Source organism: Sciurus carolinensis, chromosome 6, assembly GCF_902686445.1.
Source record: "Sciurus carolinensis chromosome 6, mSciCar1.2, whole genome shotgun sequence".
NCBI classification, from domain to species: domain Eukaryota; kingdom Metazoa; phylum Chordata; class Mammalia; order Rodentia; family Sciuridae; genus Sciurus; species Sciurus carolinensis.
In genome coordinates this window covers 143,443,574-143,570,127 of record NC_062218.1, presented here as the reverse complement: position 1 = coordinate 143,570,127, position 126,554 = coordinate 143,443,574, and the positions used below count along the sequence as shown (strand labels likewise).

Below are 126,554 nucleotides of genomic sequence, written 5' to 3'. Positions count from 1 at the left end.
CGGCGTCCCGAGGTGTGCGCGAGCCCAGCAGGCGCGCCGACCTCGGTTGCTAGAGCTGCGCGGCCAAGCTCGCCCAGGAGGTCCCCTGGGCCCTCGAGGCTCTCGGTCCTGGCTGAAGAGAGGCCTCTTTGCCAGGCCTGCCCTTGGCAGCGTGTGGCCAAGCTGGGACGCACCACTGCGTCGGGCTTTGTGGGAAAGAAGACAAAGCACCGCCTTGGCGCACGCAGCTGTCTCGAGCCGACCGCCCTGGCAGTCCTCTCGCAAGACCCCGCCCCTGTCCCCGGGAGGAGGTGGGGCGGCCCCAGCAGGTCTAGTCTTCGTCCCAGGTGCCTCGAGAGGGCTGTTGGTAAGCATGCGACAACTGTACCCCTAGTGCCTGCCTCCCGTTCACTCCTGCACGCTGCACTTTTAAGCATCTTTCCCTGATGAGAGTCTCCAAAATCCTAATTCTTCCGCCTGTGCTGCATGCCAGCTTGGCATTAAGCGGCAATTTCAAACGGGCTTCACAGAAGCTAGTCTCCTGGGAAAAGAGCCCCATCCCCAGCCTCCTGGGTAAGAGCCTCAGTGACATGCTCTATTTCTTTCCTTTTCTTTCCTTTTCTTTCCTTTTCTTTTTTTTTTTTTTTTTTTTTTTTTTTTTTTTTTGGTACGGGGGATTGAACCCAGGGATGCTTAATCACTGATCCACATCCCCAGCCCCTTTCTATTTTTTATTTTGAGACAGAGTCTCCTTAAGTGGCTGAAGGCCTTTCTAAATTGCTGAGGCTGGCTTTGAACCCTCCATCCTCCTGCTCAGACTCAGGAGTCATTGGGATTACAGGCGTGTGGCATCACACCAGGTGTCACATGGAATTTCTGAACTCGATCACTCCCCTCCAGATGAGTGTTTTGGCCCCTTATCTATAAAATAGGGACACGAATAACTCCCAAAGATGTGAAGATTAAATAGTTAATAAATGGAGGAAACACCTTGCACCAAGGAAGAAACTTAAATAAATAATGGTATCTGGCTTGTCTCAGAAATAGTCAATGTTCTGAAATAGTCAGTGTTCATTAGCTTAGCTGCAAGACACAGTCCTTCTGTTGAGGCATACCGAATTGTTACAGAAAATAATATGACTATAAGACAGCTTCCCAAGAAAAAGGAGGGATGGTGTGGTTCTGGAAGTGGGAGCAGAAATTGGCCAAACAGTAAACCTCTCCCAGTGCATTCCTGATAACAATGAGCCCTAAAGGAAAGGGGCGGATATGGAATGCCAGGCCCTAAACCTTGGCCTTCCCCATGTCAAATTAGCCCTGAATGACAATGAGCAAGATTTGAATACTCATCCCTTCAGGTCTGGTTTTAACCTGTACAACTAGCCCCTGATGATCAAAACTGCACGCTTGGTTTCCAATGGTTACATCATCCTCATTGTACCCTATAAAACCAGAATCCCCTCTGTAACTGAGGGCCATTTTCCCATCCGGAAAGTGCATCTGAATGGCGCCCGAGTCCGCAAAGAAATAAAGGCTTCTCTGAATACGCTGAGGTCGGCTTCCTGTCCTTTGCGCTTACACATACTAGGGTGGAAAAGGCAAGACACTGCCCACTGTCATTTCTATGGGTTTCTAATATCCTTTTCACCCACTTGTAATTGGATTCAGTAGAGAGTAGCCCTATCAGGCAGGGCAGTACTGGGCTTGTGTGACTGAAACAATCAAGTCGGGAAACCATGTCCATCCCCTCCACCACCCCCTCCTGGAACTGGGTGTTTCTTTCTCAAATTATTAGAGAAAAAGATAAACCAAACACATATGGCTTACATTTCAGGAAGCATTACATAGTATTTACATTATAGAGGGTTTTATACTACATTCGTGCTATGGCAAAATTAGAACATTTGTGGAAATCAGTGATTCTCAATGGGAGAGAGGCCGCCAGACCATTGAGGGGGTAGTTGGAAATTAAATAACTTCATACTTGAAAAAAAGCCTATTGTTTTTAAATTACAAACTATAGAATAAGGTGTGGCAATAATAAATGCTGGAGAGGATATGGAGAAAAAGGAACACTTTTACACTCTATGTATGATCTATCAAAATGTATAAATGCCTTGTCATTGTAAATTAGTACAACCACTAGGGAAATAAGTGTGGAAGTCAAAATACTAGGCATGGAACCACCATATGACCCAGCTATACCACTCCTTGGTATTTATTTTGAAGAATTAAAGTCATCATACTATAATGATATATGCATACCCATGGTTATAACAGCATAACTCACAATAGCCAAATTATGGAAGCAACCTAGGTATCCATCAACGGATGCATAAAGAAATTGTGGTGTACATATTCAGTCATTTAAAAAAAAAAAAAGTATGTCATTTGCAGGAAAATGGACGGAACTTGAGACCATTATGTTAAGCAAAATAAGCCAAATTCAGAAGATCAAGGGTCACGTGTGTGTTTTCTCTCACGCGGAAGCCAAAGAGGAAAAAAATAAAGGTGAGAGGGTAGGTATCTCATGAAAATCAAAGGGAAATCAGTAGAGGAAAGAGAGTAGGGAAGAGTGAGGAAACCCTGGGAAATGATATTGACCAAATTAAATTGTTACATGTAGGCTGGGGTTGTGGCTCAATGGTAGAGAACTCAGGTGTGAGGCACTGGGTTCAATCCTTAGCACCACATATAAATAAATTAAAGGTATTGTGTCCATCTGCAAGTAAAAATATTTCTTAAGAGATAAAAAAGTTGTTACATTGTGTGAAAATATGTAACAACAAATCCTATCATTATGTACTACTATATACAATGCACCAATAAAAATGTGGAAAGAATAAAAGTAAGGGTCAAACAAATTTTCTCAGTTGGGCGAATATAGGTTTAAATTTTGAAAAATAATGGTTATAAATGGATCTTATTAAAAAGCACTCCTGGACTGGGGAGATAGCTCAGCTGGTAGAGTGCTTGCCTCACAAGCACAAGGCCCTGAGTTCGATCCCCAGTACCGAAAAAAAAAAAAAAAAAAAAAAAAAGCACTCCTTGGTTTATACCCAAAGGATTTAAAATCAACATACTACAGGACACAAACACGTCATGTTTACAGCAGCTCAATTCATAATAACTAAACTATGGAACCAACCTAGGTGCCCTTCAACAGAGTTGATAAAGAAAATGTGGTATATATATATATATATATATATATATATATATATACATATATATATATATATACATATATATATATATATATACATACATACATATATGGGAATATTACTCAGCTTTAAAGAAAAATGAAACTCTGGCATTTGCTGGTAAATGGATGGAGTTAGAGAATACCATGCTAAGTGGAATAAGCCAAACCCAAAACACCAAAGGCCAAATGTTTTCTCTGATATGCAGAAGCTAATTCACAATAAGGTGGGGGAAGGGAATAGGGAAGAATAGAATTGCTTTATATTAGGTAGAGAGGAGTGAAGGGAGGGGAAGGGGTATGGGGGAAGGAATGATAGCAGAGTGAAACAGACATTATTACTTCGTGTACATGTATGACTGTGTGACTGATGTGATCCTGCAATATGTATAATCAGAAAAATGAGAGATTACACTCTATGTATGATCTATCAAAATGTACAAATGCATTCTACTGTCATATACAACTAATTAGAACAAATTCAAAAATTTTTTAAAATAAAAACCAGTCAGGTGATATTCTTGGTCAGCCAAGCCTTCCTGTTATTCCCAGTTCTAAATAAATCTAGGGGGCTGGGGAGATAGCTCAATCGGTAGAGTGCTTGCCTTGCAAGCACAAGGCCCTGGGTTCAATCCCCAGCACCCAAATTAAATAAAGAAATAAATCTGGCAGGATGCACTTATTAAGAGTACAATATGTATAGGAAGATAAATATAAGTATGGGAAATATATTATATATGTGTATATAAGTAACAGGAAGATAAATATCTAAAACATGAGACAGAAGGTAAATGATTTCAGGTTAATAACAAGAAGTCATTCTCTGCGCCCGTACTTCAAAAACCTGTCTATTAATTCCTTTTTTTAAGTCCCTACCCCCCAGGTGTAGACAGGTCTGTCACTTTTTAGAAAGCTTTCAATAGATTTTATATTTGTCTTACATTCAACTGCAGAATGTCCCCAGTTGGTGCCTTTTTATTTATTTATTTATTTTTTTATTTTTTTTTTTTTGGTAGTTCCTGCTTTTGAAAATGCATTGTTCCTGCTTTTCCTACATAATAGAAGGGGAAAAAACAAACCTCTTCTGGCTCTTGGAAATTATCAAGGGATCATCTAAATTCCCCTAAATATAAAGCAAAGGTCATGTTTCATAATTAAGCATTTGAGTATTATTTTGATAATAGAGTTTCCATAGTCTGTTGTTGTTGTTGTTTGGTTTTCGGTTTTGTTGATTTAGTGTTGGTTCTAGGGAATGAATCCAGGACCTTGTGCATGTTATGCATGCACTCTACCACTGAACCAAACCCCAGCCCCCAGTTCATATTTTTTAAAATTTGGAAATATATATTAAATCTATTTTATGCAGCAAGGTGCAGTGGCACATGCCTGTAGTCCTAGTGACTTAGGAAACTGAGGCAGGAGGATCACAAGTTCAAGGCCAGCCTGGGCAACCTAGTGAGACCCTTTCTCAAAATAAAAAATAAAAAAGTCTGGAGAAGGCTGGGGATGTGGCTCCATGGTAAAGTGCTTGCCTGACATGCATGAGGCCCTGGGTTCAAATTCCCCTGCACCAAAAAAAAAAAAAAAAAAGAAGTTTTTTAAAAAGGGCTGGAGATGTAACTCAGTGGTTCAATTCCCAGTTGCACAAAAAAAAAAAGAAAATTAAAAGTAAGTAATCATAGAACTTTAAATTTCTAATACTGCAAAAGTTCATAAAAATAATTCTAACCAATAGATTCCCTAATTTCACAGAAAGGAATTAAATACCTCATTTAAGGTCACTCAGCTCCCAGAGATAGTATGGGGATTTGAGTTTCTGATTCCCAGGTCAGTCTGGGGGATTAAATGTTCACCCAGTCATTTTTGTTTATGGCCCATTTGCTGTGATCAGGGCCCTATGGTGACACTAGAGGGTATACACTGGTGAATAAAACAGACCCGGTTCTTGGCCACCTTGAGATTAACACTTGATGGGAGGGACTGACAAAACAAACATTCAAGTAAGAAATGAAAGATAATGAGAAATTGTGGTGGTTTTCTCCAATGAAACTAATGAGATTATGTGACAGAGAATAACTGGATTAGTGGAGACAAGGGGAAGAAACCTCATGCAGGTCAAAGAAGTCCTCTCTGAAGAGGTGGCTTGTAGGCAGAGATGAGGACAGAAGTACCTAACCAGAGAGAAAGAGGGGAGGAGCTGAGAGCAATGAACTTCAAGTGCCAGAGGATAAGAAACAAGTTCTGCAGGTTATTGGTAGTGATAAGAGGCCCTGGCAGCTGCGCAGAGGTGGAGCAAAGACAGAGAGGCTGCGGAGCTCAGGGAAGGTGTGTCTGCCGGGGAGCGTTGAGGTTGTATTCCTAGTGCGGTGAAAACCCTGGAGAATTTTTTTCTAAGTGGAATGACCTGCTCCAGATTTATGTTTGTAAAATTATTTTGACTTCCACAGACATGGAATAAAGACAGTTTTGTGGGGTTTTTTTGTTTGTTTGTTTTATTTTGTTAATTCTGCTAAATGTGGCAGGGAGGGAAAACAGGCTAGTTTCTCCAGGCATAGAGAGTCTGTTGCATATGGAAATATAAGGTGACAACTGATGTAACCTTACTAGGTAACCGACTGAGAATTAGCTGTCATTACATCCTTTTGATTATTGTTCTTGTGAAAATCTTCAACTGCTAACTGAACATTGGTACTTTGCAAAGAAGAAAGATGATGTCTGTCCGGCAGTTGGAAGCACAGGCCAGTATAGAGAGCAGGAGAGGCACATTATCATAGGTAAGAGTGAAACTTGTCTTTTGGAACTAATTCTAAAACTCTCTCCCTGCTCTAACCAACCAACCCATTCTCTTCTATATTACAGCACTACAGCCGGATAACAAAAGTCTCTTTTTCTTTTCTTTTTTTTTTTTTTTTGCAGTGCTGGGGATTGAACCCAGGGCCTTGTGCTTGCAAGGTGAGCACTCTACCAACTGAGCCATCTCCCCAGCCCTCTCTGTGCTTTTTTTTTTTTATTTTTTTGCGGGGCTGGGGATTGAACCCAGGGCTTTGTGCTTGCGAGGCAAGCACTCTACCAACTGAGTCTGTGCTTTTTTAATACGACCTGCATTGAGAGTCTTCGTTTGAATTTCTGTAACATTCTATAAGGTCCTAGTTGCAAAGGGAAACAGAGGCTTCAGAGTCTGAAGTTGCCAACCAGATGTGTGTTGTGTAGAGAGGGGGGCATAAGGAACATATCCCGGAGACACTGATAAACATGATCATAAATCTCAATTCCAGATCTTCAGACATTATAATCAGGAGAGGCCTAAGAGATCCACTAATCTGCTTCACTCACATTACAGATAAAAAATGGAGACTCAGTGAGGTGGAGGTCACACAGTTGATTGGTGACAGTGCTCTAAGCTCAGACAGCGCCTATCCCAGGAGCACTTCATTCAAGGAGATCATACAGGAGCGGGTGTCTCACATACCACGAGACAAGAAAAACTGAGCAGCCCTCCAAAGATGGGATGGAAGGAAAGCCACAGACAGCTATGGAGATATTCTCACTGGAAAGAGAGTCTTCTCTGTAACTCTCGCCCAGCAATCAGCTATTTACTGAGGATCTACTATGTACCAGAGTTATTAATACCATGGAAATACATAAAGGTCCTCTATGAAATGATTATAGAAAAAAATAAAAAGTTCCTGCTACTCTAGGTGTTGTTCTCATGAGCTGAAAAAAAAAAAAAAGTTCAGAAAGAAAAGCACTGGCATCAGAAGAGTGGACAAGAAGAGGAAGGATATTTTAAGTGGGAGGATCAACATCAGCAAAGATATGGAAGTAGGGGTAATAGAAAAGGGAAAACAAGTTTCTGTACATTGTCACAAATGAACAATGAATGTGAATGACAAGGATGCTTGAGCATTAGTAGGAAGGAGAGGAAATAATCTTACATGAAAGGAGTCAGACCAAGGCAGGCCTTGGAAGTCAGGTGGTCATGTTAGATCTGTGCACCAGATAGATGTGGCCTGCCAGGGGATGTAGACATTACAGAAGCATCTGGGATATTGAAAAAAACCTTGGCATTCTAGCCGGGCACAGTGGCTCATACCTGTAATCCCAGTGGCTTGGGAGGCTGAGGCAGGAGAATCACAAGTTTGAAGCCAGCCTCAGAAACTAAGCAAAGCCCTAAGTAAACCCTTTCTCTAAATAAAATATAAAAAGAGCTGGGGATGTGGCTCAGTGGTTAAGCACCCCTAAGTTCAATCCCCAGCACCAAAGTAAAATAAAATAGGGTTGCAGGGTGACTCAGTAGTAAAGCACCTCTGGGTTCAATCCCCAGTACCAGAGAGAGAGAAAGAGAGAGAGAGAGAGAGAGAGAGAGATTGATTTTCTAAAAGGAAAAATAAGCAAAAACATAAACTACAAAATGTAATAAATTTGTGAGTAAGCATTGAATGTTTGAATGTTTACTGAACCCTGGCTTTGTACAAGGAATTAGGCAGGGAAAGATGACTGAACAAAACATGGCCTTTATTGGCCAAATAAAGTATGACACATCCATACAGTGGGACAGCACACCAACACTAAGAAGAACATGGCAGCTGGGCGTGGTGGCACATGCCTGTAATCCCAGCAACTCTGGAGGCTGAGGCAGGATTGCAAGTGTGTGGCCAGACTCAGCAATTTATAGTGAGGCCCTAAGCAACTTAGCAAGACACTGTCTCGAAATAAAAAATAAAAAGAGCTAGGGGTGTGGCTCAGTGGTAAAGCACCCCTGGGTTCAATCCCCAGTACCAAAATTAATAAATAAATAGAACATGGCAGCAGAGCACAGTGGTGCACACCTGTAATTCCAGCTACTAGAGAGGCTGAGGCAGGAGGATTGCAAGTTCAAGGCCAACCTAGGGAACTTAGCAAGAATGACTTAAAAGAAAAATTAAAAAGTTGGAGATGCAGCTGAGTGGTAGAGCACTCCTGGACTGACTCTTTTGTATTTTATATCATATGCATATATTGCCCATTTTAAAATATTCTTTAGAAAGTTTAAAATAATACAACCAGAGAAACAAAAGTTGAACCCCATTTGTGTACTATGAATCAAAATAAATAAATTTTTTAAAAGCTAAAGATTAAATTATCAGAAAGGACTGTCTTAGCAACTTAGAAAATGAGATGTCAATATTATAACATTTGCACTACCGTTTTTTGCACTACTTGCATTCATTTTTTTCCTCTGTATTCTTATTTACTCATAATAAAGACAAAATGATCTTGAGAAAAGAAAGAAATTTTAAAATAACTCAGTTCTTTTTCAAAGGCAGTCCCCATTTTGTGATGTGCCTCCTGCCTGCTAACTTCCCCTGTAAAATACACGCGACCTCCACAGCTTTGCCTCTCCCTACATCTAGAGTCTCTACTGACAGCTCATGTGAGGCGCTTCCCGCCCCTCCCCCTGCCTGCCCTCGGCAGGAAAAGAAACAATAAAAAATAAGAAAACTATGTCTTCCGGTCTCTAACTCTTTTTTTTCTTCTTCTAACTCTTTTTATTATCCTGAACTGCCTGCCATCATCTGACTCCCAAGTCTCTTTGTCAACCTGTCTCCTACAAGATGGGGACATTTTCTTAAGTTGTAGAAGATGAAGGGAGTTTTTTATTAGAAAAAAAATAAAAAATAAAAAGAGGGGGACCCAGACCAGGGACCAACTGCACTTCTTTCAAGCTCTTGTTTGAAGTGCGTGTGTCCTCTCAGCTTTAAGGACATGCCCTTTAGAAAAAAGGGAATTTTGTCTTCAGACCAAACAAACCCAAACTTTTTCTCTCATCACGTGCCTGCCTGGAGCCAGTCGGAGGCTCTGTAATGCGATCGGATCTACATGGCCAGCCTCCCGACCCACCCAAATAACAACGGGGTTAGCCGGCAGCAAACAGTTGGTCACATCTGAAAGGGAAGAGATCCTGACTTGACCTGTGACCGGGACCTTGGAGAAGCTTGGAAACAGCCCACCGCAGAGGTATGTGGGAGTTTTCGGGAGGAGAGCTGTTTGGGAAGGTCAGGATGTATTCAAGTTCACTTACAGAAGGGCAAAACATACTCTTCCCACCTCTGCCACCATCTTGTCCCCCCCACTCACACTACAGGTGAGGGCTGCCTCGGAATAAGGTCCTGGGACATCTTCCTACCTCTTTCTCATAGCTGTCTGCATCCTCTACCTACATGTGTACTACCCTGTCTCCTCTGGAGTTTTGTTTTTCTGGCAATTGACAGGTAATTCTAATGAGCTGGGGCCGGCTTCTAATCTGCCATCACCTGGAAGGAATGGGTCAAATAATAAGTTCTAAAATCTCTGAAAAGATGTGTGGGCTTTGAGCTGGACAGCCGAGTCAAAACTGCTTCCATTGCAACATTCTAAGATATATCAATAGCAGTCCCAGGTGGGAATTGTTAGTGGTCTGATGGGACCTAAAGGATTCCCACAAAGGTTACTGAGTGAGAGGCATGCCCTCGGGGTATGCAGGTGGAGAGAAGCTCTAGGCCAGCATTTCCAGGGTACCCCTACAGGCCCTTTGGGGCATCAGGTCAGCAAGACAAGATGCTGACTTGTGGTTTGTGTCAGTTTCATATGCAAGCCCAGCTACTTTTCTCTGGTTGGAATATAAAGATTCGATTCAGTTTGCTAGAACAGAAATGCACTTAGCTTCTGATATTGGACAAAAAAGTAGCTAGCACAAGGGAACATCACTGAAATGCTCAATAGCAATCATTGGACACATTCCCAGGGCAAAAAAGCAATGGTTTTCGTTCTTTTTTTCTCATCTTTCATTTATTCAGCAAACACTTCCTGAGTGTCTGCTACATGCCAGGCGAGGTCCTGTGATCTCATAGTAAACAAGACAGGCAGGCTCTGCCTCCTGGGTGAACAGTCAAGTGGGGCAGTAAACTCTTTAAAGGTGTTCTGTAAGAACCGTGCAGCAAACGATGTACAACGGCCCAAAGGGAGTTGTTTCTGTCTCAGAGTCTAACCACTACCTGGAAGCATTTCATCTTCTTGAATCAATATCTGTGGCTCTTCCCTCTGCACGAGGCTCACACTTGAGCAGATGGTGGGTCATAGCAGCTCTCAGAACCTTCACCAGAGGCATGAAGCTGCGTTGCGTGCATTTCAGCTCAGTTTCCCCGGTGCTGGAGGCAGAAAGTTCAGCTCTTTCCTACAATACAGCCTACGAACAAAGGCTGAAATAAGGGAGTTACTTCCTCAGGTGCCCTCTCCCTGTGTTATGTCATTTCCTCACTTATGAAATAGAATTTGTGCTATTCCAAAACCACATGCAGCACCTGGCAAAGTGTTAGGAAATATGGAATTTTTTTTTTTCTTGCCATACTGGGGATTGAGCCCAGGAGAGCTTTACCATTGAACCACATTCCCAGCCTTTTGCTGTTGTTGTTGTTGTTGTGACAAGGTCTCCCTAAATTGCTGAGGCTGGCCTTGAACTTGTAATCCTCCTGCCTCAGCCTCCAGAGTTGTTGGGATTATAGACATGTACCACCACACCCAGCTAGAACTCTGGATTCTGCCAGAAGCTGTGGCATTTGGAGTGGGTCACTTCTGCTATCAAGTTTCATCACCACTTGTAATCCCAGCAGCTCAGGAGGCTGAGGCAGCAGAATTAATTGTGAGTTCAAAACCAGCCTCAGCAAAAACGGGGCACTAAGCAACTCAGTGAGACCCTGTCTCTAAATAAAATTGAAAATAGGGCTGAGGATGTGACTCAGTGGTCAAGTGCCCCTGAGTTCAGTCCCCGATATCAAAAAAAAAAAAAAAAAAAGTTTCATCTCCTTAGTTTTAAAATGGAAAAAGCAGAGTAGATGGTCATGAGGTCTTTTTGTGCTTTTTGTTTTCATTTGTTCTCTAAGAGTAAATTTTATAAATAATTTTATGTTGATAAAGAAACAATGCATCTTCACATGAAGATGATACATACCTATAAAAAAAGGAACATTCAATCATGCAGAATATTCAGGAACCTAGGATCTGAAAGATTGGGCTACAGAAAAACCTCAAAATTCAACTCTCTCTACTCCCCCGACCCACACCCTATTCCTGTGTCCTGGGTTCAGATTCTTATGGTCATGATCACCAGCTATGGCTTTGCTGTATCATTTATCTAGCTTGGAGATTTTTCAATAAAAAGTTTGCACAACCAGAATCATCTGCTTTCAATAAGAACCACACAAAGAGTATTTAACTTGGATAATCTCACAATATATATCAAATTTCCTTTGATGGAGAATCACTCCATGGCTACAAAATATTAGAAACTTTACTTTTAGTGAATTTCATTTCTTTATCTTCCCTGATTACATTTCCTTCTAAAATGACTATTTCCTGATTTCCTCCTAAATACTTTATCTTTTGAAAAATCAAATTACATAATATTATTTTGTAAGAGTGGGCAAAAAGCTTATCTTACTTATCCTTGTATCCCACGTGTCTAGCATTGTGTCTGGTACATAATAAATGTTTCCTGAAAGAATGATTAATATTTTAGAGAAAACATGCTTCGGTAGTAACTCACACACACGTCCATTATTCAGAGCTAACACAAGCTGATCTTATCCTTTGTGGCCTTTTCAATCTTTGACATCCTGCATTCATCTACAGTCTCAGGTATGATAGTGAATATAAATTCAAATTCTGCCACTATGTCAAATTTGAAGCCAAATACTGAATATTTCTATGCTTCCATTTCTTTAAATGGAAAATAACATCAGAAGAGACAAGCTCAATCTGAGTTCAATCCCCATGACCCCCACCCCCCAAAAAAGAGACAAGCTCTAGACAACTTCTTAGATTAGGGAGATTTCAAAAATTACAAGGAAAAAAAAAAAAAGAATTAGTCAAGTCAGAGATAGGAAACCCAATAAAAATATAATGATTACAGTACTTGAGCATTTTAAATATTTACAAATGTTGCTTTTAATTCATTTTACTTGCCAAATTTTCTTCCTTTTTTTTTTTTTTTTTTTTTTTTTGTACCAGGGATTGAATCCAGGGTCACTTAACCACTGAGCCACATCCCCAGTCCTTTTTTGTTTTTTATTCAGAGAGACAGGGACTCACTGAGTCACTTAGGGCCTTGCTAAGTTGCTGAGGCTGGCTTTGAACTCACGATCCTCCTGCCTCAGTCTCCCAAGTCCCTGGGATTACAGTGTGCCCCATCATACCCGGTCCCAGCTCTTTTTATTTTATTTTCAGTCAGGGTCTCCTAAGTCCTGTCTTCCTGCTTCAGCCTCAGTAGCTAGAGTTACAGATGAACCCTGCCCAGCTTTTATGTGGCAAATTTTCTAACTTGAACACTATGATTGGCAAAGAACGTGAAGGAACTTCTTTGGTGGAAGACCCACCTGCACCCCCCATTTTTGAGATCTCCCCCAGGAACGTTCTTACCGACTGGGTTCACATAAAACTGAAAACATGTCCACAGGAAGGCAGAGAAGCTCAGAAAGCAAGCTGGTTTGGTATAAAATATTCAGCAGAATGATACTGTTGTGACTCTTAAGAGGACTCAGACACCTAGATAAGTATCTCAGGAGCTGGCTACAGGCAGACTGGCAAAGCTAAAGAATAAAGGGCAGGTTAGGAAATGCTTCGATTGTTCTAATAAAATCAGATGTCAATAGATAAATTGTGGCTACTCCTACAGCCAAAGGGTTTTCTCACCACCAGAAGATAAAGTCATTCTCTCTTTGGCCAGAGATGTTGTGGAACTCACAGTCAGAGGTTGCACTTAGTATAAGTCCCTAAACACTCTGTCTTAGCAATGCCCAGTTTCCATAACACAGACGCAGCAGCCTGCCTTACGACGTGCACCAGGGCTGCCTCGTTCCAGGGTTAAGGTCTTCTTGCACCGATTGTCACCTAGTCTCTATGAACTTTTGTTTTTAATTTTAATGTCCGATTCTGTTTACTTATACTTTATCCCCGGGTCTATCTCACGAGTTGGAGGTAGCTTCCAATAAAAGGATACAATAGAACAGCCATAATGAAATGAAAACTGATTAGAAACCATCAGACACTAAATACCTTTTACATTGTCCTGAGGGACTGGTGTGATCCACAGAGAAGACAACCTGGTGCTTTAACTGCTACTGCGTTGATTTTGGAGCATGTAAAATTATTAATGAGAAGAAGAGGGGCAGGGAGGAGCAGTTACAGTCACCACCATGACAGGGGCACTGGTCTTAATCCTAGGTGTTGGGAACAATCTCCTGGAAGCTATGGATCCTTCGACTCCAAAAAACAAATATGGAAAAAGTGGCATGCAATTTCAGGGGAGGCAAGGACTCCTCCAAGCTCTTTAAGAACTGAAATTATCGACCTTTGAGTAAAGGGAAAGATAATGAAAGGGAGAGCTAATTATTCAAGGAATCTTCAAGGACGAGGGACAATGAATCAATTTTTAAATTTTTTGATGTAATTTTCTAAATGAGCAAAATATGCTCATGGTATGAACTTCAAAAGGCAGAAAATGGTACACGGTAGAAAGATAGGCTTCCTCTCCCCCTGTCCCCCATCCCCCCAGCAGCTGCCATCGAACGGGTTCCTTAGATACTATTCCAGGGATAGCCGAATTCTGTGTGTTATCCTGCACGTATGTGAACAGCATGCACCCACGCACGCACACCCCTGTCAAGATGCCACACGTGGCTTTCTTTACCTAGTACCTCTGGAGAGTTCGCACAAAACTGCCCTGTTCCTTTAATGACTGCGATGTACTATAATTTATTTATTATTTTTTTAGTTAAATTGATTTTTGGGGGGTGAGTACCAGGGATTGAACTCAGGGGCACTTGATCACCAAGCCACATCCCCAGCCCTGTTTTAGAGACAGGTCTCATTGAGTTGCTTAGCACCTCGCTTTTGCTGAGGCTGGCTTTGAACTCTCGATCCTGGGTTGGCTCCTGTTTCCAGGCATGCTCCATTGTGCCCAGCAATTAAATTGATTTTTATCTGATACATAAAAACACAAACGTTGTATAGATGTATGTGGCACTATGTGTGTGATGTTTCTATAGATGTATACATTGTGTGATGTTTAAATCAGATTAAACATATCCACCTCCTCAAAACTTTCTTTTTTCTTTCTTTTGCTTTACTGAGCATCAAACCCAGGGATGCTCTACCATGGAGCTACATTCCCAGTCCTTTTTAATTTTTAATTTTGAGACAGGATCTTGCTAAGTTGTCGAGGCTAGCCATGAACTACAATCCTTTTGCCTCAGCCTCCCTAGTAGCTGGAATCATAAGTGTGCGTCACTTGGCCCAGCTCATCAATTATTTCTTTATGGTGAAAATGCTCACAATCCTTTCTTCTAGCCTTTTAAAATATACCGTAAATGATCACTATCTCTAGTTGCCCTACTGTGCAGCAACACACCAGAACTCCTTACTGCTGTCTAACTGTAACTTAGTACCCATCCCTCTCTCCCCAGCCTTTTGAATTTCTATGAGATCCACTTTTTTATCTTTCACATGAGTGAGAGCATGCAGTACCTGTCTGTCTGTCTGTCCCTCTTTCCGGGGTGCTGGTGATGGAACCCAGGACCTGGTGTCTGCTAGGTGAGGCTCTATCACCGAGCAGCAACCCTAGCCCAGAACTTGTCTTTCCCAATCTGGTTTATTTCACTTAAAACGATGATCTCTAGCTCCATCCAGATTATTGTAAATGACAGGATTTCATTCTTTTTATGGCTAAATAGTATTCCATTGTGTATGTGTGCCACATCTTTTCTTTATCCATTCGTCACTTGAGAGACACTTACGTTGTCTCCCCCCCTACTTTTTTTTTGGCAACCGTGGACAGTGCTGTGATAACAGAGGAGTACAGATGTTTTGTGGACATGTTGTTTTCATTTTATCTAAATATATACCCAGGGGAGGGATTGCTGGATTATGACAGTTACATTTTTATTTTTAGTACCCAGGATTGAACTCAGGGGCACTTAACCACTGAGCCACATCCCCAGTCCTTTTTTTTTTTTTTGGCAATGCTGGGGATTGAACCCAGGACCTTGTGCTTGTGAGGCAAGCACTCTACCAACTGAGCTATATCCCCAGACCCCCAGCCCTTCTTTATTTCTTATTTAGAGACAGAGTCTCACTGAGTTGCTTTGGACCTTGCTTAGTGCTGGCTTTGAACTTGTAATCCTTCTGCCTCAGTCTCCCAAGCCCCTGGGATTACAGGTATGCACCCCCACACCTGGCTAGTTACACTTTTAATTTTTTCTGAGGAATCTGCAGACTCTTTTCCATAATGTGCAAGGATTCCCTTTCCCCCTACATCCTTGTCAGCACTTGTTATCTTCTGTTTTGTTTTGTTGTTTTGTTTTGGTAATAGTCAATCTTACTGGGGTGAGGTAATATCTCATTGTGGTAAACTGTGGTGTAATTTATTTATCCAGTCCTTTATTGGTGGTCATCTACAGTGTTCCCAGTCTTCAGCCATTTAAAGCAATGTCATGATGAACATCCTTGTGGATATGTCATTGTGAAAACACAAGAGTATGATTAAGAAAAATAACCCCAAGAAGTACGATGGAGCTTTAAATTTAACTCTGAGCTTACTGGTAGCTAAAGGAAAAAAGAAGGTAAAAATGATTTGTCCAGTTGATTTTGCTTTCCACAGGAAAGTGTACCACTTCTTTCAGAAAGGAAAACTTATGTGCACTAATTTATTTATTGGAATTTATCATCTATATCCTCATAAAAAGTACAGAGCTGCCTCTTTGGAGCTCAGTAATGGAATAAGGAATTTCTTTGATGCAGTTTTGATATTTGTGTGGCTGAATCTTACATCTGTCTTGATTTTAAACCACGTGTGGTGCACCACTGTAATCCCAGGAGCTGAGATCGCTGAGGTGGGAGGATTGCAAGTTCGAGGCCAGCCTCAGCAACTTCATGAGGGCCTCAGCAACTTTGCAAACTCCTGTCTCAAAGTAAAAATAAAAAGGACTGGGGATGGAGCTCAGTGGTAAAGCACCCCGGGTTCAATCCTTAGCACCAATATAAATATAGTCTGACTGAAAACAGCATTTCTTGGATTAGCTAGAATTGATCTGGGAGGAAAAGGTTCACTTGGGGTTGGGCACCGTGTATCCATGAGCCGGAGAGAGCCTGGGCACTGTCCTCCCTTAAGGGTTTTGGGTGTGCCAGGTCTGTGTTCTGTTTCCTAACTCTGGCCCAGACCTCTAACTCGGTACTTCTGAAAGAGATTTTCAGAATGATGGATTTACACATCTAGACTGAAAGTTTCTCATTCACCCGTGCATCTCAGAGCTTCCCACAACTCCCTGTATGTAATGAGTTCTTCACAAACATTTCTGGAAGGAATCAGGCATCCCCAAAGATCAGAGGCCTTGTCCAAGAGTTCTTGGCAAAGATGCTGGGGTTGAAGAGACAGGGCAGACGCTGGGAGGAGACTGAGCTGAGAGTGAAGTTCCTTGTGGCATGACATGACAACAGAGTCCTGGAAACTTCAAAAACAAACAGGCCAAAACACCCTCAGCTTTCTTCCCAAACAAGATGGCTAACTTGACAGTCAATAGTACTTTCTCTCCCTTCCTAAGAAGCCAGAAAGAGGAAAACCCCTGTTGATACGAAGGCTCTGCCCATCTGCAAATGGTTTGTTAGATCTCCAAATATTTCCCCCGCTTTGCTTCCTTTGTTTCTTGTCTGGAAACATTTGATTGACTTAGCCCCAGAAGAACCCAGCGCCACCATCTATCTCCCTTGTGCCTAAGGCGCCATGTTCCGGAGGACCCCAGACAGTGAGCAGACCGCCAGACTAAAAATCACCCGCTTCACCCCAGAATCCTAGCACTACGGGAAGGGCAGCTTCTCTGACAGATCCTTATCCACCTGGGGATGTGAGCCAAACTCAGGATCAAACCCTGGGAATTTCTCAGGTCAAGGAAATCAGATACATTTTGTCTTTTGAAGGACAGTGCTTTCAAGTCCTCATAAACCCAGCTGATTAAACAGCAGGTGTTGTTCGAGTGGTGGTGGAGAAGTGTTTGCCACAGGTTTGGGCTGAGTGGTGAAATGCTTCCCACCCGTCCTTCTGGAAGGTTTAGGTGGTGCAGAACAGGACTACACACAGGTGCACAGAGGACCTGCCAATCCATCAGACCCAGGAGCCAAGGCCCAGCTTCACTTTATTGCTTCTCTTTTGTTGGTTTTTGGGAGAGCTCATGTTGAGGCAGACACGGCACATGTACAGACCACAACAGGTTGTCTGCTGTCAGCCAGGCAGCGGTATGGAAGGGTGTAGGAGGAGAGAGAGGAAAAACCAACAGGGGTAGGGGCAGGGCCCTGTATCCATGGAGCGGCTGAAATCCATTGATCTGGCTCCAAGTGGGAGTCAGACCTACACACCAAGTATCAGAGTATCTTAAGTCAGATGCTGCCTCCCTGACTGGGTACTAAATAGCTTAGGAGTGCTCCCTGGGAGGTCCTGCCACTTGGCTGACTGGACATCCCTCCTGCTGCAATGGAATTCACAGTGGAAATGGTGAGCAGCTTGCCTGTGGCCTCCTTCTGATGTTCCAACTCGTCAAACACTGGAAGGTGCTTTCTAGGTCCCCATTCTCTCTTCCTTTTCCCCCAGACTAAGTAGCTGATAAGAATTGTGGATCCAGGGGAACAGTATTTCCTAAAGTCATAACTGGTCAACAGGCCTCTGGAATAATAAAGCCAAATACAATACATACAAAAAATAAAATATCTGTAGAAGTAAGAGGCACAGTGGCAGGAAGCCCTGTGTGGAAGCCAGGCCTGATCCTGGCTCTCTCGCACATCACCTGTAGACTCCGGGAGGTCACCTGGTCTCTCTTGGTCTTTGCTTCATCCTCCCTGATGATCTGTAATGCTGCTCCTCAGCCAGGTGATGGCGCTGAGTAGCAGGGGTGCCGAGGGGTTAACCTGGGCCACCTCTGGACCACAGTGCCTGCCCGGCGTGCTATGGCTGGGCCCGTGAGCTTCGTTCAGGCTCAGGTGAAAGACCCTGGGTGATGTCTGCCAAGAATGACCGAATGATGAAGGAGAAAATGCCATCTAGTTCTGAATCATAATTTTTAAAATTAGAATGAGAAGTTTTGAATAGTCAACACAGTCATAGGGCCCCACATTTCAACCACATAAAAACACCTTTGTTGCCAATAGACAATTCAATGACAATTCAATTCAATGTGACAGGGGTGCCAAGACAATTCAATGGGCAGAGAAGAGTTTTCAACAAATGGTGTTGGGACAACTGGATAGTCACATGCAAAAGCATGAAGATGAACCCCTTCCTCACACCGCCTACAAAAATTAATCCAAAGGGCAGGCCATATAGCCCACCTGGTAGTGTGCCTGCCTCTCATGCTGGAGGCCCGGGTTCGAGTCCCCAGCACTGTGGGATTGTGGAAATTACAAGCAAAAATTAATTCAAAATGGACCACCAAGCCAGGCGCAGTGGCACACATCCGTAATCCCAGTGGCTCGGGAGGCTGAGGCAGGAGGATTGTGAGTTCAAAGCCAGCCTCAGCAACCTAGCCAAGCCCTAAGCAACTCAGTGGGACCCTGTTTCTAAATAAGATACAAAATAGGACTGGAGATGTGACTCAGTGATCGAGTGCCCCTGAGTTCAATCCCTGGTATCCATCCCCCCCAACAAAAAAAAAGGCCAAGAAAAAAAGACCATCGACCTAAATGTAACAGCTAAAACAGTAGAAGGCTTTAAAGAAAGTATAGACTTCAATCTTTGTGACCTTGGATTAAGCAATGGTTTCTTAGATAAAATAGCAAAAGCACAAGTGATGAAAGAAAAATAAATTGGAATACATCTACTTGTAAAACTGTTGGCGGGGCTCACTGGAGTGTACCTGAAGTCCCAGCTACTCGGGAGGCTGAGACAGAAGGATTACTGAGCCCAGGAATTTGCAGCCAACCTGGTTAACACAGTGAGACCTCATCTCAAAAACAGAAAAGTTGAAACCTTCATGCTGCAAATGAACCGATCAAGAAAGCCAGGAGCCAGCCCATGAAATGGGAAGCTATACTAGCAAGATAAGGAACAGGACTGGCATCTAGAATATTTAAAGAACACTTACAACTCAATAATATTTTTTAAAATGACAGAAAATCAAATATTAAAATAGCAAAGGATTTGACTGGATATTTCAAGGGGTATACAAATGGCCAATAAGCATATGAAAAAAAATGTTCCACATCATTAGTTATTAGGAAAATGCAAATCAAAACCACATAGTGAGAAATCCCTTTGCACCCTTCTAGGTGGCTATGATAAAAAGACAGACCAGGTCGGGTGCAGAGGTGCATGCCTGTAATCCCAGCGGCTCAGGAGGCTGAGGCAGGAGGATGGAGAGTTCAAAGCCAGCCTCAGCAAAATCAAGGTGCTAAGTAACTCAGCAAGACCCTGTCTCTAATAAAATACAAAATATGACTGGGGATGTGGCTCAGTGGTTGAGTGTTGAGTGCCCCTGAGTTTAATCCCTGGTACCAAAAAAAAAAAAAAGACAGACAATAACAAGTATTGGTGAGAATGTGAAGAAACAATCTCTCATAATTACCCAGCAGGAATACAAAATAATGTAGCCACTGTAGAACAGTTAGTTCCTCAAAAAGCTAAACATAGTTGCCATATGACCCAGCATTTCCACTCCTAGGATTTAGATATGTCCACTCAAATATGTATACACAATTGTCCATCACCTGGAGAATGGATAAGCAAAATGTGGTATATCCACACAATGGAATATTATTTGGTGGTAAAAAGGCATGAAATAGATACATGCTACAACACAGGAAAAGAAGCTAATTATTAAATGCTACACATTGTATGACTTCATTTATATGAAATATTCAGAATAGGCGAAGGCACAGAAATGAAAAGTAGATCAATGCACTGGGGCAATGGAAAGAGTGGGTAGATGGAGAAATTGGGGAGTCATGTCTAAGGGGTAAGAATACCTTTTAGGAGCAATAAAAATGTCCTAAAATCAACCATAACAGATGTACAACTCTATATATTTAAGAGCCATTGAAATGTACACTTTAAGTAAATTGTATAAGTGAATTATATCTCAATAAAGATTTTTGGGGGTGGTGGTGTTGGGGATGGACCTCGGGGCTACCACTAACCCATACTTCCAGCCAATAAACATTTTATTTTTAATTTTTCCCTTATTTTTATTGGTGCATTATAGTTGGACATAATGGTGGGATTTGTTGTTACATATTCATACATGCGCACAGTATAACAATAAAATTTGGCCAATGTCATTCTCTAGTATTTCCTCCTTTCCTTCCTTCCTCCTCTGGTGATCTTCCTTCCATTTTCTTGAGAACTCCGCCTATCTTTCTTTTCCTCCAATAAAGAATATTTTGTAGATTTACATCGCATTTCTTTTATTATGATGAGGTTCAGCATCTGTTAAGTTTTATTTATAATAATTCCTTCTTATACTCTAAATTCATGTTTGTTTGTTTATTTTGGTGCCAGCGGTTGAAACCAGGGGTACTTAACCACTGAGCCTCATCCCCAGCCCTTTTTATTTTTTGAGACACAGGTTCTTGCTAGGTTACTTAGGGCCTTGCTAAGTTGCTGAGGCTGGTCTCAAAACTTGGCAATCCTCCTGCCTCAGACTCCCAAGTCACTGAGGATTACAGGCAAGCATTACTGCACCCAGTTTAAAGTCATGTGTTTTGCATGTGAATGTTTAGATCTATTTCCAGACCTTTTAATCTGTTACCTAATGTCTGCCTATAATTGAAAAATACTAGTGCAACACTTTTAGGGTTTTTTTGTGTGTGTGTGGTGTTGGGGATCGAACCCAGGGCCTTGTGCTTGCAAGGTGAGCACTCTACCAACTGAGCTATCTCCCCAGCCCAACACTTTTAATTATTAAAGCTTTTTTTTTTTCAAATTGTGGCAGAAAACATAAAATTTACTGTATTATTTATTTCTTTATGGTCCTAGGGATTTAACCCAGGTCTACTGTACCTCTGAGCTACTTCTCCAGCCCTGTTTTTAATTTTATTTCAAAACAAGTTTTTACTAAATTGCTCAGGCTAGCTTTGAACTTGGGATCCTCCTGCCTCAGTCTCCCTAGTCAGTAGCTAGGATTACAGGTGCACACCACTGTGCCTGGCTCCATCTTAGCCAGTTTTAAGTATCTGGTCCAGTAGAGCTAAGTGTGTTCACATCTGCTGATCTCCAAGATCTTTTCATCTTGCAAAACTGATGCTCATCTGCACTCGGCAACCACTCTTCCTCAGTCACCCTTGTAACTTATGACTTTGACTCCCATACATACCTTACCTCAGGTAAGTGGTATCATGCAGTACTTCTCTCAGACTTATTTCACTTGGTGTGACGTCCTCAACACTCACCCAGGTTTTAGGATGTGATGGAATTTGCTTCCTTTTTAAGGTCAAATAAAATTCCATTGTATGTGTTGTGGGATGCAACTTAAGAACAGACGGATCACCACTGGGAGGTCTAAATTTGAGAGTCTTTATTAGCCGGCCACCTGACTCTCTCACACAATGCCCCAAAAATGGCTGCTGGGAGAACAACCCCGACCATAGGGTTGCAGGGGTTTTTATACCAAAAATCAGTACATCAATCATAAGTGTCTGTTGCTATGATTCGAAATTACAAACTAACATCATGAAATCATCAGCAGAGGGGGAAGTGGGTCAAAACAACCCTTACCTAGGTACAAACTAGTACCTAGTTAGTAAAGCATGGTTACTAACATCCACACAATCATTGTTGACATCACCGTTCACCTGGCGCATTGTTTAGGAGAAATAGGAATCAAAAGACAACAATTTTTCATGATACAAGAGTTGCCATTTCGTCATTTTGTCTTGCCAAACCAATTGTGCTAAGCAACTGTTGATGGGTACAGAGGCCGGATATTCCCATGGGAGAAGAATTTCCTACATAACCTGGAGTCTCAAGGTAAAATGGAGTCTATTTAGTCATTGCCCATATAGCCTGGCCTATAACAGTTCCATGGTGTCAAATACGTCAACCCATCACAGTATGTACGTTGAATTGTGTTTATCTATTCAGCTGTCCACAGACACTTGTGTCCCTTCCATCCCTTGGCTATTACAAGTAGCACTACCTGAAGGTGGGTGTGCTTCTGCCACCCCAGGCACTGGTATTAGAGGAGTACCTGGAAGAATCTAGCCTGGAGAAAGATCTCTGCCTTGGTGGGCTATTGTGGTTTTGTTAGTACTGGGGAGTGAACCCAGGGATCCTTTATCACTGAGCTACATTCTCAGCTTTTAAAATTTTATTTAAAATATCTCTTGCCTCAGATATTCCTCAGGTGTACACCACAGTGATTCTACAGTTCCTTTAAGAAATACTATGGAGGCTGGGGATGTAGCTCAGTCGGTAGAGTGCTCGCCTTGTGAGCACAGGCCCTGGGTTCAATTCCTAGCACCACAAAAAAAAAAAAAAAAAAAAATACTATAGAGAAATTCCAGAAAGTCTGCCTCTACCAAAGTCAGAACAAAATTCTATATTGCGTAGTATCAAAGTACTACACAATTTGCTTATAACAAAGTTGTTTTTAAAATTCAAAGGAGTTTACGTCTGTACACATTGACTGTGATGTATTTAAAAAAAAAACAGAAAAGCTTATTTGATATGTCTGCATGGTCAAAATTACCTCGTTCAGCATATAAAGTGAACAATGCCATTTTGGTTTTGCTATGTAATAGAGATATTATCAGTTTTCATTATGTGTTTGTCAGTTTTTAAGCTTAACACTGGATTTTTTTTTTTTTTTTTTTAAGCTTAACACTGGTCTTTTTCTAAGTTGCTCAGGCTGGCCTCAAACTTGCTATCCTCCTGCCTCAGACTCCTGAATAGCTGAGATTATAGACAAGGGCCACCATGCCCCACATTAAGCTATATTTTATTTTATTTATTTATTTTTGTGGTGCTGAGGATTGAACCCAGGTCTTGTGCTTGTGAACTAAGCATTCTACCAACTAAGCTATATCCCTGATCCTTAAACTATATTTTAAAAGGAAGTTAATACATGACATTCATATCCATTTACTTTTCCAAAGAACTCTTGATTGATTTCACAACAGCTTGGTCTTTGTTTTTAGGTCCTTGTTTTTAAAACAACCAATAAATAACAACAAAATTGGGCCATTCAGGTTAGAACTATTCTCTAAGTCCTAGGAAAACAAGTCTGTTCTTTTGTAGCAACAACTCTTTACTAGCTGCAAGAAATGAGAGAATGAATAAGTTTTTTTTTTTTTTTTTCTTTTTTTTGTGGTACTAGGGATGGAACCCAGGACGCTTTACCACTGAACCACATCTCCAGCCCTTTTTATTTTTTATTTTGAGACAGGATCTTGCTAAGTTTTTCAGGTCCTTGCCCAATTATTGAAGCTGGCCTCAAACTTGTGATCCTCCCACCCCAGCCTCCTGCGTCGATGGAATTTAAAGGCCTGTGCCACCACACACAGCAAAAGAATAAATACATTTTTAAAGAAGCTTCATGTTTTTACAGTTGGTAGACCTAGTATTTTTCGTGCCCTCCCTTGCACCACTCTTATTCCTTTCTGGCGTTTTTCTAGCTATTTCCTGCTTATATCTTTCTCCATATACATTTTACAATCATTTTATCTGGTTCCAGGGACAAAAACCAAAGCTACCAGCTTAGCCAGGCACACGCCTACAATCTCAGCGCCTCAGGAGGCTGAGGCAGGAGGATGGCAAGTTTGAAGCCAGCCTCAGCAACTTAGTGAGACCCTGTCTCAAAATTTAAAAAGGGTTGGGGATGTGGCTCAGTGACAAAGCGCCCTGGGTTCAATACCCGGGACCGAGAAAGAAAAAATGAATAAAAACGCTGGCAGCCTTGACTTTCAACTCCCCCTTTGCTCGGGTGCATGTGAGAGGAACGTCCTGCTCACCTGTGCTTTCTCTCTCCAGATGAAGGGAGAGGCTGGGAGCATGCTACCCAACAGGAAGTCCAAGCTGGTAAATGCCAGCACCCCGCCCACCGTACTGGTAAGACTGTAGCCAGGGGCTCTTTCCGTGTTTGTACTGGTGTGTAGCTGAGGTCTCCCCCAAGGTTCAGGGCTGACCACCACACGGTGATGATCTCATTTCAGGGGCTGAGCAGAGGACTCAGACTCTCTCATAACGGTACAAGTGTGTGAGGGAAGGAGGGGGGGATGGGGGGCTCAGTCCCACTCTTGTCTCTTGGCCGCCCACCCACCTGCAGCCCACAGCTTGCTCCACCCGTCTCTACCATTGCTGGGAGCTGCTGGAGGGATGAGAAAACCCACTGTCCCCGAAACCTTTGTAATCCTGTATCTGAAATTGAGGTTTTAATTTGGTTTGATGACACTCAAAAAATGAAAAATTCCCAATGAGTCCAGAAAAGTTCCTGAAAGGAGTTCTGGGAATCCTAAAGGGAATAATCAGAATGATCAGAATAGCCCAAGGTAAACCTGCCTCAGAACTCAGGTTGACCCCTGAGTGGCTTGTGTCAAAGAGCAAGTGCCTCTGACTGTTTTGGCCAATGCAGTCTGAGAGGGAGAGGGAGAGAGAGAGAGGGAGTTAGTTGTTTCCAGAGTTCGGCACCTTGACAAACACAGTCCCGCAAAGATTTGACTGCCCATGGAAAATGGCTTCTTGGTGACTTTTTTTAAAAACCAAACATGGGATGGGGCAATGCTGAGGAGAACTAATTCAGTTCAGTGCAAATTCAGACTGCTTGAATGTACACAGTTGAGCCTGGTGACGCACACCTAGAGTCCCAGCTACTTAGGAGGCTGAGACAGGAGGATCACGAGGTTGAGGCCAATCTGGGCCACACAAGGAAACCCTCGTCTCAATACAAAACACTGTGTTCCCTCAGATCTTGAAGGTCTGAACTGCACCCTCACACCCATTTGATCAGCCACCTCTCCTGAGCCCCTGTGCCTGGCCTCATTCACCAACTGCAGATGAGCCCCAGGCACACACCGTAGGGACTACCACCTCTAGTTCTCTCTTACATAGGGATATGAGCAGAGCCATCTGGACTTAGAAATACAGTAGGGGTGTGACATTTGTCATCCCTGTCCATAGTGTGAGGGGAATCAGTGACGTACCTAGAAGCCAGTGTTTTCTTGCTCTGAGTCTGGTTGGCACTTTGCTCTTTGGCTTTTGAGCTTGCAGTGACCTCTGGTTCAGAGAAAGACCTTTTGGAAAACAATGTCTAAGGGTCACCCAGCAATGGTCTCTCTGCTCTTAGAACAGCTAATCTTCCCCTCCAGCTGGCAGCCCAGGCTAATCTGGTAGAAGGCAAAGGGATTATTAAAAATCAGAGCATGTGTCCAACACACTTTTCTTCAAGGACAGAGGGCGGTGGGGCCGGCCCATGGACACAGCGAGTCCCTAGGACCTAGGAGAGATTTGCTCCTCATAGATTCTGCAAGTCTTTCTGGGGACTATCTCAGCTTTGCTTGCTCATTAGAATTACTGGCAAGGTTGAAATGAAGGTCCAGGGCCTACCCGAGACTCTTGTGTAATTGGGTTAAAGAGGATCCTGGGCATTGTGATTTTTTTTTTTTAAATATATACATATTTTTATTTGTTGATAGACACAATGCCTTTATTTTATTTATTTACATGTGGTGCTCAGGATCGAACCCAGTGCCTCACCCGTGCCAGGCGAGGGCTCTACCACTGAGCCACAACCCCAGCCCCTGTGATTTTTTAAAGGTGATTCCAAAGTGCAGAAGATGGTTATCTCCATGTGCCAAGCAGCCTGGTGACAAATTGCACAAGTGTTAAAAGGCTCGCTTGCCTCTCTCTGGGTGATAAAATTGCCCAACAAGTTCCCTGGAGTCAGGGTAATCCTCGACCCTCTCGGAGCCTGAAGCTCTACTTGCCTAAACACGCCCAGGTGTAGCCAAGAGCCTTTGATAGCAAACAGCCTCCCACAGGATAAGGGGCAAGGTCAGCTGGTTTGGTGAGCACAGTCCCACATTGTCCCAGCTGTGCCTCAGGCAGTGAGCTGGGTGAAGGCAGGAGGCCTGCTGGGGCTGAGGCTTCTTTGTCCTCCTCCAGGAGGGACACATTTGGGGCTCCATGAGGAGGACAGCTTTCATCCTGGGCTCTGGTCTTCTCTTGTTGGTGGCCTTCTGGAACTCAGTCACTTGGTAAGTCTGCTTGGCCCAGCTCGAATCCAGGACCTGAGGGCAGGGATGGAACTGAGGGCAGATCTTGGAGTAAGGAACTCTCTCCCCTCAGTCTCCATCCACAAACCTAATGGTTTTTCTCCCAAGGCATCTTCAGCGATTTTGGGGTGCTTCTGGCTACTTTTGGCAAGCCCAGTGGGAAAGACTGCTGTCTGCCTTTGAAGGGAAAGAGTGGATCCTCTTCATTCTAGGTGAGGTTTCCAGACCACTGTGCCTAAGGGGTGGGGACCCATCCTAGGTTCATTCTTTCGCTTTTCTTTTGTCTCCACTTGGCAACGTCTTAGTTCATTGTTCCCAGGATGAGGACTTGATGCTGCTCCGGAACAGTACTAAGCTTGAGGGCTAGAAATGGGATAGCTAGAAAAAGAAGCTGAAGTTGAAGACCCTCTACCCCAAATATAGAAAAATAAGAAACGTTTTATGCAAAAATGGATGCCTGTTTAGAGCAATAATCCTGCTTCTACATGGAACTCCACAGGGGCAAAAAGTCTCTCTATCTTGTCTTAAACGCTACTCCTGTTCCTGGTCCATTCTAGTTCTTAGCAAGTGGCCACTCAATAATATTTAGAAAGCATGAAGGACTCCAAACAAGCCTAAGGAAACATCTCAAAAAGAAAAATCCATTTAAACAAGGACATTTGTACCCACATTACCTATCATAGTGAACATCCTCAATCACACATTCATTCACTTAAATAATATTAACAGTACAATGTGACCCAGGTGTGCTGGCGCACGCCTCTAACCCTGGCTCAGGAGGCCGAAGCAGGAGGATCGAATGTTCAAAACCAGCCTCCACAACTTAACGAGGCCCTAAGCAACTTAGCAAGAGTAAAGAAAATATTAAAAAGGCTGGGGATGTGGCTCAGTGGTTGAATGTCACTGGATTCAATCCCCAGTACCGGAAAAAAAAAAAAAAAAAAAAATATATATATATATATATATATATAAGTACAATGTGCCAAACTTATATGAAGATGTAGAAATATTTCAGATGAAGTGTTTGCCTCCCCCATTTGAAAACTAAGTCATAGTCCACAAGAGGAGATAAAAAGTGTCTGCGCAGCCAGGCACAGCGGCCCACACCTGTATCCCTGTGACAGGCTGAGGCAGGAGAATTGCAAGTTTGAGGCCAGCCTGGGCAATTTAGGGAGACCCTGTCTTAAAAAATGTACAGGGCTGGGGATGTAGCTCCCCGGCTGGGTTCACGCCCCACTGTTAAAAGAAAGTGTCAGTTGCTCCAAAGCAGAAGTGCAAACAATGGCCCCGAGGGGTGGAATACTAAGCGGTCATGGAGAGCACAGTAGATTGCAGCCTGTGGGGAAAGTGGCTGGAGGGCGTTTTATATGCTTCCATTGCATTAACCTGAAAACCACCTCTTACTTCGGAGATAAGAAAAACACTGGAGAGATAGGATATTTGCTGGAAGGAAGTTCAAAGTCATTTTACTTAGTGGCTTCTATTCTGCCTTCCCTGAGGCACCTCCACAGTTCCAAGCAGGAACGTTGGTGGACGGCCCCCCTGGGTAACCACCAACCCAACATTTTTCTTGCTAGCATGAAAGGTACTTCTTTCTATCTGAGTATAAAAATAAATGTGGGGCTGGGGAGATAGCTCAGTCGGTAGAGTGCTTGCCTTGCAAGCACTAAAGCCCTGGGTTCGATCCCCAGCACCGCAAAAAACAAAGAAAAATATAAATAAATAAATAAATGTGTGCTCATTGTTGACAATAAAAATCAGACAACTCAAATAAGCACAGAGAGGACGAAAATCATCCACTTTCCTTACCTCCCAGAAATAACCACTATTAATATACTAGTGTACGTCTCTAATACGTTGGATATATAGTTGTACTTATGAGACATCAACTATATATGGACTGGGGATTTAACCCAGGGGAGCTTTACCACTAAGCTAGATCCCCAGCCCTTTTTATTTTTATTTTGAGACAGGGTTTTGCTAAGTTACTGAAGCTGGCCTCAAACTTGTGATCCTCCTGTCTCAGCCTCCCAAGTTGCTGGGATTACAGGTATATACCACCATGCCTAGCACACCAATAAGTTTTTAACCTATTTTTTTTTTTCATTGAATAGACTGTGGGCATATTACCATGTCAACCACTACAGACTTAATATTTTTAGCTGCGCAGTCTATTACATTATGGAAAGACTAACATAGTAGCCATTCCCTACTAAAGGACTTTAAGTCTGCTTTAAATGTTTTCTTATGATTAAAAAAAAAAAAAGTGCTGTGATGGACATGTTTGTACCTGAATCTATATGTTCGTTCTTTCTTTTTGTCTCTGTCTTTCTCATTTTCTTTTTAACTTCAGATACTGCCAAACTACCCTCCAGAATGTTTATACCCATCGTATACCTCTACAGTGGTGGCCAAGTCTCTCCCAAGTCCTACCTACCACAAGACACTGATTGATGGAGCGGGAAGGGGGCTGGAGGAGGGGTGCAGAGACACAGAATTAAGTGAAACATTGTCCTTGCCTTTTGGGATTCTGAATCTAGAGGAGGAGGCAGAACATGAATAAATAAAGCTAGCAGTTCAAGATTCAAGTAACCCTGTAATACCATTTGAATAGCTGCCTCCTGGGGTGGACAAGGTGCTATTGGCTCAGAGTGGGAAATCAGATACTTGGAATGACTTCATGAAAAAGTGGGATGTGGGACAAAAAAAAAAAGAAAAAGAAAAAATAAGATTTTTTGTTTGTTGTTGTTGTTTGGTACCAGGGAATGAACCCAAGGGCACTGAAGCACTGAGCCACATCCCCAGCCCTTCTATCTTTTATTTTGAGACAGGGTCTCGCTAAGTTGCTTAGGGCCTTGCTGAGTTGCTGAGGCTGACTTTGAACTTATGATCCACCTGCCTCAGCCTCTAGAGCTTCTGGGATTGCAGCTGTGCGTCACCCAAATCTAAAATTTAAGTCTTGAATATTTTTTAAAATATTCTGTAGCACATCAGTGCCGTTGACTGTTAATCGGTGGAATGGCTTATAAAATTTGTTATCCACATAGGGACACTGGTAAGGGTAAAAGGAGGTGTTAATAATTATTCAACCATGACAGCTGTAAATTGAAATCATCCTGTGCAAACAGGGATGCATGGCATCCTATTCTTAGCTTTTCTGAGAAAACAGTGTTCTGGGGTCAAACGGAGCTGGGAAAGATTGATTTTAACAAAATCAAGCAGGGTTCCCAGCTGCAGGAATTCTCCGAGCCGTGACCACGCTTGAGTGGACCAGGCAGGGTTCTCCAAAAGAGTGGGGCCTGAAGACTGATGAAAGAGTTCTTTGAGAGCCTTCCACTTCAGGAAATGCAGCCTTGATGACACCTGAGGTCCCACTGCTCAGTTCTAGGTCACAGGGATCAGGGTCCCCAGTTGACACCTAGACCTGTGCCCACCACAAACCCTACACACCCAAGCACTTCATCAGTTCATTAAGGCTTTGGTGGGCACGACTCCCAACGGTCAATTTCTGTTACAGTAGATTATGTGTAATAACACCCTTATGTTTGTGTGTGTGTGTGTGTGTGTGTGTGTGTGTAAGTCTAACAACCTTAAAGATTGTTGTCCCCACTTGACAGCCAATTAAAAAAAAAAAAATGCAGACATTCCTTAAGTGACTTTTCCATGGTCCCAAAGCTAGTTTTCCCACTCAGGACTGACGTAGGGCCCTGGTCTTCAGCACTGAGACCTCCCTGGCCAGGCATAGTCACGCTAACTTGTGTATTCAGTTAATACAGGTGTTGCAGAAGCCCAAAGCCACCCTGATTGTTCCCTTCTGCTTTCAAACTTCAGGTACCACCCAAGTGCCTTGTCTGATCTTCTGGGCCTTCAATGGGCTTCTGCTGGTGGTGGACACGACTGGAAAACCCAACTTCATCTCTCGCTACCGAATTCAGGCTGGCAAGAATGAACCGGTAAGTGTTGCTGCAGCTCCTCAAGGTCAAAGTCCAGGAAGCCAGTCTCAGAATTCTCACCGCTGGCCCAGAGGGACAAGGGCCAGTGGAGCAAAGAAGGTATTGTCAAACCTCCCTCCATTTAGATTAGGAGGAGGAAATCCTTTGCCCCAAATCTCAGAGCCACCCAGCCACTGGTCAGGGTACACCACGTGCTTGTCTCCTGATTCCCAGGCCTGCCTGTACCTCGGTGCTGCCCTCCCACACTGCAGCCTGTATTTTAGGGGCAGAATAGTCATCTCAACCTGGCACTGGCCTGTGCCAGGGATGTCAGACGGTTCCCCTTTATCATGGGAATCTAGACACTGAGGGCTGGATGCTGAAACCACAGACCACCGCTGCCACTGGGGGTGAGACCGACGGCCACCAGGACGAGCAGCAACTTCACACAGGGGAGTGTGGCGTCTGAACGTGGAGGCGGCAGTTGTATTCTGGATTTTTGGTACTCAGGATTTAACCCAGGCCTTAGCACCTGCTAGTCAGGCGCTCTATCACTGAACTACACCCCTAGCCCTTCTTATTTTATTTTGAATAAAATCAGTTTCCCAGGCTGTCCTCGAACTTGTGATCCTCCTGCCTCAGCCTCCTGAGTGGCTGGTATTACAGCGGTGTACCACGGCACCCAGCTTTAGGTCGTTGCTTTTTAAGCCGATCCTCCTTCTTAATTATTCAATTGAATCAATGGTGGAAGTTACTAGGGCAAATCTATGACGAACAAAAGCCCAGACCCTGCTGAGGAGGAGCTCCGATCTGCTGGGCACCAGGAAGGGAGTCCCACCTCTCCCAGGGCCCAGCTGGCCGGCTCGGTGCCCTGACAGGCTGCACAGCCTTCTCTTACACAACAGGGAAATGCCTGGTTCTGAAAGCCAGATTCTTTCCTGAGCTCCACCCAAACTACATCCTGGCTTCTTTCCTAGCTCAAACAATCATCTTCTGATCATGTGCCTAGGTGCTGGGTGATTCACCCAGCTCTCGGGCATTCTGACCCAGCCAAGCATTCCAGAAAGGCAGAAGAGGTAAACGGTGCTCCTGACTCAACCCTTCAGAATGGCCCCTTTCTGAACAGGAGCTGCTGACCTGGCTCACAGTGCCCTTCTCTTGAAATGACAACCACCAGCCAGCCAGGAGGGCTTCTTCCAGGTCCAACTTGGCAGGACATGAGCTGGAGTCCAAAGTGTTAATGCCAGTGCTTGGCACCTGACACTCACCTTTCATCTGGCAGACGATGACTCTCCTGTTTTTTGGGTTTTTTTTTTTTTTTTTTTTTTTTTTTTTTTGGTATGAGGGATTGAACCCAGGGGTGCTTAACCACTGAGCCACATCCCCAGCCTTTTATTTTCTAATTTTGAGACAGGGTCCTGCTGAGTTGCTTAGGGCCTCACTAGGTTGCTGAGGCTGACTTTGAACTTGAGATCCTTCTGCCTCAGCCTTCCAGGCTGCTGGCTCTCCTTAGCTGCTCCCGGCACAATGATTCTCCTTAGCAGTCACCACTGACTAAATTCTTACATCTTCAAGGACAAGAACTATAATCAGCCTCACTGTTCAGATGAGGAAACAGAGACTCTGAAATGTTCCATGGGTCGAACCATGATTCAGACTTTGGCTTCCTGACTCCAGGATTCATGCTCTTAACTACCAGTCAACATCACCAACACCTGTACAACCTGACAGTCTACGATGATGAGTTAGTTATATAGGGAGGTCCCATTGCATTTTGCAGAGGCTAAGATTCAGAAAGGTGCCGAGACTTGCTGAATGTCAGTCTGTGACTAGGACACAGAGCCAGGGCCCATCCCTGGCTCCAAATCCACTGCTCCTGCACTATGTGCATCCTAGGTGGGCACACAGGTAGGAAGGAACCTCCGAGGGCCATTGAGTCTTTGACTCTCTCCAGGAAGGACTGACCCCTGAAGAAGCCATCAGAAACAGATCCTCAATGGGAGCCAAGTGCTACCTGGCTTTCACACGCTCCATCTCTGTCCAGCTATATCCCACTCCCCTGGATGCCTGGGGCGCACCTCCCAGCTGGAATTCCCAGGGCCTCCCCAACTAACCTCTCTCCCTGGGGTTGGCCTTGCTCCCTGCTTCAATCGGAACACTAAAGCACAGAGAGTTTTGGGGACACCACATGGGCTCCCGGCAACCGCGCCCGCATGCTGTGCCTGCCCACCGGGCTCCGCAAGTGAACTCTCCCCACTGTGAGCTGCAGTCAGTTCCTGCTCTCTCTGCAGCACCCATCACTTCTTATCCGCTCCAGGAAAATGCCTTAGTACTTAGCAATCCTCACCTTTTTTTTTTTGTACCAGGAATTGAATCCAGGGGCCCTTAATCAGTGAGCCACATTCCCAACCCTTTCTTTAATATTTTATTTTGAGACAGGGTCTCCCTAAGGTGCTCAGAGCCTCGCTTTTGCTGAGGCTGGTTTTGAACTCGCAATCCTCCTGCTCAGCCTCTTCAGCCACTGGGACGATAGACACACACCACAGCACCTGGCTACCTCACTTTTTTGTATTCATTTTCTCTCTCTCTCTCTCTCTCTCTATCTATCTATCTCTATCTCTATCTCTCTCTTCTCACCACAACCCCAGATTATTCCTCTCTGTATTATTATAAATAGACTAATTTTTCATTTTTCCCATCATAAAAAATAAAGCAATCCTCGCCCCCGCCCCCATACTCGCCACCCTACCACCGTATGTTGGCTCTGTGGGCAACTCCCTTTAAGTTGTCTGTAGTTCCCAATTCTTCCTGTCCAGGCTTTTTCCAAACATTTTGTTATGATGAAAAAATATCAAACACATTCACACACAGAAGCGTTGAAAAGATCGTACACTGATCACGCCTTTACATACCTTCAGGTTCACCACTTTAACAAGTTTTGCTTTATGTTTAATTATAGGTGCATGTATAATTTTTTTTTACCCAAATGTCTGAGAGTAAGTTCAGGACATTGCAAGACTTCATTCCTAAGTCCTTCAGCCTGTGTCTTTATACATGTCACCATTTTATAAATGTTCTCCAAGTAAGTGGTCATCCCCAAACAGGGTTCCACCAGAACTCTTTTGGCAAGGTTACCAGTGATCCAGACTCAGGCTTGTCTCATTAAGTCACCAAATGCCTTTCCACAGTGCATTCCCTGGTCCTCGGCTTCGAGGACATCCCACTTTCTGGGTTCTCCCCTTATCTCCTTCATAGTCACCCTTTCTGGTTCCTTCTCTTCTCCCCAACCTCTTAATGTTGAATTCTCCAGGGCCTGGATCCTCTTTTCTTCTTTATCTTCATTTCCTCCATTATCTCTTCAATGCTATGACTTTAAACACCACCTGTATACTGACAGCTCATTCAGTCTTATCTCCAGTGCGGAACAATCTCTTGAATTCCAGTCTCAAATATCCAACGGCCTCCCTGACACCTTCAGTGCACGCTCCAAGACATCTCTGGTTCAATATATCCAAAAGAGCATTTCTGACCTTCCCCTCAACACCTGTGCTGTTTGCAGCCTCCCTAATCTCAGGTGGTGGCAGTTCCACCCTTCCATTTACAACCTAGCAGTCATTCTCCACTATTCTTTCCCCCTCCTACTTCACATCCAATCAATCAGGAAACCCTACTGGCTTCATTTCCAGAATAGATCCAGAATCCAATCAGTTCTCTCCACCTGCAGGGCTGCCATCTTGGTCCAAGTCACCATCATCTTGTGTCAATTTTACTGGAATTTTCATTGGTCTGTTGTTACCATTGCCTTCCTACAGTCTATTCTAAAGGTAGCCCCAGAGTCCCAGGTAACACAGGGCCCTCCCAGCTCCGACCTCACCTCCTGCTTCTCTGCATCTCACCCACTCTCCTCTCCAGCCACATAGGCCAAGAATGTGGCTGTCTTAGACCTTCTCACCAGCCTTGCTTTCACTTGAAGGTGTTTCCCCTACATGTCTGTTTAGCCAGCTCCCTCCCCTTCTTCCTCTCTGGCTCAGTGTCTCTGTCCCTTACCATCTCGGTGAGGCCTACCCTGTCAGGTCTACTCAGAGTGAACAGGAACCTCACCCTGACCTGGGGCTCCCGCTGCTTCCCGTCTTTCCTTTACACTTTCTTTTCACCAAAACACTTATCACCCAATATATTATAGACATTTTAATATTTGTAAAGCCTGTCTTCCCTATAAATCCATGAAGCCAGGAATTTTTGTTTTGTTTAGAGATTTTCATCCCCGGGAACACTGAAAGCAAGCTACATAGTGAACACTCAGTAAGTACCAGTTAAATGCATGAACAGACAGACAAGATGGGCACCTCCTTCTTGGTCAAGGTTTCCAGAAGAGATTCAAGGCTTCATCTTACATGTGATCACAAATGAGGCTGGCCAGGCTGGCCAGACCTGGCCTCATCATGGGACAGAAATAAAACATGAGTGAATTCTGAGGCCAAAGCGGTGTGAGCATTTAGGGTCAGTTGTGTACAGTGGGCCCTGGTGCAAGCGCTTGGGCAGCCTCCATCCCGACAGCCCACCTCGACAACCAGGATGTAGTCAAGAGGTTAGCAAAGCAGCCCCTGGCTTGTCTCCCTCTCTGCTCTGGGCCCAGTCCAGTGAGGCAGGACACACAGGAGGTAGAAGATTCGGATCTCTGTATCCGTCACTAACAAGGTTCTCTCACTCAGGGGCTTTGGCACCTTCTCCAAGTATGCTGGTGGCTCCCCGGCTTGCCTACCAGGAATAGATGGCACTTAGCCTGAGAGGGGGAGAGGACACTGGTGTTATCTGCAGAACCAGGAGGGGGAAGCAGCCATGGACAGGCTGAAGGCTCAGGGGACAGTCTCCAAGGGCAGTGGTGTTACTCATCCACCCAAGAGCCAGGGCCTTACTGCTGCAGTGTCCCAGCCCCAGGGCTGGGGACCAGGCAGGAGCTTCCAGCTGTGCCCAGACATCACCCCAAATCCATCTCTGAAGCTCCCGTGAGCAGGTCACAGTGGAGCCGCTTTTCCAGAAGGAAAAGACCTCCTCCTCACACTCCCTCCTTCCTTCCAACAGGTAGACCCCATGAAACTCCGCCAGGCTGTCCACACGGTCCTTTTTAACCAGTTTGTGATCACTCTCCCCATGGCAGTCTTCCTCTTTCCCTTCCTCAAGTGGTGGGGAGACCCCTGCGGCCCAGAGCTGCCTACCTTCCACTGGTTCCTTCTGGAGCTGACCATCTTCACCTTGACTGAAGAAGTCTTGTTCTACTACTCGCATCGGTGAGCAGGGGCCCCGGCTGGGCACCGCTGGCACCCACCCCACCTGTGGCTCTGAACCCACACCCTCTGATCTCAAGTCTCCTGCTAAATAGTCAACAGGGTAACAACTATTTCTCCCATAAGTGACGACTTGAAGTGGCTGAGGAACGTCTGGTAAAGAAAACGTTTCCATTTGTGTGGGGAGGGGCAGTTTCCCATTCATTTCCTTATTGAGTTCTTTCTGGGCAACACTCTTATTTCACAGCTAATACAAATGGAAGAGAGATGAAGTAACCCACTCCCAGAGCACACAGCCTAAGGAGTGGGGTCAGAACCTGAAGGCAGAGACAATCCGTGTTTTCACCTTTACTCCATAGATGTCACCTCCAGTCCCTACCTTTGTTTCCTCATGGTCTGGTCAGGGAGGGAGAAAGGAGAATTGGCAGATTTATTACAAAGTATTAATTTATTTTCCCAGGCTCCTTCACCACCCAACATTCTACAAGAAAATTCACAAGAAACACCATGAGTGGACAGCTCCCATTGGGGTGACCTCTCTCTATGCCCACCCTGTAGAGCATGTGGTGAGTACAGCCCCAGCTTTCCAGAGGAGAAGAGTAGTAGTCCCAATCATCTTCCTTCCCTAAGGTCTTCGCTGAGAATCAGGTCACACGAGGCCTTTCTTCTTCCAATTAATTAACTGCCATTTATTGTCGACATGCCACGTGCCCCGCTGTATTAGGTGCCCAACACAAGCTGCAACCCTTAATTCTCCCAATAACTGTGTGATCCTGATTTTGCTCATGAGGAAGTTGGGACTCAAATAGTTAATGTGTCCCAAGGTACAAAGGTGAATGTCCCCAACAAAGCAAGTTCCTGAAACTTCCATCTTCTCCAGATCTGAGTCAAGCAAGTCTTCCTCTGGTACCACCTTGGGCCAAAGTGCAGACCCACTTGGGTCCCCTCCCTTTCCTGGGCCTGGCTCCAATCATCCTTCCTCTTCCAGGCCTCCAACCTGCTGCCAGTTATCGCAGGTCCCTTAGTAATGGGCTCCCATTTGTCCTCCATCACTGTGTGGTTTTCCTTGGCCCTCATCATCACCACCATCTCCCACTGCGGCTACCATCTACCCTTCCTGCCTTCACCTGAATTCCACGACTACCACCATCTCAAGTAAGTCCCCGCTGCCCACAGTTGTCCTTGATCAATAACTACCACTCACTCTCTTCGAGCCTCTCACAGTGCACTGGATTCAGTGCGGATGTTCGTGGGGAGAGGGTTGGAGGTGGGGAAAATTATGACCTTGAGACCACCTTGACTTTTACCTCCTTTCTGACACTCTATCCTCCAGCAGTTGGGAGTTTAACCTTTATTTGGAGGCTTTTGAGTCTCTGATGTAGTTATAGATACTTTCTTCAGAAAACTGCATATGTGCAGGAAAATCTTTCTTGTAATTCCAGGGGACTTGTGTTCTCTGAAAGCCCCCAGGATTTTTTCAAGTGTGGTCTGTGAACTTCCTAGAGTCACATGAGATGCTTGTTTAAAATACCGGCTCTTGGGTTCCACTCCAAATGTATCAAATCAAAATATTTGCAGGAGCAGAGTCTAGAACCCTGCACTTTAACATGTAGCAAGGGGTTCTGTGCACGTGGCTCCTGGATCATCCTGGGCAAGCCTAGTCCTGCCAGAGGTTCTTAAATGAAGTGCATCAGATCACATGGTGAGCTTTCCAAAGGAAGACTCCAAGCTGGGTGTGGTGGCACACACCTGTGATCCCAGTGATTCTGGAGGATGAAGCAGGGGGATTGTGAGTTCAAGGCCTCAGCTATTCAGCAAAATCCTGTCTCAAAAAGGTGGGGGGAGGTGGGCAGGGGGACAGAGATGTAGCTCCAAGTTCTTGCAAGTCTGGAGTGGCCCCAGGAAGACATGTTCATAAGATCTCCCCAGGTTGCTGATGAATGTGGTCAGGATGAGGGCGGAGAAATGAGTGGGAGGCCAGCATGAAGGACATAGGGACCCACAGATGGTCTCTCAGTGCCAGTGCTGCAGCACCCTCGTCTCTCCTCCAGGTTCAACCAGTGCTATGGAGTGCTGGGGGTGCTGGACCACCTCCATGGGACCGACACCATATTCAAGCAGACCAAGGCCTATGAGAGGCACATCCTGCTGCTGGGCTTCACCCCGCTCTCTGAGAGCATCCCTGACTCCCCAAAGAAGATGGAGTGAGCGCACCCTTGACAGTCCTATCCCAACAGCGGGATTCCCAGACACCGAGGTCTCATGGTTGCACCTAACAGCTTGCCTCCTTCAGCCACGTCCTCTAATGATGGCACCACTAGGGCAGAGGAAAGGCTAGCTTCCTAGCAAGGCAGGGCTAAGGATGGGGCCAGGGCTTCCCCCAGACTTTAGGCCTTGTCCCTTCCTGGGACCAGGAGTTGGCTTAAGGAAAAGGAAAAATAAGTTCCCCAGGCTGGAGGCCAGCCGGAGGTGGAAACCTTTTTAGGAGGGCTCTAGCCAGTCCCCCTGGTCCTCTGCTGTGGGATGGAAAAAGGTTCCTCCCCTCATGACCGCCTTGAGGCCCAGGTAAGATGCAGTGAATGATGGAAATGCCAGTAGGCCTGAGGCTATCTGGGCTCCAGGGAGATCTCCTGGTGCAAGGGAGTCTGAGAATCAGATATCACTGTGCTTCTTTCAAAAGGCTTTTCCATCCTTAGTCAGCTCAGGGCCAGTTGTCCCTGACAAATAGTTCCAGATGCTTCCTAACTTGCCAGGTGCCAGTCCCATCCCCTCACCCCCATCACACGCACACAGAGGCCCCGTTACAACCCTTGCACACTGCATGCAAACATCCTCCTTTCCCGAAGAGACAAATAGCACACAGGTGCTCCTCCCTGGATTAACTGATAACAAGGAGGCACAGGCCATACCCCAACACCTTCAGCCCTCTGTGGAGATCCATGGCTGAACCCTGAGGACTGCTCAGCTGGGTGCCCTTCACCCAAAAGCAGTGAGTCACGACCCTTGGGGGATACCCAGCTGAGGCCCCTAATTAACTTACATGACCAAAACCAGTGTTTAGAACCCTACTTTCCCTCAACAAGGAGCCCAGAAAAAGATGGCCAAGGGGCAAAATTCTTTTTCTCTGAAGTGGTTCACCGCTTTTCTTTTTTTTGCGATACTGGGGATCGAACTCAGGGCCTTCTGCTTGCGAGGCAAGCATTCTACCAGCTGAGCTATCTCCCCAGCCCTACCGATTTTCTTAACACCATTTATTTGGCTGGATTTTAACAGATACCTTTTTCAAATGAAATCTAACTAGCACCCTTTTTATCTGAAACAAAGCCACAAGGCTATCTGGGTTCTCACCCTCAGCCTCCCCTTTAGGAGTGACATGGCCAGGAACCCTCTGGCTCCTAACAATTCAGATCACTCTGAAAAGCCACCATTACTAACATTCTCATTTACCTCCACCCCTACTGGGGACTGAACCCACGGTGCTCTGCCACTCAGCTACATCTCCAGCCCCTTTTACTTTCTATTTTGAAAACAGAAAATATTGCCCAGTATGGCATCAAACTGGTATGACTCCTACATTAGCCTCTACTGAGGCATGCACCACCCCATCTAGTTTATTTAATAAATTCTTACACAATTGTGCCTATTTCTAACTTTCAGTTCTTTGGGGCCAAGAAAACATCTGTGGCCAGGTGAGGCTGCATGCACCTGTAATCCTGTTACTCTGAGGCAGGAGGATTGCCAGTTCAAAGCCAGCCTGGGCAACTGAGCATGATCCTGCCTCAAAAAATTAAAAGGGCTGGGGATGGAGCTCAGTGGTAAAGGCACCTCTGGGTTCAATCCCCAATACCAGGAAAATGTTTAAAAAAAAAAAAAAAAAGTCACCTATTGTGGTTTTACAAAATCCTTAACAAAGTTGGTATAGCTGGTCCCCAGCTACCTGGGAGCAGAGGCAGGAGGACCACCTGCATCCAGCTTGGGACCAGTCTCTGCAAGCGAATGAGCCCCCAACTCCTAGAAGACAAGAAAGATCGGAGAGGGCCAAGCCTCCATTGCAAAACTACCCAAAAGCACTTCTTCCTGAGCAACTAGGACTGTGGAGGGCTTTCCCAGTAGGCCAACTCAACACTTTCCAGGCAGCATCTTCCCTGGCCTTCCACAGTCCCACCTGCCCACCATGCTGGGCCCAGTTCTGTCTAGCAGTGCACCCAACTATTAAGTTCTCACAGCCGCTGGCCTACACCCACCTATTCCTACAAGCAAGCATCAGGGAGAAAGTGCTTCTTCTGTAGACTTGAGAGGCTGGGGGATGAGGAGACTGCATGGAGAGGAAGTGCTTTAGATTTCAAAGTGCTCTACAAGGTGCCCAGAGGGACAAGAGGATGTCACTGTCCTGGCTGCCATTGTTTGGCAACTGCATCTATCCTTTTCTCCATCAAACAGAATGGCCCTGAAGTTGGCAAAAAGACTGGGGAGGGGGGGAAAAAAAGCCAGAAAATGTGAAAGGAGAAAGCATTCAAAATAAACCCATCTCCACTCATTCCTGGTAGACCTTTTTTTCTAAGATTTGTTCTAACGCTCATAATCCTCACATTTGGGAGCTAAGACAGTGCAATTAAGTAATCAGTGGCCTCTTTGATGACTATTCCTGACAGGAATGTGTGGAAGTGAGAACTAATTCATCTCCCTGTTCCCAAAGTACCAATCTACAGCAGCACTGGCCACTTCCTCTGACCAGTAGAGGTCATGGTGGTACTTTATGTCCCATCTGAAGAATAGTGTGGAGGGGGGAGCCTCTTAAAACTATTTGATAGGGAGTGCCATGTATGGGAGACCGAAAATTGTCTGATGACCAAGCAAGGCTGTGCCTCACTTTTAGACTTTCTACATGGAGTGGGGGGCTCACTGTTCCCTCCCTCTTGTGTCAGGGGTCCCTGGATGATACAGGTTCCACAGGTCTGATGATTGAACTATTACTCCTTGACACTCTCGCAGGAGTCTCTTCAGAGGTGGGCTGTGCCAACGCGGCAAGGGAGCACAACTTTTTCTACTTGGCAACCTTGTTACAAGACCAGGCCACAGCCAGTGGATGAGCCCGAGTGCAGGAGGCAGGCTTCCCACACCTCTGTGGCAGCAGCCATAGCCCCCAAGTCTCACTTAAAGACATGAACTTAAGACTGCTGAGGAAGTCGCCCCGATGCACTGGCAGTCCAGTGGAGGGCCTGCCTCTGGTGGTCCCCCAAAGCCCGCTAATGCTGCCCCTGCAGGTGCCGCTCACGTGCAGTGAGTTTCCTCTGGTTCTGCGGAACCCTAACTGGGCTCCGTCTCTCACTCCCAACAGCAGCATCCCAGATGGGAGACAAGCCAGTATTTTGCCTTTTCAAATTTTTATTTTTATACATTTTTTTTGTATTAAAAAGAAAAGCATAATTACCACAAATTACAAAGGACTAAAGCAGGACTAGAATAATGAATGAATCACTTCAGCCTGGAAAGCAGATACTCTCAATAATATTAATGTTATAATACAAGCTCATTCAAGTATTTTACATGTTTTTTGTCCTTTTAAATGTGATATCCTAGCACATGGTAAAGATAATGTACTACGAGCGTAAGATGGAACCTTCTCCACAACGCCAGATGACAAGTTTTCCTCTCCAGTGAGAATTGGGCTGTAAGTTCTTATGTTCTCTGCCTCTGCCATCAACATGGCTGAAGGAGAGGGTGGGGTTGGGGAGAATCCGGGAACCATTCCACACAAGAGGTACTCTGAGGTTCCCATTCAGGAGGGTGCCAGATGATCCAGACCACTCTACCCAGGCTTTTGGCAAAAGACCCCTACCCCTCCTGACTACTAGTCTTCTTCTCCCTCCTCCCCACTTCCAGAGCCTTCTGAGCAGCTTACTTTCTTTTTAAAATCAATCATCAGAAAAGGGGTGGGGGAGAGTTACAATGGAACAAAAAAACACTTAACTCTGATGTGGGGGCTCAGGCCTCTGAGCCCCAGGGGTCCAGGCCGAGGCAGGACTGGGTGGCCTTCTCTACTGGTAATGCATGTGTCTCAGGTTCTGGAGAGGGCACAAGAGAACCCTGTCCCTCACCAGGGCCCAGGCACACACAGACCTTCTGTTTGACACCCACAGGTCATTCTGGCATGGATCAACCTTAGAAGGGCAGAGAATGAACAGGGGGGATGGGGTAGGCTGTTGCTTTGTGTCTCAGGTCTCGGATTCCCATGGGAAGGTGGTGGGTGTTAAGTGGCTAGTCCTGATGGCCCCTGCCACTCATGCTTGTCACAGATACATCGGTCCTAAATTCAAGTGTCTTCAGAAAGTGAAGATGTAAACTACTCTTTGCAACATTAACTCCTAACATGTTACAAAAAAAAAAAAAAAAAAAAGAAAAGAAAAATAGCCCCCCACCCCCTCCTCAGCCTATGTTGAGATGAAGTCCTCACCAACCCACCCCAAAGGGGTTTCCTCCTTTAGGGGATCTGAGAGGACCATGGAGAGGATGGCAGCCCCTGACCTGGGAGTAACTCTAGATGAGAATAGCCTTTCCCTATCTCCAAGGCTTCCTTGTGTCCCCAAACCCAGCAGGGGCCAAACACTTGAGGTTTCTGTGGTGCTGGATATGGTACAGGGCTGAGTGACCCAAAGGAAAAAAAACGGGGGGAAAGGGAGGGAGAAGAGGGTCCAGGAGTCCAGTGTCTGGGACAATGTGGGGCAGGTGCACCAGACTGGTTAGGGAGAGGCCTCAGATCCATCGTCACAGCAGAGACCAGACATTCATCCTTGGTCAAGACGACTGGGTCACAGGGAGTGAGATGGGCTTCCCACATACTAAGCACTGGGATGACAGAGGCGAGGGGGGCACAGACTAAAAGCAACGAGGTACCCAAAGACAGAGGGCAAGCCCCTGTCAGCCTGGGATACTGTCTCCTGCTCCCGACCTTTGGGTCAACAGAGGAACCTGTTGAAAAGGAGGGCCAAAGTAGTCTCAGTAACTGAGCAACAAGACTGCAAGCCTCTCCAAGCTGCCCAGTTCCCACTGGGGCTGAACACGCAGTCTTGCCTGTACTTGACACACATCCCAGTCTGTGCGGGCCAGTCCTTCGTCACCCTCCCTAGCTTCTGACGACAGTAGACTCCAGCCATTCCATTGTCATTCACAGCCCAACTCAAGCAGTCAGTGGCTGGAGAAGAGAAGTTAGGTATACTCTATGTCCACATATACCTTCCTGCCACAGGGCTTCACCAACTGGCAGGATTCCCCCCAGCCCCCAATTCCTCCTCATCCCTCGTTCCCAGGCGGGGTCTCCTTCCCAGGCGGGGTTGATCAGAGAAAGGGTGGGCAGAGATGGCTTGCAGACGGGGGATGCAAGATGGGGAGACCCCACCAGACCCTCGGAAAAGAATGGCACCTTCCTCCACCTTTCACGAGAGACAAAGCCTCCTTGAGCTCTCAGCAATCTTTCAGGACAATGTGAGAAACATATCCAAGCCTCAGCTGCCAGGTGTTCCCCTTTCCCCTCTGGCGTGGGGGAGACGCTCAGGCTGAGGACAAGTATGTTCCAGATCCAGGCCAACTCTGTTTTCCAACAGTTTGAAGCAAACTTGGCCTTGGGGTTCCAAGGGTAAGATGAAGGGTGTCACGACGGCAGGACAGGGCCTGGCGTGAGGCGACAGCAAGCAGAGCGAGGACACGAAAGTGGCAGCAGTGTACAGACACAGGACATCAGCTTCAACGATGCAACAGCAGGGATATTGTGGGCACGGCTCTGACAAGAGCCGCCCCCAACTCTCTCGCCTCCAAGTGGGAGGCACTGTACATGCAACTCAGTCCAGAGAAAGATCCAGCCAGTCCAAGCCCAGGCACATCCAGAGAAGGTGGGAGCTCTGCAGGATGACTCCACCGAGGAAAACAGGCATTTGGGTATTATTTCAGATTCCCGCTCCACAATAAGGCAACTTTTAAAAAAATATTATTTCCAAGAACAAAACAAACAAACAAAAAAATTTCAAGGAGAGGGGAAAGACATCACTTTCTATGGATTAGGTGGGGGTTTTCTGATTTTTTTTTTTTTTTGGTGTTTTTTTAATGGTCTATTTTGTCTTTTTTTTTCTTTTTTTTTTTTTTTTTTTTTCTTTTTTTCTTTTTCCCAAGGATGGAAAGGTCAGAGAAAAATAAAATAAATCATCTTTCAATAGTCTTTTCTGGTATGAGCAGCGTCTCTCTGGGCTGGGGAGTAAGGGATGTGGGGAAAGGGGAGTGGGAGAGGCTGAAACCTCCCCCAACCCCCACTTTTAGATCCTTTGGTTTCCTTCTCCCAGAAGATGGCAGAAGGGCATGGAGGGGACAGCAGGGAGAGAACATGGTGATGGCAAAACCCGGATGATCAGGGGCTGGTGCTCCTGGGGCCCAGGGGAGCTGTCAGAGCCTTCCGTGGGATGGTGCTGGGCAATGGGGCCCGCAGGGCCTTCTGGTGGGCTGCATAGTTGGCTTGGGGGGGAGCAAGAAGAGGCTGTGGGTGGGGACCAGGGTTGCGGCCTACCAGCCGCGGGCAGGGCTAAAGAGTGATTTTGGTAATCCAGACAAACTATCAATAATTTAAAACTTGATATATATATATATATGTATATATATATAAAAAATCTCCCCCCTTTCCCTCCCCCCTTAGAAGAAGCTAGGATGTAAGAGTCATGGAGAGAGGAGGGGAAGGGAATTACGTGGAGGTTCCTGCCCAGGGTACCTCTAATAGCCCAAATGGTGTACTCACTGCTACTCAGCACAAAGGCCTGTTCTATTAATTCCAGGCCTATCCCTTCTTTGTCCCCTCTCCTGGGACTGGGCACCCCCATGGACCCTCAACCACCCCACCCCTTCCCCGCTCTAAACCCCAGGACTAAAGGGCTTTTCACTTTCCCAAAGTCTGTGCGTCCGAGTGCTGGCTTGTCCATTTGGCATCTTCCCGGATGGGCTGGCCAGTAGGTGGTGTAGGGGGTTGGCTGATCATGGTGGCAGGCCTGCTGGAAGACTGGGAGGGGCACCGCTTCCTGCCCTCACCGCTGCCACCTCCTGCTACCACTGCGTGTCGCTTGTGGTTGCCCTCTTCACCCATGGGGGGCTGCAATAGAGCAGGAAGTCACACGTGATTAAGGGACACTATCCACTTCTTACCAGGGCTACCTAGAGATCTACTTTCTACCTCCAAATGTAGATAATGAGTTTGAGTTTAAAAATGAATTCCCAGGTATTAAGCATTTCTCTGTGCCAAATACTGTGCTATTTTATGCATAGTCTCTCATGGGGTCTACACCACTCCTTGATGTAGACATCACTATCTGATTTTATGGATGTGGAAACTGACACATGGGAAAGTAACTGACCCAGGACTCCATAGCTGGTTAAATGGAAAACAGAAAATCTAGGTCATCTCCCCCAAAGACTAGACTTTCATCCACATAAATTTCTGCTTGGGATCTGCTGAAAGATGATGTGTGGACTGTGGCATGCAGTATACTAGATGCCTCAGCTCAGAAGGCTCACATTCTTCTGGAGGTCACCTCATTCCCCTCCAGACATGCTACAGGCCACTGAATCAAGTATCAGACCATGAACCACCATTACCAAAGATCCCATTTCCTGCCCTTTTTGGGTACCAAGATTAAACCTCTGTTCCTCCTAAGGGGACCATCAATCCATAAGGACTTGCAAATGTACACCTTTTCCCTCCTCAAGGCTGGAATATATACTGGGAGGCTTAAGAAATATTATTCCTATCTCCCTGGATGGACAGAAGCCTAAGTTTACCCATGTGTGAGTAAATAATGACAGTAAGCCCTTCCTACTTCGCCACGAAAGGGCCCAATGAGGTCAACATGAAGTGTCTGGCACAGTACCTGAGAATAACCACTTAGCGGCAGTTTTAAAATGATAAATATGACGGCTATTATTGCCTGCCTTTTTGTTAAAAGGTTTGATGAAAATAAGATGACTACCACAAGCTGGGCGTGGTGGTGCATGCCTGTATCCCAGTGGCTGGGGAGGCAGAGGCAGGAGGATCATGACTTCAAAGCCAGCCTCAGCAACTTAGTGAGGTTCTCAACAACTTAGCCGGATCCTGTCTCTAAATTAAAAATATAAAAAAGAGGTGGGGATATGGTTCAGTGGTTAAGTGCCCCTCGGTTCAATCCCCCATACCGGGGGTGGGAGACACTATCAGAGATTTCTACTACATTATAAACTGTTTGGTTAAGGCTTTTTTTTTTTTTTTTTTAACGTCCCTTTCCTTTTTGGTGCTGAGCCCTTGCGCATGTTAAAACACACACATTACCACTGAGCTACCATAAACTCTTTGAAGCAGAGTCTTTTTACTCATTTCTGGAGTGCCTGAAGGACCTAGCGTGGAGATGCTGAATCAGTTAATTGCAGCTAAGGCAATAACCCAGATCTACCACTGGATGTCACTGTAGAGGCATCGCTCCAGAAGATGAGGAGGATGGGATAGTTTATTGATTTATTTTGATGCTGGGGATTGAACCCAGGGACTCTACCAGAGTCACACCCTCCACTCCCCTTTTAAAATTCTTTAATTTGGAGACGGGGTCTCACTGAGATGCCCAGACTGGCCCTGAACTTGCAATCCTCCTGCCCCAAGATTCTTGAGTCACCAGAATTTCAGGCATGTTTTATCATGCTGGACATTTATTTATAAACTTCTGGTGTTAAATACATTTATTGTAACTAGTCAATCAAGGTAAAAATTAGTAGTGGCAACTTGAGCACAGCAGCAGGAAGGATTGTAAGATACAAGGGAGAGTATCATGACGGCTCAGCAGCGCTGACCCAAGAAGAAAATCTGCAGCAAATGCCACTCTACAACTAGAAGAACCTGTCCATCCTCACCCTCCATTTCACAGATGAAGAAACTAAGAAAGAAACCCAAACTGGGAGAGGAAGGAAGGTCAGGAAAGGGTCCTTGGGGTTAGTGGCACAGTTGGGACCAGAATCCAGGCATCCTGATTCCTGGAACACTAGGATCAGAGAGGAGACTTCTGCTTACATCCACTCGGAAGTCTTCTAGACGTCGAAATTTGCCGAGGTATTCTTGCAGTTTGGGGTCAATGTCCAAATTTTTGGCTTTGGAATATTTCAAGAAGGCCCAGAACTTCTCCAGCCCATAGAGTTGGCCTGTAGGAAAAGAGAGATGGAAGAGGAGTAGATAGAAGTTGGACTGCTGGGGAGAAGGCAGAGAAAAGGAGAGAGAGGGGTGTGTGTTAAGCAGACAAAAGTTCGGGTGGAACCAGGGAGAAGAAAGTCTAGGTGACCAGGGTGCACAGAAATTCAACTCTGCCTCTTACCAGCTTCATAGTCCTTCATGGTTTCCTCCTGAAAATCCTTGAATATATCCAGCCGGAACTTCTTTTCTAGGCCATAACTGTAGTATCGAAAAAGGCACTCTAAACCATATCTGTGGGAGGACAAGTCAGTGAACTCAGGGCACAGTGTCCTCATCTGTAAGAGGGGGAAATGTGCCTGCATAGCAGAGGAACTATGAAACAGTTTAAAAATGTGTTTTTCTTGTACTGAAAAAATGGCAAATATGCTTTAAGAAGGTTAACATTTAGTACCAGTCTAAGTGGATCCAGCATTAAATGTTCGCAGCTTGTGAGAGGTCAGGAAACTCTGCATCCCTCTTCACCTCAAAGCCCACACCCATTTCCTCCTACTCCTTTACAGGATTTCTGTCTGTCCCTGTGTCACAGCAAAGTTGAGTAGCTGTGATCTTACAACCTAGAAAGTCTTAAATATTTACTATCTGTTTCACAGGAAAACTTGGCCAGTCCCTAGTAAAAGCTCTTGCAAAGTCATTTAACCATGCCAATTAGTAGGTTTCTTCATTTAAACGACTCGAGAAATTTCACTTCTGGGAACATATGCCAAGGAAATGGCTCAAAATACAGACTTAGATTTTACAGAAGTATTAAACTGTTTATATCAGTATTATTAAACAAAATGTACATGTCTTAGAATACAGAAGCATTAAGAAAAATCAGGGTAAATTCATATAATGAAATATAAGCTGTCAAAAATTAAAAGTACAAATGTATACTTATGGATACTGAAAAAAATTATATTATCAAGTAAAAAGGACACGCTTCCAAGTGTTATGTAGAATGATCCCATTTTTATAGATAAATACATGCATGCAAGTCTGACAGGGCACAAACTTAAAAATATTAATACTGGTTGTCTTTGGAAGTGGGATTTAAGTGATCTTTCTTATCCATATTTTCTAAACTTTCTACCAAAAGTATTTAACAACTTCTTTGAGAAGGAAAAGTTAAATATTTTAACATGGAAAAATGCTCATGCTTACAAGTGCTAAAAATAAGGTAACAAAAGGACATTCACAGAATTTTTGTTTGTTTTTGAGATACTGGGGGTTAAACCCAGGGTATTCTACCACTCACTGAGCTGCATCCCCAGCCCCTTTACAATTTTTTGACATAGTCTTCGTTGCCCACATTGACCTCAAACATGCGGTCCTTCTGTTTCAGCCTCCTGAGCAGCTGGGATTACTGGTGCCCAGCTCACAGGATGATCTCGATGACAGCACATTAACACCTGCTGTCTCTGGACTGAAGGGCGTTTCTCCCACTTCCTCGAACATTCAAATTGCTTACACAGAGCATTTTACTTTGCAAATCAGAGGGAGAGAAAATGTTTGAGATTTTCCAAAAGGAAAATATTAAACAACCTATTAATAGGAGATGAGCTAAACAAAATAAGACCAGCTATAAAAAAAGAAATTAATTTATGTACAGATATAAAATGATCTCCAAAATAAAGCATTAAGTAAAGAAAAAAGGGTCATGTGTGTTAGGCACAAGAGTGGTGCACGCCTGTAACCCCAGTGATCCAGGAGGCCGAGACAGGAGGATTGCAAATTCGATGCCACTTTGGGCAACTCAGCAAGACTGAATCAAAATAAAATAAAAAGGGCTGGGGACATACTTCAGTGGCGGAGCACTTGCCTAGCATTTCTGAGACCCTGAATTCAATTTCCAGTATGCAGGAAGAAAAAGGTACAAAAAATACTATATAAAATGTAGGTCATCTCTGGTATAGACTGAGAGCAGGTGGTGCTGGTGGTGTGGGAGAGGACAGAGATAACTACCTGCTTACACAGGTGTAGACTATTTTTGGAAGGGCCCTATAACACTGAACAATACTGGTTGCCTGTGAGGAAAGAAACTAGATAGCAGGAGCCAGGGAGAAGAAGTCTTTTAACACTCTCAGAAATCTGAACCATGTGAATACATTTCCCATTTAAAAGTGACGGACACACGTGCAAGAGATTTCCAACCATTCACTGGGGACCCCATTGGCCCTCAAGAACCAGCCAGAATTCCTAGCCAGAATTCCTCACTTACCTGTAGCCTTCTTTGGCATCCTCCAGAGCCAGCTGCTTAAACTCCTCATACATCTTTTTGTTGAAGTGATCTCGGAGGAAGAAGGACCAGAAGCGGAAGAGAGTGTTCATCTCCTGAGACTGACCAATGCCCAAGCGCTTCCGCTCTATGGGGAAAGGAAAAGGCATGTGTCAGGGTTAGGCTGTCCTTGCTTAGGATGCTGGAATTTAAGAACTAAGTCCTTCCTCCTGTGCCTCCCAATCCCCTTGCCCATCACCTGCCACTTCATTCATCCAGTAAGTGTTTACTGAGCATTTACTATTCTTCGTGAGGCCCTGCTGCTGGGTACTGGGCTCAGACCCATCTGAAGTAGGTGGCACCAGCTTCTAGGTCAGGCCCTCATTCCAGCCCTTCATCTCAACTTAAGTCACTTTCAAGTGCAGGCAGAACAAGGCCAATGAAAATTCTAACAAATCACATTCTGCTCATTACCAATATTAACAAGCACAAACTAGTAACATGAAAAGTACATGCAACAAAATAAACAGATGAAAACAGGTAAAGCAGATAACTTTTGAATGAAAAACTTTTATACATTAACAAAGTGGAAAGAAAATTCATACAATGGAACAAACTATTTGCAAATCATGTATCCAACAAAGGACTTGTATCTAGAATATAAAGAATTCCTACCACTTAGTGGTAAGACAAATAATCTAGCTGAAGAGGGATGTGAATAAATATTTCTCCACAGAAGACATACAAATAGCCAATAAACACACACACACAAATGCTGAACATCATTAGTGATCAGGGAAATGCAAATCAAAACCATAAGGAAATACTTCACATCCTTGAGGATGGGTAAAATAAAGATAATAACAAGTCTTGTGAGGATGGAGAGAAATCAGAAGCCTCATATCTGACTATTAGGAAATTAAAATGGTGCTGCCACTACAGAAAACAGTCTAAAGAGTATGTTAAAAATCACTATTTTATACACTTTAAATAAATGAAATGCATGGTATGTGAATCATATCTTAATGAAGTTACTCTTACATACACATTACACGCACAGTTAAGGACAAGTGAGGCAGATGAACCAAAAATTCAGTAGCCAAGTTTTGCATCTTTACAGTCAACTATCAAGTGAGTGTTTAAGATTGCTTTTTGGCATCTCTACAGCCAACCTATCAGGACATCTACAAGGAAAAGCCATCTCCATTTGTGGCAAAAGGGAACTCCCAAGAGCACTTGTCAAGGCTCTCTTCACACTATCTTCTAGAGCAGGGAAGAAAACTTTTTACTATAAAGGACCTGAGAGTAAATATTTCAGTCTTTACAAGAGACGTAACAGTTCATCACAAATTTCTTTTTTCTTCACACCTTAAAACATAAAAATTGTTCTTAGTTCCAGACCACTGGCTGGACGTGGCCCACAAGTCATCACTTGGAACCACTGTTCTAGAGATTATGTCCCACCTCTTGCATATCCTTTTGTGATGAACAATGGGTCACACTGGACAATGGCTGAGTCAGCAGTCTTGCCAGAGATTTAAAAAATGATATTTACTGTAGCAATGAAGGAAGATCAAGGAATTGGAATACTCTAAAAGTGTGACTTTCCCTTAGCTTCCTAAAGCTCCAAATTATCTGGCCTGCACCTAACTTCAGTCCTTGCTGAAATGTCCTGTTTTTAAGGTCAGAGAAAACAGTCACCTGTTCCTTCTGACCCCTAAGACATATACTCTGGGTCCAAGTAACAAACCCAAAAGTTCAGTTCCTTTCCCGCTGGATTTCTTACCATTAAGGCAGCGCCTACGATACTTGTGGTAGACGTGTTGTGTGAAACCATTTTCCTTGAGCAGCTCGTGGGAAGGATGCTGGAACTTGGGCAGTGACTGAGGGGTACAGCCATAGCTGCCAACTGCAGGTGTTCCTTCTGAAGGGCTGGAGCTATATATAGAGGCCACAAGAAAGATGATGTCATAGGTCACTAGGATCCCCACAGAAGCTCCACTGTCCTTCTGATCCCTTCTATCAGTCAAGATCCAGCTTCTTGCACTGTGCTGGGCCCCTAACTTGCATACGTAGGTCTGATGAACTATGTCAACTCTCAGAGCCAGAGTTTCAAGAAGAGGTTACTAAGGCTCACAGAAACCAGGAGACTCATCCAGGGTCAAGGAGCTATTTAACCGCAGAGTTCTGTCCAATGCCAAAATGTGAGCTTATGACCATTTATTTACCTACTTTGTAACATTTAACTTTCTTTAATGAGTCATCATGGGTTTATCCGTATTTTTCTCAAAAGCTTGCCTATTTTCAGTCCGTGTCATCTGTGCAGGAAACATGCATAGATCTGGGTTTCCCAAATCTTGCTTCATAACAAAGAATAAACACTGGGGCCATTTTAAGGAAAATAAATAAAAAAGGAGCCTGGACCCTACTCTGAAAGGTTGAGTCAGTAGAGCTAGGATAGGGTCAAGGAATCTTTTTGTTTTTTTGGTGGGGAGTCAACTCAAAGCCTCAGGCATGCTAAGCATGTGCTGTACCATGAGTACCCCAAGGTGTTATTCAATGACTTGGCTATTCTCTTTCAGGCAGGCAGCAGATATCCCAAGTTGGAAATCAGTTCTGAGATACTCTCTAAGCTTACCAAACTCAGGTCTCCAGGTAGCTATGATATCACTTCTTTAGAAGTCTTCCCTTCCCAGGTCCTGGGCTAAGGTGTACACACTTCTGATTGTTTGGATTTAGATGGTGGGGGAGGGGGGAGATCCCTTTAATTTTCAGATCGATCTGGGTCTGGTGGATTTCATGGCTCTCTCATCCATCCCACAGGCAACCAGATCTCTCCTCCCCATGCCTCCCAATACCTGATGGAAGCAGTCCGGGGCCTGTGCTCTCGGGAATCCATCACCCAGCCCACATGGCTCTCCAAGGGTGGATTTGAGCTGTGCCTTGTCTTCCTTTTTCGAGGCATCTGTAAAGGTGAACCCAGAATTTGTTGTTTGTACTCCTACAATTCTGAGGAGTATCAAGGAGTAAGATGTCCTCATTTATCTGATCCCTCACATTTTACAAAAGCATTTTAGTATCCATTCTCCCATGTAATGTTCAACTGTAAGCTAGCAACTGATACATCTAGTTCTCAGTGAAGAAATGGCAGCTTGGGAATAAAGAATCTGCAGAGGACTCACACCTGGTCAGTCTTCTCTGGGTCTCTTCAGGCCACCACTCCTACCCCCAGTCTATTCTGCAGATATGGGGGTGGAGTCCTCCAGCTTAAGGATATGGAGAATAGGGGGGGATCTGGCACTTTCTTGGCTCAAACAAGATAAGGGAGAGAAGCAAAGCACTGGAAGGTGGTGAAGTGGGCCTAGAACTCTCAGCCCAGCAGGAGCACCTCACCTTGGCATCTAGCGTCCTTCCTTCTTTCACCACTGGGTAAAACCGTGACGTCTGGCTTGAGTCTTTGAGTTGTGGGGTCCGGGGCGTGCGGGGGGTCCTGGCATTGCGGTAGTTTGGCGACTCTGGGACAGTGGTTGGTAGAGAGCGGGCAATGGTGGAGGGCTCAGGAGCACCAAACAACTTGTTGGCCAGGGCATCAGTGGGAACTGCACAATCAGAGAAGCGTCAGCAAGAGGTGGAAGGCCCCCAACGTTGGGGCTCAGACCCTCTCACTCACGTCAGATCTCAAGGGCCTGCCCCTTACCTTGTTGGAACCGGGGAGGCCCAGGAGGAACCTCCTGGTTGGGATCCACAGGGGGCTCAGGGGTCAGTGTGTCAAACTGCTCCCGGCTGATCATGTTGACTTTCTTAAAGTTCTCAACTTCTTGCTGCAGAGGATGTGAAGTGGGTGGGGAAAAATGTTAGTCAGCAAGCTGCTCCAGCCTGCTTAGGAATCAAGACTGGCAGGAAGTTGGGGAGGACAGCTCCCACGTCCACATATATGGGACTCCTGGTCCCCAAGCTTTCGGTTGCCCATCACCACTCCTCAACCCCAGGTACCCTGGCATGAGGCTGCTAATCTAGGAGAAGACGATGCAGCCCTGCCTTCCTGTGGTATAAACCCAGCCCCAAACCCATCTCTTTTAAGGTTCACAACAGGCCAGGCAAGTGTAGGGGCTCTAATTTTAAGATGAGAGAATTCATCTGGCTCTCCTCTTTCCTGCCCAAGTTCAGGCTGAGAGCAGATTCCCAGAAACTTACTGCAGATTCTCCCCTGGGTACTCTGGTGCCTCCCCGCATCGCTGCCACTGTCTGATCAGAGTGGCTGGGCAACTCTCTCCTCACCTACATAAACACATTGCCACTAGCTGCACAGGGTCACCAAGGACCCTCTAACCACCCCACATATCCACTCTTCAAAAAACTGCATTAGATGTTTTGACTGTTTCCCAAAAGACTATTTTTTTCTCCATTTTCCATACTCAAAAGAAATCTCCTTAAAAGGCCTTTAAACTTTTATATATGCCTAATTATTTAAGGATGCAAATAATAGTCTAATCTGTATTCTATTCTCCACGAAGAAGTATCTAGCCAACTGTTTGTTAGGATATTAAATATGGATGACCAAGGAAGACAATAAATCAACCCCAAAGGTTGTTTGCCAGTCTACACATTTCCTCTTGCTTTTAATCCCAAGTAAGGTGTCAATCACCACCCTCTTCATATGTGAGAATACGAGGCTCTGGACTGATGGACCTGCTTAAGGTCACAAAGCTCATCAGCCTCCTTCTCCACATGATACAGGTACTCTAAGCACCACACTCATGATCCGCCCAAGCCTCACCTTGATCTGGGAATATTCAGGTTCAAACTTCTCAGTCCACAGGTCCTGCTCATAGTAGAAGAGCCCGTCATTAATGACCTTGGCCAGCTCAGCACTCATCTTGGCACGAGAGGTGTGATTGCCTGTACGGTCCCCCCCAGGGTGCCGGCGCATGTAAGGAGGCGTCTGGGTAACAATGAGGATCTTGTTGACATCCCGGTCATCAATCTCATAGTCAGAGTCCTCATCAGACCAGGCAGTGAAGGTGTTCTTTCGCCCGTCCATCTGCTCCATTTCCTCATCAAACAGGAAATCTAATTCCTCTTGCTCATCCTGATCCTTGGACATCAGCTGCTGGGAGGGAAGTTGCTGAGGCAGAGATGTTGGGTGGGTGAACCTGGGCTCCTCTGACTTCTGAAACAGGGACAGACCATGGAGAAGCAATCACCAAGGGTGATCAGGCTCTGCAGCTGTCCAACAAGGGGGGCGGGGGGGCTTTGGCTTCTCTGCATGAGATTGCCCTCCCTGGAGTGAGCTTCACAGAGAAATGGATGTTCCATAGAAACCCACGTTCATCACTCACAGCTCACCCAACAGCAAACAAATTTATGCTCTCATTTACTTCACATCCTACACAGCACCTACTCTGGAAGTGGACACACAGCAGAAACTCCACAGGTTGATTCATCTACTTATCCATCTATTCAACACCTCCCAATAAAGTGGAAACTCTATAAGGCAAGTTGCCTTGTTTTCCATTAGACACTCATATATGCGTTGGGACCTTGCAGTCAATGTCCAACAATCTGATGAATAACCAAGTACCCAACAATGCCAGACTCTGTATGAAAAACCTAAAAGCAGAATAGTGAGTAAAACAAGGTCTCTGCACTTAGGAAGCTCAGTTTAGCGAGGAAAAGTCAACAAACCAGTCAAATGCTATGTGGTATGGTAAAGGTTATAAATAGGATTTGTGGGAGCACATGGGGGAGGGTACCTAACCAATGGGGAGTGGGGATTGGTAAGGGAGGCTTTCTGGAAGAAGTAGCTACTAAAAGATGAACATAAGCAAGCCAGATGAAGACAGGGATAATGTGCTAGTCAGGAAGAACAGCATGTCCCAAGGGCTAAAAAACCACATCTCAGTGTTGCTGGACACTCTTGGAGAAAACCATTTGTCTACCTCACAGTATAATCTTCCAAAAGCAACGCACTGCTGTGCCAAGAACATCCCATGTAAACTCACAACATACCTCTCTTTTTGTGTGGTGCTAGGAATGGAACCCAGGGCACTGGGCATGCAAGGAAGTGGTCCACCTCTGGGTTACACCCAGCCCCAAACCTCTCTCTTTTAAGGTTCAAGACAGGCCAGGTGGGAGTAGAAGCTCAAATTCTGGAACAGGGGTTTACATTGGATCCCTTTTTCCCAAAGCCTTTACAGTCTACAGGCTTGGACGTTTGTCCCCTTACTACCTTTTCACCTTGTGACTGTGGCCTGTCTACAGTACTTTTAAAAGTGCTGCAGCCATTAACAGTGGGGAATTCTTGGAATGAACAAGGAGAAAAGGCGATTAGAGTCTGTGAAAACAAAAAGCACAGAATTCTACAGACCCAAAGTCTAAGGCCATCTCTGAAGCCTCCTCACAAGCCTCCAAAGAGTTCACCAAAGAGTGGGCAGGGGTGAGCAGGTAGAGATAAATTTGGCTCCTGGAAAGGGGACAGTATTTTAGCTTTAGATGGAAACACTTCTCAGTGGATTCTATTTGTTCCCCTGCTCCACAGCTTACTATTTCGGGGTAGTTTAACCCCATCATTCCCCATGGTAAACTGAAGCCTTGCTGTTCAACATGCTTTCCAAAACCACCGAGCCATTAGTGAAGACCCGGGATCTAGTCCAGGCTCAAGTCAGTGGAGTTACTACATCTGGGCCATGCATCTGCTCCTCTCCCTTCCCTCTTTTAAGGGACCCAAATGACTTATACATGGGACAGAGAAGACGAATTCAGGAAAAAGGCACCGCAAACATGGCACTTGAGATTCCAATGAGGCAAAAAGAACAGCCAAGAATCAAGAAACGTAAGCCATCGTTGAAAACAGAAATGGGTCATGTCGATTTTATTTCAATCACTACTGGTAACTCCAACTCACATTATGACCCTGGACCACCTAGAATTCCTGCTAGATCCTCAGAAGCACAGTTCTTTTCCTGTTTGAGACCCCATCCCCCACAAGCCCTTCCAGTCAGGGCCCTAAAACACAAGGCAGGGGAAAGGGGTAGGCTACCTTGGGCCGTGCTGGGGAGGGTCGAGGCCGTTTCTTCACTTCAATCCAGTTCTCAGAATCCAGGTCAGGCAGGCTGGCAGACAGGCCCTTAGGCAGTGTCTTTAGGTTGCTGACCTCCTCCGTTTTGGTTGGCACTGGGGTGACTGCACGGGGAGAGCCAGGTGCCGACTCTGAGGATGGAAAGGTGAGGTCCTCATCCCTCTACTCCTCTTCCTGAGGCCAGCCCTAGGATGGACTGCTAGCCAGAGGACAAGGACAAGAAGGAGGCAGTTACATGCCAGCAGGGTACCTACCTGTCTCTTTCTGGTAGTGCTGGCGGGGAACAAATTCGGGGCAGTTGAGAAGCTGGGAAAAATCAGTCTGTGAATAATCCACTATTGGGGGACCAGGAAGAGGCCACTTCTCAGGCTCTTCCCTCCTACGAACTTTCTCATCAACAATTTCCACCACCTTGCTGTCCTTGAGGGCCTGCAGGAAAGGAGGAGGGAAAGGGAATAAAGAGGAGAAACCAGGACAGCCAGAGATCCTAGAGATGGACAACTGGGTCCCTGTGGGCTTGGGTATTAAGGCCAGTGGCAACAGTATATTAAAAAACTGGCATCTTCTCCCCTGACTAGCAGATAGATAAGATCTTCAAATTTGTAGGAACATGAAAACAACACCTACCCACTGACCCTGCTATTCTACTTCCGGTAATCTAGCAAATTCTTGCACACACAGGTAACAGTATGTTTTAAGATTTAAACAAGAGGCCATTCACTGCAATACTGTCTGTAAGAGGGAAAACACCTGAAAAGTAACTTGCCATGGTGTTGGCAATTCTAATAAAACTATGGCATATCCCTTCAGTGGAACCCTACTCACACACTAAACAAACAGCTTTACATATGGTAAAGTAGAAAGACAAAATATATTAAGTCAAAAAAGCAGGAACTGGCCACTGTGCGTAAGATCCCTTTTTGAGTTTTTATATAAAAACAAAGATATACATGGGGATTGAACCTAGGAGTCCTTTACCACTGAGCTACATCTCCAGTCCTTTTTACTTTTCGAGACAGCATCTTACTGAGTTGCTTAGGGCCTCACTAAACTGCCAAGTCTGTCTTGAACTTGTGATCCTCTTTGCCTCAGCCTCTCGAGTTGCTGTGATTACAGGCACATGCCACTGCAACTGGCTAAAAAACCATTTTTTAATATTCAAAGTGAAAGAGGAAAAAATTTCAACCTGTGAAAATAAATTGTTTGTGAGACTGGGGAAACATGCACTCATAACTTGCTGGTGAAAATGCAAAAGGCCGGGGCTGGGGTTGTGGCCCAGTGGTAGAGACCTTGCCTAGCAGGTGTGAGGCACTGGGTTCGAGTCTCAGTACCACATACAAATAAAATAAAGGTCCACTGACAAATTAAAAAATATATATTATAAAAAAAAAAAAAAAGGAAAAGGCACATTCCCTAGAAAAGGAAGTAAAATTAAATATGCATCCACCTTTAACTGTCCGACCTCTAGAAACCTACAGCAAAGACACACTGGCAAAAATATGAAAAATGAAATACACAAAGCTATTCATTAACACCAATACAGTTTATGTTTTAGTAAAAAACTGGAAACAAAATGTTCAACTACAAGAGAACAGATTTAAAAAAAAAAACACACACACACACACACACACACACAAACCTAACAAACACACACACACATGCAGCACGGATGTACTATGCAACCCCAGGAATGAGGAATATCTTTCTCTTATATACTACTACGTGGCTAATGCCCAGATATGTGAAGTAAAAACAAAACAGAATTGAAGAAATAGATATGTGGTAGATTAGAGTTAATCTAAGAAAGAGAAAGCATACAAGTGGCATTTTTTTCCCCTTATTTTTTAATGGAAGAATTCAGAAAAGGTTACCTGTAGGGAAAGAAAGAGGAAAAGATGGAACTCACAGAATCTTAAGAATGATACCAGTCAAATTATATCGCTGTTCTGTGGGCATGTCCTAATATACAAAGAATCTTGCCACTGTGTACTATTATAACGCATCAATAAAAATATGAGGAAAAAAGAAGATTAAGTTAAACTTTTTAAATGAGTTTATATGTGTAAGTTTATGAATGAGTTTATATGTTTTTGGAACCATTAGTGTTTTACATAAGTGAAAAACAAATCAGAAAATTATCAGGGGATGAACAATCCTAAAACTTGAGTACAAAATAAAACTACTATATATTACTTTAAGGCATAACCAGAGATTATTTCAAATGACAAAAAATAGTCACATAAACTGAAAAAAGAAAAGAAAATTCAGTGGTGGTAGAGATATCACTGTAAGATTATGTGTATATACTGTAGAATAAAATGAATACCATTAAGTATTTTTTGGCAGGACAGAAAGGAGAAGATGTATATAAAATTCTTGGGATTAGATAAAGACTCTGCACTCCTGAATTTTACGGTATGATCTCATAATATACTTCATCTTACAAAAACAGCTAGGAAAAATGATCAGTTGAGTACCAATAAGGACCCCTGTAACTCAGACCATCGTTTCTAAATATCATTGCCCCCACCCAAAAGGAAAGAGTTCCTTTATTAAAAAAAAAAAAAAAAAAGCCAATTTTAGATCTAGAACAGGAAAAGTACAAGATGAACGAGAATCCCAATGACCAAGTAAATATGGTACAGTATGATTTAATATTAACTGCAATGGACTGAAATTAATTAATAAATGTTTAAATTCACATGCTTATGCTCCAAAAGCAAACAAACAAGTGAAAAAACCCTATCTCACTAGTCACCTCTCAAGGTTATTAGGGATCTGCAAACTTAAAGGGAAAAAGATCAAACACTTATCTGCCCTTTCTGTGAAACCTCTTAGTAACTGAATAATTGATGAAGCAAAAGTTTTTTCTCAAAGAGGTATTATAGTAATAATACTGACAGAATATCTCCATTTTGTAATTCCTAATGAAATAATATGCAGTGATAGTCTATAGCAGCTTATGTCACAAGAAAGACAAACAGATGAAATGTTAAGAGTCACCAAAAGCAAACACATTATCTATGTAATACTCTTGCCAAGAGGGGGAAAAAATTCCAAAACCTGAAACTCATCATGCCTTTAGGTCACCAATTTACCAAAAACTAGAGTACAGATTAACATGTTAAATGACATCTCTGTCCTGTGGGAAATCCTATAACTTAAACAACCTGGTTTATTCAAACAATAAATTGCCAAGGAAAAAGAGGGAGAAGGAAACTTAAAACAATATATGGGTCTTATATGGATCCTGATCTTCAAAAATTATTTTTAAAAAAACTGAGGGGGGGGGAATTAGGGTGAATCTGAAACTGACTGATATTTGGTGATATTAAGGAATTATCAACATTTTTAGGTGTGATGATATTGTAGTTATATTTTTTTTCTTTTTGGGGCTGGGGATTAGAACCCAGGGCCTTGTGCATGCAAGGCAGGCACTCTACCAACTGAGAAGTGGTTCTATTTCTTAAAAAGTCTTCATACTGAAACATCTGTGGATAAAATGCCAGGTTACCTAAGACTATCTTTAAAGTCATATGAGAGAAGATACATGTGAGGGGACAGATGAATAAGACTGGCCACAGTAAATTGATAGTGAAGGTGGTGATGGGTTCATTATACTATTCTGTCTACTTTTGTAAATGTCTGATGCTTTCTATGTGAGAGAGAGAGAGAGAGAGAGAGAGAGAGAGAGAGAGAGAGAGAGAGAAGGAAGGAGGGAAGGAGGCTAGCCAACCTTTGGAATGACTTCAGCATAAATTATTAGATAGGGACCTCCTTCCAGAAGTTTCTGCCTTAGCTTCAAACTCCAGCTCTGTAAGTATGAACCTTTCTTTCCCCAGCACCCTAACCCCAGGGAACGAGACATACCGCAAAAATGAGTGAAATGTCAGTGGTGAGGGCTTGCACGCGATGGAAGGAAGCAATAAGGGTGATGGGAAGGAAACCATCAGCATCCATTTTTCGTCTCAGGAAGAAGTCTCGTTCTAAATTGTCCACACTGAAGTAGTATTCACTAAGGGGAGGGGAGAAGAGGCATCGCTGAGGAAACTGCAGCATCATTTGTGAATATGCCTTCCCTGATCTACTACCCACCCCATTCCCCTTCACACTGCCTCTCAGCTGTTCTGCCTTTCTTCTACAGTGCAAGGGCTGAAAAGAAATGATGTATACCTTCAACGGCCACTGACTTTAGATCAAATCACTATCTCTGCCCTTCAGTCCCTTCGCATGCCTGGCAAACTCCTCAGCCCTCTTTAAAATCCAGTTCAAATATTATCAGTCACTTTCTCTTTTGCTCCTAAAACACTTGTAATACTGTACTGCAATTTTCTACTTCCTTGTATGGCTCCTCCGCTGCACAGTGAAACTATATATTAGAGTGGTTAAGAGCAAAGGTTTTGCAATCAGGCAGAAATGGATTCTAGTATGCACTTTGTTACATTCTCACTGTGATACTCTGAGCAAGTTACTGGTCCTGTTTGCTCACCTATAAAATGGGGATAAAAGACCCAGCTCATAGGAATTCAGCAGTTAAAAATTACAGGACTAAATAAGATAATGCCTGTAAAGCACTTAACACTGAGCCGGGCCAATAGTGAGGACTCAATAAATGTTTGCTAGCAGTCAGTCAGTGCTGTCATTACCAATGGACGCACAGAAGCAGGTATATTCTAGGAATCTTACACTCCTTTTCATTAGTGGTAGTTTCTAATTTCCTTAAAGTAAATATGGTTCTACTTTAGTCATCAACAGTTAACTATGAAAAGCCAAATTAAAGAACAAGAGAAGTCATCTTTCACAGTGAGCACTAGGGGAGGGCATCCAGTCCTGGTCAGGCAGCTGCAACCCTCTGGAGGCCCCTAACCTCTCACCCAGTTCTCAGCACCCCTGCTCCCACCACCACTCACATCTGTCGCTTGATGTAGTCTTTGAGCAGCTCCTGGTCTACGCTGTAAAGCTCAGTGCTGCTGACGTTGTCAAAGTAGTAGGTAATGTTGTTCATGTACTTGGGGGTTCGAGGCCCCTCTGCACCATCAAACTTTCGATAGCCAAACTGGTAGTCAAAATGGGCTATGGGGAAAATGGGTGATGTTAGGGAAAGAAGATTCCTGCCCGCCACCCCCGCCGCACTCCCTTGGACATCCCGGAGCCCAAAGGGGCCTCACGTACTTCGAGTACCACCCCGGCCGCGTCCCCGGCCGCGACCACGCCCCCGTCCACGGCCACGGAAGGAAGCCCGCGCCCCACCAGCCCCATCACTCTTCACACTCGATGTCTCGTCCTGGTCGTGCCAGGCAGGCTCCGTTTTGGTCTCTGGTTGCCAGGCTGGGGTGGGGGGGGCCACAGACACAGGCATGTAGGTGGCAGGCTCAGACCCTATGGGGGAGAGGGGGCATCGGGTGAGGACTGAGGTTATCTCCCAGTCCAGGTCCTCCATAATGGACAGCATGTACCTTTGATCTCCCCGCGGCTGGCAGGTGTATGTCTCGGCTCCTGTGGGCGAGTGGGGCGTGACACAAGTTTCTCTCTGGGCACTTCAGGCTTCATGTCTATTTGCAGTGGAACCCACTTGTGTTTATTCCCTGGAGGACGGCATGGGCATATGAAAAATGGCTTGAGAGAGGCTCCCATCCCCCAACTCTTCCCCTGCCCTGGGCTTTGGCTTAAACCATAATATGGTGACCTTGGGCAAATTCCTTTCCCACATACTAGACCTCTTTTTCATCTCTAAAATATGGAGGTCCGTGGCATTCAGTGTGATGGAGACTCCTGGCTAACTCTCCATGTTGATTTCTAGAGTTTGAGAATGGACTTTTGGAGTAAGAAACATGGTTGCCCAGAATAAAGACTATACTTTCAAGGTTCTCTACAGGCACATGTCAAAATCCTGACTGTGAAATAAAGGAGCAAATTCACAGTTGAGTACCTACAAAGAAAAGAGCTGTCTTTCCTTTTCTCCCTCCCTGCTAGAGTGAGCAGGAAACGGAGCCATCTTGGATGCTGAAGGGCCCAGGCACTGCTGCAGAATGAAAGCAGGCAGGAGTTGTCACACTAGGCCTGGCCTACTTACACCAATGTTTCACGAGAGAAACCAACTTTTATCTTGTTCAAACCATTGTTACTTTGGATCTCTACTGGAGAAGACCAACCTGTATCTGAACCATATTTCAGCAATTTTTGGGAAACTCTTAAAGCAATGTAAATCCTTGTCTTTAAGAGGGGGAACTAATGGACCAACAGGTAAAGAGGTGACTAATATCTCAATGGCTTCAGCAATCTGCCACCTTCTGCTGACCTGAAAATCCTCCAGCAGTCGCCAGAGATTGTTTGTTTTTGTACTGGGGACTGAACCCAAGCTCACCACTAAGCTGCATCCCCAGTTTTGTTTTTTTTGTTTTTTTAAAGACAGGATCTCACTAAGTTGCTTAGGGCCTTGCTACATTGCTGAGGCTGGCCTTGAACTTGTGCTCCTCCTGCCTCAGCCTCCCAAGTTGCTGGGATAGGCACACAGCACCCAGCAGTCCCCAGAGTTCTGACAGATCAGTACTGTGCTGACACTTTCTCAAGTCTTGCTCCACTCACCTTTCTTCTTCTGCCCGCCTCGCTGGCAGTCTTCATCCCCATTCTTCTCCTCCCCTGATTCATCTGATTTGGTTTTTGGGCTCTCCTTACTATCGCTGCCCTCTCCTTTCTCCTGTTCTTTCATGTCCTTCTTGGGTGGCAGCTTACGGGCAGGCTGAGGCTTGTGAGACTGTGGCTACAGCAGAAAGTAAGGCAACAAGGAAGTGAACATGTAGGAGAGCTTCCTGTCACTAGGAAGAACAGATGGCAGAGGAACGATGGCATGTGATGGCAGGTTGACTAGATGCAGTGTTAAGGCCCTACTTCCACATCTGAGATGCCTTTACTGGAAGCATGATCACACAAGGCCAGGAGGTGGGAAAGACAACTTGTCTCTCAGGCTTACCTGTGGTCTAACGCCAGAGACAATGCCCAGGACAGAGGTGCTCAAGCCCACAGGAGCCAAATGTTTATTCTCTGCAATAGGGACTACCATGCAGTCCTGGTAGTCTGTGTGGTGGAAGAGATGCTGGCCCCTGGCCTATCCACACCATCTCTAAATAAGGACTTAACCCACTCAAAGTGGTCGCAGTCAGTGAACAAGGGATTTAGGCTACTGGCTCAGAAGAACAAAAGTGCTAGGAAGAAGAGAAATGACCAAGAGAACTACATAAGCTTCCTCAAGCTGGAGATGGGTATCTAGCATAATATACCCTCTCTTGTTTTGCTTGTAGGAAATCCAAGTGCAGTAATGGAGAACACAGGCTTTGAAATACAGCTACATACTTGACATCCAATCTCCACTGGCCATCGAGAGCTATAAGTAACTTCTCTCAGACTCAGAGAGGATGAACAGATAGTATCTGGCAGTCCCTAACACAAGGTACAGGCTCAAATAGTGAGAGTGCCTAACTATTTCAGTGTTGCCCACGTTATAGTAACTATTATTTATTTTTAAGTTGCCCAGGTTTGCCTCAAATTCCGGGACTCAAATAATCTTCTTCCTGCCTCAGCCACTTCAGTAGCTGAGACCACAGGTGCTTGCCACCTCGCCCAACCAACTACCCCTTTTTAAAAACTAAGAAAGGTAAAACCCAAGGTTTTGGAAGTTTGTGAAGCCAGAAAGAGTTCAAATCTGCCCATTCCTTCCCAGTCTCACCTGCACACTCTTGTGGGCTATCTCTCCAGGTGTGGGCCAGTTGATTGCATCTCCAAAGTCACCAACCTGTAAGGAACATTCTATGAGGGCCCCAGGGTGACCTGCCTCTGCCATTCATCCCCTCACTCAAGGTCCAGCTCTACCCAGAGGAGTGATCAAGGGCCAAATCAATCTAACCATTAGGACCATCCACCCTGGGGCCCAGAACATACTGGTATTGCAATCCCTGCTATTCTTTGAGAAGCCAGCACTACCTGGCAGTTCAGAAGCACTCATTATAAGGGGAAAGAGTGCCCTGCACTGCCTCCAGTAAGTCCCCGGGGCCAACTCGGGTCCATTTCCTACCTTGCTGCCTTTCCGCTGTTTAGGAGCTGCTGCTCTTACCACCTTGGCTGGAGCAGAATGTTCTGTGGGAACAAGGCAGAGAGAAAATGGTTATGCAGAGCCTGTGAAGGGCCACTGCCAACTCTTCACCCTCACCACCATCCCTATCCCACGAAGCAACCTTCAGGTTCCCAAAGGAGGAAGTCAGAGTAGACAGAGGAGAGACATGTGATCAAACACCAGTAACATTTGTACCAGCCCTTTCCTGAAGAAATCATGGAAAGAGAGATCATGCAAAGAGATGGCAGCCAAAACCCCAAAACCCAGACTCTGAGGTGGAAAAGCCCTTCCAGGACTCAGGTCAACACCCTACTAAAATCGGGACCAGGGCCTGAAGGAAATCCATGCTAAAATTAGCACTTTAATTCAGAGTTCTTAAATCACAGCAGATTCACAGTCAAAATATGAAAGACTCTGGCCCTAATATTCTAGAAGTCTCTGTGTGAACAGACCAGAGTTGGTGATCATCAGGAAGGCAAGATAAAAACTCCTAAGTGGGCAATCAAGTCCAGGGACCACACTGGGGCCAGATCTGTTCTCAAAGTCTTATGGAAGAGTCAGACTCTCAAGTTTTCTTTGAAAGTGAGCTCCCATTTGACTCAGCAGTTCCACCTGTAAAGTTTTATCCTAATGAGACAAATGAGACAAGAACTATGTACAAAGACTCCAACAAAGTGCTACTTACAACTTCAAAAAATGAGAAGTAATCTATTTATCCAATAGTAACTGTCTAAATAAATTTAAGTTCGTCCATTTTTATACCAGTCATTAAAAAGAGAATATCTCTACGTATATGACAAGATGGGCACAATAAAAGAGAAGTTACAAACAATTCCTTTTTTTTCTTTCTTTTTTTTTTTTTTGTAAAACAAATAAAAATGTGCACATGCACACTCACAGTACAAACTCAGGAAGGATACACGAGTATTATCAGGAATGAAGTAGTGTATTTACAGTCACTTTAATTCTTTCTTTTTTTCTTTCTTTCTTTATTTTTATGTGGCGCTGAGGATCGAACCCAGTGCCTCACAAGTGCAAGGCAAGTGCTCTACCTCTGAGCCACAACCCCAGCCCCTTAATTCTTGTACAAAGGTAGACATGAACTTTTTGTTAAAAGACACGTCCTCCCCCCTTCCCTTTCGCAAAGGAATGGTTCTAAGAGGTTCAGTACCTTATACAACCACACTTATTTTCCTAGCACAGTTCTGAAGACCAAGAGTGTCTGCCCCTTCTTCCTTCAGAGATCACAGGAAAAGATACATCCTGGGGTTCTACTCACCCACTTCTCTGCTCCCTTTGTCTGCACTGTTGGCCAGCCATGCCAGGGCAAGAGCTACTCCCAGTCCCTGAGCAGAGAAATCTACCCAGCTGGCTTCAAAAGCAATGTTCTACTCCTTGATCAGACCCATGTTCTCTTAATGAGTAGAAAGTGTCCTTGCCTGACTGATTGTGAGGCCCAAGCATTCCTGGCTTCCGCCAGTCACTGCCCCCTCATCATACCCCATACCACATGCCTTCTGATATCTGATCCTGTGGGGCCCAACCACAGCATCCCTCACCCCTAGCACTGGCAGTAGAGAACCAGAATATCTTGGTCCCAAAAGGATGGAGGCCTCAGGCCCGGCAGGCAGCTCTATACCCACTCGCCTGTGACTCCTGGGTTGACCCAGACAGACCTACCACCCCCAACCCAGTCCCCTCATTAGACTAAAGATCTTCTTCACCTGCTTCACCCCAGGGCCAGGCTAGTGTACATCCAAGCCATGCTGGTAATTTCTGCCAGTTCTCAATAACACCACACACATGCTACCAGAGGCCTGCAACAGGAAGTTTGGAAAGGGAATCAGATTCAGAGGCAAAGTGTTCTGAACACTTTCCCTGAAAAGGTGGGGCAGGTTTTCAGGTCAATAGTCTTGTTTCTTCTTATTAAAACACTTTCAAAACTGAAAAGAGTCACATACTGTGACCACTCTGCCTAACCTTTTGTTCACCAAGATCACAAAGAAATGTGGTAAAGTACTAAAAGTTTAGTCTCCAATCAATGTGAGGGACCTCCTGCCATAAGAAGGCCCTGCTGATTCCCTACTCCACCAGCAATCCTAGGCTGACCAGCAGAATAGGGCTGCTCTGGGTATAGGCAGGAATATTCCTAAATCAGTCCTATGCGAAGTTGGAAAAGCTCCAAACCCAAGTCCTCTGTCCCTAGGACCCATGATGCCCTATTCTTGCTCAGAGTCCAGCTACAGCTTCAGACTGCCTGACAAGAACAAAGCCTCCAGAGAAGAAGAAAAATCCACTGGGGAGAGAAAACCATTTCTGCCTTGGTATAAAATTCAGAGATCTGTTAAAATCATGTGGGGTCTCGAAGACTCAGATGAGCTGCTGTCAGCACTGTAGGAGGCTTGACTAAAGATTAGGTTTTCAGACTTGACTTCAATCATATATCCCTATCAGGTCCTCTCTCAGTCACCCACTGTGTATGCACTCACCCCCACCCCGAGAATATACAGGTCTAGAGGGACTTGATATCTCACATGGTTTCCAATGAAAACCATTCTTCTGCGCAGACACCAATCGCCATGACCAACACTACCCCAGCGAAGTCAGGGCACAAATCCTTTCCTTCCACTTCTGCATTTTGAAACCTGCGTCTGTCACCACTGACCCAAGCCCAGCTCAAAGAACACCACTGTTCATTTGCCCAAGAAAATAGTTACAGAATGTTAGAGCAGCAAAAGGACCATAGTTCTAATCCTTTCTGTTTGTAGACAGAGAACTGAGGCTGCAAAAGGGGAAGAGGCTTCCCCAGGAAGGTAGCACCAAATCTCTACTCCCTGGCCAATCTCCTACAAGCTCACCAGGAAGTCCAGTGGCTCCCTTGTGTCAGGAATGGGTGAAAAACCTTCCTGGTGTTAGAGTGCCTCCCCAATTTTTCTAAGTTGTTACAGATGGCAGGAAGCAGTCCTCAGAGAGAGAGGGGCAAGTGTGGAAAGGCAGACCCAGGCAGGGCCCAGCTGGCTTACCTGTCCATAGATTTCTGGGGCCCAGGATTCCAGGGGGGAGGATGGCAGACAGAGGCCCGAGGAGGGTCTTCCTCCTCAACTAAGGCATATCAGAGGCTAAAGGGTATCTGGAATAGGAAGAAAAGCACTTTCTGTCCCACAGGACCACCATCAGCAAGGAGCCACCACTGGCTCTAACTCTAGGGAGTCAAGGGCTTCCTAAACACACACATGCGTTTGTTAAAAGTGAAGCACACCAAAATATCCATGTGCAAGAAGCAATCTGAATTTAGTAGAGGTAGGGGCACTAAAGGCAGTTTCCTGAAGCTGTATATGCATGGCACACTCACCATTTTTACTTAGGCTATTTTACTTAAAAATAGATGATTCTGAGTGTTGGGGAGCAGGAGCTAATCCACTAGTGCTGATGAATAAAAGGACAAGAGTTAATATGGGGATGGTAAGGATGGCAGGTGCCCAGCTGGGCAGAGCGGCTGACCACACAGTCTCAACAGTCTAACTCCCGGGGATGCTCTGTCTCTGAACCTCAGCTTTCAAATGTGGAACACCCCTTCATTCAAACACTCCCTACAAAAGTCAGGCAGCCCCACTATTAAGCACAAGGGACTTAAGTTACCAGATTTGGGCTGGAGTCCCTATCTACTCTGCTTTTGCAGAGCCCTGTGAACTTAGGCCTCCTCTGTACAAACCGAAGGCAGTTACCTTCACACAGAACCACTGGACACTTAAGTGACTAGAACATATGAGTGCACAGCACACAGTAAACACAACAAATGCTGACAATTATAATTCAAATTCACAAAAGAAGCTTAATACTTCCAAGTAATCCTCATCCTTACCAAGAGAAAAAGCGACATCACCAATCCCTTATCATGTAAGAATCAGGGTGTCGAAAGAACTCTTGGGAATCAACTGGTGCAGTTCACCCAAACCATATTACAAATGACCCATCCAGCCTGGTTGTTCTTCCAGGCAGTGAGCCACTGGGGGTTAGGGGGTTGCACCCTTGCAGTGCCCTGCAGACGGAGACAGCTGGGTTCCAATGCAAGTTTCCCCAGAAAAGGAAAAAAGAGAAAAACTTCAGAATTTTTGCAGTCTTAAATGGGGAAAGAAAAATGAGGATATTTACCTGATCCCAGGGACAAGACATTAAGCTCTGCTGTGTTAGAAAGGAAGGAAGAACATGGGGAAGGCCTACAGCTTTACAGTCAAGGAAATTTAGTCACTTCTCAGGTCATCAGCTAGAAAGAGGCAGAGAGGAGCTACAGGAGTTTCTCCAGCCTACCAAAAGAGCTAAAGCCATAAGCCCTTGTTACAAAGCCTGATACTAAGTATTTTCTACATTGTCTTATTCTAGAAAGATCCTAAAGCTGCTGACCTTTAATACAAAACTACCCAGGGAGGTTTTACATGTCCTAAGTAACAGCAAGCACTGTAAGTGATGGGAAACTTGTGAAGGTTTTTAGGGTAGAAGGCACATGGAAATTCAGATTCATCAGGTGCCATACACAGACGTGGTAAGAGGAAGGGAGAAGCTGGAATTAAAATAAAGGACCAGTGCAGTGGAAGGTGAGATAAGACTGGGCTAGTCAGGAAGGCCTACAGAACCTGGAGGAGGTTAATGGAGAGGACCACCAGGCTTAGGGTCTAAGTACCACCAGGGAACGGGGAAGCCAAAAGCTTGGAAGCTAGCATCATCTTCTAGAGACTGGCAGCTGCAAAGGTCCAGTTTACCCTGACTGCTGGGCTTAGGGGCTGCATGACATTCACCACTAGTCTGCTGCTCTCTGCCTGGCCATTAGTCAACCTCTTCAGGGAGACCCCTTCCAGATCCCAAGTGCAGCAGTCAAGTGCCTCTATTGTGTGCTCTCACTGTACTCTAAGTGTTAACTGCCTGGCTACTTATCTGCCCTTCCAGACTATGCACTCCCTGTGGGTAGGGACCAGGCTCTTTCACAGCAGGGACCCCAATGCCAGCTGAGAGCCTGGCAACACTGCTCTCCCAGAGACAGAGAAACAAATGTCCGGACACTGAAGGCTCCCAGAGGAAGCCAGGTCCCAGCTCAGTCTTGATTCTCAGGCAACTGACTGCCTGGAATCAGTGCCAAGTCCCTGTCCAGACTGGAGCATTGGTCAACTGGATAACCGTGGGGACGCTCTTGGCCACACTACCCAAGCCACACATCTCTCAACTAAAAGGAGTACTGGTTCTGTGGGTGTGAGGAGAAAAAAAGCAAGGTGTCAAATTTCCCATCCAGGAAAGAGATGCCTGCAGCACAGTGGAGTCAGTATCAACAAGTGCAGATGGCCATACTGTCTATACTTCTCCAAGTTCTCACTTAATCCTTACAGTAACGCTCAACTAGTTCCTTTCACTGGTCCCATTTTACAAGCAGGGAAATCAAGGTGCAAGGTAGAAAGGTTATTTGTCAAGATCACAGTCATAAGCAGAACAGGATTTGAAGCTAATAGTTCAGTCAAAAACGTGTGCTTTTAATCATCAGAAGGAGGTAGAAAAGAAGACAGGGGGTCCATGTAACCACCTCATTTTGGGCAATAAATAGGGCAGGCTCTCAAAGGCAAGGTTGCCTAAGGTCAGAATTGGGTGACACTCCCAGGATTGAATGCCAATGACATGACAAATATCCCCATGTCCAGACAGAGGCTCAAGGCAAACTGCCACCAAGCACACCCCACCGGAATCCCTAACGCTAGCACCGTGGCAGCCCTACAAGGAAAGAAGTGTTCCATTTAGGTCCACATCCCAGTTCTTCTACTGTAGACTCTGCCCCAGAGAGGCTCCTCAGCCACATCCTGGACCAGAGGCTGCTGGGGTGGGGGGATGCAGCTGACAAGGACTCTGCCCTACCCTCAGCCTCCCTGGATAGGGACAACAGTGTCTGCCTAAGCTGCCTGTGCCTGCCTGACAGTGGAAGGCAGTGAAACCAGGCAGAGTCACCTACCTGTGCCTGTCCCTCCCTCCCAAGCCAGTCTGGGGACAGTCTGTGAAAAGCCTGACTACCTTCGGCTGTCACCTAGCCTGTGGATGAGGAGGAGTCATTGAGGAACCTGGAGAGCTACAGATCTTCTTTCCTACCCCACAGACCCCAGTACCTTCTGGCACACCCACTTCTCTTTTTAGAGAATTCAAAGAATGGTGGGTTAACCCTCCTCACCTTGTTCACCGATTTCCGCCTGCTGCCATTGCTGTCACTTCTCAGAGGCCTCTCTCTGCCCAACCCCTCACCCAGACTTCCCCCAGACCTGCAGCTGAAACATATGAGAGCTGAAAGGCACTCTGGGGTGGGGGAGAGGAGTGGGCAGAGAGAGAAGGAGGGAAACCTTCAGAAGGTCAAACCATCTTGGGGCCCTGGTGAAAGGAAGCTGACAGCCAGCCACCAAGCCAGGGAGTGCATGCAGTCTGTGTCCCCTTGGGCGTGGAGGAGGGGCAGAGGGCGGGCCAGGCTCCAGTCACATGCTAGCCAGCCTGGCCCAGGCCCAATGACTATCTTTAGCCTGTGGTGACCCAGGCGCTGCTCCACGCTTCTACTCTCCCTGTCCAGACACAGACCCTGCAACCCTACGGCCATCCCCAGGACTATGTGGCAGTCCCTGAAGTCTTGCTCAAAAGTTGATTAATCATCATCACTGCTGAATGTATCAGGGGCCACTAAAACCCCTGGCCTCCAAGCTCCCTAACCCGCCTTTTCTGAGGAGCACACTGGGTTCTAGTTAGAACAGTAATAATAACCATTTTTCACCATGGCCTGACTAGGTGCCCAAAACTGATATAAGCTGCTTTCTATTTACTATTTCCTTTACTTGTTTAAAGAAAGGCACTTATTCAGGGACACTGCAATTTTGAAGCAAGATGGTATTCCTCCTAGTCACAGATCTCAGTGTAAATACTCCTCAGGAGTCCTTCCCGGCTGCCCAGTGTCAGTGCTGCCCAACCAGCAAGCCTGGACCAAGTTCTAATTCAGTCCTTAGCGTGGGGTCTTCTGAGTACCCACCACCACCTGAAATGGCTGCACGTATGTATATATCAACCACCTAGACTACAATCATTCCCCAGTCCTCACATCCTTGTATGGTGCCAAAGTTCTTAACATGGACAGCTCATTTGTTTCACAACCACTAGAGAAGGTATGATGATCCCCAGTTAACAGATGAGGAAACCAAGCCAAGAAGCTCAACGGCTTGCCCAACCAAGGTCAAACTAGTAGCAGCAGAGATGGAACCCACCACCCATGCCTAGCCTTCCTGGTTTTTAGTGTGCCCTCTGTAGAGAACCACTGGAAGCTCCATAAGGTGAGGAGTCATTTCTACCTTGTTCACTGGTTCCCTGCAGTCTGTGTGTGGTAGGCCCACTGTAAATATTTACTGAATGAAGAAATTTACACAAGTATGGTTGCTTCTCAATTTCTATAGCATTCTCTTCCAGGGAAAGAGAGAGAGAGGTTAATTACCCCTTTGCATTACAACTTAACAGCACAGGAATACAATCTGGTTTTCTCAGCATGCCCCTGGACTTCGGTTCAGTTCTCCTTGGAAATGAAATCAGTACACTAAAATTCAAGCATCAAAAGTCAGTTGTGGGAAAACAAAAGGAGAGGGTATGCAGTAGAAAAAAAGAGACAGCAAACTCACTCTTATTGCCCTAAATTTTAGGGCATTCTCTGCTAAAAGAGGCATGTGAAATCCCCAAGAAATTATTTTGGATGAGCCCCACTACTGAAGCAGAGAAGCTAATCCCAGACCCTGCTAGGGAAGGAAAGGACTTGAGAAAGTACACTTTTGGAAAACTGAGACCCAAGAGTGACCTGGCAGCACCTGAAGCTACCAGAGAATTGCTGTAGACCTGAGACTGGAACATTGAACTGCTACCTCCAGATTCAAAGCTCTTCTGCAGTTTGGGAGTTGGGAAGTCAATGACAGCTTTCCCCACACTGCCCCAACTACACAACCAGTCACTCATGGGGGGAGTCCTCAGGGATTTGAAAGTGGCACAGAACTGTTCCCCACACTACTCACAGTATCCCTCTGCTCTCAAGATAAACTGCCCCCACCCCAACACACTAGAAATAGAACTCAGGGTTGCTGTGCCACCAAGCTACATTCCCAGCCCTTTTCAGCATCTCAGCGAAACCCTGTATCAAAATAAAAGGGTTGGGGCTAAGGATGTGACTCAGTGGTAAAGTATACCTGGGTTCAATCCCAGGAACCAAAAAAAAAAGGCAGCATACAGAAAAGGATTTGAGGCATTAGATTTAATCACTCATTTTCCTAAACTATGAAAGGGGTCCACAATAGTTATTTAGTTATCTCACAGAATTGTTTAACAGATTAAATAATTTTAAAATAAATTTAGAACACACACACACACAGATACCCCAGTCCTTTTTTATTTCTTTGGGGCAATTTCAGAATCTCCCTTGGTCCTATAAAAAGGGAAATGGGGGAAGGAACAGGGTTGCCAGACTTAGCAAATGAAATTCAGAACATCCAGTTAAATCCGAATTTCAGATAAACAGTGAGTAATTTCTTAAGACCATGTCCTATGTAATACTTGGGACACAGTTATATAAAAACTCAAGTCAGTTTTTCGAAATTCAGTTTTAACTGGTGCCCTGTTTTTATTTGCTAAATCTGGTTATCATAGAAAGACGGACCATTGCTTGATGTTCCAAGCTCAAAGTGGGGGAGTGACCAGACCCCTGGGCTGGGATGCCAAGTCTGGATCAAATACTGCAGCACTTGCTATACTATATAAAAAGCTTTATATATAAAACTTGGCGAGAATTTCCCTCTGGGTGTCTTCAGTCTCTCAAATCAGAGGCCTGTGGTAATTAAGGGTGGGTGGAATTCTGTCATCTGCAATCTTTGCAGTCCTTACACCAGGGATCCCCTTAAATGCAGCCAGTTTTCCAGGAGGACAAGCTTCTCCTGAAACTGGCCACAAAGGGCTTCAACCCTAATATTTTGAGTGCAGGATTATCATCCGAGGAGTTCATCAAAATGTAGACTCCTGGGTCCCACCCTCCAGATTTCTGCTTAGGAATGGTGGGGTCAGTAATCTGTTAGGTAACTCTAAAGTAGGTTTTCTCTGGATATATTTATAAATTATTTGGATTTAACCCAATGAGTTTCAACTGTTACTTTTGACAGGTTATCATCCAGAACTGCAACAATTAACATTTTAAAATCACGGCTGCACTTCTTAAGCTGGTAGTAGGCATACCTGGATTCTAGTTTTAATATTTCTTTTACATTTAAATTCTTGGGTCAGGGATATAGCCTGGTAGTAGAATGCTTGCCTAGCACATGTGAGGTCATGTGTTTAATTCCCCCTCAGCACTGCAAAATGAAATAAAAACGCTAGTATATTTACATTCTTGGCGGGGGGGGGGGGGGGGGAATAAAGCAGGGTGTGCAGGCGCATGGCTGTAATCCCAGTGGCTTGGGAGACTGAGGGGGAGGATCTCAAGTTCAAAGTCAGCCTCAGCAACTTAAATAAGCAACTCAGTGAGACCCTGCCTCAAAAAATTAAAAAAGGACTGGGGATGTGGCTTAGTGATTACATGCTCCTGGGTTCAATCCCTGGTACCACAGAAGAAAAAAACAGAAATAAAATGACAGAACTTTTCTGATAGAAATGGGCCCTGAGTCCCCTCCCCACTTGCCTGCCACTCAGCTGGAGTTCCCTGAGCAGAATCCCATGTGGAAAACCCTCACATTTCACAGCGGTGGACACTGGATCGCCAGCTAGCATCTAAGGGTAGGCGCAGATTCCTGCTTCTCCCCCAACTTCAGAAATCAATGTGGGGAGGTGGGCCAACCTGGGGCATCGAGTTTTAATAAGCTTCCTGTACATGGCTGATGAAAACTAATGTTTGCAGACTGAACTACCAGTAAGAGTGCCAGCAGGGGCCCTGGTCACCAAGCCCCAGACCAAGGGCTTGAACCTGCAGACAGTAGGTTGCAGGCGGTTTGATTACACACACTCAGTAGTCAGGGTGCTTGAGAAGCCCATTCCTGTTTACCCATTAGTCCCCTCTCTAGCACCAGGAACCAAGAATGGTCAGGTCAAGAAGCCACAGGCTGAATGTCTTTTCAGATGTGTGAGGTCATGGGGATCAGTATGGGCTGGGCTTGGGGTTTAGTTTTACAAGTTCCAAACTTGGGCTGTGCCAGGAGGAAAGAAGGTTCTGAAGGGAGCTCTCCACCTGCTTCCTCCTAGCCAAACAGCCTCTGCCTTCTCCTACCTTAAACCTTGCTGTCTGCTCACCCAATGCCCTAACATTTGGGTCCCTTAAAATAATGGCTTCCATTTATTAAGCATTTACCTCAGGAAGTCAGGTCTCCTGCTGCAAGCCTTTTGTGCATTGTTTTTTAATCCTCCCGGTGAAGGAACTATTTATTGTCCCTGTTTCAGAGAGACTCAGAAGCAAAGTGGTTTGTCATCAAAGGACACACAGTGAGAAGGTACGAATTCCAAAGATCTGAAATCCCAGGCTATCCCAGCACTGAAGGTGACAAACACTAGGTTCTTTATGTCCCCAAAGGGCTCCAAGCTTAAGCCTGAAAGTCATATAGAGAGCACTGAGGCCACTCATGCCAGAATCCACTTCTCTCAGTCCCATAATGTACCTGCCAGGTAAGGATAGCACCACTTAGCACAGGGAAGAAGCCGGGTAGCACAGTCAGCAATCAAAGCACTGTTTATTCCAAAGGCAATGCTCCAAGGCCACCCTTGACCTGAAGACCTTGGGCTCAGGCCAGCACCAAAGCCCCAGGGAAATTTTACCTCTTCCAGCAGATCAGAAACAAATGGATGGAGGAAACTCAAGAGACACTACAGGTCAAAGGAGAGGGGAAAGGAAGGTGAAAAAACAGGTGGGGTGTACAGGCCCTGCTTCAAGGCACAGGGGAGAACGGAACAGAGTATAAACCACCACAGAAATTACCTTTTCTTATGGCGACCAGGGCTGAGAAGCTCTTAAGAAAATTCCTCCCAACACTCCATCTGTCTCAACAGAACAGTTCAAGACAGGCTGGGTGGGCACAGTTCTACCCATTTTACAGAACTTAGAACTGAGACACAGTGAGCTTCCTAGCTTATCTCCAGAGCCCATGATTTTTTGAGATCCTAGCCCTAAGCTCCAGCCACTGTCTCATGAAGCAAAATAAAACTTGGGTCATTGTTAACTTGGCTAGTGAAGCATCAGTGTCAGGCACAGGGGGAGGAAGGAAGCAGTGGTGAACAAGACAGCCCTCTCTACTCCTAGGGCTCAAGTTTACGTGAGGGCTTTAATTTTTAACTCCACCTGTGTTGTCCTGCCTAGGGTGCTGTATAGAAGAACCCCAGGCAGCATACTGCTCGGGAAAAACTTGGGGTCCTTGTCTGATATGGGCAGGAAAAGGAATGGCACACAAACATGAGACATTCAAGTCTGTCAAGGACTATATAGGCTCTTCAACTCAACAAATATTAAGTCCATACTATGTGCTGGCTACCGTGGATACAGAAGTGGACAAGACTGCCAAGCGGGGTGGCGGGCTCTTTCCTTCCAGGGAATACTCTGTCTTCATTCCAGGAAAGACCTGCAATCCTTAATCCTGGGTTCTTCCAGAGAAATTAAGGAAAGACCCAGAAGAATAAAATGCAGAAATGAGCCAATAAATATAGACGAGGTACCTCTGTGGAAAGCGTATAGGCTGGGAGTTCAAAAAATTGTCTGATTCCTCTAGCTCTGCCTGGTTCACCCTACTTTATCCCACCAGCAGAGCAGTGCACCTGGGCTCCACCCCAGGGTCAGAGTCAAGGTTCTGCCACTTCCCCCTGGGTGTCGGTTTCGGTAAATGGGAAGAGTCCCTAACCTCATGGAATTGAGAGGATTAAATGAGTCACTACTTGTAAGGTTCTTGGAAAAGTGCCTGGCACATAGGAAGTACTCAATACTTGTAAGCTATTATTCTGAAAATTATAGCTCTATGAACACCTGATTAAGGCCACTGACAAGGTTTTCGACCCCCCCCCCCACTGCCCCCAAACCCACTGGTGGGCTTCCTAAAGATTCCTTGCCCTGGATGTCTGCTTAGTGTTCCAGGCTCCCAAGCAGATGTTTCATTTGACCCTAGCACCAAAAACTCATCTGGAAGGCAAAGCAGAAGGGTAAGCAGCCTGTTTCCAGGAAATTTAGAACACTGCTAGACAACACCTTCTCCATCTGGTAACTTCCCTGGCCCTCTAGGGACTCCGGAAAGAGAGTTGAAGGTATGTGTCTGGAGGGCCAGAAGCTACAGCATCTGCATCCTATCTGCCTTGGGGGTTCATATTGCCAGGCCCAGTTCTCTTCTAATTTCCACTCCTGTGGCCGTGATCATCTGAAGGGCCTCCTCTCTCTCCTTCCCCAAAGTAACAAAGCAGAATGAAAACAGACCAGGCACTGGGCACTGTGAGCCCTTGGTACCACCTGGGAGACTTTGGTCAAGATAGCCTTGGCTTTTTGTAAAATGAGAAACACGGGCTTCCAAATGCCCTCGAAACTCTGGCTTCTTTCAAGTCTATGATCTCCAAAGAGCTGCCACTTCACAAAGTCAGAGGAGAGGGCAGAGATGTCTGAAATGGCCAAGAACATCTCGGAGCAACTACCAATAGTCACAGCCAATAGTCTCCACCCCTGGTCAGGGGTCAGGTGGTCCCTATCTGCCACATCTTCAGGTCCCTTTCCCAATTCTTAGCAAGAGAACTCCATCCTTCAGTGGGAAAATTGCTATTCCACAGCTCCTGGATGGAAAGGCCAACAGAGTCAAGTATCTTTTTAAACATGTTCATTATAACTGGGCACCATGGTGCACCCCCTTAATCCCAGAACTCAGACTCGGAGGCTGAGCCAAAGGATCACAAGTTTGAGGCCAGCCTGGGCAACTTAGAAAGCCCATCCCAAATAAAACATAGGAAGGACTGGGGATGTAGCTCAGTGGTAGAGCACCTCTGGGTTCAATTCCCAATACCCAAAGCCCAAAGAAGAAAAAGAAAAACATATTTTTGACACAAAGGAGTCTGGGGTGAAGCACATGTGTCCCTGCACTAGGGGTACAGGACTGTTTCACAAATGTAACACTGCAAGGTGACACAGGCCTGTAATTCCAGCAGCTTGGAAAGCAGAGTCAGGAGGATGGAGAGTTCAAAGCCAGCTTCAGCAAAAGTGAGGCACTAAGCAACTCAGTGAGACCCTGTCTCTAAATAAAATACAAAACAGGGCTGGGGATGTGCTCAGTGGTTGAGTGTCCCTGTGTTCGATCCCCAGTTAAAAAAAGCAAACAAGTGGGTAAGCTCTGAGAGGGCAGAAGGGTATGGTGGGAAGAACAAGATCAAGAGTCTAGGATGCCTGTGTGTTAAACACTGTGACAACCCAGGTAAATAGCTTCTTCCGCCTAGGCCTGCTTCCCTCAGCAAAGCGCAGTGTGCATGTGCCCGTGTACGTGTGAATATCAACCCCAACTCACGGTCTTCTCAACCCCAGGGCACCTGCAGTGGGCAGCAGCACTGGGGCGTGTGCTCCTCCACCTCTTCGCAGCATAGCACTGGGCCAGCCCCTTAACCTTTCTCCCATTAGGAAAACCCCACTTTCCTGACCAAGGCTACTTGGAGTGCTAGAAGATAAGCGCCCTTGAAAGTCTATTTCTGAGTGGAGCAGAAATACAGCTCACAAACATCATCTCATTTTGTCTGTTTTTAAAAAATGGTATATATGTGTGCGTACACTCACACACACACCCAGAATGTGTTATCCAAGCAGCCACAAGGTACATGGTGGATACTAAGAACTTGAAATGTTGGTCAGTCCAAGTTGAGAAGTGCTTTAAGTATGAAAGACATCACACTCAAATATTTAGTATGAAGAATATAAAATATCTCCTTAACAGTTACACTGGTTACAAGTTGAATCAATATTTTAAATATCTTGGGTTATGATGATTTTATCTGATTTTAACTATTTTATTATGCCTACTGAATTTTAAAAATTATTCGTGTGCTTGTATTATTTCTATTTTAGATAGATACACAATCCTGTCAATGCTTAACTGTACCCATGGTGGTTAGTGGAACTGGCAAGATTGTTTTCCTTTTTGCTAAAATATATTTGGATATTTTTCTACAATAAATTAGCACTGAGTAATTTGAAAAGAAATTCCCCCTTCAAAAAAAGTTAAAAGGCCCAAAACATAACAGTATTTCCATCCCCTTTGGTGATACCCAAAGCCTGCAGAGCCCCCTCCCTTCCTAATGGCCCCCGAGGCCGAGTCTGAAAAACCACAAGGTGTAGCTCTTTCCAGCAAGTCTGCAGGTGGCCTGACAGAGCTGAAGAGGAACATCTCTAGGAGGCCCAGGGATCCAGCAGGATCAGAAGTTTCAGGCCCTGGGTCACACCCACAAGGCTTATTATGGCCAGAGAGCCTAGCCTGCCAGAGGGGCAGAGCTGGGGACTTCAGGCTGTGCTATAAGGGTCACCAATGTCTGAAGATATGTATGGGTCCCCTCTCTCCAAGAAATAGTTTTCTTTGCAATTATGAACACTGTAATGAGGGAGAATGCAAGGCCAGACAGTATGCAAGACATTAACTCTGGAGTCAATCTGCTGTGGGCACCAATCCCAGCTACTTCCTAACTACTGCAGAGCCTTGAGCAAATTACAGAGCCCCTCTGAGCTTGCATTTCCTTACTATAAAAAGAGGATCATACTATAGCTAGATCCCACAGGGTTGCTGTGAAAATGAATGGAGATAATGAACGGGATGTGTGTAGTGGCTTAGGTTTGAAAACCAGGCAAGAAATGGTGGGTGTATGGGCACTGTGGCGTGGTTCCCTGGGGTATTCCTGCCATCCATGAGGCAGACTGTAGGACACCTGGTTAATCCCAGAGAAATCACAGAGGCACAACAGCAATAGGTGAGCACGGCACTGGACAGTACAGGATTCAATTCCCTCATCGAAGTAGTGAGAAATGAACATCTAGCCAGTAGAAATTAGAGAACAGTGCTGAAATCAGAAATCAGATACCCAAGCTTTCAGTTTGGGTAGCTGGCTTTAACTCACCCTGAAGATGTTACCTGAAATCAAAGGCCCCTTAGCAAAAACTGACACGAAGACTCAGGGTCAGGATCATTCCCCACCTGATCAAGGACCCAGGATTTCTTCTGTTTCTACTGGTGCCCCCAGGCTCCTCACACACACCTCCAACCCTGGAGCATGGAGCTTGTGACAGACCAGGGGAGGAAGGTCCAGGCATGGAAATGCCAGTACTCAGCCTGGCTCTGGGGACAAGAGACGAAGAACAGGGGAAAAAACATCTAGCTGCCTAAAGCTGTCTTTCTGTAAGTTTCTAGACAGTTCGAGAAACAAGGAGAGTAAGAAATAGCCATCTAAAAGCTTTCCTCTTGCTGTGGCCTCATATCGGGGTAAAAGAGTTAAAAACCATAAGGCCCAGATCACTGGCCCTTATCCATTGCTTCCCAACTCTTTCCTGGACTACTGCACAAGTACGTCTTTCTACTCCTCTCCTGCTCCTTGTTTCCTTCTACCAAACCCATGCCCAGGTCCATTCTCCACAGAACTGAGTAACGACAAAGCAGCCATCAGGTCGTCACCTCTTCCAGGGTTTCCAGAACAGAATCCAGACTCCCTAAGCTGGCTTCCAAAGGCCTGTTGTTTGACTTTTTGAGCCCCTTTCCTCATTCACACAGGCCTTCTGTTCTGTTCCTTGGAACACACTAAATCCATTACTACCTGCACGCATACTGTTTCCCCAGGCTAGAATGCTCACCACCAGGCTCCTTATCCAGCCCATCTTGGCTTGCCCTCCAAGCCACTTCCAACAGCATGACTGACTGCCCCACACCACTGCCCGAAAAATTTCTCTAGTAGATTGCCTTACTTTCTTCCAGAGCCCTTACCACTATTTGAAACTACCATGTGATACTAAAGATGGTTGCAAACTGATATTCCTTCCTTTGAAAGGCAGGGCATAAATCTCCTTCCCTTGATTTTCAAAAGGATCTAGGACTGCTTCAACTGATAGAATATGGCAAAAGTGTTGTCGTGCTAGTGTCCTAGGATCTTAGAATACTGATAGCATTACTTCCCCTCAGAATGTCTTCTGAGAGACTTAACCTACCATATAGCTACTTTGAAACCACTCAGGAAAGCTACCTGAAGATACTGCAGTTCCATCTGAATTCTTCCTTTAAGCTGCCAAGGCCTTCCAGACCAGGAACAGAATCAGACCCGAGCTCTGTCCAAATCCTGCCCCACAGATCAATGAAAAAAATGGTTGTTTCTTATGCTACTAGGTTTTGGAGGTGATTTGTTAGGTAGCAATAGATAACTGGAACTATCTTATTAGTTTACTGTTTCCCCACTGGAATGAAACTAGGAGAGCAGAAGAGTAGTTTCTGTCTTGTTTCCACCATTAAGGCAAATGATCTAACCAAGGGTTGAATATGATGCTCAATTTAGTGGCAGTCAAGTTTGCTCCTATCACACAAAGGTCAAGTTCAAGCTCTGGTGGCTCTCTAGAAAAGCCTGGGAGCACTTGTAATACTGAGATAGTCTCCTTAGATGTTCCGCTTCCCTTCTACTGAGCTGGGTAACATTCTGTCCCTGACCTCTACCAGACCTCGCCTAACCCTCAGGGCCAGCAGGGGAGATGTCTCAGCCATCACCCAGCCTAACCATGTTTAGGAAGGATGTCAGAATCTTAACATTCCTCGAGAGGTGGGCCACCACGGTTTGCATACTGCTGAGGTACTCATATCCTTTTGGGGCAGCTCATCTTACCCTAGATTTTCCAGATGTTTAAGGCAGACTGCCCCAGGCCTAAGGAAAAGAGTCTTCCGGCCTTGGCCAAGCTCAGGGGGATGACTTCCTCAAATTGGTTCGATTTGGGTGGGAGAAGCAAACCTTGCCTGATGAAATCTCTCTCAACAACTGCAGTCTTCATCTCTGGTGTAATATATCAATTTTAATGTTAGTGGAAAAGGATCCTGAAGGGTCTTCTAGCTCAACCACCTTCCTTTATAGAAAAATGGAAAGGAAGTCCAAAGAGATTCAGGTTGACCAGCGCATCCCAGTCGGTGAACCAAAGAGCAGGGCATGGAGGGCTAGTCTACAGCTTCCCTGTCCAGGATTTTTCAGACCAAAAACTGTGCCAGGGGCAGGGTTGTTCTGCAGGAGACTCTTTCCAGGGTCGTTGTCCCCAGAGAAAAATTAAATGATCCAATGATCCTTGGTTCCATTCCCCACAGCAGGACCACAGCCTCTATTCAAGGTCTTTTGTTCCTCTTTCCACCCTGATTATGAATATCTGCCTTAGTCTCTCCTACACCCCAGGGCAGAGCAGCTGGAAAAGGCCTTAAGAGACTGAGATCAACCATGCTATACCCACTGCACAGATCGGAGGAGATAAGGGAAGCCCAGCACAGTGCAGTTTCCTTCACAAGCTAATCCCTAGGTTCTCAGAGAGCTTTCTACCACTGTTCCAGTGCCCCAAGGCCACCGTACTCATGGTATACTGTCTCCTCCCTTGGGACCACAATTCTTGCTCTAGGCCTTAAAGTCTTCTCACTGTTTACCCATAAGGATCCTCCTTGGTTTGTGAACTAGACAGAATGCTGTCCTTTCTACTTTAAATGATGAAACTTATGAAGTCTAGGCCCAAAGGCCTTGTGCGGGAAGGAAGTTTGTGATGGCAAAGGCCACTAATGGCCCTGAACAGCAGTCGTGAAAGGCCCAGTGGGGCTCCCTATTCTAGTTGTTGCATTCACAATAGCATTTTTGATACAACTCATAGTACCATGCCATTCATCCATTTAAAGTATATAATTCAGTGGGATATTTTTGTAAATCCCTACATTTCTAGATAACTTTCCTCATTTTTAAAACACTGGATTATTTTAAGTATTTTTAAAGGCAAACTAGCCAAACCTGTTGGTAGGCTACATTGGGCCTGAGTAGGTCAATAGGGGACAGCCCTTTGTGACTTCTGCCTTTCAGAATATAAGCCCTCTTCCATGGCAGCGATATGTCTTGTTTACCTCTAAATTCTGGGACCCTGCTTACAGGTACTCAAAAATTATTGATAAACAAATCTAAAGAAATTTGCCAACTTAAAGCTGCAGAGTCCTACAGCAAATCACCATCCAAACAGTTAAAACATGGCCACTCAAAGTATTCTGTATCTGTGATGGCTGAATCATTTGGGGGCATTATTGAAAGCCTTCACTTCATCAGAGCCAAACCCAGTAATACTCCACTTCCTCCCCTCCCCAGAGCTTTAACCCTCATAATGAAGCAGGCCTATTCAGATGGTACATTTCAAGACAACTGGTATTTCCCACTTACCCCAAGCTTTGATACTCTGTATACAACAATCCTAGTTTTTCAACCATTCCTTCCCCATAGGTTTATGTGTCTCAGTGAGCCACCTCTCCGTGTTCTGGATTTTCTGTCTCCTTCCCACATTCCCTAGAGGCAGTATCCCATACCCAACCTCTCTCCCACTATGCCCAAACTCCACCCCTACCTAGAATGGGCTCCAAAACAAGGCTATTCTCTCCATACCAACTGGTCTCTATTCATACAAAAGAAAAGACATCTCTGTTCTCCCAAACAAACTCAAAATTGTAAAGACTCCAAAGTTGGAGTGGCAGAGTTTTACTGCAAAGCACCTGAGCTCACCTTTCACTCTTACGTTCTCCCACTAGAGCATTCTCAAGCACAACTGGGATTGCTCACTGCTAAATCACAGCCCACAGAGACTCCTTAAATTCCCCTCCACTATGAGCCAAGGTCAGAAGAACTGGTACTAAGATATTACATGGGCTGCCTTCCTATGTATGCTCAGATCCAAAATGCAATGATCAAGGGCAAGAGGACCCAGGTCAACAGAGCAAGGCTGGCTTTAGTGCTTCCACTGTTAAGCAAACTTAAGACCTGGGTCAAATTCAAAGCCTCAGAAGACAAAAACAGCATTCTTACCATTAGCACTTTTACTGTGTGCCAGGCTCTCAAACACCTCTGTGTCTTCACCTGCCTCACCTCCAACAGTGATCCTAGTAGGTGGCAACTCCAGATACAGCCTTGTTTACTGCAGCCCAGAAGTTACCAGCCTGTCCAAGGGCGCTAGGTTAGGAGTGGCTGGGCTAACTCCAACAGTGATGGACTCCAAAGTCCATGCTCAACCACTCCATTTTACTTCTTCCTCCAGAGGTGGAATGAAAACAGAACTGCAGTGGACGTGAGTTTAAATCTGTCTTGTCTTGAATTGACTGTGAGCTTCAGCAACTCCTATTTTCTTTTTGGGTCCAAAGTACCCTCACTTATAAATGAGGAGTTACATTCAATGATCTCTGTGGCCCCTTACAGTTCTACTCCCACCTGTCAAAGGAAGGAAAGGAAAAGCAAGTCCCTGAGGACACAGCAATGGGGACAGAGTTCACAACTAGGAAGAGGGCTGTACAAGCCTAATCAGCCCAGAACTCTCAGGATCTCTCTCCAGCAGCCTATCTGGGGGCATATGAAACTCACTGTCCTCAATGTGGGTGTAAATAGAGCTGGATTCAGCCAAAGAGAGGTGGCTTTTATGGGAAGGAAACCTTGTGCACATGGCTATCTGTTCTTGTAAAAGTCTAGAGGTAAACTGCTGAGAACGGCTGGTGAGCAGCTGCCTGGCACGTGGACCCAGGAAGTCCTCCACCAAGGTTTGCAACTCAGAAGCCTGTCTCTAGCCACTACACCTCCAGGGTCACCTCTTCCTTCTATCTAGCCAGCAGCAGCAGGGTAAGCAAGTGTGAGCTCAGTCTAGGACAGTCCATCCACAATGGTGCTTCTTCCAGCAACTGAGATGTATTCCAGATAATGCAGCCTTCTTGAAAGTCAGAGGTAGTACACCAACCCCAGGCATTCCTCACCCCTAAAAGGGGAACGCTAATTTACATTTAAGAAATGACTTAGAAGTCTGCTTCCTTTTGTAATCTGGGAACTTTGCCCCAAAAGATCAGAAGGAAACCCCCAAACCATCTTTCTTAACCTAAGAGGTTCTGCCATGCAGACGGAGTCATCTTTTAAAAGAAAACACATTTGACCATGCCACTCTCACTTAAAATCTCCCATGGCTTTCCACTGCCTTCCAGCTAGACTGGAATTCAGCATTCACTAAAGGCTCCATGGCTTACCTTCCTTCCAGTTACCTCCACTATTGCTAGAGGGAACTTTGTTCCCCGAACTACACTGTCTTCTCTCGACCCAGAATGAGCAGATTGGGCAGGCCTTTTCTCAGTAACTCCTGCTCAATCTTCCCATACAAGCCTAGCCATTGCTTCTGCCAGGGAGATTCTCTGACAGAGCCTGAATCTGGTGTCTCTGCTAAACTCCCCGCCAATTCCATCCTTTCCTTTCCCTATGCATCACCTTCTTCCACACTGAATTTTGAGTGCACGTTCACTGCAGTATTCTCTACACCTCACACACAGCACCCAAAATGTGCTTGAATGTCACTAAAAGCATGAGATTATCCATTTGTCCACCAACTAAATATTCCCCTGAGCTGCCTACCACAGTGGGCCAGGCACTGCTGTAGGTGCTAGGGGTCAAACATCAAAGTCCCTGACCAGCTGGTGATAAGAGCTAAGAAATATGAAGAAAGGTTAAGAGCAATGGGATGGAGTCCAGGGTTGGGGCCTGCTAGTATACATAGGGTGGTCTGGGAAGGACTCTCCATTACAGTGATCTGTGGGAAGAGCACTCCAGAACAAAAAGCCTGAAACAGAAGAGCACAGGACATGCTTCAGAAAAGGATCACTGTTGTGAAAAGGAGTAAAGAAAGGGGTAAACAGTGAAGGATGAGGGGGCAGGGGACAGGGAGGACCAATTCAGGTATATTCTTAGAGGACACTCTAACGTCTCCAGATTCTACTATGAGAAGCCAGCAGAGGATTATGAGCAGGAGTGACAGAAGATCAGAGGCTGCCACATTTCTCTTGGTGAGATGATGATGATGTGTGGTCCCAACTGTCAACAGAGAAGGCAGTAAGAAATGTTAGGCTTTTGGATGCAATCTTTTTTTTTTTTTTTTTTTTTTTTTGTGGTACCAGGGATCAAACTCAGGGCCTTGTGCTTGCAAGGCAAGCACTCTACCAGCTGAGCTATCTCCCCAGCCCTGGATGCAATCTTAAAGAGTCAAAGGATGTACTAAATTAGATGTGAAGTAACAAATATAGGTGGCAGGATGACCCCAAGGTCCTTCCTTACTCTGAGCAACTAGGACAAAGTTGCTTAACCTTTTTCAAGCCTCACTTGCTTCATGTGTTACATGGGTATAAAAAGAGCACTTGGGAAGACAACCTGGGCCAGAACAAGTGAAATGCTCAGTGGATGGTGACTAGTATATCGTATTACTTGTCTTGGGGTTACCAAGGGTCTAAATAAATTAATGTGTGAGAAAAGCAAAGCAAAAACCATACAGGTCACCCTGGCAGACCATCCATCCTGATGGCTCCTGGCTACCATGCAACTTTCGATCCTCTGAGAAGCTTGCAACTTCATTCCAAAGTAAAGAGAAATGAAAGGCCGTTCGAATCCCTGGAATGTATGTAATGAGGGTAAGGTGATCACACACTTCTGAAGGGTTATTACCAAGGGTCCTATAAACAAGGCCTCTGATGCAGCAGGGTCATCTGAGTTTATTAATAGAATCTCAAACTTGACAGAGAATTCCCTCAACAAATACCATAGCTTTATCTGGTCAGCTTTACAAAATCCATCACACTTCACAAATAGCCCACACTGAAACTTCAGTTAATTCTTGATTACCTACCTCCATTTAGGAGAGGCATAGGTGACCCCTCAGAACTAGTGATTACCTCAATCTACATACTGGCTTTGAAATGCACCTTCTGGAATATCAACGAATTACATTTGTATGGGACATTTTAACTCATCAACTGTGCTACCGCATACTTAACATCAACTTGATCTTCAGAAAAATCTCTGTGCCATTCTGTGAATAAGGAAAACAAGAGGCTAAGCAAGCTACATAAGGTTACACAGTACATGAGAGCAGAAGTTCTCTGCACATGCTGATTTGAATTCCATCTCTTCACAGAATTTGAATTCCATCTCTTCACAGAATTGTGCTGTTTCTCAGGTTTCTCACTGGTCTGACATCAAACTTCTTCCTTTTCTTGAACCCCAGGGAAGGGTAGGTCATCTTCTCTTCTGGTCACATCCTGACTTCACTCTGGACCAGCCAGGGAAGTTTGTAAGCCTGGACTGAGGTACCTGTGGGCCTGCGAGCCTTCCCCAAGGCCCCAACACCCTAATTACCCACTCTGAGCTTGTCTTGGATTTTGCAAAACAGGGGCACTCCCTTCTGCCAAGCTCTCCATTTTAAAGAGGTTTTTGCGGTTTCAGGCGTGCTCCTCCTGCTCCTCCTCCCAGAGAAGAGAATGGGTGCTGAGTAACAATGATAAAATGCTTACTCCAGCTTAGGTCCCACTGCAGAGGGTGGATCAGCAAAGAGATCAGATCCTAGGCAAGTTCAGGGTTCAACAGGGCTGTGACTGCCCCCTCCCTTAAGAGCCAGAAACCACTCCTAAATACCTTCCCTTCTCTGGCAGGCATTCACTTCCCTGTCAAGAGTGAAATTCAAACTCCATGCCTAGAAGGAGAAAGGCAAGGTGGCCCAAGGCTCCAGGTAAAGGCTGCAATCCCTCCCCTGCAGAGTGTGTCCTAACTGGGTGCTCTGGAACAGGAGAAAGCGATTTGGGGAGGGGCGGGTGTTGGGGGTAGCCTTACGCTTCAATTACTAAGGTTAAACTAGCAGTTCTTTCAGCGAGAGAGACAAGGGCAGAGAATTGGGCACACATTAACAAATAACTGAGTTAAAAACAAAAGGATGATCACATAATTATCAGCCCTGACAGAATATTCCTTAATGTCATCTAAAATTGTCAAATTTCCTAAATTGTCACCAAAATGTCTTTTCATAGCCCCACTTTTTCAAATCAGGATCGAGACGGGATCCACAACAATGCATTGATGACTGAACCTTTTCATCTATAACAATTCCCCCCTTTAAAAATGCAATTTAATTATTGAAAAAATAATTTATAGAGTTCTCACATTTAGAAACTGGATAACTGCTACCTCACAATTAATTTGTTCCTCTATCCCCATCTGCCCTATAAGCTGGCAGTTAGTTCTATGGTTCTACTAAGAGTTGGGTAGAATTTTTATTTGGTGGGGGAAATTTCATAGGTGGTGCTATGTACTTTTGATTATCACATTGTTAAGGCACACTGTTCTGCTGCTCTATTATGAACCTGTAAGTTGTTAACTTAGGTTCCCAAAGCCACTCTCAGCCAGCCCTCAAAGACCTTGGATTTTCAATCACAATGGCATATGGGTGTGTGTGGGAGGGATGGCTTTGATCAAAAAAACCAATCAAACAAGTAAGCAAAAAAACCTTAAAAGACATTTACACGTAAACCAATTCCCTCATTTTGCAGATGAAGAAACAGGCAGAGAAAGCATGGGATATGCTGGTATACGCCATGCTGGTCACGAGAATGATCATAACTGGAATTGACCCTAATAATGTTAATCATTTATTACAAAAAAATTTTAAATAGCAATAACTAAATAGGCAGCATCTATTGCTTCCTCTGTGCCTGGTACTACACTAAGGGATTTATAACCACTTTTAATTCTCACAGTATTCTGAAGTAGCCATCATTATTCTCATTGTGAGGCTGAGGCAACAGTGGTTCAGAGGCCAAATAATTCACCCAAGATCATCCAGTAAGTTAGAAGTTAGGACTCAAAAGTGCAGACTATATGACTCTAGGGCCAGAACTCTTACTTCTATCCAGGCTACTTTCTGTACTGGGGAAAAGAGGAGCCAGGGTCTGAAGTAGCTCAGACACTGTGAAGTTATAGTGATGCCTCAGATCTATACTAGTGCCCAACTAGTACAGCTGGAATCCAATGAAGGGTCCAAACCCAGGGAAAAAAGTGAAGGAGAGTACAAGTTTATCTGGGGCCAGCTCAGTGTGGGAGGATCCCTTGGGTACCATGGGTCAGCAGGATAACCCTTATTTTGTTTTGTGAAATCAGTTGCACTTCAAAGGGACACAAACATACATAAAATGATGCCCAGGGAATAAAAGCTTAAGTCTAACCCTGCTGCCAACTCGAGCACTAGTTAAGCTTTCTTCCAACCAAGTTAGAGGTATGTACATAACAAACCCACCGATTACCCCTGCTGGGTGGGAGAAGGCTTGCATTACATGTGCACCAGTCACAGTCCATAGGCTGGCCTTTCTCAGGGCCCCAGAGCACACGTGTACTCCCCCTATAGTCTTTACAAAAGGCAAAATAAAAATGCTAACACTTACTTTTTAAAAACTCATCACACCATACTCTAAAGCAGAAATTGCCAATTCTTTGGGTCTCCAACCCTTAAGATTACCCATACCATGTCTGTGGAGAAGCAAAAGTCAATTTTTTTAAAAACTTTTTTTTAAGGTGTTGATAGACCTTTATTTTATTCATTTATTTATATGCGGCACTGAAAATCGAACCCAGTGCCTCAAGCATGCTAGGCAAGCGCTCTACCACTGAGCCACAACCCAGCCCCACAAAAGTCAATTTTTTTTTTTTTTTTTTTTAATTAACAAAAGTCAATTTTTAAGGAGAGATCCGACTTATTTCAGGGGTATTGATGCCACACACAAAAAGGAAAGGCTTCTATTCTCCAACGCCCTCATTTTACGAATGAAGAAAAAAACAAACCCAGAGAAAAGTCCCGGAAAGTCCCAGTGTTTTAGGCATCCCAACAGTTACCTTATGCCAGATATTGGGTTAAATAATTTAAACGTATCATTACAGTGAATGTTCACAATGGCCCTGTAAGACAGGCACATCATAAATTAATTCCTATTACATGAATGGGAAAGGTGAGACAGAATGGTTAAACTTGCACAGGGAGACACAGCTAACAAGTGACAGAGGTAGCATTTGAGCCCCTGCAGTCTGAAGCCAGCACCTTTGCTATATAATCATTTCTTCTTTTAACTTAGACATCCTGGGTCTTAGAAGGGTTATAGCTGGAATAAGAAAAAAAAATTTAAGGCATTTACAAAATACTCTGCGGGAGGAAGGGAGTCCAAAAAGCCAAAACACAAATCACAAGACTTAAAAACTACAAACCTAGGACTTGGAAACTTAAACCAGAATAGAGAACCCCACAAGAAAGGAGAGAGATCATAAAACATATTTTATTACTAGTTACTGCTTGTGTCCCTTAAAGAACTAAAACACCAACATCTGAGCCAAAAGGAGGGCTAAAAATAGGCATTTGCAGCAAGCCTTGGAAAGCTTTTAGCTTGCTTATGAAGCACTCATTTCAGTAGACTCCCAAAAACATATGTATCACAGAACACAAAAATTCCCAAGACCACACAGTCACTCCACTGGTGTCACATTTAAACTTGTCCAGGCTGCAAGTAAAACCAGGGCTGGAAAAGGACCTTAAGCTATCCATGTTGATTCAAGAGAAAAGGCCACCACCTAATCTCACCAGACAGAACCCAATCACAGAATTTTCTCTCAAAAAGCATCAGAGTCCTAATGACAGGCTTAAACATGGAAATTACTGGATTAATTCAGTTAGTCTGTCAAAGACTACTCCAAAGATTCTAAACCAATGAGTAGACACTCCTTTGCCTTAAGATTCCAGAAAGAAGAAAACAAAGCAAATCTTATCCAACTCAGAACTGCTTTAAAGCAAGTCAGCTTATCCGTTCAGAGGGAAAGGCGAGATGCCAGCCAAGCTGTCTTCTTCCCACGATCAATAACACCAGTGACGCAAGCTATCAAGGGCCCCTGGACTTACACCAAATGCCAGCTCAGGCACCCAATACCACCTGATGTCATGGCTGATTTAAAACCCACAAGGCAGGTTCACCATTAGCTAAGTAGCAGCAGACAGGGTGAGTAGTAGCCCCAGTTAAACTTCTGAGTGCTCTCTCCTGGGGATGATTATACCTCTGAGTTTAAAGAGGGGGGTAGGACCAAAGAGTGTCTTAAAGTTGTTTTCCCTTACTCTGTGGGTGGATAGGAGGGATGTGAAAGAAAATGGAGGTTCCAGCACTGCCCTTTTGCATAAAGAGGATTCTGGAAGGAGGTGGGGGGAGGCGGCAAAAGGAAAGAACACGGTTTGAGGTACTGTTAGTAAACCCCAAATAGTCCCTCTTCCAAATGAAGCAACCTTTGGGGGAGGAGGGGAGGCGACACTGCTGTATTCACGAGGGGCTGTTTGGTTTCCCTGGGACAGGGAGTGAGTCTCCTTCCAAATGTGAAGGTATTAAGCTCCCCCTTCAACTTTCCCCATTCTGACGGTTCAAACCAGTCAGCCTCAACAGTGACCGAGTAGGGGAGTTGTTCTGGAAAACCACTCGGGCTACTGGCAGAGGCCATCATTCTACCTATTAGCCAGTTTTCATACTGGCCCACTTCAAAAGGACCAAAACCGAACAACCGAGGTCCACGGTGCCCCATGCACTGGCAAAGGGAGGACCGAGGGCGCGCCCCCCACCCTGGCCGCCGATCTGTTCTCAGCAGAGAGGCCGAGCAGACTCCATATTCTGCACCGCCTCCCTCCCCACGCTGACACGGCTCTGCTGGGATTTCCTACACCCTCGCCTCCCCCGAAAGGGACGGGTCCAAACGGACCAAAAAACGCAGGGGGAGGAAGGCGAGGGAGGCGCCGGTCGGCGGTCACATGCGGCTCCCCGCGCGGGGAGGCACCACGTTTTCCCGGCAGCGGAGGAATGCCGCGAAGGGGGGCGCCCTACGCCGCGCACTCGCACCCCGGGGCCGCCGCCGTGCGCCCCGACCGCCGCGACCCGCGCCGAACGCCGAGGCCCAGCGGCCGCCGGCGCGGCGCATGGCGCCCAACTGTCACCCGCCCGCCCAGCCGGCTACTCCCTCCCCCGCCGCACACGCCCCTCGTGTCGCCGCATACCCCTCACCCGCTTCACATTTTCCGCCAGGCCCCTAACCGGCTCCCCCGCACACTCGCCGTCGGGCTCCCTCTCAAGGCGGAAGACGCCGGGATCAGAGAGGGAAACCACCGAATTCAATGACACGCTGGGTTTCCTTTTCTCCTCTCTCCCTGTAACTGACCCCCAACGCGTATCCGAAGGGGGACCCTACCGCCTACCACCTCTCGAGGACAAAACTTGTTAACTTTAAAGCCGGACCCGTGCGGTCGGCAGCAAGTCCTCGCCGGGCGCTGTGCTGCCCATGACATATGCTCATTAAACGTTTACCACCTGGGACGCTCGCAAGGCTACCCGAACCCGGGGCGTGGGGCGGGTGGCAAGGGGGCTCCCTCGAAGACTGAGCAGACCCCGGCTCTGCTCTCCCCACCGGGCCAGCGCCCACCCTCTCCTGGCGAGGTAGGCCCGAACCACGCCGTTGCCCACTAACCGCTGCGGCCCAGGCGGTGGCAGTGGCCTCCCGGAGGCCTGGCCCTCCGGTAGGCGCAGGGTCCCGAGAGTGCGCTGGCGGAGGGCCCGGCGACCCCAACGAGCCAGAAGACAATTTTAAAAACACCCGAGTCACCACGAGCAGCAGCCGACCCCCTGGGCCCCGGAGGCCGCTGGGGGAGGGGACGCCCAGTCCCCGGAAGAGGCCCCGGACCGCCAACAGGAGACCCACCTGGCGGGGACTGTCCGTTCACGGTGGCCAGGACCGGCGGCAGCGCGTTCTTAGTCCACGGGTTCACCTTGGGCGGGGGGGCTTCCACGAAGTCTCGGCGCCCGGCGCCCGCGGCTCCGGCCGCTCCTCCGCCAGCGCCCGGCTCGCCGCCGCCCTCCTCTCCGTCGCTGACGGCAGGGCCCTCGGCGCCCGGCAGCTGCGGTGGCCGCGGGCTCTCGCGCTCCGGCGGCCCGGTGCCCTCCTTGTGTGGCTTGGCGCAGGGCGGCCGAGGTCTCCGGGCGCCGCCGTCCGGCTCCCCCCCTCCGACGTCGTTTGCCCCGGGCTCGCCCTTGCCTTCGGGCGCCGGCGGCGGCTTCTTCCTCACCAGCCCCCCGTGCTCTTCGGCCTGCAAGAGCGGGGCGCCCCCCGGCAGCAGCGGCTCCACCTGAGTGGCCATCTGCGCGCCCGCCCCCCCGGAGAAGCCGGGCGCGCCCGAGGTTGCCTCCCCCGCCTCGAACTTGGCTCGCAGAGCGCCCGCGACGCCTTCCTCCGGGGCGCCGGGCACCAGTCCCCACGGAGAAGAACCGGGATTCACGCTAGGCGCGGCTCCCTTCCCGGTCGGATGCAGCCGCCGTAGATCCGAGGCCCACTGGCGGGGCGGGGGGGGGAGGAAGGCCCCCCACTCTGCGGTCCAGGCCTCCTCGGCGCGCGTCCCCCCCCGCCCGTTCCTCGCAGGGCGCCCCCACCCCGAGCCTGGCAGGCCTCTCGTTCCGTCCCTCCCTCCCCCCCGCCCCCGGGGCGGCCCGGGCTTCCCGGCTCGGGGGCTGCAGCAATATGGACGGACGGGGGAGAGGCGCGGCGAGCGGAGCAGACCACGCGATCCGCGGCAGGCGGCGGGCGGGCGCGCGCCTCGCGACGCGGAGAGCGAGGGGAGGGGACGGAGCGGCGGGGGCGCGCCCGCCGGGCCGGCCCTTGGCTACGGGCGGCGGGAGCGCGCGCGCACGGCCCCGTGGCCCCGCCCCCTCGCTCCGCCCCTCGCCTCTGATTCCTCCGAGCACCTCCCGGGCTGGGGGTGGGGGTGCCCAGACCTGACGGGGGCGAGCACGTGCCTGATGCAATTCGGGAGGGGGGGCGGCGAGGGAGAATGGAGAGAAGGGGAGGGCGGAGAGGGGGAGGTGTCTTAAAGGGCCAGGCCTGAGAGCGGGTGCAGGTGGAGCACATGGGGACGCGCCACGCGGCTGGCCCGGCCTGCTGCTGCTCTTCAGCTCGAATGTTGATTTCAGGGTAAGGACCATTTGATATCACTCCTGACTTCGAACATGCCGAAGAGGGACCCCATCAAGACCTGAGGATGCGCCAACGCCGCCCCCTGTCCGGTACCCGGCGGACCCGGCCCCCTCCGGGCCCCGCCCGGGTGACCTTGGGCGAGCCGCCCTCACCTCCGAGGGCTCTACTCGGCTCCTCCCAGCCGGGCCGGGCCGCAAAGCTGTCCCGAGAGGGGTTCGACTCCAGGCCTGGAAGACCAGCCCTTAACCTTTGAGGGCAGCGGGCGCCTATGAAGTAGGGATGAGTTACCAGTGGCCCCCGCCCTGGTCAGGCCCCCGGAACCGAGTATTTATGGGCAGGAAATGTTTTTTCTTTCAAGTGGATTTTGTGTTTTCTAAAGAATCGCTTTGAGCAGAGTTGAACCAGAGATCCGAATTTTATCTTGGCCCTGGCCCCTACCAACGCTGCGCCTCTACTGTCACTCCCATCTCCGCGGGCCTCAGTTTCCCCACTGCAGAATGAAGGAGCGATGTGTGACAGCGGTTTCAAATTTCAGTGTTCACTCAATTCAGTAAATATTTACCATCCTCCTACTGTGGGGCCTGCAGAGTTCTAGGAAACGGGTTTGTCAATAAACAAGGCTAACAAGTGCATATCCTCATGGAATTTACATTCTGAGGTGGGAAAAGAGAAAATAAGCTTTAAGTGATAAATGCTTGTTCAGTATCGATGAAGACAGTCATTACTGCGGTCATAAGTTAGACTAGACTGACCACTTTAGTTTGGGTGATGAGAGAAGATATCCTCGAACTCAGATCCGAAAGTATCCTTAGGAATTAGGTGTGGCCTGGGATTGGACCCAGAAATCTGCAGTCTAACAAGACTCCTTAGTGCTTATACACATCAGGTGGTCCCACGCTTCGCTGGGGCAATTTTGACCTCTGACTGGCTGTGATCCACCTGCCCAAGACTTAACAGCCTGGAATGTTGGCCATCTCCAAAACAAGGATTAGACACACCACCTGCTGGATGGAGGGGAAGGCTTAGTGAGAAGACTCTACAAACCGCCCCAGCCAGCCAGGCTGGGCTCTAATCAGGAGTTCCAAGAGAAATACTGGTGAGAACGGCCAGGCAAACTGACGCTGGTCCCAATTTATTAGTTTCCAACTTTCCACGCTCCCTGAGCCCCTGCTCCTGAGGGGAGAAATGGGAGTAAAGAATTCCTGATTTAACTCTTAACTCTCTGCAGCTTCTGCGAAGGATCAAGTGAGACAATGTTAGGCTAAGTGCTGTGTTAATGATACACACTTAGGCCAGTGCTTCAGAAGAGGTATCAAGAACTTGGCACATGCCTATAATCCTAAAGACTAAGAAGGCTGAGGCAGGAGAATCCCAAGTTGGAGGCCTGTCTGGGTAATTTAGCCAGACCCTGTCTCAAAATAAAAGTTAAGCCCTGGGTTCAGTTCTAAGTACGACAAAAAAATTTTTAAAAATAAAAAATAAAAATTAGTTAAAAGGGTCGGCTGTATTGTTCAGTGGTAGAATTCTTGCCTAGCATGTAAGAGGCCCTGGGTTCAATCCACAGCACCACCAAAATAATTTTAAAAGAGGTACCTGAGGAAGGCAATGAATAAAGGTATGCCAATGAATTTAAGCAGAATTCTACATAATTGCATTATATACACCCCTCATATATATATATGAGGAGGCAAATTACTGTACGTTGCCACTGGAAGCACTATCTTTTATTTATTGCTAAATATTTCCCAATGATATTATTCATGCTAGACCCTCTCTGTTGTTAATGGGGCCCATAATTGTCATTGTTGGCCATTTTTTCTATGAATTTTGTTTGTTAGTTTGTTTGTAATTGTAGCAGTACAAGGGTTCCTTGTAGGCAAGTAAGTGGTTCATGTTACCCAGCAGGGTCAAAACCAAAGGGTCCTGGCCAGGCCCTGCTTCGTAGAACCTGGAGGAGAACTAGGATCTGCACACCCTGGACCTGCCCTGCCCTAGGGAGGGGCAAACGGGCCAGGAAAAATAGAGAGAGAGAGAGAGAGAGAGAGAGAGAGAGAGATCATCATGAGATACATCTTGGAATTAGAGGCTGTTAGAGCTAGAAAAAAATAAGCTCACTTATTACTCAATCTCCTTGTTTTGTAGATGAGGAAACTGAAGCTCATAGAAATAAGGTTATTTACCCAAGGTCATGCACCTACTCCGTGCAGAACCAGTCCTCACATCTTAATCTGCTAGTCCAAAAGTCAGGAGTTTTCTGACGTTAAAATGACAGAGGGTTGTAGCAATTTAAATGCACCAATTTAAAACAATGTGGAAAGAGAAAAAAAGAAAAAAAGAGCGTTGGGATGTAGGTCAGTGATAGAGCACTTGCCTAGCATACTCGAGGCCCTGGGTTCTGGCACCATAAAAAGAAAAATGAAAGAAAAATTCAATTCTGTCACCACTGCTAGGAAAGTACAAGTTTAAAATGATAGAATTGGGACTGGTCATGGTGGTGCATGCCTGTACTGTAGTCCCAGCAGCTCAGGAGGCTAAGGCAGGAGGATGGCGAGTTCAAAGCCAGACTCAGCAACTTAGTGAGGCCCTAGGCAACTCAGCAAGATCCTGTCTCAAACATAAAAAAAGAGCTGGGGATGTGGCTCAGTGGTTAAGCCCTTCTCAGTTCAATCCCTGGTAACAAACAAACAAAAAAGATGGAATTGGGATTTTAATTCAGGTTTTTGGATTCCTCACCCACTGTGGCATTCTATATGTATGTATTTTTTTTTTCAAGATAATAGTCAAGACCAAATAGTGAAGAGTAGTTTTTTTCTATTAAATACTATTTACTGGGTTCTATGAAATATACTTGACATTCATTATCTCATTTAAATCTTATAATAACCCAATAAGATAGGTGTTAATTCTTTCCTTAAATGTCAGTTGAGTCCCTACTATGTGCCAGGCAGTAGATGAAGCCCTGAAGCTGTTATTGTCTTCAATTATAAAGGAAGGCTACTGAAGTTCAGAAAAGAAATTAAAATGGTAGAGGGAAGGGGATTGAGAAGAAGGGAGGAGGGAAGAACAGGGGGAAATACTGGAGAGTGAAATCTACCAAATCTATGCTATGTCTGTGCAAATATACTGTAATGAGCTCCACATGTATATAAAATAATGCACTAGTTAAAATAACAATAATGGCACAATAGCTAGATTGTGGAACCAACCTAGATGCCCTTCAACAGATGAATTGATAAGAAACTGTGGTATATATACACAATGGAATATTATTCAGTCATAAAGAAGAATAATATTATGGCATTTGCCGATAAATAAATGGAGTTGGAAAATTTCATGCTAAGTGAAATAAGCCAATCCCAAAAAACCAAAGGCTGAATGTTTTCCCTGATAAGTGGATGATGATATATAATGGGGGGTAGGGGGGTGAGAGAAGAATGGAGGAACTTTTGATTACATAGAGGGAAATGAGAGGGGGGTATGAAAAATGGTGGAATGAGACAGACATCATGACCCTATGTACATGTATGATTACACGAATGGTATGAATGTACATGGTGCACAACCATAGAGACGAAAAGATGTACCCCATTTGTGTGCAATGAATCAAAATGCAGTCTGTAAAATAAAAAAAATTTTTCTTAAATGTTTAAAAAATAAAAGGTGAAAAATAAATAAAATAATAATGGAAGATCAGAGAGTAGAGCAAGCGAAAGTGGGGGTGGAAGGGAGGGAAAGGGCAGGTACTAGGAAATGAGATCCATCAAGTTATGTGATGTGCATGTTTGAATATGGCATCGTGAATCCCACTGTTATGTATAGTTTTAAATGTACAAATACAAAATGTGAAAAAGTAAGGTGGATGCTCAAGGTCATAGGCAGCAACGGAGTATCAGAGTGGGGTTGGTTTCTTCAGGGCAGTCTGAGTCCCCAGGTCTTGCTCTTATGTACCACCCCACACTGTTCAGCCTGCCTCTCTTCCCCTCATCATCATACCCATCAATATTGAGGCCTTGAAAGATCCTGAAAATGTTGAATCGTGTCTCTCCAAAAGATAAACTCTAATTAGGGGACCAAAGAATTAAGCAATACATGACCTCAGGCCAAAAGAGGAGGTTAGACAAAGTATGTTTTTCGTGACAAGGATCAAGCTAACTTGTCCCCAAGGCTTAAATAGACCATGTACTTACATGCGGCGCATTTGCACACACACAGAGGGATAAAATCAAACTTAAAAAATAGCAATTATAGCTTGGCACAGCAGAACACATCTGCAATTTTAGCAACTTGAGAGGCTAAGGCAGGAAGATGCCAGGTTTGAGGCCAGCTTCAGAAACTTAGCAAGACCCTCTCTCAAAAAATAAAACAAAATAAAATAAAATAAAAAGGGCTGGGAATGTGTCTCAGTGGCAGAGCACCCCTGGGTTCAATTCCCAATACTGCAAAATGAATTAAAAAATTATAAAGCGATCCAAAACCTCTTTGTAATTAAACATGTATTTGTGTGTTCCTGGTGCTGACTTCCTAAAGAGAGACAGAGGAGAGACTAGAGAGGTGGTAGAATTGTTTTATAACCTGAGGCCCCTCTCTGGGCTTGCAGAATGAGTTTGGGCAGCCTCTTAAAACTTTCTTGGGTTGCTACAAAATGGAATACCTGCCTGTCTGGCTTAGAAGCATGAAGGAAGATACAAAGTTTCCATGAAATTTTATTCTGTCTTTTTCTTTGGGGTCAGGCAGATAGATGAAGAAGCAGGGGCATGGTTTTTTTGAGTTACCTGTGCTTATGAGGAAGGAAAACCTAACACACTGGGGTATGTAGTTCTGTTTCCCTTTGAGTTTGATTTTTCACAGGACTTGTATTTCTAGAAGAACTGGCACTCTATTGCTTACTCCTGATATCAGAACTCTTGAGTCTGATACCTCTTTTTTGTTGTATTTTGTTTTGTTTTGTTTTGGTATTGGGGATTGAACCTGGGGTGCTACCACTGAACTAAATCCCCTGCGCTTTATGTTTTTTTAGACAGGGTCTTGCTAAGTTGCTGAGGCCGGCCTTGAACTTTTGATCCTCCTGTCTCAGCCTCCTGAGTTGCTGAGATTACAGGCTATAGGTTTCTTTACACCAACATGGAGGAGAGAGGGGGAGTTGAAAAGGGAGGGGCTTTGGTAGACCCTGAAGATTCTTGGATCTTCTGGCACATGCCATGAAATGATTTCAGTTCTCAGGAAGAGGCTCATTCAAGGTCTCCTCCTGTGAAGTAGATGTAAACAGCAAGAATTGATAATCCTTTTCCCTCCAGGATGCCGCTCCATCCCCATTTTACAGATGGAGTAGGCTCAGAGGAAATAAGGAGTGGTAGAGGAGGAGGAAGGTTTGCAGTGAGGAAGGGCTGATAGAGAATGATCTTTTAGCATAGTCCCACTCTGAGTTGCAGACTGGCATCCTCTCAGCCTATTCTTATTAACTGTGCAGCCTCTCCCCCATCCTGTTCCCATTACCCTCTCTGGGCTTCCTGTTCTCAAATGGTCCCAGGATGGGCTTCCCTACTCCTTCCTGCAATCCACCTTACCACATTGACTAGAACAGTTCTCTGACTCTTTGATGGACTTTGACAGGCTCTGCTCAAGATCTCCAAAATTCACATCCAGCACAGCCTGACCCTAAGCCTCCTGTCCCCCTGCCTTCCAACCACACGCCCTACACTCCAGCAACAATGGACCACTCACTCACTGTTTCTTTTTGTTCTTTCAGTTGACATTCCCCATCCCCCCTTTGGTACCAGGGATTGAACCCAGGGGTACTTTACCACTGAGCCACATCCCCAGCCCTTTTAAAAATTTTTTTTAATCTTGAGACAGGGTCTCGCTAAATTGCTTAGGACCTCACTAATAAGTTGCTGAGGCTGGCTTTGAATTTGTAACCCTCCTACCTCAGCCTCCCAAATTGCTGGGATTACGTTCATCACCACGCCTGGCTCAGTTGACAAATATTGACTGAGCATCTGTAACATGCTGTTACTGCCCTGGCTCTGGACAGAGAGAAGTGCAAGATACACATGTTCCTTGCTTTCAGGAAGCTTGCTTTCAGGTAGCCAGGTGTTTCCCTTCCTCAATTCAAATAACAGCTGTTGAGAGTGAGGTCTTGAGTATGCCTGCCAGCTTGGTCACCTTCCAACTCTGGCAAGTACTTAAACCTCTCTCTAAGCCTCAGTTTCCCCCATCTATAAATTAGAGATGAGAATACTATTTATCTCAGATGTTCAGGGAGCTTTAAGTGAGATAATGTATGCAATTTAATAGCACAATGCCTGCTGCCTGGTATGTGCTAAGGAAATATTAATTACCATTCATTATTGTTATTACTACCAGTAATACCTTTCTGTTTCTACTGGCCCAGAATTCCACTCACCCTTCAACTTCTTCACAAAACCTCACCTAGAACAGATTTTTCCCTGCTCTTAACTCCTGGTAGAAATTTCCCTAAAGTATATAAAATATTTTTCACCTTCTGCCTTGAGCTATGATTAGCTCTGAGCATGATTTATCCTCTATCTTTTAAAAAACTTTTTTTAGTTGTAGATGAACTCAATACCGTTTTTTTATTTATGTGGTGCTGAGGATTGAACCCACTGCTCATGCATGTGAGGCAAGCGCTCTGCCACTGAGCCACAACCCCAGCCCCTTTATCCTCCGTCTTTTCTTTTTTATATTTAGTTTTTAATTTTTTACAGACTGCATTTTGATTCATTGTACACAAATGGGGTACATAATTTCGTTTCTATGGTTGTACACAATGTAGATTCATACCACTCGTGTAATCATACACATACGTAGGATAATGATGTCTGTCTCATTCCACCATTTTTTATACCCCCTCCCTCTCATTTTCTTCTACATATTCTAAAGTTCCATTATTCTCTCATTCCCCACCCCCACCCCCATTATATATTATCCTCCACTTATCAGGGAAAACATTCAGCCTTTGGTTTTTTGGGCTTGGCTTATTTCACTTAGCATGATATTCTCCAATTCCATCCATTTATTTGCAAATGCCATAATATTATTCTTCTTTATGGCTGAATAGTATTCCATTGTGTATATATACCACAATTTCTTCATCCATTCATTTATCCTCCATCTTGATGGCAGGAATCATACCTCATTCTTCTTAGTGTCCCTTGTGGCACTTGTCACTGGTGCCTTATACAGAACTGAAACCCTTGGCCTATTTTCTGAACAAAGGAATAAATGAATGAATGAATGAACTCAGAATCACTCCTGATCACATTAGTTTGGGTAATGAGAGCAACGCCGGCAAGTGCCACTTGCTGAATTACATATATTTTGATCTATATCAATATATGTATGGGGCTGGGGAGATAGCTCAGTCAATAGAGTGCTTGCCTTGCAAGCACAAGGCCCTGGGTTCGATCCCCAGCACCGCAAAAAAAAAAAAAATATATATATATATATATATATATATATATATATGTGTGTGTGTGTAGATAAATTATAAATATTTTGATATATAAATTATACATCATGATTTATTTTATATTTGAAAGGCAAGTCATACATATTTTGATTTACATTTTAAATTATATATGATAAATATATAACTGTGATAAATATATTTTGAATTATATTTTATATTTATATGACATATGTGATAAAATATGATATAAAAATAAAATGTGCTAATTTAGTAAATAGGAACAAAAGTCTAGCAAAGCAAAACCCATATATAGGTCCCCAACCTAGTGTCAATCACTGACCACAGGTTGGTTTATTTTCTTCTAGTCTTTTTTCTATCTATATTTTACATAACTGAGATAATAATGTACATACAGCAGTTTTATTTCTTGCCTTTTTCCTTCCTTAACTCTGTTTTAAGAGTGCTGTCCCTACAGCATTGCAGATTCTTTCTGTACAGTCAGTTAAATATCATCTATTGAGTACCTAAGGTATGCCTTATATATTACAGTGACCCACCTTCTGATTGTATTATGCTGTATATTTTATAAAGGGCTTTCATGAAGGCAGGATAGACATGATTGCCCCTAGCTGGCAGAGACCCACAGATACTAAGTGTCTTGTTCCAGTATGTCAAGGTGGGGTGGCAGAATCAAGATCTCAACCCCAATCGCACCTTCCCCATTCCAGATCCCTAAGCCACACAAAAAACAGAGTACGCGAGAAACAAAACAAAACCAACCCAGACAACAACTCAGGTAACCATTTTTAAACATTCCCGGATCAGGAAGCATCAAGTTCGTGGAGACAAATGGACATCCGCAGTCAAAATGAAGGCAGGCAGGAAGCCATTTCCCCTTCAACAAGACCATAGCCAGTCAAGTGTGGGATTAGCCGATTGAACTGTCACTCAGTGGAACGTGAGCACTGAGCTCCAGGACAGAGGGTCCTGCCCTAAGGACTGCAGTGGCACGGTCCTTGCCGGGGGGACAGGACTCCTCACCCCAGCACACTGTTCTCTCCATTGACCGCCTGCCTGGCCTTTCCACGTGGCACAGAAAGCATGGACCAAGGGCTTAATATCAGAAGAACTGGTTTTAACCCAGCTTTATTATTGCCTATTTCCGGGTTATGTGGCCTCAGACAAATCACTTTGCTTTGCTGAGCTTCAGTGTCCCCATGTGTAAAAGGGTGAAAAGAGACACATTCACTTGATAAAACTCGTTGTGCCTTTGAGAATAGTAAATGAACGGCTATTTGTGAAAGTGTTTAACAGTTCCTGCTCCATCACCCCCCAGCTTTGTAACCTTGGACAAATCCCCTTGCCTCTCTCTGCCTCAGTTTCCTCATCTGTAAAGAGGGAATGATAAAAGTACTACCCCTGAGGGTTGTCGTAAGGACTGAGTGAGTGAAAGAATTCAGAGTGCTTGACAGACGGTGCCTGACGCACAGTAAATACTGAATAAATGTGCGCCGTTGTCATGAAGGGGGCAGTGGTCATTGGTACTGTCAGGAGAAACGTTCTTCAAATCCCACCAGGTTGGCAGAACGAGTGTTACCCTGTTTTATAGGTGAGAATACTGAGACTCAGAAAGATGATTTGTTTTATCTGGAGTCTGCAACTGGTTGCTAGAAGCTCTAGGACGTCTGAAGATTTTCACATCTGATGTCCTCCTTCCCCTCGGGCTTGTTTCCTTTGGCCCGCATGGCATTTTCGTCTTCCTGGTGTTCGGCATTGAACCCAGGACCTGGAACATGCCAAGCACGCGCTCACCCCGAACCACACCCAGTCCTCACACAGTATGATTTAAATTGAATTTAAATGTGATTGGACAGGCTCAGTCCCACTTGCGAACCTCAGGGCCACCCCTGTCTGATGTCACTCCCGCCAGCTACCCTCATTTAGACCCCTGCACAGACGGATGCCGTCACAGTCACCGAACACGCAGTCAGGTTCCAGGAGACTAAAGAGGGGCCAGTTACGAGGAGAGAAGAGCGGAACAGGGAAGAGGTAGCCAGGGAAGCCTTCCTGGACGTGGCTGGACTTCAGTTAGCACTTGAATCTGGGGAAGAGAATTTTTTTCAGTCTAAAAAGGGAGGCAGGGAATAGGGCAGATCAAACTGGCATTTGATGACCTTTAGGGATGTTTCTGAGCTTTCCTGACAAGGATTCCCCAGGCCTTTGCTTTGGTAGAGAAGAGGAAAGAGGTAAGCTGCCCTTTATCTCAGGGGAGGCCATGTGACCCAGGAGGTCCAAAGTCAACACACATTGTCAGTGTTGGTTGATTGACAGAGCAATTGATCTGTGTCTTCGTCCCCAAGGACTCAGCACTGGGTAAGGGAGGTTCAGTCACATGCACCACAGGAGAAAATGTGATCCCTGCCCACAGTGTTGATGATGATGATAATGGCTCACATTTACTATGGCATTGCTATGAGCCACGGGCTGTGGATAGGAGAATTTTAATTGAGGGTGGCCCTCCCCAAGCAGAACTCCCCAGAATATGAATAAATATACATCAAGATGTCTTCTAACCAAGGGTGGTGCACACCTGCAATCTTAGCTACTCGGGAGGTTGAGGCAGGAGGATCACAAGTCCGAGGCCAGCCTCAGTAACTTAGTGAGTCCCTCAGCTTAGTGAGACACTGTCTTAAAATAAAAAATAAAAAGGGATGGGGCTGTGGCTCAGTGGTTAAGGGCTCCTAGGTTCAATCCCCAGAATGAACAAACAACAACAAAAAAAGATGAATCCCATCATCAAACCATTGGGGAAACATCGGCTTAAACAACGTTAAATAAGTGATTGCTATAGGATATCTCAGGGCCTCCTCTAAGGATGTAGGGATACAACATTCTTCAAACTCAGGAGTCAGAACAAATCTCCTGTGTTCCATGGAATACTCTTTGAGAAGCAATGGCTCAAGTTTGTCACATGGCCTCCCGGTACCCAATAGTGGAGTGCAGGAGGAGTTCTGCTTTCCAGTTCCAGCTCTGACGCTACTTCCTATGAGACCTAGAAAAACCCTCCCCCCTCCCCCCCTCCCCCTCCCCTCCCCCTCCCCCCTCCCCCCTCCCCCTCCCCCCTCCCCCCTCCCCCTCCCCCCCTCCCCCCCTCCCCCTTTTTTTTTTTTTTTTGGTGGTGCTGAGGATTGAACCCAGGGCCTTGTGCATGCTAGGCAAGCACTTTACCAACTGAGCTATATACCCAGCCCTATCCATTTCTTTAAAAAAGTCTAAATATTCTGGAAGTTTCTTCCTATCCTAGCAGTCTGGATAGCAGTTTCTAATGTTTCCTTACTTCTATGGCATCAAACCATTTGGGAAATGTTAGACTGAACCATATTGAACAAGAACTTTGCTGCAAGACCTCTCAGGGTCTGCACCACGCCTGGAGGTGAAGGCTGCACACGGGATGAGGCGGGGGAAAGCCTGGAGCAGGTGGCAGGACTGTCTGAGGGCCTGTCCCAGCCACAGCCACTGGACCAGAGAGGTTTGCTCGTTGCCTACGCACTTGGATCTCAAGGTCTATTGGAGACTGTGGTGGGAAGGAGAACCTTCCGGTGAGCCTGATTGGCCTACTTTCCTAATGTGGGGACAGTGGCTAGAGATCACCAGATAAAGACAAGCTGGTGTGGGTAGCAATGTCTGCTGTGTTTTCCTCAAACCTCCAGGATACCAGGGCACCCAAGGAACCCGGCACTGGGAAACAGAGCATGTCTGCCACTCTGTTGGAAAGAAGCCCTCCAAAAGCTTCCTGTTACAGCAAGGACAAGCTCCAGACTTCTCACCTGTGCCCACAAGGTCCTGAACATGTGCATGTGCGCACGCGTACACACACACACACACACACACACACACACACACACAATCCCTCTTGACTACCCAGCCCTCATCCCCAGGAGTCCTAGGGCATCGAATTTCCACTGTGTCCTGCTGCCCCCATACAGCCTCAGCTTGAATGGCTCTTTCTTAGAGAGAACTCTCTTGGTCAACTTGGCTGAAGTACTCCTTGTTCTTCACAGCCCAGGTGACAATCTGAGTTTGTACGTGAACAATACTTTTGGCCCATTGTCTCCTATCACATCTAAGCTGCGTGAGACTGGAGTTAGGGGCTCCACCTTCTTCTCACCTTTGGTACCTCCAGTGCCAAGCTTGGCACAGGACGCACTCACTATTCGTTGAATGAATGCTGTGTGACCTCTGATAAGTTGCTTCCCTGCTCTGGGCCTCTGTAGTCCCATGAGTGAAATGAAGCAATGGAGTAGGGTGCTGCAGAGAGCCCTGGGAGCTCCGGCTCTGTGACTAACATCTAGGCCTCAGGCCCAGAAGTGAGTCGAGTGTGTCACATTTCCACTGTGCTACCCACAGTTCACTGATGAAATCAGGCAGCAAATGCCTTGTCATTTAGTGTCCCTCCATTCCTCCTCCCTGGTCCCTGGGCTTGAGACCATGCTGTCAGATTTCCAGGATGATCCATGCACAGCCACCTGCTCTCCCAGCTCAGTGATCCCAGTGCCCACAAGAAGAGGAGAGTGGGCAGATTGGTGGCCTGGGAAAGCATGGTGGAGCCATCTGTCACCACCCTGAGCTGACAGGCCGGAATCTTCAGGAGAGTTCACCTATCCGGTAATCTCTGGGTCAGGAGGGTCCTTCCACGACCGTTGACTCACCATCTGCTTTAAACCTAACTGCCTTGAAACATCCTTCCACCTGGATTCCACCGGACACGCTCAAAACAGGGGCCTCACTGTCTATCAGGCTGCTCATCTCGCCAATGAACAGCTTTGTCTAGAAAGTTCCTTAATCAGCAGCGTGGTGTAATGTGAGGCAGCGTAGCACAGGGGTGAAGGGCCTGGGCCTCCCGCCAGCCTGCCTGGTGGAATCCCAGCTCTCCAGCCTACTTGCTGTGTGAGCTCCAGCAATCCATGACCCCTCTCTTGGCCTCTGCCTCCTCTCCTGTAAAAGGGTGAGCACTGAGCGGTGGGAAGAATTTCAAGGGTGAATGCATCATGGGAGGGCAAGAAGTGTCAATTCCTGTCAACTGCCACCCGCTGAGTGCGCTTGTTGTATTTAGATCCTCTTGAACTCAGACTGGTCTCTGGGTCGGTTGGTTTGCAAAACAGAGAGTGGAACCCAAACCAAAGATGCCCGGGCTGGAGATGCAGAGGGGTGAGCTCGCCTCAGGTCTTTGAGGACATTCAACTTCATTTTTCGGAGCCTTAGGATGCTCATCTGAAAACAAGGGCGAGAACAATTCCTGCCAGTTAACCAGTGTAGAACTGACAAAGAGATCAGATGAGGAATGGGCAAGAAGCCTCTGCAAGCTGAACGCTGCTGCAGACACGTGAGAGCTGCAGCTTACTTTTGTTAGAGAAGCCCAGATTTTTTTTAAGGCACATTAGCTTCCAAACGGCAAAGTGGTTAAACTCAACCTATTTGGCAAACGGTGTGTTTTGGTACTTGCTGTGAATTTTGAAGCTAATCCCTTTAGAATCTTTCACTTATGTACAAGAAGGAAAAAAAAAAGAGAGAGATTTGATTGCAAGGCTTTGGGTACGTTACTAGGGGATGCAGGTCTTGGTTTTGCTGGTTTCCGCCATCTTTGCTTATGTCCTGCAGTTTCTCTTCCTCAGGAATGTGATTAGAAGGATCCAGGTGAGGCACGTTCACTCTACAAATATCAGCAGGACACAGTCGTAGTTCTGCGTAATTTCAGGAGGTCTTGAGTGACCTTTCTCCAAAGCCTGCCTTGTCCTGAGAATCTACAGCTGAAGGAGCCTCTAGAGTCAGCCTCCTCCTTGTACACATCAGACACTGAAGGCCACAGAGGGGAAGGGACTTCCCCAAGGTCACCCAGGAGATTAATGGCAGCACCTTGACTGGGTATCTCTTCACTCCAAATTCCAAGAATTTTATGGAATCTTATAGTTTCTCCAAATAAGCTGATTGTTGAGTTATAGGACATTTGGCAAAACTCATTGAACTACACATTGAAAATCTGTACAGTATATTATTATAAATTTAACTCTTTTTTTTTTTTTAAGTGGTAAAATATGGGCTGGGGCTAGGGCTCAGTTGGTGGAGCACTTGCCTAGAATGCGTGAGGCCCTGGGTTCGATACCCAGCTCTACAAAAACCTAAAAATAAAGTAAAATGGTAGCTTGGTACAGCCAAGTCCTACCTCCTGAGGAGGTCAGCATCTGAAATCGACATTTAGGGCAAAAATAATGGATAGCATGGTTTAATCATGGATAGCCCAGGAGCGCCTAGCAGAGCAGACAGTGTCCTTGTGCAGGCTCCTGTGAGGGTTTTGACAGCCTGCCACTCTTCAGAGGGTCTATCCTGAGCAGATAGCTGGTGTGTAAAGCTCAGTCTGTGAGAGTATAAATAGGGCGATGGTGTGGTGAGATGCATGTGTGGAATCCAGGACCGCAGAGGGATGGCAGCTTCTGGTGCCCCTCCCCCACAGCGAGGTGGACCACGCTGTGTTCACCAAACCTGCAGCGGTGGGGTGTAGAGGGAGACCCCGACCTGCAGGCCGCTGCCTCCGATCCGCTGCCTTTGTCTCCGAAAGGCCCACAGAACCTGAGGGGACCCTGCAAGTTTCTGGAGGATGTCCACAGGGGCCTGAGGCTGGACACAGGGTCCCCGGGTGCCTGGAACACAGAGGTGTAGGGAAGGAGAAGGGACTACTCCTGCACTCTGAAGGGAAGGCTAAGGGGAGGGGGCCGGAGCAGAGCTGGGGAGCCTTGTTTAAGAGGACGGGCAGAGCTGGGTATGGTGGAGCACGCCTGTGATCCCAGTGGCTCGGGAGGCTGAGGCAGGAGGATCACAAGTTCGAGGCCTGTCTGGGCAACTTGGAGAAACCCTGACTCAAAATGAAAAAATAAAAAGAACCGCGGAAGGGAATGGGGTTGTGGCTCAGTGGCAGGGCGCTTGCCTAGCATGTGTGAGGCACTGAGTTCGATTCTCAGCACCACATATAAATAAATAAAATAAAGGTCCATTGGCAACTAAAAAAAATATATATATATATATTAAAAAATTAAAAATATGATCTAGTATATGATCTAGCAATCCCCCGTCTGCATATTTAAACAAAGGGACTGAAAGCAGGGTAATGAAGAGATCCCCATGTTCACAGTGGCACTAGTCACAATGCTAAGAAGTACCAGAAACCCAAATGTCCACTGATGAACAAATGAATGAAATGTGTATACATTGGATGGAATATTACTCAGTCATAAAAAAGAGAAATTCTGACTCATGCAACGGCAGGGATGAATCTTGAGGACATTAGGCTAAGCGAAATAAGCCTGTCGTGAAAAACCAAATACTGCATGATTCCACTTACAAGGGGTTTCTAAAGTAAATGAATTCACAGAGATGGAAAGTTGAATGTTGGGGACCAGGGCCTAGATGGGAGAAGGGGAAATTGTTTTTGAATGGCTACAGAGTTTCCATTTTGCAAGCTAAAAAAGTTCGGGAAATCTGTTTCACAACAATGTGAATATACTTAATGGCATTTAACACATGCTTAACAATGGGTAAGATGATAAATTCTGTTAGGTGCCTTTTACCACAATAATGAAAAGTAAATAAATAAAAGAACTTATAAAAAGAACAAAAAAGCCTGACCCTGTGGCACCCATCTATAATCTCAGCGGCTGGGGAGGCTGAGGCAGGAGGATCTCGAGTTCAAAGCCAGACTCAGCAACTTAGCAAGGTGCTAAACAACTCAGTGAGACCCTGTCTCTAAATAAAATACAAAAACGTGGGGAGGGGAGAGGCTGGGGATGTGACTCAGAGGTGGGGTGCCCCTGAGTTCAGTGTTCAATCCCCACTAACCCCCTTCAAAACAAACAAACACAAAAAGCCTGTCGGCCTCTCTTTCTTCACTGAAAAACAGCTGGTTATAAAATAGCCTATTTGGTATGATCTTCTTTTTGTCAAATGTCATTTTCTAATGCATGTGAATTATTTTCATTAAGGCATACAGCAAAAGATTAACAGTGGTTACTTCTGAGTGCTGATTTTGTTTTACTAATCTGTATTCTCTAACTTTTTAAAGGGGATATTTTGTAAATTATTAAAGCAACACAACTTCATTCTATCCCTGTCTATCTATCTATCTATCATCTATCTAGTTATCCATCCATCCATCTACCTATCTACCTATCATCTATTTATATCTATTTACTGGTAATGGGGGTTGAATCCAGGGATGCTCTACCACTGGCCCACATCCCCAGCCCTTGTTTTTAAAATTTTTAAATTTTGAGGTATGGTCTCACCAAGTCACAAAGGCTGGCCTCAAACTTGTGATCCTCCTGCCTTAGCCTCCCAAGTCTCTGGAATTACAGCCTAGCCCAGCCTGCCTTGATCTCCACAACACTAACATAAATTGAATTCATATTTTTGAGGTTTTATTTTATGCACAATTCAAAACCATGGTCAATAGTTACTTTTAAGATAATAATAGTAATATTTCCTATGTAGGGCAAGACACTTGGGCTTCTCATGAATTATCTTATATGATAATCCTTTGATATAGATTCTAGTAATAAACCCATTCCGCAGGTGAGAAAAGAGAGGCTGAGTAGCTTGTGCAATCTCCTGTGGAGTGTCAGAGTTGTGTTCAGAACCACGGCAGTCCCCGAAGCCTGTGTTACAGCCAACCTGGTGATGCTGCTAGACCAAGGTGATGCACTTGCCTGTCACCCTTGGTCATGGGTCTCCTTGACAGCCACAATCATATAATTTATGTGCCAAATAATACCCCGCCACTCTCTTGCTGGCCACCACTAGTAATATCTACAGATGACCCTTTATCATTTCACAGATAACACAAAGGCAACCTCCTTTGAGGAATCTCAGGTAGGGTCCTGAGTGGCTGGGACTATGTTCCCCTTCATTGATACCCTACCTCCCCCCCACACACCCCACCGCATGCAACCCACCCGGATGAATCCCCATCCTCCCAGGACCGGCTTCAACCCAAGGGGAGGGCAAGGCGCAGACAGGGAAGGCTGTCGAATATGGAAATTATAATAATATAATTTATCTCAAAAGAATGATTATGAGTATGTAATTAACACTTCGTAGGCAGACGTTTCCACCTCCGAGGAACGCTGAGAGTCTCTCGGATTATTTAAATGTATATCACATCCATTGCTGGAGACAAACCCTATGGTTTTTAGAAGATAATTAAAATTCCTTCCCCTTTGGAATTAAGAAAATTGCCTGTGCCCACCAGACACACAGATAGACTTAAACCTGGGCTGAAGAGGCTGCGTCCAGGAAGGACACGTCACATAAGCTTGATATCCATTTTGAAGCCCTTGACGGGGAGGAAATTATTAATCAATCCCAGCACTGTTCCCCACGGAGCCTGGACTGACCCCAGGATCCTTCTCCCTGCAACTCTCTAGAAGCCGCCACCAATTAGCCAGAATCAAATCCTATGTGTTACCCTGGAAATTAGCCCACTCTCATCCCTCCAATGTGACAGAAGACCGATCTTCAGAGAAGTAAATTAACTTGCCAAAATCTGCCCAGCCAGTAACGCAAAGCTGAGGTTCCCAAAGTTTTGTTTTTCCCTTAATCCCCACCCCTGCCTCTTGACTCTGCTCGGACCACACTTGGTCGATTCTATGGTTTGCACCAGATTCCTCTTTCCAGGGTGAGCTCCCTCGAATGACTGTACCAATGATTTGCTAAGTGACAACTGGCCTTTCGACACTTTTGTATTGTTCAAGAAAAAAATGGAGACAGTAATCTGTGTGTGTGCTTGTGTGTGTGTTGTTTTGTTTATTTGTGCAGCGCTGGGGATCAAACCCAGTGCCTCACATACCCTAGCCAAGAGCTCCGCCACTCACCTACCTCCCAGGCCCGGGTTCAGATTCTTGCCTCTCTTAATGGCAAGTCAGGGTGCTTTTTTTTTTTTTTTTTTTTTTTTTAATTATTTTAGTTGTAGGTGGACACAATACCTTTTTTTATTTTTATGTGCTGCTGAGGATCGAACCCAGTGCCTCACAGGTGCTAGACAAGCATTCTACCACTGAGCCACAAACCCAGTCCAAGGGTGCTCTTTTAAGAAAAGAGAGTTGCCAACTCAAAGTGGATCAAGGACCTAGGCATTAGACCAGAGACCCTGCACCTACCAGAAGAAAAGGTAGGCCCAACTCTCCATCATGTCAGCTTAGGGACCGACTTCCTCAATAAGACTCCTATAGCTCAAGAAGCAAAATCAGGAATCAATAAATGGAATGGTATCAAACTAAAGAGCTTCTTCACAGTAAAAGAAACAATCAAAAATGTGCAGAAAGCCTACAGAATGGGAGAAAATCTTTGCCACCTGTACCTCAGATAGAGCATTAATCTCCAGGATAGATAAAGACCTCAAAAAACTTAACACCAAAAAACCCCCAAATAACCCAATCAATAACTGGACAAAAGAACAAGTCATGTACTTCACAGAAGAAATACAACCAGTCAAAAAATATATGAAAAATGTTGGACATCTCTAGCAATTAGAGAAATGCAAATTAAAACTACAAGGAGATTTCATCTCACTCTAGTCAGAATGGCAATTAGCAAGAATACAAGTAACAATAAATGTTGGTGAGGATGTAGGGAAAAGCTACACTCATAAATTCCTGGTGGGACTGCAAATTGGTGCAACTACTCTGGAAAGCAGTATGGAGATTCCTCAGAAAACTTAGAATGGAACCAATGGAAATTTGACCCAGCTATCCCACTCCTCAGTGTATGCCCAAAGGACTTAAAATCAGCATACTACAGTGACACAGCCACGTCAATGTTTATAGCAGCTCAATTCACAATAGCTAAGCTATGGAACCAACCTAGGTGCCCTTTAATAGATGAGTGGATAAAGAAAATGTGGTACATAAACACAATGGAATATTAGTCATAAAGAAGAATGAAATTATGGCATTTGTTGGTAAATGGATGGAACTGGAGACTATCACGCTAAGTGAAATAAGCCAATCCCCAAAAAATCAAAGAATGAATGTTCTCTCTGATATGTGGACATTAACACACCATTAAGGGGTGGAGGGAAGAACAGAAGTTCATTGTATTAGACAAAGGGGAATGAAGGGAAGGGGGAGGGGGATGGGAACAGGAATCGACATAACTTTCCTGTGTTCATGTATGAATGCACAACCAGTGAAACTCCACATCATGTACAACCACAAGAATGGGATCCTATGTAGAATAAGTTATACTCCATGTATGTATATGTCAACCTGCATACGAAAGACTGTCATGTATACCTAAAAAGAACAATGAAAAAATGTGAGTTGCTCACGAAATGTCTGTGATCGTAGAGAAAGGACTGGACATTCTGAGTGCGCCTTCTTACGCAAGTCACTCCGCTCCTACAGAAATGGGTTTCCGCTCTAGGGTATGTATAAATGCAGCAAGACCTTGGCTGGGGATGGCAATCTCGTTATGCTAAAACGACTTGGAGAAAAGTGGTATTTGAGCAAGACACTGGTGATCAATAGGCTTAAATGTTTCTTTTTATTATTAAAATAATACATGGTTAGGATACAGTTGTGGGAGATACAGAATGTCAAGAGGAAAAGTCACTCCTATTTTCTTTACCCATCAACCATGTCAGTATTTTGTTACTTTTTCTCTGCTGATATCATACCACTGCAGGCACAGATGTGTGTTGTTTTTTCCTCCTTTCTCATGATTATGATTAATTTATGCATGTTATTTAATATTTGATTTTTTTCAAGTTTTAATGCAGTGTGAGCATGATGATGGGAACCCAATAATTCCGTTTGTTGGAATAACCGAGATGCACATGTGTTCCCCCAAGGCATACGGCAGGGTTCATCATATAACCACACACGGAACAACCCGGTCGCACATCAGGAGAACCGATAGATAAAAGGAAAACTATACAGCAATAAACAAACTACATCTACACATGGCAACAGGGATGAATCTCACAGATATGATAGTGAACAAAAGAAGAGCGTTCTGTGTGATCCACTGACAAAGTGCCAAAGCAAGCAAACCTAAGCTATGGCAAAAGAAATCAGAGCCATGCTTCTGCTGGGACGTGGTTAGTGACAGGAAGGGAGAGTGTCGGGTAGGGATGTCTGGCTGTTCGTTGCAAGAACACAAACACTTGACCAAAATTATGAAGCTACACATTGATGATAATTTGTGTACTTCTCTACATGTTATAGGTTTTTAAAAAATTAATTTGCTGTGCATGGTGGCACAAGCCTATAATCCCAGGGGCTTGGGAGGCTGAGGCAGGAGGATCACAAATTCAAGACCAGTCTCAGCAACCTAGTGAGGCCAACCTCAGCAACTTAGTGAGACCCTGTCTCAAAATAAGAAATAAAAAAGGGCTGAGGATGTGGCTCAGTGGTTAAGCACCCCTGGGTTCAATCCCTGTTACAAAGAAAAATTAAAGTTAATTAACTGTAGGAAAATTCATTCATCTGGCAAGAGTTAACCCAAAATATCACTTCAGACATAGGGAACAGCACAAAGAAAGTCACAAGAATAGGAAATGGAAAACAGCCTAGTTTTTTTCCAGTACTGGTATGACAATATTTTGTGTAAACAAAGTACCCCAAAATTTAGGGCTCGAAAACAACTTTTTATATTTGCTCATTTGACCTAAGGTTTGGCAGTTTGGGCTGGGCCCAGCAGCCAGTTCTTCTGCTGGTCTTGCACAGGGTCATTAGTGCAGTAGCACTTATGACTGGGGCCGGACAGTTCAAGGTGGCCTGTGCTGGCCGTCGATTTACTGTCCTAGTTCCACACTTGCCCTTCTTTCCTGATCCACTAACGTGGATCTGGGCCCTTGAAAAGCTTCCTTTCCTTTGCTGGATGGCAGGATGCTCCGTTTTCTCAGTAGACGTGCTGGAGAGACACTGAAGTGAGAGGAGCCTGCCTTCCTGGTGACAGTGTGCTGGCTCATCAGAGTCCGTGGTTGGCTGCCCGGGCCCAGCCCCTGCAGCAGGGACGCCTTCACCAGAATCAGACTCCTGTGGTGCACAGCGCTCAGGAGCGCCCGGCGGCTTCCCAGAATCCTTTAAAGTGACTTTGCAGCAGTATCTCTAAGAAGACATTTCTCTCTGAATGGCTTCCCCGGCCCCCGAGAGGGCACATTTCCAGCAATTTCCAGAGGATGATTTCTACCAACTTCCATGGGCCCTGCATGGCACCGCAGCCACTTTTCTACCGAGTAGTGAGCCACGGCTATGGGTTCTCCAAGAGGACCCGGGCCTCAGTCCTGGGGGCGTGCCTCCTTGGATGTTCTGTCATCCCTGGGATAGTGGCTGCTCCCTGTATCTGCTATTCCTGCCTTTCGAGTTCTCCTGACTTCTTATCAGTTAATCCCCTGTTGCAGTTGAGTTCTAGATGGGCCAAGACTGAAAAGGCAGGACCCCCGCAAGGCAAGTCTCAGCAGTACAGACATTACTTCAAGCGGTGTCTGTTGGTCACACCAAGCCACCGGGCAGGCCAAGATCCAAAAGAAGGAAAAATGGACTCCATTTCTTGACTGGAGGAGTGGCAAAGTCCCATTGCGAGGAGTAGGCATATAGGAAAAGGGGGAAGTGGTGCCGCCATCATGGTAAACCATCTCCCACAAACTCTCTGCATCAGAATGCACGGACTGCTCACGCACCGTGGTCTTGGTGCTACTCCAGGGATGCTCAATCCAAATGCATGGGGGTGGAGTCTGAGAATATAAAGTCTTGACACTCTCCTCTGTCCCACCCCCCCAGTGATTCAGACTCATTAAAACTTGAGAACCATTAAGCTCACACCATGTTATCCTCGTTCTTTGCTTGGTAAGATAGTATTCCATTCCCTTTTCACTTTTGTTATTTCTGCTGAAAAGCTGTCAATTGCCTTCAAATTTTCCCCCTTACCTTTGGTTTTCAACAGTTATACCGTAATAGGTCCGAGCTCGGTTTTTGAAAACTGCGTTTTATTTGGAGTTTCAAGGGATTCCTAATTACTAAGCATCATCATACATTGCTTCTAACTTTACTTCATTTCTTTTTTCTTTGCTTGACTTCTCTCCAAATTATCTCTTCCTGAGATTTTGATTACACACATTTTTTTTTTTTTTCAGTGCTGGGGATTAGAACCCAGGGCCTTGTGCTTACAAGGCAAGCACTCTACCAACTAAGCTATATCCCCAGCCCTTGATTACACACATTTAGTAATTTTAATCATGTTCCATATGACCTTTCAGTATTAAATGTGCTATAATCTGGATACTTCCAACTGACTTACTTTTCAATTCCTGGTTTTATCTTTAGCTGTGTTTACAGATTGTTATGTTCATCTACTGCATTCTTAATTTCATTTATTGTATTTCAGTCTTGGAACTTCCCCTTGATTCTCCTTAATGGAGAATCTAAAATCTGGACTGGGGAAATAGCTCAGTCAGTAGAGTGCTTGCCTTGCAAGCACAAGGCCCTGGGTTCAATCCCCAGCACTGCAAAAAAAAAGAAAAAAAAAAAAAGAAAGAAAGAAAGAAAGAAAGAGAATCTAAAATTCTTTTTCTTGTCATATAATTTATTAAATATATTAACCACATATGTTTTAAATTACATATCTCATAACGCCAATATCTAGATCAACTATGGGCCTCCTCTTTTTGTCTATTTTTCCTCTTGGTTTTCAGTCATTTGGTCTTATCTCCTGAAGTATCAAGTATCATGTCTAAACAAATTACAGAAAAATTTGAGGTCTTGGCTGGTATTACTTTTATTCAGAGATTTTTACTTTTGCTTCTTGTAGGCATTTAAATCTAAGTCTAATAAAGCATTAAATTTATTAGATGTTGGGCTTCGGTTTTGCCAAGGCTGGTCAATTGCTAACTCACGTCTATTCTTAGGGTTTTGCCCTTAGAGTGGGGCTTAAATGGCATGTTCTCTGAGGGGGGAGTGGAAGCTGAATTTTTTTTTTTTTTATATTGGGGCCTAAACCCAGGGGTGCTTAACCAACAAACCCAGTTGAATATTGAGTTTTTCTTCCTGCATTTCTCTTCTCTCTGGCTTGGCACTGCAGTCCTTGGTGCTTTTGTAGTTCTCTAATGCCTTCAAATACATACACATACTCCCCAACACACACCCAAAATTTATCTTGATAAACTCTTGTAATAATTTCTAGTGAGAAGGCTGGTCTTTGACAAGCTAGTCCATAATTACTGGAAATGGGAAAAAAAAAACTTCCTCAGCTAACATGTCTTCTTTTCTAGTGGGCAGGAACCATGCCATTCCTACCTGTAGAGCCAGGCCCACCCCCTTGCTTTAAGTCTTCAATGGATAATAATTTGTATATTTCTTTTGCTTTTTCTTTTTTTTTTTTTTGGGTGCTGGGGATCGAACCCAGGGCCTTGTGCTTACAAGGCAAGCACTCTATCGACTGAGCTATCTCCCCAGCCCCTCTTTTGCTTTTTAATCTGTTGGTTTAGGCAGAGAAGGAATTACCTTTCTATAGTTCTAGATACTGGATCCAGAAAAGACTTAGCTGAAGGTCCCCTGGCTCAGATCCACTAAGAAGCCAGTGGTCTGACTGGGTCTTGAATCCTGATCTAGAACTGTGCTTCTCCCCACCCTGACAGATTGCACTAGAATGTAATGGTAACGTGGGGTTTGGCATCAAGCAGACCTGAGTGTCAATGCCAGCCCTGCCACTGTGTGGCCTTGGACAAGTTCCATGAGCTCTGAGAGCTTCAGATTCTTCTTCTGGTTAAATGGAGACGATAATAATAAGAGCTACCCAAGACAGGGCTGTTGGGAAGGTTCCTTGAGGCAATGTGTCTAGGATGCTCGGTAGCACCACCGAATCTGCTCGTAGGAGCTTGTATTCCAGGGAGGTTTAGCCTGGTGAACGAGGTCCTTTATTCCAGCTTCCTTTCTATGGGTTTCAGAGGTATCCCAGCAACAGAGATAGCTCACCATCTTGCCTTTCTGGAAAGGGATCTCGAAGGGATCTTAGGCATGTCTCCAAGTACACACCCCACTCCCATTGATAACCTCACACCACGAAGTGAGGGTAGTGCTTACTGCTCGAGGGTCATCAGGACCCTCTGCCTGCATCCCTCCTGCTGAAGGCCTCCCTAAAGCTGGGGACAAGGTGGTGGAGGGAGAATCAGCCACCTTGATGCCAGGGGAACAGGCCTGAATGGCCACAATCTTTATCCCCTGCTGGTCCCCAAACTATAATAGAATAGTTAAGAACATAGATAGAATGCAAAGACAGACCAGGCCCCTAATCCCAGAGCCCCGCTTCCTAACTGTGAAATCTTGGCTAAGTCCCTTAATTTCCCTAACTCTGTGTTTCCATCAATGTCGTGGAGTTGATAATGGCAGGTACTAATGGCATCACTTGAAAGATTAAATGAGGCTCAATGGAGGGCACTTCTTTTATTTCTTCTCCTGTACCTCCCCCGCCCTGACTATATGTCCGAGAAGGAAGTGGTGCAGCCAGAATTAGAATTTGGGTCTTCAGACTCCTCCTTTCCCTATCTTGCCCATAGCACCCCTAAAATTATTCATGCTTTGGGGTTAATGCAGTACCTCCCAATTTACCCCTTCTATGACATCATATGAGAACTCAAGGGGACTAAACTTAGGAAACTCTCTGAGGTCAGAAGGTGACTCCTAACAGGACTGGGGACTCTAGCTGCCCTCAGCTTTAGCTCCGCTCATGGCCAAGGGCTGTCTCAGCACCTTATAACCTGTCACTGTCCCCCAGCTGGGGACCTTGTGTTAAGGTGTTGACACCCCCTGGTAAGAGCCAGCACTCACACTGACCATCAGTAACGCATTAACCCATTGTAGGTAAATCAGTTCTAGACTAGCTATTCAGTTTCCTGGTGAGAGTCCAGAACCCTGAGCCCAGAACAAAAGATCAAGAAGAAAATGAGATGTTGGTTCCAGTCTAACTTTGGCCTCACAGTCACTATGACCTTGGGCAAGTTATTGCCCTGCACCAGGCTTTACTCTCCTGCCTGAAGCAGAAAAGTCTTGACCTGAGGACAGAGCCATGAGCTCCCTTCCAATACTGACATTCTAATAATTGAAGATTCTATGAATTCTTGGCTACTGGGCTGAATTCTGTTCCTGGTGACCTGGTTCCAATAAACATGGCAAATGATGGGCCCTCCCTGACTGTGCAGGTGACTCCAGCTCTCTCCCCCTGCTACGGGCTGGTCTCGGAAAATAATGCATCTGGCTCAGACAGAGGGCAGAGACGCGCGTGCTTGTCCTGGGTCCCTACCAACAGAATTCCTCTGAGTCCACTGTGTTTAGCAGGATTCCCCTGCTCACAACTTCAGCCTCTGGCACAGCAGTATCTCTGGTTTCTGGAATTCATCCCTTCTCCTCTTGGCTCCCTGGGGCTGCACTTTAAGAAGTGGTAACTCAGGAGGCAGGGATTGTATGAGGACGAGGAGGCAGGGAGGCCAAGGAAAGGTAGAGGGTGAGGAAGCTGGAGGCAGATCTCATGGAACATGAGATCTCATGGTTGCCATACTCTGCAGGGGCTGGACTTGGTCTTGTGAGCAGTGAGGAGACACCAAGGACACTGTGGCAAGGACACAGTCAGAACTTGTGGTCAAAACAGGTTTGGGCTTCACGAAAGGCAGACTGGAGCAGAGAGAGCAACCAGGGGTTAGAAAAGTGCAGCCACAGAGATAATGCCGTGGCTGTGGGAACAGCAAAGAGGAGGTATTCAGGAGGTGATGTTGTCCTTCAACATCTGTTTGCAATTGTCTCTGCAGAGGAGAAACTTGAGGTAGTGACAGATGGGGACTTCAAATTCAAGTTTCCTAACTCTTGGCCCTGCCCTTGGCTGAGGAAGACACTTCCCTGGGATGGCTGGCAGGAGGAGGCAAGGGAAGCCTGCTCTCCCCAGACGCCCCGGCGGCTCCAACCCTGCCACCCACGGCACTGGGGGACCCCTTCACTTGTCTTGGCCTCAGCTTTGCTTTATGTCCTTTGGAGGGTCCATGAGGCCAAGTGAAGGTTTTCTACATTCAAACATAAACCTGGAAACTTAAGGGGCTGGGGAGATAGCTCAGTCGGTAGAGTGCTTGCCTTGGAAGCATCAGGCCCTGGGTTTGATCCCCAGCACCGCAAAAAAAAAACAAAACCTGGAACCTTAAAAAAAAAAAGAAGGAAGATAGGAATCTATAAATCACTGCAATGGACTCAAAGAGGAAAATAAAATTCTCAAGCCGAAGCAGACACAGGAGATTCAGAGACTGTCTATTTGGACAGTTGCCTTGCCTGCCTCCAATCCCTCTGTTTGGCAGCCTCCACGGCTCTTCCAGAATCCCCAGGGTTCCCAGGTCCACAGGTTGCAAACCACTGGATTAGCAGATTCCTGTTCGAATATCCTAGAGCAGGCCTCTCAGCCTAGGTCCACAGACAGAACCCAGGAGGTCTCTGAATGTGGATGGAAAACAGCCTGCTCTTCACTAACCTCCAGCTAAGTCAAACATCTTGTTCCATTATGAACGGAAGCAGTGAACCACGGTAGAATTGGCAGTTCCTGGGACTGCATCACCAAGAGAAATCACATTACAGTCATTGCAGATCTTTCAAAATATCATTTAAGCTCAGCATTCCTTTTAGTTTGTTCTTTTTCTCCCAGTCCTGGGGATTGAACCCTGGGGCGCTTTACTATTTTGAGACAGGGTCTAAGTTTCCCAGGATGACCTCAAACTTGTGATCTCCTCTTTCAGGATTATAGATAGGTACCACCACACCCCACGAAGCTCAGCGTCACTTTAAAGTTACCATAATTAATCTCTCTGCCACCAGACCTCATGATTAATGTACTAATAAAAAAAGCACATATTACTTTATCATAAACATTTTAAAAAGTCTTATAACCCATATTTCAATATGATTGGTTTCTCTGGCATTCTAGTGTTTTATGGATTTAAATGCATGCCGGGAGGGGCGCCGCAGGCTTCCCCAGATTGCCAGAGAGGTCCACGGCAGGGGTATGGTTAAGAATCCCCATCCTAGGGCTCGGAGCTCACTGAAGGCTGCCAAGGAGGGTATGTAGGGCCTGGGATCCCTGGGGACCCCTCTGGAACTGCTCAGATGTGCACTCTCAGCCCAAGTAAAGTGAAACAAGAAACTGGGGCAGGAGCAAAGGGACTCTGAGAAGTGGAACGGAAGCCAACGGGCCAGGCGGGCAGGGCTCAGTCTAGTGGCACAGAACTGAATTCCTTAGCTTCCACCTTGGCCAGGCTTCCCAGGACTCCCAGGGCCCCGTCTTGCTCTGGTCATTTCCCCTCCTAGTCTGTTTTCTTCTCAGAGCGAATGCAGCAGCTCCATGACGGCACGTCAAGGTCAAGGGGGGCCCTTCCTGGGCCGGCCGCTGCCTCTGCCTCTGCCTTTGCTGCGTGACTCCGGGCCCGTGGTCTCCCCTTCCCGGACCAGTTTTCTCACGGGTTTAACGAGGAGGAGGTGGGCTGGTGCCACTGCAGAGTTCGGGCATCGGCCCAGCTAGTCCCCCTTGCCAGGTCGGTAGTGGGTACTGCCGACAGATCTGGGAGTCTGAGGGTTGCACGTGCACCAGGAGCTTCAGGAGCCTTTTCCACACACCGACTGATGGAAAATGGAAAATGAAGCCAAACCCGCTGCTCTCGCTGTCTTGGACGATCGACATGGAAAGCACCACCCACATGTCCATCTCTGACATTCCATGGCTCTAACGATCCCATCTCAGAGGCCCAAGTAAGATACTGGGCAGATGTGAAGACCTGCAGGAGGGCTATCTCTGATCCCTAGGAGGTGCGTGTGCGTGTGCGTGTGTGTGTGTGTGTGTAGCAAAGAGAGAATGTTCCGGGCTGGGCTATGTGTTCTCTCTCATGAACCCTCTAGCAAAAGCAGAGTCAGCACAGGACACTCAGAATCCTCGCGGTTCAACCAGGCCTCTTGCAACAGATGACGGGAGGCTGGGGGAAGTCAGACTCTGATCAAAGGGCTGGGAATTGGCATCCTTCCAGAACTGGTGCCACCAGGCCCTACTTGTCTCCAGGTGTCCCATGTCACAAGGACCATCCGGCATGCAACACAAGGATAGCAATACAGAGAGAAGAACATTGGACACTCCTGGTATTATTTACACAGACTCAGATCACACACAGTCAGGTGGCCAAGATGTGGGAGGTGCTGGGGACTTGTGACTTCTCCCTAAGTGATGCAAAAAAAGCTACTTCAGGAGTTATTTCAGAGCATTGCTAGCCCAGGTTACAGCTGAAAGCCAGACAGTACTTACCTCCTGTCACAGCCAGTTCAAACCAGCATTAGGGCTAGGGCCAGTACACAGGGGAGGCAGAGTGCTGTGCAGAGGCTGAACGACCACAGGCCTGTGGCGTCAAGCTGGTATCACACATGAGAATGTGAACTGGGTGGTAGTAGGGAGTGGCGGGGACTGTGGCAAACTAGAACTCACAGGTTCCATTTACAGGAAGCAACTAACACCCAGTTCCATTGATTATTGGTATGTGAGAATATGGACTAGAGGGTCAGGTCTTCCTTCTGATTATTTATTTCTTTGTTTTACAGTACAAGGGATGGAACCCAGGGCCTCGCACAAGCTAGGCAAGCACTCTACCATTGAGTTGCATCCCTGGCCCTTTTTATTTTATTTTGAGATAGGGTCTTGCTACCTTGCTCAGGTTGGCCTCTACCTCCTGAACCACCAGGATTACAGGTGTGCACCACTGTAGCCATCTTTTCCTTCTGATTTTAAAAGAGAAGTTAGAATCTAGATTTTTTATATTAAATAATTCCATATTTGAACATTGGCATTTAAAATCTGAAAATATTAAAGGTAAGCCACAATGATAAAACACTCCATAGGCTAGACAAAACATATCTAAGGACTGTAGTATTGATCTTAATTTTACAACTTCTGATGGAATGAACAAGAGCCCTGACTGTGGATTTAGATAGACAAAGATCTGATGTGTTGATCTGCCACCCACTGTCTGTATGATCTTGTTTAGAATTTGTAGCTTCTCTTCTTTTTCCTCTTTGGTGCTGGGGATGGAACCTAGGGCTTCAAACATGCTAAGCATGCACTCTATCACTGAGCTCCACCCCCAGTTCCATTAGACTTGTAGCTCTGATGTGGCTGCAATGGAATATTATTCAGCCATAAAGAAGAACAAAATGATGGCATTTACAGGTCAATGAATGGAGTTGGAGAATATCATGCCAAGTGAGATAAGCCAATCCCAAAAAACCAAAGGTGGGAATGTTTTCTCTGATAAGTGGATGATGATACATAACGGGTGGGGGAGTAGGTAAGGGAAGAATGGAGGAAGGATGGATTGTGTAGAGGGAAATGAGGGGTGGGGAAAGGGCGGGGGGAGGAAAGAACAGAATGAGACAAATATCATCACCCTATGCACATGTATGAATACACAAGCAGTGGGAATCTACTTCATGTACAACCAGAGAAATGAAAAGTTGTACCCCATTTGTGTACAATGAATCAAAAAATAATAATAATAAAAAAGATTTGTAGCTCTGAGCCTCAGTGCTCTCACCTGAAAAATGGGACTAATACATTGGCTACTGTGAGGATTAAAGATTGCCATGAGTTTAACACACTCAGCACGACTGTTAGCACACAGTAGGTGCTTCACAACGTAGCTACTCCTACAAAGTGCCTCCGTGCCTCAGTGATTGGAGGAAACCCCCGCCCCCGCTGCACCCAGTCCATCCAGCCCAAACCTATTTCCCCAAGGTTTGGGGACCCAGTGCACCTGGCTCTCTTGCACAGGTGCTGGATGCACTCACACACACTCTGCATCCCCCTCGGGAGGGTCCTGAGATGCCAAGGCTGGTTACTAAGGAAAATTGTTTAGGAGCCTTCCCTGGGGTGTAGCTGCAACTTTCCAGTATGAGTTAGAAGAGAGGCTAGCCTCAGCGCAGGGGACTGGCTAACATGACTCTTCAGGGGTCAGAGTTTTTAAATTTCCTGTGATCCTGGGCACACGTGTGCCACACACACGATACTCAGACACTTCGCTTGCCCAAATATCTCCCTAGGTTCTCCTTCCTGCATACCGTGCTGGCTTTGCTCCATCCCATTCTCACATTGCCTCCCCTGGGAGGGCAGGCGCTGCCGTAATCCAGAACTGAGCTCTCCCTGAGATGCCAGAGAGGAGGGAACAGACTGGCTCAAGCTCAGATGACTGAACAGAAGGGGCTTTGAGAAGGACGACTCCCACCCAAGTTCACCAGCAGGTCTTCTTGAACCCAAGAGCATCTGACACCAAAGGGACTGCTCTAACCTCTGAACCACACTGCCTCCCGCACGCCCCATCAGCAGGCACCCGGTTTCTGTCCCAATACTCATGACTTGGGGAGCTATTTCCCCCATTCTTTTTGTTCATACAATTTTACATTTTAAAAGTCCCTATAAATGGCATTAAAAAAAAAAGAAGAAGAATTTAAACAATGAGCAGCCAAACCACAGTTCCATCATCATCAGATGAATTTTTTCATCATGTAATTATTGGTAATTATCACAGATCATAATTATTATGGCAAAGATCAGAGTTTATAAAATATTCATGACCTGATTTTATCAATTCTAAAGTGTTTTTTTAAAAAAATTTTTGAACTTTAAAAAAATCTCTAAATCTCTTTTAAAATCTACGGAATTTAAACTTCCATGATATATTTTAATTGGTCCTAAAAATAATCCCGGGAAGCAAGCATTGCCTAGATTACAATGCCCATTTTGCAGCTGGGAAAAGTGAAGTTAGAGAGGCGAGGAGGCACGACCGCAGCCCTGACTCCTGGTTCCCAGCCCCGCGGCCTCCGCCTGGGATTCCTGGGCTGCAGGCAGAACACTCCCGAACACCTGTTCCCGGCATCCTCCCGGCAGAGGCCCGAGGGAGCCTCAGTCCCCCTTCAGGGTGCCCCAGGGCCGGGCAGTTCAGCTCCACACAGGAAGTTTTCAAGCTCAAGGATTTCACTTTTAAGAATCAACCTCCTGTTGGAGGCAGCATCGTGGAGACCAAAGCTGGGCTGGGGGTTGGGGTGGGGTGCAGGACGAATTTCTGCCTGTGGTCCCCCAAACCTTGTGCAAGCAACGTATAGGGACTCCCTGCCTGAGGTCCCTATTCTCTGAAAAGTACTCACAAGTGCCCTATTTCTCAGATTTCAGAAGGTCAAATGAAAATCAAATATTGACTCCAGATAAGATCTGACAGACACACTAAAACACCACATTTCTCTGCTTTGGGCTAAACTTGCATCAGCTCAGCGGTCTGATCTCGCTGACCAGAGAACACTGATCGGCTACCCGAGGGTCACAGTGAACAGAGAAGGGGAAAATCAATGAACGGCTTTATTACGCAACAGGTACAACCTGGCAGGCAAACATCTTTCAAAAGAGGGGGTGTGACAGAGAAAACTATTAAAAAGGAAAATGGACGTGGAAATTTGAGCTCCTCGTTTTCCCAGATGGGAGACCGAAGGTTCAGAGAGCTGGAGTGACTTGATCAAGGTCACACAGCAGGGCCAGAACCGGCAGCCAAGGTTTCTCCCCCTGAGGGGAGGCCTCTTTCCACCACACCCCGCCGCCCTGAGGTTCAAGAAGGCCTGTCAGGACTCACCAGGGTTGCCGACCGGGGTCAAGATGGGGAAATGGCTTCTTCCTGTCACCTGTGGGCGCCTTCCTGGGGGCAGCTGCCAAGGCCATGCTGTCTTTCCTCCCTGGGAGTCTGCCAGGGCAGCTAGACGTGGGAGACCTCCCTGAAGAAAGTCTTCCAGGACGGGAGTGACCAGGCCCTGGGGTCGCAGTGTGGCCACAGAGGGCTGAGCTACTGTCCAGACTGCCCAGCTGCCTCCTGGCACAGGGGCTCTCGGGTTGCCAGGCTGGTTTTCCTGCCAGCTGCTCCGCTGGGTGCCTTTAAGAGAGCGGATGCAGCTCATTGGCTGAGCAACCCCCCACCTCTGTACCAGAGCAGGCAGGGGGCCGACCAGGGACCCAGGTGAGTAAACAAGCAGCTGGCTCCGCCCTCCCCCTCGGCCCGGTGCTGGGCTTCTTCCGCACCCCCGCCCCATCTGCTCCCCAGGGAACAACCTGGGGGTGAGGATCCCGCAGACACTCTGCAGGTGCTTAGTGCTGTTCCGTTTGCACGACCTCGTGGTAACCCTAGAGCAGAGCTAGGGTTCTGTCTTCTCTTTCAGATGGAAAACTAGAGTCCTGGGAGGAGGAGGAAGGGACTCCAGCTCAGCAGCTCTTGGAAGCAGTGTGGCGTGAGGGTCAGAACACAGGGAGGAGCCGGCTGCGGTGGTGCACGCCTGTAATCCCAGCAGCCCGGGAGGCTGAGGCAGGAGGATCGAGAGTTCAAAGCCAGCCTCAGCAATTTAGTAAGGCCTTAAGTAACTCAGGGAGACCGTGTCTCCAAATAAAATATTTATAAAAGGGCTGGAGGTGTGGTTCAGTGGTTAAGCGCTCCTGGGTTCAATCCCTGGAACCAACAAAACAAAAGGAAGCAAAACACCCACAGTGAGGGTCAGTGTAGTGTGAAGACAGCGCAGTGTGCCATCAGTCTCCTGCCTCTGACTTTTCACACCCTGCCACAGGGCCACACCACCTTCCTGCCCCAGGGGCCTTTGACAAGTCCCTCACTGCCTCAGTCTCCTCACCTGTAACTGAGTCTACACTCACTGTATTAAGAGCATGTCCCTGGACTTAAACCCAGAGAGGATCTTGGAGATGACCTCTCTCACTTGCTCATTTAGACGTGCATTCATTCACTGTTGCTCCAGCAATAATTATGGCACCAGCCACTGTTCTAGTTCTTAGGGAGAAAAAGAAAGTCAAGGACCCTACTCTGACCAGACCGGCATTCTGGAAAGAAGGGATATTTAAAAAAAAAAAAAAAAAAAGTCAAATGGATTAGATAGGTAATACTACCATGAAGAATAGGACTTGGGCTATAGCTGGGTGGTAAAGAAGTGCTTGCCTAGTATGCAAGAGGCCATGGCTTCCACCCCCAGTACTGACCCCCCCCCCCAAAAAAAAAAGACTGATATGATAAAGTAATAAGGGATGAATATTTCTGATTATGAGGTCTGGGAGGCCCTCTCAAAGGAAGTGCTATTAAAGCCAGGACTTGAATGATGAAAGAGCTGGAGTAAGAGAGTTCTAGGCCCAGTGAACCACAAGTGCAAAGGCCCTGGGGCAGATGTGTTTGGAGAACAGAAAGAAAGCTGCTGTAGGCAATACAGTCCAGTTCCTGTACTCCCTTTTTCAATACAAAAGGAAATTATTCAGAAAGGTGGCTTGACTTGTGCAAGATTCCCTCCTGCAATGTCTCCTTCCTTTCTTTATCCTCATGTATATGAGGGAGGGAAACAGAAGTCTAGAGTTGACTTGAGTTACCAGCCCAAATGCCATTCTGTTAGCCTACACTGTTATAACCTTGCACTGTAGACACATGTAAACACCCCGACTACAAGGACTATAATTTTAAAAAGTCTATCACTGCCAGGCGCCGTGGCACTCGCCTGTAATCCCAGCAGCTCAGGAGGCTGATGCAGGAGGATGGCAAGTTCAAAGCCAGCCTCAGCAACTTGGAGAGGACCTAAGCAACTCATTTAGAGATCCTGTCTCTAAATAAAATACAAAATAGGGCTGGGGATGTGGCTCAGTGGTCGAGTGC

At 45.8% G+C, this 126,554-nt stretch overlaps 2 protein-coding genes and 1 non-coding gene across 6 annotated transcripts; 1 reads left to right on the top strand and 2 right to left on the bottom strand.

The window, feature by feature from the left end:
• The first annotated feature begins 8,793 nt into the window (after positions 1-8,793).
• Positions 8,794-39,600, top strand: Faxdc2 (fatty acid hydroxylase domain containing 2). Its single transcript, XM_047556166.1, has 9 exons — positions 8,794-9,178; positions 24,198-24,275; positions 26,328-26,419; positions 26,546-26,649; positions 30,269-30,390; positions 35,452-35,657; positions 36,115-36,220; positions 36,643-36,809; positions 37,706-39,600. The coding sequence occupies exons 2-9, from the start codon at positions 24,198-24,200 to the stop codon at positions 37,860-37,862; spliced, it is 1,032 nt and encodes a 343-aa protein (XP_047412122.1). The 5' UTR covers positions 8,794-9,178; the 3' UTR covers positions 37,863-39,600.
• On the bottom strand, positions 15,209-15,281 carry Trnav-cac (transfer RNA valine (anticodon CAC)). Its single transcript has one exon. It is a non-coding gene; the product is annotated as a tRNA-Val (tRNA).
• A 4,054-nt stretch (positions 39,601-43,654) lies between the features above and the next one.
• Larp1 (La ribonucleoprotein 1, translational regulator) lies at positions 43,655-124,622 on the bottom strand. Of its 4 annotated transcripts, XM_047556163.1 has the most exons (21): positions 70,472-70,661; positions 67,625-67,698; positions 67,296-67,402; positions 64,234-64,295; positions 63,889-63,954; positions 62,751-62,925; positions 61,622-61,750; positions 61,338-61,544; positions 61,076-61,238; positions 60,036-60,180; positions 56,420-56,594; positions 56,127-56,296; positions 53,865-54,257; positions 52,785-52,908; positions 52,481-52,686; positions 51,946-52,052; positions 50,874-51,025; positions 49,091-49,235; positions 47,015-47,124; positions 46,717-46,844; positions 43,655-44,778 (listed from the first exon to the last, which is right to left on the bottom strand). In XM_047556163.1, exons 6-21 carry the CDS (start codon positions 62,872-62,874, stop codon positions 44,569-44,571), a joined length of 2,688 nt encoding a protein of 895 aa, XP_047412119.1. In that variant the 5' UTR covers positions 62,875-62,925; positions 63,889-63,954; positions 64,234-64,295; positions 67,296-67,402; positions 67,625-67,698; positions 70,472-70,661; the 3' UTR covers positions 43,655-44,568. The 4 variants fall into 4 exon arrangements, with proteins under 4 accessions (XP_047412119.1, XP_047412121.1, XP_047412118.1 ...); XM_047556165.1 differs by lacking the exons at positions 67,296-67,402; positions 67,625-67,698; positions 70,472-70,661 and adding an exon at positions 124,497-124,622; XM_047556162.1 differs by lacking the exons at positions 67,296-67,402; positions 67,625-67,698; positions 70,472-70,661 and adding an exon at positions 92,083-92,926.
• Positions 124,623-126,554: the final 1,932 nt, after the last annotated feature.

Coding starts and splice junctions, on each gene's coding strand:
- Faxdc2 (XM_047556166.1), top strand. CDS start 24,198: ATGAAGGGAGAGGCTGGGAGCATGCTACCCAACAGGAAGTCCAAGCTG. Junction 26,650..30,268: donor GTGGATCCTCTTCATTCTAG/GTGAGGTTTCCA, acceptor TTCAAACTTCAG/GTACCACCCAAGTGCCTTGT. Junction 36,221..36,642: donor CCCACCCTGTAGAGCATGTG/GTGAGTACAGCC, acceptor TTCCTCTTCCAG/GCCTCCAACCTGCTGCCAGT.
- Larp1 (XM_047556162.1), bottom strand. CDS start 92,518: ATGGCCACTCAGGTGGAGCCGCTGCTGCCGGGGGGCGCCCCGCTCTTG. Junction 64,296..92,082: donor GAACGGACAGTCCCCGCCAG/GTGGGTCTCCTG, acceptor TTGTTCCCACAG/AACATTCTGCTCCAGCCAAG. Junction 52,687..52,784: donor GCCTCCCCGGTTCCAACAAG/GTAAGGGGCAGG, acceptor CTGATTGTGCAG/TTCCCACTGATGCCCTGGCC.